General features: G+C 40.2%; 2 protein-coding genes across 8 annotated transcripts; one reads left to right on the forward strand and one right to left on the reverse strand.

The window, feature by feature from the left end:
- Positions 1 to 6,388: 6,388 nt before the first annotated feature.
- Hip1 (Huntingtin interacting protein 1) lies at positions 6,389 to 89,355 on the reverse strand. 7 transcript variants are annotated; one of them, XM_065234027.1, is made up of 13 exons: positions 89,218 to 89,355; positions 39,824 to 40,462; positions 39,273 to 39,694; positions 35,778 to 35,839; positions 34,952 to 35,692; positions 33,939 to 34,048; positions 33,384 to 33,422; positions 21,638 to 22,151; positions 21,083 to 21,453; positions 20,253 to 20,724; positions 19,809 to 20,056; positions 6,856 to 7,109; positions 6,389 to 6,787 (listed from the first exon to the last, which is right to left on the reverse strand). In XM_065234027.1, exons 2-13 carry the CDS (start codon positions 39,854 to 39,856, stop codon positions 6,397 to 6,399), a joined length of 3,657 nt encoding a protein of 1,218 aa, XP_065090099.1. In that variant the 5' UTR covers positions 39,857 to 40,462; positions 89,218 to 89,355; the 3' UTR covers positions 6,389 to 6,396. The 7 variants fall into 7 exon arrangements, with proteins under 7 accessions (XP_065090099.1, XP_065090101.1, XP_065090100.1 ...); XM_065234029.1 differs by lacking the exon at positions 89,218 to 89,355 and adding an exon at positions 87,802 to 87,888; XM_065234028.1 differs by lacking the exon at positions 89,218 to 89,355 and adding an exon at positions 53,119 to 53,316.
- A 35,899-nt stretch (positions 89,356 to 125,254) lies between these two features.
- LOC135711227 (uncharacterized) lies at positions 125,255 to 129,937 on the forward strand. Its single transcript, XM_065234011.1, has 2 exons — positions 125,255 to 128,235; positions 128,308 to 129,937. Exons 1-2 carry the CDS (start codon positions 125,521 to 125,523, stop codon positions 128,596 to 128,598), a joined length of 3,006 nt encoding a protein of 1,001 aa, XP_065090083.1. The 5' UTR covers positions 125,255 to 125,520; the 3' UTR covers positions 128,599 to 129,937.
- The last annotated feature ends 14,242 nt before the right edge of the window (positions 129,938 to 144,179 follow it).

Consider the following 144,179-nt stretch of genomic DNA (forward strand, 5'->3'; position numbering starts at 1 on the left):
GCATCATCCAACGATGCAGAGATGTACGGTTGAATGAAATTTTCGAAGAGTCTTTCGCCGAATAAAATCGCTGCATGGATCGGAAACCATCTAATCTCCGCTAACTAACAGTTTCAGTGGTTTGCTGTCGGTTGTTGTTTCGATTATCATCTATTCGCAAGATCTGGAGAAGTATGGTATGTTTTTAAACTATCGACAATGTTTTATGAATTCCAGGGCCACGCTCACTTTACTCTTCTCCGCCAGATGGTCAGTAGTTGATGGTGTGCTGGCTCTTCTAAACAAGTAAATTTTGCTGAAATCGACTTGAATTTTTCATCCTACTTCGTCTATCCTTCGAGATTTCCTTGTCATAAATTTGGCATTTATTAACTATGAGGGACCATCTTTTAAGCTCAATTTGTAAACAAAGTAAGTGGGAAGCTAATGATGCAAAAGGCTAAAAAGCAACAATAAATGCTTTTTTGTCTAATGCCAAACCTAATTGTTTTATGGTTGCTTTTATATCACGATACTTTTATAACACGTTTATAAAGTATTTTTGTTGCCACTGGACAGTCCCTCGAATCAACATGAGAGTTCTGATCAACCACATAGCTAAACACTAAATGCTCATCGAAAATTAGTGCATGGTGCTTGACGGAGTTGAACAAAGATACAAGGAATGCAGAATGATTCTTCTATTCTAATTTTAATTTTATTCGTAGTTTCTACCGCAGTTTAGCACCTCCTGCATCATTTTTGCTTAACACAATGAAAACAAACATAAACAAACAAGAATATCCATCGCTTAAAGCACGCTGTGGACCCTATTTTCCAACTTTACTTTTGCAAATATAAACAATTAACAACGCCATTGACGTCAACATTAATTCCGGCATCACTGCCAGTCAGATTGATGTAATCCCTCTGTTCTTTTTATTCCACGATTGCTACTGTCAAATCGACCAATCAGAAACTGGCTCGGATTTGACAGCAAATTGGCTCGAAATCGCTATCCGATTGTCAAGTTCCGTCCCAGATACCAACCGGTGGAAACTAACGATTTAAAATTGGCTCACTACTTGGCTAGCCTATTGGTCCCAAGCAAATCGATTAACGTACCCCATTCTAGTCGAAATTCTAGTTCTACAATGTTTGTTTTTTGGTGTAGTGGTAAGCGTGTTTACTCACCTCAGCAGGCGTGGGTTCAATCCCAGTCGGCGCCGCCGGGATGTTCTGGGACATAACATCTCTGATCACGCCTTCCTTCGGAGAGGAAGTAAAGCCGTTGGTCACCGGTTCATGAGTTGATGGGTCGATAGGTAGAGTCCAGGTGTGGGAGCTGCCTCCCTGGCGTCGGTAGCATTGGTGCTCAGCACGGAAAACAAGATCGACGGAAAACAAATCTAGGAAAAAAAAAAGATTGTTTTGATTTGCTATGAAAGTTTGACAGATAAAATGAGAGGCTCGTGGATTTTCCTATGTTTCGAGGGGTGCATCGATTAGCTTGGGACCGAAGATAGTACAAGAGCTTAGCCAAAAAGTTGAGCACGTTTCTTCGGGACCTTCTGGTCTTGGAGTTACCTCTATGCTAAGGGTGTTTGGCTCCGGGTTTTACATATTTTCATGAAACATAGGGTCGGAAATGACTGCTAAGTGAGTTATTCAACATTCTATGTTTTTTTATTGCCAACTTTGGTTAGCTATATATTTTTAATCTTAATGTAGTTTTCTGATTTCAACATACCAAATGAAAGATTAAAGTCTTAACTATCAATGCTCTTTAAAAAGGAACTCGATTCAAGTTAATTATCATACATTAAAATTGAAAAGTATGTTGAAAGTACCAAAAAACTGGTGAAATTTCGTATATTTTAATGTTTTTAGGTTGAAAATTTTCATTACTGTTAACTTAGTTGTGCTACAAAACATTTCCCATGCAGTTTCCTAGATTTGTGCTTTTGGTAGTAACCTTGTAGGTTTTATGGTTTCTTCGTAATTATTGATTTAAAACAGCCATAAAACTTGCGACGTTTTCTTAAAATGTGCTATGGTTCGTACGCTTGGCTGTTGCAGTGGACTACGCACTTGAAAATTTGGTAGAATGTTATTGGCGTTGACAGCGACTCTGTAGCTCTTTACTTCAATGTTAAAATCCATAAGCAAACGTCAGACTGTGTGTGAAACATGGCGGACTTCGTACTATCCTGCCACTCCACGGAAAATTCCCATAAGAAACTGTCAATCTTTGCTAGAAGAGACGATTTTTCGGCGGTGCCGTCAACGCCAATTGTAAATAGAGTTCTCTACCACCGTTAGTATTAGTGAGCAGTTTCACGAACACATGTGTTTTACTGGTTGAAAATAAAAAAAACAAACCGCTGTCAAGTCGAACACTTTGACAGCTGATTTCGTGGTTGAACATAATAAACAAATAGATTTTACACGGCTACACTAGCTAGGTTGTATTAGTGAGATCTTGCGTCGAGAAGTCAATGATGAACGGTAAGAAAAAAGTACCCAAAAGTAAGTTCTTTTCACTCATCTCGGCACTATAGTGCAGGAACCCAAAAGTAGGTAAAGCGGGCCAAAGTAGTTTTCATTTCCTTGTATGCAATGCGAATGGATGACGAGGCTCGGTAGCTCAGTGGTTACCGTTTCTGCTTACTGAGCAGAAGGTCGGGAGTTCAATCCCAGGCCCGTCCCCTTCCTTGCAATTTTTCACTTTGCCTTATTCTATACCCACTAGATTTTAATGAAAACAAATTCTTCTTTAACACCGATCGCATCACTTACCACAGTGTGGGTCCTGATCTAAAAATAGAAATTGGATGAGTGCGCGCGCGTGTGTGTGTGTGTGTGTTTGTGTATTATAATCGCTCTACCAAAAAACGATCCCTGCGTGTGTGTGCAACCTTTCCCCACATCCAACATCCCAGTGATTTCTCGTGGAAGCGCAGAGGATTTCTCGGTTTCCTTCACAGCGAGTACCACGTCAACACATTCCTTCCCATTCCCTAGTTGACCTGCATTCGGACACGGCCGGCGCTGGTATTGCTAAATATTAGATCTCCAGTTCTTACACATTGAGGATGAATGTTAGTCCCAAACATAATCTGTTGGTTCTCTGTGTAATTGCAGCTGATCTGGTAATAACAGAGCAGCAACCGTGGGCGGTCAAGCTGATTTCTGATTTTTTTTTGTATGCAATGCGAATGGAATTTTCCACTAACTTTCTACCCAAAAGTAAGTTAGTTGTACCTAAAAGTAGATAAATATGATTATACTCAACGTTGCGTTCCAACACTTTACTACCGCTGTTGGGTTGTTTTGCTCCTCCGTTTTTAACAACATTAGAAGGAGAAAAGGATACAAACTAGTCAAAAGTAGGTAAAAGTGAACTTGGGTACTTTTTTCTTACCGTGTACGTTTTTAACTTTCGATTACAGCACATCTCCTGCGCCGAAAGAAAACATCACTGTGGAGATGTTGCGCGGTATCGAATATTGCTCAGTCTCAGCAGAGATATGGCAAAATGGCAATTGCAATTTCCATTTAGTTGTAAATGTAATAGGGTAAATTATGGCTTCGGCACCCATTGACTGTTTTCGGCAACCGAAATTGAAACGTTAATTTCGCAGTATTTTCCCATCAAAACTCTTCGCTGAATGTATTAAGCCGATTCCTTAACTTTTCAGCTTCAATCAGATTACATTTTTAAGGACTGTGCAATCCTGTTATGCCATATTTTTCTTCAAATTAAATATACACACTACAAAATACGGCTGATTTCGAGTTGCCGATAATAGAACAGCTGGTTAACACGCAGTTCAAATGGAAAGGGTGCCGAAGAAAAAGAGACTGCCGACAATAGTCACTCTCACCTGAGAAGTTTGGAGCGTTGTAAAAACATGTTCAACCCGTTTTGATCAATTCTGTCGATTGGAATTGGTATAACAGCAAGCAGCAGATAAATGTCAACAAACAAACCTGTCATGTATGTGTGTGACGCTGAGAAATCGCTAATAGAAGTTCGGACGCTGCTTAGACTGACGAGAATACGTAAATTCCCCTATACATAAACAAAACCATGCCAACATGAAGAAATGAATAATTCAACCGTATAAAAGAGAATGATTTACTTAGTTTAACATTTGCACCATAACGAAGTGGCAGCGTATTCGTGATTTGTCCCACGCGCAAATGTCGCAAAAAGACATTTCAATCGCCGTGGGAGTGTCCCGGTGGACCGTCAAAAGAGTTTTAGACCGAGAAAAGAAAGGACAACTATCCGTGAAAATGGCCACAGGTCGTCCGAGGTCAGCTCGGGTTCCGAGGGTTATCGCTGCTATCAAAAGGAAGATTCGGGTGAATCCAGTGCGTTCAATAAGGAAAATGGCAAGGGAACACGGGATCAGTGACTTTACGGCACGGATGATCGTCAAGGAAGATTGCGGGGCGAAGTCGAGGGCATGGAAAAAAAAACTCACATGGTTACCAACCGTATCCAGGAGCTATAAGTCGAACGATGCAAGAAAATCTTGAACTTCCTTAAGCCAAAAATCCGGTAATCCTCTTCACCGAAAAGAGCATGTTTAGCGTCGATCCCGTATCAAATTCCAGAATCGACCGGTGTATTAGTTCTCTTCCGGTAAAAGACGTGGCCGACGAGCACAAGAACGTGTATCTGACCAAGCATCCTGCTAGCATTATGGTGTTTGGATCGGTGGCTTCCGATGGCAAAAAAATGGACCCGGTGTTGATTCCAGAAGGCAACAAGGACCACACGGAGGTCGGGATTTTAAGTAAGTATGTTCTTCCGTGGATCAAAGAACAGTACGGTCCGAAGCCAAATGTTGTATTTCAACAAGATGGGGCTACGGGCCACACCTCGAACCGCACTCAGAAGTGGTTGCAGGAACATCTTCCGTTCTGGGTGAAGGATATGTGGCCGCCATCCAGCCCCGATCTTAATTACTCAATATGGCGCGTCATGAAGGCCAAAGCCTGTTCTAAACGCCACCCGAGTACAGCAAGCCTCAGACAAACATTGACCCGTACCTGGAGAGAAATGGATCCAGACTACATTATTAGAACCTGCCGTGCATTCCGGAAGCGTGTGGAGGCCGTAATTGCAAATTGCAGCAAGTGGAAACTCGATCGATGATTAACATAGTTTAAGACTCTGAGAAACATCCCCCCTTTGAATAAATAAAAAAAAACTCGAAAACGAAATTTTTGAGATTTTTTTAAATTTTGACATTGCACAATGGTGCAAACATTATCACGCATACGGTAGTTGTATGTATGTATGTCCGAAGAATAAGTGAAATGCCATGTTTATCATATCTCAGATATGCTGTAAACATCAATTAGACAAGAAAAATTATTAGACCTCATATAACCTAATCATTTTCCAGGATGCTTTCTCGTACAGGCTGCGTTTGTATTAGATTAGATTAGATTAGAAGAATAAGTGAAATGCCATGCGTCTCCTGGGTTTCACTATTCAATTATGCTAGCCCGTGAGGAGATTTGCGCGCTCTACAAGTGACGAACCTCTCCATCATGGTTGGTTTGTGTCGAAACGATTTCCCATTCCCTTTCATTTTCGGATAAGTAAATACAACAGCAACACTCTGCAATCTAAAATAGAATAACGTTAGCATTTATTTGACCTATAGAAAATTCTTAGACTACACTGTTTCAATATAAAAATATACCAACAATTTGTTCGAATAGTCATCATTCGTGGGGAAAAAGTTAGGCAAAATAATAAATTACACTAACCACTTTTAGTCCCTAATTGTGATCAATCAAGTAGATATAATTTGTTTTTGGTTCACTTAGTATTCCTACGCTCTGATACTAGGGACACAACTTTCATTCGTTCGTTTTGATTATCTTTGTTGTTCGCTTAATCGTTACTCAGTTACGTTATCTTTCGATTTAAAATACTTTAATAAAAATATAACAGTACACAATAGCATTGCGGAGCAAATGGAAATTCGATGATTATGGTAAACAAAAAAGAAATGGTGAAATGATTGCCATGTGAAATGTGAAATGATGTGCTTCAATTGTTTGACAATTATCACACAGATACCTACCAGATAGTTTTGTTTGTCAGGTTCCAACACTGTTTTTATCTATCATATTGATGGCTTTTTTTTTTGTTTGACAACATCAGGACTTTTCGTTACCAGGTTTTTTTTTTCATTCTCGACAGGTGGGTGCGAATACATTCGATTTTAAGGGTGTATGCTTCAGGAATAATCTCCACTACATAACATATGCCATGATATTAATATAGTATTGTCTTGCGATATTTCTACGATTGATAATAATTTACTGATCGCTTTCAATTTTGTATCGTTTAAAGAGAGATGATAAATCAGTTCAGTAATTTGGGATTTAGTCTTCCACTGGCGATTGGTAGTTCTTCTTTCGGAACGCTGCCAGCCGCATCCGTTCCGTTTGCAGGGCCTGTTCCAGCTCGAGGACCCTGACCTGGATTTCCATGTCCTTGGTTTTGGCCTGATGAATGGTCAGCGAACTCAGATCCAGGTCTTGCGAGTCCTCCAACCGTTGGCTGCAATCTTTGGCAGTTGCTACCACGATTCCGGTAGCTTGGGTGACATTCTTCGAGGCAGAGCCCAAGGCCGCTAGGTTCTGACTTCCCCGCGGTGCCTTGACGCGGCTAGCCACTACCAGCTGTGCGGTACAGGCTGCGATTTCCTGCGCCGCCACGATTAGATCCAACTGGTGCCGTGCCCCTCCGGAGACGGTTTTGTTGGCGGCCGTCCTGTAATTCGTGCAAAAATTCTCCACATTTGTCGAACGTTCTGTCTACGATTATTGCGAGTTACTTACACCAAAAAGTTAGCTCCCTGGGCGACACTCTTGGCGGCAGAGATCAATCCCTCGGTCCATTGGTGGTTCCGTTTGTAGAACTCCTTCGCCGAGGCGGAACCCTTTCCGAGGGCAACGATTTCCGACTGCAGAAGGCGCGATTTCTGCACCAGGATCCGGATCGCATGCATCAGAGTGGTACAGGCGTCCAGGATCTTTTCGTTCACCTCGAGCTTGATGCCGGAGTCGGATGCGCGGGATTTCGATAGCATTTCCTAGGTGACGATGAAAGGTGTGGGTGTGGTTATCGAGAAAAACAAAAATTGATATGCATTGTAACTGTTTAAGGGTAGCCCGATCTACAGGGTGATGGATAAATGTATCTCGTTGGTGCTATTTACGTCTGGCAAAACTAGGACGAAATTGGAAAAATGCTTATTTTATATGTCTTTTAAACACAGTTATGTGCTGAAATTTCACACAATATGTTTGTTGATTTCCTATATTACAGGGTTTTTGTTTTGTTGATTTTGGTGAGGTTTGGGAGAGAGATTTTAAAATGCTTCTGCTTCGAGGGAGTTGACTATACGCGCCATCTCCTTTCATATGATTCGATAGTTTACTTTCAATATTCAATTTATATTCATGATGTAAATAAGGCTTGAAACTATCAATTTGGTTAAACATCATTTGAATTTTCCACTGAATTTGGTATCATTCAGTGATGATTTTTCTTAAGGTGGCCAAACGGTCCACTTTTCCCTACTTAAAAAAATCTGATGTTTGCTTTGCGTAACAAATAAACAAATTTTGGATTTTACCACTCAAGGGCAATGAACCAAGTTTTTGGTGAAATTCGGTCATTTTGATTCTCGCCTAATTTTCCAAAATGGCATACAGTCAAAATTCGCTAGTTGGGCCGAGATGGTGGATTCGTTAGTTGGGTCAACTGACAGAAGGCTAAAATATGTTGAGAGGTGTGCGAATCCTTTGTTGTGGTTGAGAGGATTTCACAAAAAGCGGATCCAATCACAGCTTGAAACTGAGTGGAAAAAGCAAATCATATTAAAGGGTGATACGGTCAAAATTTGGTCAATATCAACTTGACGTATTTCTTTCAATTTTGTTTTTAAAAATCTGAACACCCCTCATTTTGAAGGTGTGTGTGTGTAGAATGTTGTTCCTATTTTGATTTTGGAATTCACTCTTCAGTTGTCAAAATGCCGTCCAAGCAAGAAGAGCAGCGTTTCAAAATTTTGCTCGCGCATCGCGAAAATCCAAGCTACTCGCACGCAAAGTTGGCAAAATCGCTAAAAGTTGCCAAATCAACCGTTACAAATGTAATTAAAGTGTTTGGGGAACGTTTGTCAACAGCCAGGAAGTCTGGATCGGGGGGGAATCGAAAACCGGAAGCCGCTGAGACGACAAAGAGAGTTGCCGGTAGTTTCAAGCGAAACCCTAACCTCTGTCTCCGAGATGCCGCAAATAAGCTGGGTGTATCGTCTACAACCGTGCATCGAGCCAAAAAACGAGCCGGACTATCGACTTACAAGAAGGTAGTGACTCCAAATCGCGATGATAAACAAAATACGACGGCCAAAGCGCGATCCCGGAGGCTGTACACGACGATGCTGACGAAGTTTGACTGCGTGGTAATGGACGACGAAACCTACGTCAAAGCCGACTACAAGCAGCTTCCGGGACAGGAGTTTTATACGGCAAAAGGAAGGGGAAAGGTAGCAGATGTTTTCAAGCACATGAAACTGTCAAAGTTCGCAAAGAAATATCTGGTTTGGCAAGCCATCTGTACCTGTGGCTTGAAAAGCAGCATTTTCATAGCTTCCGGGACTGTCAACCAAGAAATTTACGTGAAAGAGTGTTTGAACAAACGTCTGCTGCCTTTCCTGAAGAAACACGGTTGTTCCGTACTGTTTTGGCCGGATTTGGCATCTTGCCATTACGGTAAAAAGGCCATGGAGTGGTACGCCGCCAACAACGTGCAGGTGGTTCCCAAGGACAAGAACCCTCCCAACACGCCAGAGCTCCGCCCAATTGAGAAATACTGGGCTATTGTCAAGCGGAACCTAAAGAAGACCAAAAAACTGCTAATGGCGAGCAGCAGTTCAAGGCAAACTGGCTTTCTGCGGCAAAGAAGGTGGACAAGGTGGCTGTACAAAATCTGATGGCAGGGGTCAAGCGTAAGGCCCGGCAATTCGGATTTGGAAAAGCGGAAGCCTAACTGAATATTTTTCCTGAATTTTATACTAATTGAACTTGAAAAAGAAATTTAATTTGATTTTTTAAATAAACGATTTCACCGATTGAAACGCGTTTTCCCTTGACCAAATTTTGACCGTATCACCCTTTATAGGTACAAATTTTATCAAAAAATTTGTGTAAATTTTCAAACCAAAATACGTTAGAAATTACTTGCTCACTAGCGCCACGTAGGTTACAAATTGCCACAGAAAAATTGACAGACTATCATCTCATGACAAATGGAATGATGGCTGAATGTCAGAGAAAACAGATCCTGCAATGTGAAACTGGCCATCCCTTTCATTATCTCACTTTTCCATGGAACTGCGAATTTGACGACAAACTCGCTGCGCAGCGGAAGAATGAAAGAAATTATAAATCACACTGCCGTACCTGTTCTCCTCGACATGGATGATGGCTCCCGCAGAACTGTCAGAAAAAAAATCAAAACAATCCACTCAGGGTAAACATGCACGGTAAGAAAAAAGTACCCAACGGGAAGTTCACTTTTACCTACTTTTGACTAGTTTGTCTCTTTTTCTCCTTCTAAAACGGAGGAGCAAAACCACCCAACAGGGGTAGTAAAGTGTGGGAACCCAACGTAGAGTATAATCATATTTACCTACTTTTGGGTACAACTAACTTACTTTTGGTAAAAAGCCAGTGGAAAATTCCATACGAATTGTACACAAGTAAACGGAATTTACTTTGACCCACTTTACCCCGGGACGGGACTTGACAATCGAGCTTCTCACTCTTCTTAATGTTTTTGAAGAATACCCTTCGGAAAGTTGTGTGTGGTGTTTGACGGAGTTGACCAATGATGCCAGGAATGTAAAATATTTTTCTATTTTAATTTGGATTTTTTACGGAGTTTCTACCGCAGTTTAGCAGCTTGTATATCATTTTTGCTCAACACAATAAAAACAACCATAAACCAACAACAATATCCATGGCTTAAAACAGGCAGTGCACTCGATTTTTCATCTTTCCTTTCGCAAATATAAACAATTAACAACGCCATTGACGTCAACATTGACTCCGGCATCACTGCCAGCTAGATTGATACGATCCCTGTTTCCTTTTTATTCCACGATTGCTACTGTCAAATCGACCAATCAGAAACTGGCTCGGATTTGACAGCAAATTGGCTCGAAATCGCTACCCGATTGTCAAGTCCCGTCCCAGGCTTTACCTACTTTTGGGTTCCTGCACTATAGTGCCGGGATGAGTGAAAAGAACTTAATTTTGGGTACTTTTTTCTAACCGTGTATCAGAAGGGTACAACTCGAAACGTAAACAATGACGTTGAACGTCGATTTCTTTTGAATGCCCTAATAAACAAATACCATAAACGAACAATAACCCAAACAGTCGAACTTTTTCACAAATGGTTTGGATGATACCCCAAACACGTCGTTAAGCAAAATAACCATAACAAATTTATTAGGGTGGCCACACACCCACGGAATCTGACTACACTAGCTCATAGAACAAACATTGCTCTGTCAGATGATTGAATTAGTTTGAGTGGGTGTGTTGTCATTCGTAAGAAACCGACGATCCAAGTCATTGTTTACATTTCGAGTTAGACCCTTCTGACATGTTTCCCCTGCACTGTGGTTGATTGGAATTCTTGTTGGGAATACAGTTTAATCAAAAATCTCGCGAAAAAATGATCGTTACCGAACTTTTATCCAGTTTTGGCTTCGGAAATTTTTCGGCAACTAATAGCATAATGGCAATTAAGTGAAATTCGTCTGAATATCCCATTACAGATCAAAGTTTTATGCCGTTTTGTGGTTTTGCTTTTCAGATATTGCTTTGCTTTCGATACGGACTAGCCAGCTAGGTGGCAACCCTATCTTGTTTGCCTTGCCTTGCCAAGAGCTTACATCGCTGCGGGTCCGCGAATTGGGGGCCCCACTGACAGCTCATAATTGGTAAACAATAATTATTATTTTTGCTTACATTTTGTAAAAAATAAACATAGAACTCATAAAACATCATTTTCTGATTTTCTACCACGAAGTCAACCATTTATATGGCATAAAATGGAAAATAATTTCATTTGATAAAAATAAAACAATTCAGTCACGCCATTTTTGCAGTTCACACTTGGATGGTAACGTTTCAGATGTTGGTTTCAATAACATGGCGGCATATCACCCAGCTGGGACTAGCTGACGAAAAAAAAATCATCCGGAGCTAACAAATCAAAACAAGAACAAACTTCTGACAGGTCAATGAGTAGCGTCATAAAGGTAACTCTAAGACCACTGGGTTCCGTAGAAAATCATTATTATTTTTGGCTCACTCAGTACCAAAACAACGGTCCCAAGCAGTCCCAAGCTATTTCACTCACCCCTGCATGTTCTGCATGAATCCACACACCCCTGATGTTATCTGTCAAACTTTCATAGCGAATCAAAACAAACATAGTGTAATAATAGAATTTCAACTAGAATAGGGTACGTTAATCGTTTGCTTGGGACCAATAGGCTACTAAAGTGGTGAGCCAATTTAAAATCGTTAATTTCGTATTGATTGTTGGTAGCGTCTAGTGCCATCTGGCTACTTGAATATTTCATTTAAAACGACGGTTATGGAATTTTATACAATCTGAATTTCTAGCTTGAATGACTCTGGCCAAATGCTTACATTCATTACAGTTGCTTTGCATTCCTAAATGCATGTGCTCACCCCTGGCAGAACTTATGTTTGACTGTCAGTAGCTTTTTGATTGGGTCAGTGGGCAAAAACTGACCCCGGGTCGTACTTATTTTGTGCCACTGGTTTCAGGAGGTATGAGATACCTGTTATTATATTAAAAAAAAAACGGGAAATTGAACGCCGCTGGTGCCCTCGTAGAAATAGGTAGAAATTCTCAGACGAAGACATGAGTGGAGATAACTAGTTCTGTTGTTCGAAGTTACACATCTGCAAAACTCTAAAGAGCCACCCACATTAGATTCGTTTGCGTTGCGTTGACGTAAATTTGACAGTTAGACAATAGATTTAGCTGTCACTTTGCCGCAACGCGTCCCATCCGGATCTAATGTGCGTGGGCCTTAAGGATGAAGGGAATCGTGTGTAGAAAGAAAACCAGATCCCCAGAGTACACTGACGAACTAATTCAAACCACGAGATCCCAATGCTGCTAGATGACCCGGAAGTATGACGGAAAGTCTTTCGAAGCTAAAATATACCATATCTCGTGACACACGGCAAAAGGGCCTATCATCGTTGATCGATTCTCTTCATCGATTTTCTCGTTCGCGAATAACCCGACTGCAAATGAATTTCTCATTGAGTGTATTGTTTCAGGCGCAAGCTAACATCAACTTCCATCGAACTGTGCTGCGAGCTTAGTTAAAAATTCGTTTATGCTGCCGTGGTAAACCGAAGAGAAAGTCGATGAAGAGAATCGATCAACGAGGATGGGCCCTTTTCAAATATTACTCGAGATATATGCCAAAAGACGGTCTATTGAGCTCCGTGGTATACAAGGATAATTGGAAGACCAAGAACACCAAGCAACTCACCAACTGGATCAAAAGCTGCATCCAGAAAATCGATGTGGCAGCTGTCCAACGGTCATGTTCCAATATCATGGTTAAGCCATAGAGGTAACTCTAAGACCAGAAGGTCCAGAAGAAACGAGCTCAACTTTTTGACTCAGCTCTGGTACTATCTTCGGTCCCAAGCTAATCGATGCACCCCTCAAAACATAGGAAAATCCACGAACCCCTCATTTTATCTGTCAAACTTTCATAGCGAATCAAAACAAACATGTGTAGTACTAGAATGTCGACTAGAATAGGGTACGTTAATCGATTTGCTTGGGACCAATAGGCTGGTCAAGTAGTGAGTCAATTTAAAATCGTTAGTTTCTTATTGATTGTTGGTTAAGCTGCGCCACCTGGAATGTTCTTTTTTCCAAAAAATCTGATGTTTATTTAATCATTCCTTGGAAGCAGTGTTGGGAAAATATCAAAAAATGAAACCTCACCAATGCCCAAGATCACGCTTGATTTTCGTAGACAAGACAAACATCAACTAGCAAACAACTGCGGTTGATTTTGCAAGCTGTGTTATCGCAGCTCGGACAACCTAACAAAACTCACCAGCTGCAAATCTCAACAAACCTGTGGTGAGATTGAGTTTCATGATTTTTGCTTTACACCCAAACGCAACCGAAACCTCCATAACGGCTAGCAGCACTCGCTTGGTGTCTGCCATAGGTGAAGAGTAAAAAGAGATCTAGCGGCATTGGGATCTCGAGGATCTATGCTTTCTCTCTCTAAGTGTCGAGTCAACTCTCAGCTTGATTTTTGCGCGTTGTGAATAGTCTCGCAATATCAAAGGAGCTTGTACAATCAATATCAAGCATGATATTTTGTTCCAATATCACGCGTGATATTGAGAACGTATGAGAGCGGAAAAATTTCATTTGATTGATGATTTTGCCAACACTGCTTCCTCCAACATTCCCCTGGAATTTTCTTCCACCTTACCCCGTAAGTTAGTTTCTGCTTTCTCCCAGAAAAAAAAAAACTACAAGGGACAGCCCTATGGGGTTGTACACATTGGTGACGTAGGACTACGTGGTCTTATATAATAAATCATACTTGTTATCAGCAGCAGGAGCTTGTGTTTTGTGTAGGAATAGGAATTTGAGCGGGGTTCTCTCTGTGTATACTCTATAGTATGACGCGCTTGACACAGATGGCCCACCGCGACTCACGAAGAGCTACTGATTCCGATCAATAGCGGTGCGGCTTCTTCCTCCTTCTATTGATCTCATGTGGGCTGCAGCACGCTGCTTGCAGGCAACCTTTTGTTGTGTACTGGAGAACACCACCACTCACCACGCGGTGATTGAATAAACACTGGTGAGACCGGATGGAATTCAACCTTGAAATCTGTGTTAGGGAAATCGCTTTTCGCAGGCAATCGGTGATAATTTTAATTATCATAGCAACAGTTGCACATTCGAGCAATTTTCAATAGAGACATTTTGAAAAATGATAAAGTCATAATTTTAACAGATTCGTAGAAAAAATCCTATCGATTGGCGTATTAAGAATTAAAATCCATCATATCTGGATCAAAATCAGACCACTTTCATGCCGCGACCGACTATGGTTTTTGAAATTGCACTCCCAATTTTGCCTTCAAGAGCATTGTATGTTAGATTTAAACATATCTAGATAGAGCTGGAATTAGGCGTAACAGCTTTTGTAAACAATGACTTCTCTTTAAAAATTCAATGCACGCTCACGTAAACCAACATTACCGTCGGGTAGGGGAAGTCTTGCCATACCTGATGGTGATGTTGATTTGCATGGGCGAGCTTGACTTTCAAGACATCATCAAAACAAGTAATTGTTTACAAAACATGTTACGCCCTAATTCTAGCTCTACCTTGATACGGAATTCCGATTGATGAACGTGGCAAATGTCCAAAAATACACTTTTACAAATTTATGGTGGCCCTGAAAAGGACCATTTTGTCGTGATGGTTGAGTAATTCTGAGCTAGTAGGGTGTACATACACATATAAGGCTGGTGAACTGAGTGTTGTTTGAAATGAACAATGTGCAGTCTTCATCAGTGTCATTCCCACTAAAGAACTTATCAAAATCTAACCCCCTTAAGTACTCATCCCCTAGGTAAAAAAGTCAAGATCATAGGTATAAAAATGAAACTACAATGTGTTGAATCGGAACCTACCTAACTAATAAAAACCAAAGATTTAAGTAAGCTAAAGGAGAAAAATCTATACAAATCTCTAATAAGGAAAATCCCCAAAGGCCTGGTAGCCATCATAATGAAGTAATGAAATTGGGTTGTTAGCGGAATGCTAAATAAAACAGCAAAAGGGTTTATCTTCCATTTAATTCCACTTAATTATTTTTGGTATCCATGACAGATACGTATTTCGACTACAATGTGCAGTCTTCATCAGTGTCATTCCCACTAAAGAACTTATCAAAATCTAACCCCCTTAAGTACTCATCCCCTAGGTAAAAAAGTCAAAATCATAGACACTGATGAAGACTGCACATTGTAGTCAAAATACGTATCTGTCATGGATACCAAAAATAATTAAGTGGAATTAAATGGAAGATAAACCCTTTTGCTGTTTTATTTAGCATTCCGCTAACAAACCAATTTCATTACTTCATTATGATGGCTACCAGGCCTTTGGGGATTTTCCTTATTAGAGATTTGTATAGATTTTTCTCCTTTAGCTTACTTAAATCTTTGGTTTTTATTAGTTAGGTAGGTTCCGATTCAACACATTGTAGTTTCATTTTTATACCTATGATCTTGACTTTTTTACCTAGGGGATGAGTACTTAAGGGGGTTAGATTTTGATAAGTTCTTTAGTGGGAATGACACTGATGAAGACTGCACATTGTAGTCGAAATACGTATCTGTCATGGATACCACAAATAATTAAGTGGAATTAAATGGAAGATAAACCCTTTTGCTGTTTTATTTAGCATTCCGCTAACAACCCAATTTCATTACTTCATCATTTCAAATCTGTGTTAGGGAAATCGCTTTTCGCAGGTAATCGGTGATAATTTTAATTATCATAGCAACAGTTGCACATCCGAGTAATTTTCAATAGTGACATTTTGAAAATTGATAAAGTACTAAATTTAGCAAATGCGTAGGAATATTTGTGATCGATTGGTGATAAAATGATTGAAATTGGTCCAGGGAAAGCTGAGTTATTAACGTTCAAAATCTTTCATAATTTTGTTACACGTTCCATTTTCGGTTTTCACAAAGTGTACCCCCATATAGAAATCACAGACGTAGTCCGACGTCAAAATCGACTTGTCTCGGAAGCTTCTTCTGGCGTCAAAATCTCTTTCTTCTGGAATGTTTTCCCAAACTTCTCCTATAAGTATCTTCCGACGGTCCCGAAAACCCTCCGGCTTCCGCTGGAAGAAACTTCTGACTTCAAAAGTTTCTTCAAAATACCTCAGGAAGTTTTTTTCCAGCTACTTCAGGATGTTTCTTTCGTCCTCTCCAGGAAGATCCTTTAAACTTCTCCTAGAAGTTTCTTTCGTCTTCCGCTGGAAGTTTCTCCATGAGCTTCTTCCGGAGGTTTTTCCAAACTTCCGCTGAAAATGGATACTCCTGGATATTTCTTCAGATTTCCGTAATCTTTCGGACTTCCTGGAGGGGAGCGACTCTAATTAAGATGCAGGATTTTTTTTTGCTTTGCTGTTGTAAGATGCACTCACGCTTAATAGATAGAAGCACGATTGGTTATGATTTTTAAGATTTCCTGCAAAAAGGTGGAAAGCGATGCGAGTAGATGGGTTTAGATTCTCAGAGATGAAAAAAGATTGATTTGCTAGTGTGAGATTTTTCGACCATTTAAAATCGAGATTCCTCTAGATGTGCCATAATTTTTTTTTCCGAAAGAACTGCTCAGTGAGACTTTACTGCGCCCTTGGTAGACTGTGGAAAAGACGCCCCTTTCATAATTGAAATAAAAATCCAAGTGCCAGGTCTTGGCGGCGCCGGTGGTTGAGCGGTAAGCGTTTAATCCTATAGCCAACAATCAATACGAAACTAACGATTTTAAATTGGCTCACTACTTGACTAGCCTATTGGTCCCAAGCAAACGATTAACGTAGCCCATTCTAGTCGAAATTCTAGTACTACGCAATGTTTGTTTTGATTCGCTATGAAAGTTTGACAGATAAAATGAGGGGTTATTGGTTTTTCCTATGTTTCGAGGGGTGAATCGATTAGCTTGGGACCGAAGATAGTACCAGAGCTGAGCCAAAAAGTTGAGCACGTTATTTCGGGACCTTCTAGTCTTAGAGTTACCTCTATGCTATAGCTGTGTGGCTTATATTAGCGCTAGTGTAAGCAGGTCTTAACTTGACGCGTAACGAGTCAGCAAGCCATGTGTGCAGCCCCTCGTTTTAAGCGCAACAGTTCAATAAGGTGATCCAAGAGACGTTGCTCAGTGACTGACTGACAGCTAGAAATCTAGAGTGTGTAAGTGCTCTTCTGTTAACTGTGCTGAATGTAAACATAAACCAAGCAGATATTCATATGAAAATAAACTGCCAGTTCTACCAACCGGTGGAAACTAACGATTTCAAATTGACTCACTACTTGACTAGCCTATTGATCCCAAGCAAATCGATTAACGTACCCCATTCTAGTCAAAATTCTAGTACTACACTATGTTTGTTTTGATTCGCTATGAAAGTTTGACAGATAAATCTAGGGCTTCGTGGATTTTCCTATGTTTCGAGGGGTGCATCGATTAGCTTGGGACCGAAGATAGTACCAGAGCTGAGCCAAAAGATAAGCACGTTTCTTCGGGACCTTCTGGTCTTAGAGTTACGTCTATGGTTCTACTGTGATCTGTCAATAGTTCTTGGTAAACAAAAAAGTCAGCTGATCGCAACTGTCTCGTGGACAGCTTTATGCCGGTAAACGGAGGTCTCTATGGCAATGCTTCATAAACACATACGGGTAACTCTCCACTCACTTTCGGACCAGCGCTTCACAAGGTAAATCGCACACTAGCCAAGGTCGTTGGGATTTTTCGAGGCGCAAAATCTCTGGTCACATTTTCCTTCGGAAGGAAAGCAAAACCGTTCGTCCTAGCCCATGTTGCTGGGTTTTCTAATTCTGATTTCTCTGTTTCAGAATGTGGATTGTCTTAGATTGTAAGGATTCTGACCAGTGTTGTAACCAATCCTCTGGTACGCTCGTTGGTTCATGAAGCCACCGTCGGTGATGGCGATGCCGTTGGTGTCCACATTAGTTTAAGCTCCAGCCATACGTTTCCATCATCACGATTTATCAATCCCAAAATTCCAAACATCCGAATATGACGAGTCCTTGCAGCTGCTGTAAAAATGATGCCCTTTCCTTCTAACATTTGCAACGATAAACATAATTCAATCACCATATTTTTTAATAAGCACCACGCACTTGATATATTTCCACCCATGTCCAAGCCGCAACCTTGGTCAACAAACGTCTAAACGAGACTGAAACTCGTATTGTTTACTTCAGCGGTCAATGATTGACCAATAGTCGAACCAAAGATCCAAGAAAATCGGCTTCAAGCAAAGTGTACTTGGATGACGTTTGTGCCACCGGAGGAGTGGTTGTAACCATAGATGACGCATTTTCTGTGATAATCGGCTGCTTTAGCTTCCAACCCTTGCAAAACAAGCTATCGAAGTACAGTACGAACTTAGCAAGCAGTGATGTCCTGGTAATAAAATTTCTAATCAAAAATGGTTTAATTTACCCAAAATTGATGAATTAGAACGAAATAACACATTGTCATATGATAGTGATTTGATATTTTTTTTTGCTAGAATGTTGTTCTATCGTTTGTATTGTGTGACGCCGATTCCATAGTGGGAGCGATGTAAAGCGTTGGAAATAATGTAAGGAATAATATCAATAATCCCCTGTGTAGTTTCAACGCTTTGCACGGCTCTTCGCTTCTCTTCGCTTTCATTATGGCATCGGCCTGAGATAGACGACGGTAGAGCATGAGTGTACGAATATAAACAGACCATCACGCACAAAAACCGCTTCAATCCCTGATTCTGACATTAATGACATTTTAAGGGGCCTCCCTTAGCTCAGCCGCCAAAGGCACAGCTACAAAGCAAGATAATGCTGGAGGTGGCTCGGTTCGATTTCCGGTTCGATCTAAGACTTTTTCGGGTTGAGTTCGGCTTGAACATTCGTTGTTCGTAATAGTTTGTTGTTATATAAGGAGCCCGGTGTCTAAGTGGCAACCGTTTTAGCTGTTTAAGCAGAAGATCGTGGGTTTTATCCTTGGCCCCTATACATTACTGAATTGATAGATTCGCACCAAAAGATCGTAAATATTATTCGCGTTAGTTTAAAAAAAAAAAACTAAATTATATAAAAATCACGATGGCATCACTTTTCAAGGTGAATCCTGATCCAACGGTCCCTACCTACTACACACACTAATCACACTAATATTCCTTCCTCACTCCCACCTGATTGCAAGGAAATGGCCGGAGCCGTTATTGATTTTTGAAATATGGAAACACTGAAACTTTTACATTGAGAATGGATATTTAGTTGATTCATTGTGCAATTTCATTGATTCGGAGTAGCAAATTGATATGTGCAGTCAGTCTAAACTAAGGATACATGTACAGAGAAGAACAACAACTCGATTACATTTTGATATAACAACAATTATTGCATTTGCGTTGTTCGAGCAGCTTTAAATCTACCTGACGACTTTATCCCATTCAGTATTGAATATATTTCTGCTCACAAGCAGTGTTCGAAAGGTATCTTGATACCACTTGAAACTGTAGAAAATGCATATAATCCACCATCCCCTTCAAACATTGTAAACTCAAAAATCAGACAGGATATTGAAAAATATAGAAAGTGTTCAAATTTATACAGAAAAGAAAGAGGACATATCTCTAGTCATACGTCCTTAGAGAAAGAAGACTTCAACCCAACCAAAAAAACTCCCGTTCCGTGTGGGATCAACAAACACGGTTACTACAAAGAGGGCTCACCACTGTAGACCTGGGCAGAACGAGGCAACAACGAAACTGGACGACGCAAGTTTCCACATCGGCGAGCGTACGTCTCATTACACCGACATTGAGAAATGTCGTCGCCGAGGGAGTGTGGTGCTTTACCTCAATTTGCGATGCCGCTTCCTCGATCGCCTTGTCCATGCTGGTCAGTTCGTTTTCCACCAGGTCGCCAAGGTTCTCCGTTCCATCGGTTTGCTTGCTCAGGTCACCGATCATGTTAGTCACGCCTTGAAGTTTTCCCCGCAGATCGGCGATCTTCTCGCTTACGGTGGCCGATTCGGTCGTTTTCTGCAGCGACTGGAAAAGGCCATTAATCGAGGCACCCAGTTCCTTGATCTCCTCGGCTATGCCTGTTTGCGGATTTGCAGATGAAAAAAAAAAACAGTTTAGAACATTTCAACATCAATATGATTTTTTGTTTGTTTTGAGATCAATACTTACACAGTGAAAAATTAACAAAAAATAGTGCATGCATTAAGGATAAAATTCTCAAAATTAAGCTTATTCAGAAACAATATCGATCAACACGACCAAAATCATACTCACGTTCGCCACACTCGATATTGGCCGACCGGTTGCAAATCGACATCCCCTGCACGTGGGCCGATGCCAGCAGGTGCGCTCCGATGATCACCTTCCGGGCCAGCGATTCCACGTTGGTCGAGTTGTCCCTCAGGTAGTTCTCGTGCACTATCGTCAACTTGGACAGAACTTCCTGCAGCTCTTCGGCGATCATCAGGAAATAGGTCGGCGTTCCACTGGCACCGGGCATCTCGCTTTCGCTGATCGCCCTGAGGGTAAGCTTCTCTGACGACTTGATGCAGGCTTCCAGCAGAGTGCGGAGTGCCGTTTCGCCGGAGATCTTCGTATCCACCAGTGAGTTTTCCAGATTCTTGATCGTGCCCAATGCATCCTGATACTTTTGATCCATTTCCTCCTGTTGGTGAAGTAAATCTTGCAGGTCAGACTCGATTGCTCCCTTTTCGGCCAGCAGTCGGTCCATATTTGCATCGAGGGACTTGGGAAGAATTTGGGTGAGAACAAAATAGAACATCAATCGTTTTGGTTAAACCGAAGCGGAACGATTCAACATAGAGATGATCGGGTGATCTCTCACTTTTACCTCTAGCAATACCGGATGGGAAGCCTTACACAGTGATGTTCGGGGGTTATTTACATACAAATAGCGATACATAAACTGCTTTGACGGTGGATTAACAGGAAGCTAGGTTATTTACTCATGAATCCAGGATGCAAATGTGATGAGGGGGGTTAACGACAATGTGCACCCGAGAGAGCAATTCTTGACTTTACAAATTCAAAAATCCCTCTTCTCGGTATCCACAGAAAAAAGTAAACATCCAAAACCACCTTACCTGATACTTCTCCTCCAGCTCCTGATACTTGACCCGCAGTTCCTCAAGCTCGTGATCTTTCTGCTCAATCACATTCTTCAAATCCTTTTCCAGTGACTCGAAGTCCGAACTTCGCTGGCTGGATTCCGTCTGCAGTGTGATCAACTGTACGAATGTGTCCTCCTTGGCGGCAAAAAGATCATCCTTTTCGGCATTCAGTGTCGAAACCTTTTCAGTCATTTCACTCTGCAGCGAGTCGAGCATGAGTAGGTCTTCCTCGTGGATTCGGTTGAACTCCTGTTCCTGGGCGGCCTTGGCTGCTTCGAGATCGGTGTGCCGTTGTTGCAACGATTCGTATTCCCGTTGTAGATGGTCCAATTTGTCCGCCAATTCTGTTGAGGAATTTAAAATTATCATATTAGAACCCCGATTTCATTTACGAACCAAAGTCAAAGAACACCGTCGGGTGCAAAACTCACTCAATTCGATAGTGTAAAAGTGTGCAGACATGCAAACAAGAACGTGAACTTCAAATAAGCACAATCTAGAGAACCACAAAAGAAGCATTAACCCTACCTTGTGCCTGTTGAGCCTTCTGGCTGACGCTCTGCTGCAGTGTTGCCTCCTCCTTCGTGTGCTCTTCCGTTTTGATATGCAACGTCGCCAGCTTTCCCAGCACATCTTCGTACTGCTGATTCAACTGCTCCCGCTCCTGCTGAATCTCTCCCAGGCTGCTCTCCAGAGCGCCTTTCTCCGCCTGGAGCGTTTCCTTTTCGCTGTGGAATGTCTTCAGTTCCTCCTCAACCCGTTCCTTGCTGATGTGGAGTTCGGCAATTTCCGCCTGCCGGTTGGCTTCCATCTCTTCGTACTTACTCTGCAGGGTTTCGTACTTTTCGGATACGGCTTTCAGCTCTTCCACGACCGCTTCCTGTTCCCGTCGGGCTTCCGATGAACTCTGCTGCAGTTGTTCTTCGACGACGGACTGCTTCTGCTGGATTTCGTCCAGTTGGACTCGCAGTTCCTCTCTGCCCTTGGTGGCGTCCGATGCGGCCTTGGAAGAGGCGGCTAGCTGCTTACTCACTTCGCCGTGCTGTTGCCGGAGGGAGAAACGGAAGACTGTGTTAGAGAACTTCAAAGAAATGTTTTTTTTTTGTGTGCTAGCGATACCTCGTCAATGGCTACGTGGACTACTTCTACAGAAATACGACAGAATTTGGAGCATAGGTCGTTTAGACAGCCCAAAAACGTACTTCGGAGGATGGTCAAAATATCTGCCAAACGGAAATTTATTGTGGAAATGCATTCCATGGTGTAGAATTTTAACCGGACTACTGAGTTGAAAGTTGAGCTGATTGATTCAAAAAATGTAGTTTCTATGAGCTGTCATGTCGGTTGGTGCGTTTATTACAATGGAACTGTCGTAGTTTAATACCTCAATTAGACTCGTTCAAGTATTTGATTCACAATTCTGATTGTGATATATTTGCACTCTGTGAAACTTGGCTTTCTTCTGAAGATGAACTAAACTTCCACGGTTTTAACATTATCCGCCTGGACCGAGATGATTCATATGGTGGCGTTCTTTTGAGGATCAAAAAATGCTACTCCTTCTATAAAATCTAAATCCGAATAATTTTAGGCATTGAAATTGTCGCTTGCCACATAAATGTGAAGAACAAAGATCTTTGCATAGCTTCTGTATATTTACCTCCAAGAACTTCCATAAACCACCGTCAGCTTTGGAGCTCAGTTAATACCCTTCCACCTTCAGTTCTAATACTGGGCGATATGAACTCACACGGTACTGGCTGGGGCGAATCATACGATGACAATAGAGCGGGTATTTTCTATGATTTGTGCGACGATTTCAACTTGACTATCTTGAACACTGGTCTTGACATATCTTTGTGCTCTAACTCACTATTATTAGATTGTCAGTGGAAGGTTTTCAATGATCCTCATGATAGTGATCACTTACCAATTATTATTTCAATCAAAAGTGGTCGTCTAAAAACAGATCAGTCAGTTCCTTTTGACCTAGTGGTATTGATTCTACCGATCCTCTACCACCATTGGACGAGTATCGTTTCTTTACCGAACTAATCTTCAAAAGCACATTAGAAGCTCAGAAACGACGTGTTCCAAGTGCATCCTTCAAAAGTAGACACGCCACCCCTGGATGGGATGACGAATGTACAAAGTTGTATCTTGAGAAATCCGATGCCTTTAAAGATTATCGTAGACATGAAAGATCTGAGCTTTTTGAAAAGCATCTAAGGCTTGAAAAAAAGCTTAAAAGCTTACTAAAAGCACAGAAACGAAATTACTGGCATAGTTTTATCCAGCGACTTTCTACACGCAAACCAAAAATCTATTACAATGAATGTTAGTTCCGTTTCCTATCAACCTCTGTTCATGAACATCGCCACGAATGTTTTATTTTGTTTTCTATCTACGCTTTCGACTATACCAGCAAGCTTGTAGAACGACGCACATTGTAGAACATTGTAGAACGACGCACACACTTGCCTCGAATCTCTCCAGCAGAAAAAGCATACGAAGTCGAGTATGCGAGAAAATGAGCGCTTCATGTTTTTTTTTCATGAACCAAAATTTAGGAGCATGGAGAGAGCAGTGGCACAGGTCTTTGATCGCAACGTTCGTGGTTCGAGTCCAGTCGCGGCAATCTGTTTCCTTTTTTTTTTCGACATAACTAATTTCACTCACTAATACACTCTACATTTTTCGGTCTCCAATTTTCTTGCATTGGACCGCAGCTAGGTATAACGCATCCTCGGTTCATGCGGTCTCCACTAACATCCTCTGATGATGAATCCCACATAATTGTAAGAGAATCTTACATCCCCCGGTTGGGTGTAGAGAAACCTCGATGGCAACGCTTTGGATAAAGGCTCATCTTCCAATGCGAGTGAAGAATAGTCCTCCCACTGGATATTCGACTTCGCTAAAAAGGTTTGTCCAGACTCTGTACCAGCACAACCAACTTTACGGGATACAGCCCGAAGTAACGGCTAGCTGAATGAACCATCCACAATGCTGGAATTTCATCAAATAATTCTGCTCCGTGAAGCGATATGATCAAATTCGACCTTCTAAAAACCTCCCCGATATCGCTAAAATACGATTACTCAACCTATATAATTCATTTATGGAATTCAATATGGAGACAGGTTAAAGTAATAGCTATTCAAAAGCCTTGGAAACCAGCGTTTGGTTAGAATTCTTACCGTCCGATCTTTATGTTATCATGCCTGAGAAAATCATTAGTAAAAAATGATCCCATCAAGACTTGACCATTGGGTTGAATCAAAATACCTACGTTCAAATACGCAGTTTGGTTTCCGAAAGAGTAAAGGAACAAACGATTGTCTAGCGATGTTTTCAGCTGATATTCAACTGACCTTTGCGCACAAGGAGCAATTGGCTTCAGTCTTTTTGGATATTAAGGGCGCATTTGATTCTGTTTCCATAGACATACTGTCAGACAATTTGCACAGTGCAACGGCCTATCAGAGGCCGGAAACAGTTGGAGCCTTTGGGGAACATTGTTTGACACCGACTATAGAGGATGATGAATAGACTTCTGTAGTTTGTTTTGTGTGAATTGCAGCATTATTTGAATTAAGGGTATTAATGGGGTCTAATTAACTGCCTCTTTCTCTTGAGCACACTGTAGAACCACAGACAAACAGACCCAACTTTTTAGATAAGTTTTTCTTGAAAACATATACCTCAGAAACGACATCTCTCGGGTTTCTCGTTTAAAAAAAGCATGCTCATTAAGTCACACACAATGTTGCATGCAAGGTAAAAAATATATAGAAACGTCAAAGTGATCCGATGCCAATGCAGCAGTAAGTAGTTCGCGGAAATAATAATTTTCAAATCAATCAATAAATGCGCTAACGATGATCCGGATTTAAGTGTAACGTCTGTTTATCTGTGTTAGAAACTTCTTCTTCTTCTTCCTCGCATTTCAAGCTTATTGCATATCGCATATTAGCTTATTGCGTGTTCTCAACTTAGTGTTCTATAGATGCACTTCCACAGTTATTAATTGAGCGCTTCCGATGCCTGTACCATTTTTGCATTAGTATAATTGTGTGGCAAGCCCAATCATACTCTATATGCCCAGGGAATTCGAGAAATTTTCCAACCCGAAAAATTCCTAAACCGGACCGAGCATCGAACCCAGCCACCTCCAGCATGGTCTTGCTTTGTAGCTGTGCCTTTACCGACTGAGCTAAGGGTGTTAGAAACTACATTTCGTATTTTGATATATAAGTGAACTGCTGGTCTGAGTTCTTACGTCAGTAAAACAGCACGTAATGTTGTGCATAACTTCAATGATAGTTGTCCAGCAGTGCTCCCATTTCATTTACATCAATCGTATGCCGAAAGGGTGCCGATGGATGTGCCCAAACTGTGCCGATTATAATTTCGGCACAATGTGCTGAGTGACTAACCCCTTGATAAAACGACTATTCTTTCAGTTCTTCAGTATGACTCTTTTTGCTTCCTCTCAGCAAGAAGCAGCCACCTAATTAAATTGGAACACAGTCAATATCGTTGTTTACGTATTGTCCTTGGCTGTATGCATTCAACACACAATATGAGTCTAGAGGTTCTAGCGGGAGTAAAACCCCTGCAGAACCGTTTCTGGGAGTTCTCATTAAGAATATTGATTAAATGTAGTGTCAGTAACAACCTTGTGATTGAAAACTTCGAAGAAATGCTCGAATTGAGCATCCAGTCTAGATTCGTGCGAATCTTTCTTAATTATATGTCACCAGATATTAGCCTTCCGTGCTATAACCCCCTTCGTGTATGCTTTACTAACTACATTTCTCCCATTGACTATGATCTCTCCATAAAACAGTCTATTCCAGATCAACTTCGACTTCGACTTCTCAATTCCCCGTATTTTTTGCTGAAAAGTACCAACAAGTCAATTGCAATAGAAGATTTTTCACTGATGGATCACGCATTGATGAATCCACTGGCTTTGATGTGTTCATTGAATACTCAGCCGCCTTGCATAAACTTCAGGAACCTTGTTCCGTTTATGTTGCTGAGCTGGCAGCAATCAACTTCGCATTGGGGATGATTTCCGATATGCCCATAGACCATTACTTCATCTTCTCGGATAGTCTCAGTTCGATTGAGGCTATTCGGTCGATGAAACAAGGTAGGTACTCATCTTATTTCCTTTCAAAGGTAAGGGAACAGATGAGTTTGCTGGTCGAAAGATCATATTTGATTACCTTTGTATGGGTCCTCTCACATTGCTCAATCCCAGGCGATGAGAAGGCAGTTCGCATCGTGCTGTCTTGCCGTGCGGATCTACTTGCTTTTTGCTGAAGGAAGTGTTACCATAGAGGTAACTCTAAGACCAGAAGGTCCCGAAGAAACGAGCTCAACTTTTTGGCTCAGCTCTGGTACTATCTTCGGTCCCAAGCTAATCGATTCACCCCTCGAAACATAGGAAAATCCACTAACCCCTCATTTTATCTGTCAAACTTTCATAGCAAATCAAAACAAACATAGTGTAGTACTGGAATTTATACTATAATGGGGTACGTTAATCGATTTGCTTGGGACCAATAGGCTAGTCAAGTAGTGAGCCAATTTAAAGTCGATAGTTTCGTATTGATTGTTGATGTTACTACTACCTAAAGCTACAACAAATTTAAACAGCACTTTTCAGTGCTCAACCTGTAAAATTTCTACCCTGTTCAACTCTTTTTCCTCTTCGATCCTTGTTTGGACCCTACCCGAGGTAATCTTTCTTGGATATAGATTTGGAAAATTCCTCTTCGATCCTTCAGATTCTTATAGTAATCTGCTTGGAAGTCGATTTGAATAATTTACTGCCACCATGGCGCCTAAGCGTAAAAGAAAAGGGCAAACTCTTGATGAAATAAATTTGAAATAAAACCCTTCTGATGAAATAAATTTGAGCAATCAATTTGATTTGCTCACGGATGATGATTGGGGCCTCCCTTAGCTCAGTCAGTAAAGGCGCAGCTACAAAGCAAGACCATGCTGGAGGTGGCTGGGTTCGATTCCCGGTCCGGTCTAGGAATTTTTCGGGTTGGAAAATTTCTCGACATTCCTGGGCATAGAGTATGATTGTACTTGCCACACAATTATACAAATGCAAAAATGGTACAGGCATCGAAAGCTCTCAATTAATAACTGTGGAAGTGCATCTAGAACACTAAGTTGAGAGCACGCAATAAGCTAAAATGCGATAAGCAATAAGCTTGAAATGCGAAGAAGAAGAAGAAAGAACGGATGATGAGAATGATCCATCATCCAGGAAAAATTCTAGTAAACTTTCCCGGCTTAATGCCAAGAAGGAAAAGATTCCCCTATTGTGATAACCAGTTCCGATTTCCATACTCTTCGCATGGAACTTTTGAACTTCGTGAAAGTTAAGTTTTCACTACAAATTGGACATCGGGGTGAATGCCGTGTATTGGCTGAAACCTTGAACGGATTTAAATGTCTTCTCAAGTATCTTACTGAGAAGCAGCACACATTTTTTACTTACGACACCAAAACTGAACGTGTGTTCAACGTTGTCATGAAAGGACTGCCCAGTGGTGAATCCCTGGATCAGATCAAAGATGAACTGACAAAATTACTTGGAGTTGTGCCACTCCAAGTAATCAAAATGAAAATGAAATCCCGCCTGGCGATTCGCGCAACGGGATTTCTAATGATTTTTATTTAGTTCACTTCAAGTCTAGTGAACTAAACAACCTTAAGGCCTTGGCAAAAGCTAGCCTTATGCTCCATGTCCGAGTGAAGTGGGAACACTTCAGGAAGACTGGAGGATGTTTCCAAAACCTAGATGGGGTCACGGAACTAAAAATTTGCTACATGCCAGCTAAATGCATGAATTGTGGTGATTCCTTTCACGCAAAGGCCGTCTGTCCTGTGAAAGAAGATCCTAAGAAATTTAAATGTTCAAATTGTGGTGAAAACCACAAATCAAATTTTTGGGAATGTAAGACTCGTAAAGTGATCCTACAATGTTGTTCTAAGCGATAGGTAGGAAACGCTCCACGTTTCCGACCAGGTACAAATTCCTCTGCTGTTAACAACGGTCAGCGAGGAACAAATTCTACATTCGTACAAATATCACTCCTGCTTAAAATTCTTCATCTGTACCTACTCCCCTCGCTGCTAACAATGTTCAGCGAGTTAATGGAGCTATCTATACTGCTATTGCAACGGTTAGAAATCAAAATACTAACCAAAGTAATTCTAACGGAAATTTTGACAATTTTGACTTAGGAAGCATTACTGCCCCTAAAATGGAATTTTTACAGAAATCATTAATTGACATGATTTCTGATATGCTTAAATCTAACTCCATGTTTGATGCTATTCAAACTGGAGTAAAATTTGCTAATAATATGACTTTGAAATTCAGAAATGTATTTTAAATCATTAAATATTTTAAATTGGAATGCTCGATCTCTTAAAGATAATGAACACGAGCTATTTAACTTGTTGAGAGTTCATAACGTGCATATTGCCGTTATAACTGAAACGTTCCATAAACCTGACCATAAGGTTAAGAAGGACGTAAACTATTTCATTTATAGAAATGATCGTCTTGATTGACCCTGTGGTGGCGTTGCCATCATTGTTCATAGACGAATCAAACATAGAATTCTTTCTTCATTTGAAACCAAAGTTTTTGAAACTTTGGGAGTTTCTGTTGAAACAAAATTTGGACAACTTACGTTTATGGCTGCCTATTTTCCATTCCAATGCGTAGGCCAACAAAAGAATTTTCTCAAGGGTGACCTTCAGAAACTTACCCGTCATAGGTCTAAATTCTTCATTATTGGTGATTGTAATGCAAAACACTGCTCAATAATGCTCGAAGCAATTCCAATGGTAATATTCTGTTTGATGATTGTTCTGCAGGTTATTACACTATTCAATATCCAAACAGCCCTAAATGCTTTTCTTCAGCAAGAAATCCTTCAACTATTGATTTGGTCTTAACTGATTCATGTCAACTTTTTAGCCCATGCTGACTTCGGTTCTGATCACCTTCCAGTAACTTTTGAAATATTCCAAGAAATAATTTCTAATCCCAACAGCTCTACATTCATTCAGTGTTCACTCGGCTGTCGACAAAAGCAGGCCACTCTCGATGTGTGCTACGCGATCGTCTGTTTTCTCGGCAGCAACCATTGTGTGGTCCTCCTCATTGTTCTTCATCAGCAGTTCTTTCGGTCGATGCGTCGTCGACTTTGGAAAGCAACCGTTTCGTGATGAGTGTGTGAGTGCTGACCACGTTTTGCGTCCATTGCTGCAATGGACGCGCTCTGACCCTCGTTGGCGTACAACAATTTGCCATACAATGAAACTACTGGAAGCGGCTCCAGTTCTGATGGAGGAGGCTTTTTGGATAGCGGAAGATAATGTGTTTATTGTGTTGTACCTTTTGACTATAGTTTTAAGATGTATTGTAAAGTGACCAAGAATCCTCGGCTCTGTAAAGTTAATTCGGTTGAGCCTTATCAAATAAATTAATAAACAAAAAAAAAAAAAAGCTCTACATTCAATTACCATAGAGCTGATCGGGAGTAATATCGAACATTTATGGAATGTAACTTCGATCCAAACATTCCTTTGCAAACCAAAGATGAAATTAATTATGCTCTTGAATCTCTATAGTTGAAGCAAGAGCTGCCTCAGTACCAAAATGCGAGGTTAAATTCGATTCAATTATAATAGACGACGATCTTAAGCTCTTAATCCGTCTTAAAAATGTCCGTAGGAGACAGTATCAAAGAACTCGCAATCCTGCCATGAAAGTTATCTGGCGGGATTTGCAAAAAACAAATTAAAAAGCGACTCTCTGCCCTGAGGAACAAAACTTTTGAAAATAATGTTTCTAAATTACAGGGCTGGTAGCGAGTCACTTTTTAGTGACTTGGTCACTTTTTTCAAGTCAGTCACTAAAAAGTCTCTTTTTTAAGGCCAAGTCACTAAAGTCACTTTTTCTTGTAATAAGTCACTATTTACAACTTTTTTTAGTTGTGAATTTTTCTGGATAAAATTACCTGAGTTTTCCAAGATCTAAAAAATATTCAATGTCTTGAAGTTTCGTATTCCATGTACAAGTTCAAGATATTGAAATTATTCAAAGTGCCAGAATTAAGTAAACAAAATAAATGATTTATTTCAAGCTCGTAATAAACTTTATGAAAGATTAGAGATCTTCAATGCAGTCCCATCAACTTTACAACAATTGTAGGAACTTTGGAGAAGTTCTGAGGAATGAAATGCTGAAAATGCTGATAATTTCAGTGAAGCTCTATAAACAAACTGTAGGAACGTAAGAGAATTTAACACGCTCAAAATATGGGAAACTCCGGGAGAATTTCTGGAAGGTATTTTAAGTATAACACACATGGAGATTTCAAGAACTAAAAAAATCGAAAATTTAGTTAAATTGATAAGAGAACATTAACAAAGTTCCATTAACTTAAGAAAAATGTGTGAACCTTTAGCAAGCAGCGATATCTTCAAGAAATTCCAGAGAACTCCTAATCAATTTAGATATTTTTAGATAGTTTCATGATATTCAGCGAAGTTCCGAGTACTTCGAGGACGATCAGATAGCTTCAGAATACGACTTACAAGGAGTTCCATGGAATTATGGGGTATACCAAAAATTCTATGATTGATCCGAAAACGTCAGAAGCGTCAGGGAATTAAGAATATATATTAGAAAATTTGCCGGATTATTAATCAAATTTAGAGAATTTCAGGTAAGCATAGATAAGTTCAGGGAAAATTAGCGAGTGTTAATAATGGTTATAATACTTAAGGAAAATTGTTGAATTTCAAGGCAAATCTATTAATTTCAGTAAAGTTGTGGGTTTTTAAAAAATACTGACCAGTTCAAGAACCTCAGAGCAGTTCCGTTAACATGAGAGAAGTCACATAAACTTTAAAGAACTTCAGCGAATTGTTAAACCTTTACAGGAGATCCATGATCGTTAGAAAAATTGAGGAAACTTTAGGAAGTCCTATAAAGTTCAGGGAAGTTTGAATTTGATGAGAAGTATTGTGGGCATCAGGCTACAAAAGAACTTTAAGGCAGTTTCATTAAATTCAGGAAAAAATTGAGAACATTCAAGTAGTTCTGAAGCTCTCAGAATAGTCCATTCCATATCCAACGGAGATTTCAATTCCTCAAAATTTCGATGAAGCTATCCTCCGATATTTTTTTTAGTTTTCCTCGGAATTACCTTGAAATTCACCACAATTTGAACCCTTTGGAAAGATTCTCCGAATATTCATTGAATTAATTTCCGATTTCCTTTTGAATCTCACTCCTTTCCTTGGCATTCTACTCACCTCGAAAGTCTCCTAAGAATTCATTGGCATTTCTCCTCACAAATTCCTTCGATTTATTCTCATAATTTGTTTGGCAAACTCACCTGAATTTATTTTCCAAATTCCTTTGAAGATGTCCTGGAGTTATTCTTAGATTTAATTGTAATCTTCCTTTTATTATTTTAATACAAATTCCAAGGACTTATGCTCTGGATTCGTTTTCTACCACAAACTTTATGAAATTATCCTCAGAATACCCTTGGAGTTTTCATAAAAATTTACTTTTAATTCAATTAAGGGTTTCTTGAAATTCTACTCAAAACTATCAGGCTTCACATGAATCCTTAGAATTACCTTGAAAGCAGATAGAATTTGAGCTTTTTTGAAAGATTTTTTTCCAGAACTCCCTTGGAGTGAGGTTGTTAGAAATAATAATAAAATTACACGAGCCTTTAAAACTGTGCATGGAATTTGACTCCAGATTCTTAAAACTTCTTGAGGTATTATGGCTTTTGTGTGCCATGATAACGACTACTTTTCTTCTCTTAGATCACTTTTTAGTCACCATTTTAACAACTATAAGTCACTATTTGGTCACTTATTTCTTTAAAATGGTCACTAAAATCACTATTTTTGACAGCAGTGATCACTACCAGCCCTGAAATTAGACCCGAGTTCCAAACCCTTTTGGAAACTCACAAAAATTTTGAAAACACCTCAAAGCCTATTCCAGCGCTTAAAGAAGGTGGTAAAATTTTGATCACAAATTTGGAAAAAGCTCAGAACCTTGCTAAGCAATTCGAGAGTTCCCATAATTTCAGATTGGGTCTTATTAGTCCTATTGAGAATAAGGTTGCTTGGGATTATCTGAATATTTTCTCTCAGGAAATATTTTTCATGATTCCTGGGGGACTGATTTGGAAAAAGTACTATAACAAAAAAAGTTTCATAAATTGATAGCTTTGAATTGGAATTTTGTCTTTCTTGGTAAAATTATTTAACAGATGTTTCCATTTGGCATACTTTCCTGATAAATGGAAAAATGCAAAAGTTGTTCCAATTTTGAAGCCGGATAAAAATCCAGCTGAAGCTTCTAGCTACCGTCCAATAAGTTTGCTTTCTTCAATAAGTAAACTGTTTGAAAAGATAATTTTGAATAGAATGATGCTTCACATCAATACGAACTCAATTTTTGCAGATGAGCAGCTGGGATTTCGCCATGGGCATTCAACTACTCATCAACTCTTAAGAGTTACCATTTTAATTCGTTAAAACAAATCTGACGGCTGCTCAACTGGAGTTGCTCTTCTAGACATAGAAAAAGCATTCGACAGTGTTTGGCATGAAGATTTGATTGCTAAATTGAAAAAGTTTAATTTTCCACTTTACATTATGAAATTAGTTCAGAATTATTTAACTGACAGAACTCTGCAGGTAAATTATCAAAAAATCCAAATCTGAACGACTACCTGTTAGAGCAGGAGTTCCTCAGGGTAGCATTCTTGGGCCTATATTGTATAATATTTTCACTTCGGACTTCCCTGATTTGCCTCAGGGCTGCCACAAATCTTTGTTCGCTGATGATTCAGTCATTTCCTACCTAGATCCTTCCAATCGAAATTGTTATCCATTAACCTTGAGCCCGCCACGAGTAATTGGTACCCAATACTAACCTAGAACTACTGCTGTTTAAAATGTAAATTCAAACACTACTGATTTTTGGCTCCGTAAAGTGTCAAACACGACTGAGCTTAGTAAATAAATGAACTAGTAAAAAAATGCCGGTTGGTCGGCAGCATTGCGAGGCTTTTTTTTGCGCGTCTACCGAACGAGGAACTACTAAAAAAACATCTGCACCTAAATCTAGCATCATTTAGTTCAACGGCACTTCCACTAGCGATCTACAATTCTCCACCTCCATCACCTGTCTGAAGCAGTTGATCTTGTATTCATAAAACTTGGTCTACGAGCCGTGTTTTCCAGTTGGATGATTTCGAAATCGTTCCATCCACAATCACCATCACGATCACGATCAGCACGTTAGGAACGTAGACGAAGGGTGTCCGGTTACGTCGTTGAACCAAACGGTCCATCATAGATCGTCACGACGGACGTTCAAGGAGATCACCCAACCATAAAAACACAACGAGTCAAAAGCACGCGGGAAAAGTAAAAGTGATTGTTTTTGTTTTCGGTTCAGATCCAGATCGATTTTCCACACGGTGCGTGGAGCCGAAAACATGAGAGGAAAATTTGAAATTAGAAAAAAATAACAGCATTTAATCGTCGGGTTGCATGCAGAAAAAAAATCAGGTAAAAACAAAACACATAAAAAGTGAAATGAGGGTGAGAGGCAATAACCAAAACAGATGATTAAATCAAATGATTCCTCACGCCCATTAGACACTTTCAGTTTCGATCGATATAATTATTTCTGATAAATCCTTTACATCCCCCCGCACCCCACGCTGAGACTAACCTGTCGAAGCAGCTTGACGTGCTCGTCTCGAATCTGGCTGTACATGGTCTTCAGCTTCTGGAACTTTTCTTCACTCGCTTTGGCCCGTTCTTCCTCGGCATGGGCTTTCTCTGTTGGAACAAAGTGGAAAGGAAGATATGGGAGCGATTCCGTGAATATATGAATATGAGTTTGTGAACCGAATTGTAAGTTTATAACCTTGTCTCCATGTATCAACATTGAAATTAAAATTAAACCTCTTCAAAAAATGTTAATGATTTTTATGAAAATGTCATGTCGTAACAGCTCTAAAAAATGCTATGGGGCAAGATGGTCACTCTTATGGGGCGAAAATGCCATATGTCTAAAATGAAATGAAACAGATAAATGTTCATTTATAAACAACAAATTACTATTCTTAGGTATGCCAGCAACCGCTTTTATTGTTTATTCCACTAAAATATTGACTTAACGATATTTTTTTTTACCCAAAACCTTTAAACCATGTGCGTCAAAGAATTCAAATAGAAACTATTTTATACAGTTTGTTTTGAAAAATGCCATAACCATAAATGCCCAATTGTGCTAATTTCTGAACATTTTCGTACAATTGCATAAATGTAGGGGTGGCACTCTTGGCCCGTATAAAGTGTATTTTTAGGAATATAATTTTTGAAGAATTAAAGAAAATATTTATTATTTTTGTGTTATTAATGTTTCAATCAACCACCAATAGTGACGTCCAAATGCAGAAATTGTGAAAAAAATAAATAAATTGGAAATTATGATTCTTATAAAAAAAAACTTGCTTGTCAAAACATCAACACAAAATGATTTGTTGCATTTTTTTCACAACTTCGATTCGGACAGAACTTTTTAGAATGCTTCATAGGAATACCATGCATAGATTCATGGTGCGTGAATGTTTTCATTTTCAAAATATATTGAGGGTGGCACTCTTGCCCCGGGTGACCTTCTTGCCCCTAGTTCCCCTAATAGCCGCAATCAATATGGGCGCCGGATTTGAAACTCACGCTCCAAGGTGGGTGCCGACTGGGCCCGTAGCTCCAGTTCCTCCTTCTGAATTCGCAAATTGGCCACCATGCCGCGGGTTTCCGTCAGGTGCGAGTTCAGCTGAGCGATCTGATCTTCGAGCCGGTGCTGCACGTCCCGCTGTTCGATCGTGAGCGACTTGGCGTAGTTGGTAAGCCGTTCGATCTCCATCTGCAGGTGCCGTATCAGGTCGTCCCGGTCCGTGAGCAGGCGTTCCAGTTCCAGGACCTGGTGGTTCGGTGTGGGTGTCGCCGCCTGATGGACGTTGTTGTGATGGTGGTGGTTCTGGGGCAGTTCCGGTATCGGGGGAGCTGCTTCCGCAGTGTCGATGAGGCTTTCCGAAGCGATGGATTCGGTGTCCTGGTCCATGGGGTCGGAATCCGGCATGACGACGACCGGGGCCTGGTAGTTGCCGAGATCGCTCTGCTGTTCGAAGTTTGGTGGCGCATCGGGGAGTTTCGGTACGGTGATCAAGTTGACAAAGTACTGCAGGTTGCGGGATTGGTTGTAGAAGGATTTGAGCTGATGGAAGAGCGTCCGGAAGCGCTCCCGGTGACCGGTGAGCAAGTCCGAGGGAAGGTTGGCGTGCAGCTTGAACATGATGCGCACGACAAAGTCGTACAGGGGGTTGGAGTCTTGGATGCAGGGGATGAGAGGAGCGAGACGGCACTGGCCGGCGGACGTCATCGAGCTGACGCAGAACGTGGTGATGGAGTTGAAGACTGGAATGGTTAGGTTGGTTGGTTAGAAGGTGTGGAGCTGGACTGCTGACTGCTGCTGCTGCTGCAGTGTGGGGGAGGTACTTACTAGTGGCTTGGAGGGCAATGATGTCGTCAAGGTGGTCGAAGATTTCAACCGCCATTTGGAAGCTTTAGAAAGGTAGAATGAAATAATTTATTATGCCAGAGAAATGTAATAGTTCTTTAGGGTGTCTTGAAGGCCTCTAAAAGTTGCTGACGCACAATTATGTCCTAATTTCGGTACGGTATTAACTTCTTCGAAGCTTGTCAGAAGAGGCTCCTACGGAGAGCTATTTAGCTGAATCGCTTCAGTATTTGTTTAATTCAAAAACTTACTCAAGAAAAGACACATCCCAATGAACAATTCAGTGCCAACATTTCAAAGGGGCGTAATTGCATTTGTAAACAATGGCTTTAGCCGTCAATTTCTCGCGAATAAAAGCTCACTTATGAAAAATAATGACACTACCAGATAGAGGAATGTTTTCTCTACCAGCTAGCATTGTTATTTTGGAGAGGTAAGATTTCATTCGCGAGAAATTGACGGCTAAAGTCATTGATTACAAAAGCAATTTCGCCCCTTTGAAATGTTGGCACTGAATTTTTGGCTTACACAGCTATTTTTTGCCGGTACCTTCGACCCCCGGTAATATGACCGTTTTTAATCTGAACACATTTTAATCTGAACCCTGTTAATCTGCAACCTGGTCTATACAAGGTGTGGAGATCTAGCCTTGACGTATGTGTTGGTAGCGCGGAAAATGTAAATTTTGCGGGAGACGATGGTGACGACGTCATAACACTCGAAAGCAAATTTGCGAAATAAGAAGTAAAACAAATTCTAGCTATTTTTGCATGATGATTGTGCTTGATTGTATTCTTTTGTAAAGTCGCCGGGAAATATCAGCTGGCGACTTGATATTTTATGATAACTCTTCACTTGAAAACAGCAAAAAATCACAAACAGGCTGCTTTTTCATGGTATATACAATGTGATAATTAAATAATCAATAGATTATCTCAAGATTTAGTGGCAGACCATTCATAAATTTTGATAACATACATAAATTTTATAATCCATATTAAATTTCGTTTCATTCAAGTCATGCTTCTTCTTCATCTTTCCTTTATTTATTGCGTTCTCTGTTCCGCAATCTAGTGCCAATCAAGGTGACTACATATAGGTGTTCTAATGTGTCAAATTCATGACTCAGCCATGTTGGATTTTTGTATGGGACAGAGACCTTTTTTGCTTACAATTTGCTCTAAAACCACACTTTTCCCCCCGAGACCTCCTCGCCTATATAGTGGCAAAGCTGTATCACCATTTATACACCCACCATGGTGCCAATCACCGACGGACATCGATTGCCATCCATTGACGGCAATCGAATGTGCAGGAAGGCAGCTTTCACACCTGCGTAGGATATCGCACGTGATCAGAGATTTTTATCCCTCAGAAAAATCCCACCGACCTCGGCTGGGATTGAATCCAGACCCATTGGGATGAGAAATCAGTCACGCTCACCACTACACTACCGGCGCCGGCTTCATTTTGACAAAAAAAAAATGTTTCATGAAATTATGGAATAATAAGATATTATAATAATATTTTGTTTGTGTAAGCAACTTGAAAAGATTGTGGAGTTTGTGCTTCACACATAATACCAGCCAATGTTGCTGCATGAGAGTCGCAATCAGTGATGCAAAATATCATGACACTCACGTGACACTCGTCTACGCATAAACCGACTATCGCTGACAGAACGTTTTGTCACGCATTGAGAGGTAGAGCAATGGCAAACAACAATCACCAGTAAAGGCTCACGCACATTAGATCCGGATCGGACGCGTTGCGGCAAAGTGACAGCTAAATCTATTGTCTAACTGTCAAATTTACGTCAACGCAACGCAAACGGATCTAATGTGCGTGGCCCTTAAGGGTCGCTGCTCATAGGCAAAACATAACACTCGCTGCTGATTATGTAAAGCACAACGAAAACAGTGAAGACTTCTGCAGTACGATGATGAGAAAAAGCGGAACGACAGAAGAAAATGAAAACAATGCCTACGCATTTCAAGTTCGTCTCGGCAGGCGCGACTGTGTGAGTTACAAACAAAGCAGGCAATATTAAACGGAAGCTGTTGGGCTCACTCACCAACACACTCACATAATCAAGCAATGCAGGAACTGCTTCAAAACGAGCACAGATGTTTGTCATGATTGTCGAGAATGACCAGATCGGTGATGGATCACAACCGAAGATGACATTCACCAGTTGCTTTTTACTTTTTTCGTCAACTTGATGGATGGTCATGGAGAGAGCTTCGACGCTAGCTTTGACGAGCATATTGATAGGAATGTACAAAGCGTTACTACCATCATCTGTTTGACGATTGTGATTGTGATAGGTTGCAACTCTGGTCGCAATAAGCGATTTTGTCATTTATCTCACCCACTCTTCGCTCTTCACTCTTCGCGAAGAGGTGATCAGATAATCGCTCATTGTGGATCTGTCAAAGCTAAATGTGCAGGTTTTATGTGTCAAACACAAACTTAAAATCTTTTCTTGTTCCTTACACATACAAAATACCATCATAATATCTTATTATTCCATAATTTCCTAAAACATTTTTTTTGTCAAAATGAATGGTTGGTATGATGGACAGTAGACTGATGCAAATTTTGACATTTTCGCTCCACAGTGCTCATACGGTTCCAAATCGGGTCTTGATTAGTCTCCCAAAAATTGAACTCATTTGCAAAGAAACTGACTTGGCACAAACCATTTGAAGTTTATATGGAAATTACCATGGGAAATCAAAACTTTTTGTTCATTGTCTTTTTATCTTTTTCCATATTGCACTGTTCGAAAATTCAAAAGCTATACTTATGGAAAATTTTCTCAGCTTCAACTTAGCAGAATATAGTTGTTGAGCCAAACGTCAAATAAAATAGTTATTAATTGTTTAAGAGATGGATAATCTTATGGCATGATCGAGCAGCTGTTTTGTGAGCAACACTGTATCTTGCAGTGTGATATAGTAGCCATGATTTTTGTCCTCTATTCCAAGCGCCAGAAACACCAATGTTGCCTGCTGAACAGTTGATTGAGCATAATCGTAAGACATAAGTGGCTTTAATTATTGATAACTTTTGATGCTTACATTATATTGAAAAGTGGTTCAGGACAAAGTTGTAGCTCAGTTATCATTTTTTAAAGCAGAGCGATATGGTAAATTGTTAGATGGATATGAACAAAACATTTGGTTTTCCTATAGTAATTTCCATATAAACTTCAAATGGTTTGTGCCAAGTCAGTTTCTTATCGAATGAGTTCAAATTTTGGGAGACTAATCAGGACCCGATTTGGAACCGTTTGAGCACTGTGGAGCGAAAATGTCAAAATTTGCATCAGTCTAATGGACAGTATGGGGCTATAAAGCTATGAAAATCCGTAAAATCCTTGCAAATATCGAAAAAAATAAACACCAAATGGAATACAGCCTTAGAACCTTCAAAACCCCCATTAAGTCAAGCAATCAACCGTCCTATACTCACTAGAAATTAATATCCCCGGCTCCGATCTGCTCCAGCTCGCCGGGCTTCAGCGCCAAGCTGCCCGGTATCCTCGGGTTCCGATCGTGAAACTCCAGCTTTGTGACCAGCAGCTTGGTGTAGTGTTTGATGCAGACGCCGTAGCCATCGTTCAGGTGTCCCCACAGCTTGCCCGCCTCCGATAGCATTCCCCGGTGTCGCATCGAGTGCTGACAGCACAGTGGGTGCCCTTCGCGGAGAATCTTGTGTAATAGGTGGCAAAACTTCCACGCCACGATCCGATTGTCCTGGATCGGTTGCCGGATGGCGATGGCCCAAAAGGCGTGCCCTCCCTTGCTGTGGAACGTCCCGATAATGGCCGCTCGGACGTGTTTGACCTTGATTGGCATCTCCTGGACGCTCAGCGCCTTGGAGATACTCATGGTCTGCGGAGAAGGATAGCAAAACAAAGGCAGTAGCGTTAGAATTCGATGTTTGTCGATGTTGTTCGCGATGATTTTTAGTGAAATCGCGTTTGTTAGTACCCAAACACCGCTCACACGTGCATTACTCACCAGATTGTAGTACTCTTTATCGGTTAGCGACATCTTGTGTGTGATTTTGTAGTTTTCTTAAATATGTATGTACAATTATCTACAACTTTTCCGAGCCTTAAAGTACGATTCACCTAACGATTAAACATTCAATATGGCCACGATTGTTCATAAAGGAAATGCTTCCTTCCTAGTGCTAGTCGCAGACGCCTCGCGGTTATCACCAATCAATTAGCGAAGTCCGACTTCGAAACGAATCCACAAATTGATGTGATTTTTGTTCGGTAACGGTCTCACACGTATCGAAAGTAAAAGCCGATTATCATCTTATTGTATGACCCCTCGGATTTTCGATGTTTTGTTGTTGTTGTTGTTGTTACCGGCTTCCACAGTGCTTCCTTGTGTTTCTATTATGTTTGCTGTTTGCTAGTGATACCGGGCAGTGCGTAACGTGATTTACGATTGTTTCGGTTTCATCACAACTTTATTCCGTCGATTAAGCTAAATTGTAACGATATTAAAAAACAACAACAAAGAACAGTGCAACAGAAATAGTATAATAACAGGCTGATTGATTGGTCCGTGGCTGCGCGAGGTTTTATAAATTGATTTATGGCGTCTGGTTCCGGCACTTTTTACAATTTTTTGATTTCATGCAATCTGAAATGGAACGTAAGAAAGATGGCAAAGATGGAAATTTTGCGATACATCGTTAGCAGATAAGGAAGACCTAAATGCCCCCCCCCCACTCTAATGTTACAGTGAACTGATTTTACGGTTGGTGTGTGTGCTTTTCAAGGTTATGAGACGAAATAATGGCTGATAAAGAAAACAAATGCACATTTTTGTATGTTCCCAAAACAACAAGAATCTGTTTTAGAAGAAAATGCAGGTAAATCCATCGGTTTTGAACTTTTCCGGAGAGATCGTTCAACGGCGAGGCAGTTTTGAATTAATTAAGAAAGTTTTTTCTCTAACGCTGGTCCATCATTTGGACGCGGCACTCATCGGGCTACAAAATGGTGAGTTGACAACCTGGAAGGAGCGGAATACCAAGCCCTGGTTCCTACTTCACGCCTACCCGAGTCATATGATAACAAAAGACTAGCTGGGTGGCGTAGCCTGAGCAATGTTGCCAGTCCGGCAATATCAAAGTGAAGAGTTGCGACGCGAACACTGGCGCGGTAATCATAGTACCAACAATCAATACGAAACTAACGATTTTAAATTGGTTCACTATTTGACTAGCCTATTGGTCCCAAGCAAATCGATAAACGTACCCTATTCTAGTCAAAATTCTAGTACTACACAATGTTTGTTTTGATTCGCTATGAAAGTTGGTGAATCGATAAGCTTGGGACCGAAGATAGTACCAGAGTTGAGCCAAAAAGTTGAACACGTTTCTTCGGGACCTACTAGTCTTAGAGTTACCTCTATGATAGTACGGTGATAGAGGAAATGCTTCACCAAACCCGAGCGTCTGTTCACCATGGAGGTGCGGCTCAAAACGGCGTCTGTTCTCCATGTTAGGAGCGTGAGACTCTAAACAGAGCTGTGCACGATGGTCCCCCGGCGAGACAGGGGGTTGGGGCAGGCCCAACAAGCCGCCCTGGAAAAAACATAAAGTTGCAAATACTGAAGAAAGAAATACGGATCGGAACAATCGGCACAGACCTACGCGACGAAATAAGGACTATGATTGGAAACTCGGAACATGGACTGCAAATCGCTCGGCTTCCCGGGCTGCGATAGGTTAATCTATGACGAACTTCAACCACGCAACTTCGAAGTCGTAGCACTGCAGGAACTTTGCTGGACGGGACAAAAGGTATGGAAAAGCGGGCATCGAGCGGCAACTTTCTACCAGAGCTGTGGAACCGGCTTTGTAGTGCTGGGTAAGATGCGCCAACGTGTGGTTGGTTGGCATCCGATTAACGCGAGGATGTTCAAATTGAGGATTAAGGGCCGTTCCTTCAACTACAGTATCATCAACGTGCACTGCCCACAGGAAGGGAGACCCGACGACGAGAAAGAAGCGTTCTATGCGCTGCTGGAGCAGGTGTACGACGGCTGTTCGCAACGGGACGTCAAAATAGTCATCGGTGACATGAACGCACAGGTAGGACGGGGGCAATGTATAGACCGGCAATCGGGCCAAACAGCCTGCATGCCGTATCGAACGATAACGGCGAACGATGCGTGAACTTTGCAGCTTCTCGTCAATATTGAGCAATTACGGGACGCCGGAGTTGCCCAGGACTACGCGCAGCAGCTGGAAGTTGCACTACCCACGGAAGAGCAGCTTGGCGCAGCTTCTCTTGAAGATGGCTGGAGGGACATCCGTTCAGCCATAGGTAGTACTGATGCAGCGGCGCTAGGTACTGCAATCCCGGACCGAAGAAATGACTGGTTTGACGGCGAATGCAAACTGTTAGTAGAGGAGAAGAATGCAGCACGGGCGATAAGCTGCAACACCGCACGAGATTGAATGTGGAGCGATACAGACAAGCGCGGAACAGGCAAAAATCGGTTTTCCGAAAAAATAAGCGTCCCGAAAAGGAAGACCGAGATCGCGAAGCGATTGAAAACCTGTAACGCGTAAACGACACACGGAAGTTCTACGAGAAGCTAAATAGTTCGCGCAAAGGCTATGTTCCGCAAGCCGATATGTGCAAGGACTTGGATGGTAACCTTCTCCCGAACGAGTGTGAGGTGATTGAGAAGTGGAAGCAGTACTATGACGAGCACGGTGACGAGCAACGATGAAGCAGCAGAAAACGAAGGTGGCTCGGCAACAGACCTTGGACCACGCGCAGAAGTCGACAGGCTACCGGCCCCTGATCTTCCAGAAGTTGAGGAGGAGATCGGTCGGCTGAAGAACAACAAAGCAACTGGTGTTGATCAACTACCAAGTGAGCTATTAAAATACGGTCGTGCATCGGGTAATTGCCAAGATTTGGGAGGAGGAGATATTACCGGAGGAGTGGATGGAAGGTGTCGTATGGCCAATCTACAAAAAGGGCGACAAGTTGGATTGCTGCAACGACCGCGCGATCACACTGCTGAGTGCCGCCTACAAAGTACTCTCCCAAATTCTATGCCGCCGTCTGTCACCATATGCAAGAGAGTTCGTGGGGCATTACCGGGTGGGATTCGTGGCGCGATTCGGCAGGTTTTTTTCTCAATCAATCGAGATCAGCTATGGCAGATTATGCACGAGTACGGATTTCCGGATAAACTGACGCGATTGGTCAAGGCGACGATGGATCGAGTGATGTGCGTTGTTCGAGTATCGGTGACACTCTCGAGTCCCTTTGAATCTCGAAGGGGGTTACGGCAAGGTGATGGACTTTCGTGTCTGCTATTCAACATCGCATTAGAAGGTGTGATCAGAAGAGCTGGGATAGACACGAGTGGCACGATCTTCAGGAAGTCCATCCAGCTTCTTGGCTTCGCCGATGACATTGACATCATGGAACGGAACTTTGAGACGATGGCGGAAACGTACTTCAGACTAAAGGCTGAAGCTAGCAGGATTGGACTTGCCATCAACGCATCAAAGACAAAATACATGAAAGGAAGAGGTTCTAGGGAAGACAATGTTAGTCTCCCACTCCGAGTTCAGATTGACGGTGACTGTCTACAAGACGCTGATTAGACCGGTGGTCCTCTACGGCCACGAGACCTGGACTATGCTCGTGGGAGGACCAACGCGCCCTTGGTGTTTTCAAACGGAAGGTGTTGCGTACCATCTACAGTGGAGTGCAGATGGATGACGGAACGTGGAGGAGGCGAATGAACCACGAATTGCACCAGCTGCTGGGAGAATCATCCATCGTCCACATTGCAAAAAATGGGCGACTACGGTGGGCTGCGCACGTCGTAAGCATGCCGCACGACGACCCAGTGAAAATGGTTCTAGAAAGCGACCCAATAGGAACAAGAAGAAGAGGCGCGCAGCGGGCAAGGTGGATCGACTAAGTAGAAGGCAACTTGCGGACCCTTCGCAGACTACGAGTAGACCTGTGCGCCGATCAAAATATTTTCGGCGGCGGAGTGATATGTTATTTTCTGCCGGCGGCGGCGGCGTGGCGGCGTGGGTCGGCGTGAGTTTATTTCAACTGATTTAGAAAAAATTTCTTTCCAAACCAATTGCACGTTGACAAAAAATGCTACCCATATTTGATTTCAGATTACTGAAAATCGCTAAAACGTAGGTCACTCATATTTTGAGTAAATTTTCCGACACTTTCCCGGGGAAAACTTCTCGAATACAGGGAAAAATTAAAAAAATTGTACACAGGTTAGAAGTGTACTAGAAGACTGATTAAAACCTCAATCAGTTTTTCTCATATTCGAGAAGTTTTCTTCGGAAAAGCGTCGGATTTCGCGAATTTGAGTAATCTGAACTCTCATGCTTCGTTAGTGTGGTGGCCAAAATCAAAAGAGGCTACTGCACAGAGGAAGCTAGCAAAACTTCAACGTCTAGCATGCATTGCAATAACGGGTGCGGTGCGTAGCACCCCATCAAAAGCATTAGAAGAAATCCAAAATCTGCTGCCCCTGCATGAACATGTGCAACTAGAAGCGGAAATAAGGGCTCTAAGGCTCAAAAGATGTAAAAAAGTAATGCCACGTGATCTTGTTCGTCATCTAAGCATCTTACAATACTTCCAAAGAGGACCATTGATGAGTATGAATGGAGACTGGATGAAACCAGAGGACAACTATGAAATTCCCTTCAACGTTTGTGAAACAGCACGTTTGGATTGGGAAACTGGTGGTCCTAACATTCGTCAAGGCTCAATCATATTTTTCACAGATGGCTCAAAAATTGGAATTCAAACAGATGCAGGAATCTTTGGCCCCGGGACAAATATTTCAGTTGCGGTGGGCCATTTTCCAAAAGTGTTTCAAGCGAACCATACTGTGGAATATCATACTGTACTCAAATGCTGGGAAGAGCAAAGGATGATGGCCAATTAGATGACTGTCACAAACTGCAACCAGTCGAAAAGATTTATAACTCCTAATATAACATACACCAAAAAGCTCTCAGAGCTCAATAAAAGGGCTCTTAGTAGATACACTGGCCTAGTAACTGGGCACTGTCTCATGAAGAACATTGGTAGGGTTCAGAGTAATATCTGTCGTTTCTGTAATTTGGAACGTGAAACCTCGGAACATCTGTTCTGCAGTTGTGGTGCATTACACAAGCGTAGATCCAAATTTCTTGGAAGTATTAGTTTACAACCTAGTGATATTTAGTCTGCAAATCCTGGAATGGTAGTTGGTTTTATAAACCATATTATACCGGACTGGGAAAAGATGTGTCCAGGCAATTAGCTGTCTAAAGGGCGAACACGAAATTATTGCGACACATTCAACAGGGCATAACTTTTTTACCATTGGGTAAAAATCAACCAAATTTTGCACACTTTCTCATTGATGTGTATTGTGTACATGCTGTCAAACTCGAAGTCGTGTTTTTCGATTCAACGAAAATGGAGGTGAACCAACGCGAGTTGAGAGAACAAATTCTATCCAAACACCTGGAATTTCCTGACCTGTCGCACCGGCAGTTGGGAAAAATGTTGAACATTCACCATTCAACCGTCTCCAGAGTGTTGAAGCGGTTCCAGGAGCGGTTGACGTTGGACCACGGCAAGGAGCTGGAAGAAAACTGGGACCGGAGAACAAAAAGACGGAGGGAAAGGTGAAGCGGATGATTAAAGCAAATCCCAACGTCTCAAGCCGTGATTTGGCTAAAAAGATCGGCATGTCGCAGAGCTACGTCCAGAATGCAAAGAAGAGAGCTGGACTACATACATACAAGGTACAGAACTTCCCAAACCGCGATGAGCGGCAACAATCGACGGCTAAAACTCGGGCACGGAAGCTCTACGAGAAGATGCTGACAAAATATGGCTGCTGTGTGATGGACGACGAAACGTATATAAAAGCTGATTTTAAGCAAATTCCGGGGTTGGAGTTTTTCACCGGCAAGAGCAAGTTCGATGTGGACGACAAATTTAAGAAGAAGAAAATGTCGAAGTTCGCCTCCAAATATCTCATTTGGCAGGCCCTCTGCTCTTGCGGACTGAGGAGTGAGCCTTTCGTGACAAAGGGCACAGTAAATGGCGAGATCTACAAACCTGAGTGCCTCGAGAAGCGCCTTTTGCCGTTCTTGCAGCAGCACGACGAAGCTCCGCTATTTTGGCCAGATTTGGCATCATGCCACTTTTCTAAAAGTGTCCTGGAGTGGTATGAGGCCAATTCTGTCCATTTTGTTCCAAAGGACATGAATCCGCCAAACTGTCCGGAGCTGCGCTCGGTGGAGCAGTACTGGGCAATAATGAAGCGGGAACTTCGGAAGAGCAAGAAAACAGTCAAAGACGAGAAGGTCATGTTAAGAAAATGGAAAAAAAACTGAGAAACTGGTACCGGAGACACTGTAAAGACTTTGATGGAGGGCAACAAGCGAAAATGCGTTCAATTTTACACTCAAGGCTCCATCGATTAACTTTTATTTTGATTTTTGAAGTAAATATATGTATAAAACTACCCTAAAATTTTGGTTTGATTCTAAACATTATAAGAAAATTGGTATGACATTTTCAGTGTCGCAATAATTTCGTGTTCGCCCTTTACTCATTAAATAATGGTCGGTTGGATACTTTTTCCCAGTCTTTCACAAACTTTGTAACGGAATCCGCTACTTTTACATGTGTCCGCAAGTATGCTTTGGTCAGGGTCCAAAAAGTTTCGATTGGCCTGGCCTGGGGACAGTTTGACGGATTCATATCCGTCCTTGGACCTTGTTGGCTTTATACCAGGCTATCGTGCCCTTGGAGTAATGAACCGACGCCAAATCCGGTCAAAACAGTATTGAGACCTCGTGTTTGCGGATCATGGGTAACAGACGCTTGTTTAAACACTCACGCACGTAAACATCGGTTGTCATTATCTCCGTTGTCAAAAACGGTTTGGAAAGCATACCTCACTCACAAATGGCTTGCCCATAGCATTTTTACCGATTTTTTCGAAAAAAAAAAACAACTTATCCGCGTCGTCAACACTTCGGCCATCACGAACGGTGTAGTACCAACAATCAATACGAAACTTATGATTTTAAATTGGCTCACCACTTTAGTAGCCTATTGGTCCCAAGCAAACGATTAACGTGCCCTATTCTAGTCGAAATTCTAGTACTACGCAATGTTTGTTTTGATTCGCTATGAAAGTTTGACAGATAAAATGAGGGGTTATTGGTTTTTCCTATGTTTCGAGGGGTGAATCGATTAGCTTGGGACCGAATAGAGTACCAGAGCTGAGCCAAAAAGTTGAGCACGTTATTTCGGGACCTTCTAGTCTTAGAGTTACCTCTATGGTAGTACTGCCCTAATAAATAAATAAATACCATAAACGAACTGTATCCCGGATGGGTAAACTATCCAACAAATGGTTTGGATGATACCCCGAACACGTCATTAAGCTCTCTTGTATGGTTATTTTTATAAGGGTGATCACTAGGAAGAGTTTTGTAATCAAATTTAACGTATGATTCAACGTCCATAATCTCGAACACCGATTTTCCGCACAGCAACTGGTCGTATAAACCTTTTTGACGTTTAACAGTCTTTTTCTATCTAGCATACATGGATGAATTAACGGTTTGTTTTCCCACTAATCTGTTTCCCTCTTGCTCGTACTCGTTCGATTTAAATGGTGTAGTAGTGTGCGCCAATTAAACGTCAAAACTCTCTATAACTTCCGAGCCCTCGGTTTGACGGATGCGGCTTGTTTTTCACTTCGCTTTGGCTTCTTCTGCTTCTTAAACGTCTTTAGATCCATTCTTGCCTTGGCCCGCTGGACGTTACTTTTCGAGGATCCCACTTTTCTAGCAGCGTCTTGAACTGAAGCCCTTTTCTTGCGAGTGAAAGCTTGCACGATTTTCCGGTTCAGATTTTGGTCAAAATGGTTCGGTTTACCTCCAGACTTTTGCTTGTCCTGGAAAGTTGCTTCATCACCATACTTCCGAATCGCGTTTCGAACGGCTCCGATGCTTACACCTTCCAATTTCGCTAATTTACTCAGAGAAATGTTGGGGATTTGGCTGAAAGTTTCCTTAATAATGATATTTAAAAGAAAATGGGTATAGTACACCATTTGTGCACGATCTGTTTGCGCTTTTCCGGAGAAATGCTTCGCATTGTCACGGAAATGTAAAGAACCGCAACTTGCGACACACGAAACTGTTGGTCGAAATGTAAACAATAATCCAGCGTGATAATCAGCTGTTCAAACGGCATCTGAAACAAGCAGGGGTGTTCGAAAGTCGTGCTTAGACATTCTGGGACACCCTATATTCACATATTCACCTTAATGTAAATCCGACTTGAATGATTCATTCCTGTGTGCTACACGGAGATGAAAAACTACCCAAAATTAAGTACATTTCCCTCAATTCCGGGGTTCAGCCCAATAACCCAAATTTGAGTAAATCGCATATAGTAGTTTCCATTTAACACCAGCAAAAAAACTACCTACTCTTAAGTATATTCTACCCAAAATTAAGTTTAATTCACCTAAATTTGAGAATATGCAATTTACTCAAAAGTAACTTATTGGGCCGAACTATATCGTTGGGTCGAATCTCTCGTTCCTTTTTTGACAACAATAATGAGTGCAAGTGAGAGGCTGAAGTCAATATTAAGTAAAAAGAACTCAAATTTTGGGTAGTATTTTTTCTCCGTGTAGATCGAGAAAGTGCGAACAAACGTCAAAAGAGTAAATCAAGAACAACATGTGAAAAGGGCATACAAGCTTTTTGTAAACAAACCTTCTTATCCCCTTTTCTCGTGACACATATGACACCAACGCAAACCATTAACATTAGCGGGTAGGGGAAGCTTTTCCTTCCCGATGATGTTGTTGGTTTGCGTGGGCGACCCTCGGTTTGCGAGAAAAGGGCCTACAAAGGTTTGTTTACAAAAAGCTTGTATGCCCTTTTCACATGTGGCTCTTGAAATGACAATCGCTGCACCACACGCTAATTTCAACGCGTTCAAGATACATTTAACGTAAAAGGTTCTACGGATTTTTCATCGGCGTGACATAAATTTATTCGGTGGCGTGGAAGATTTTACTTTGGCGGCGCGCCGGCTAAATTTCATCGGCGACGGTGGCGCATGAAAATCGTCGGTGGCGGCGGCGTGGCGCACAGGTCTAACTACGAGGCTGGCGAAGTGTGGCCATGGATCGAGTAGAGTGGAGACGACTTCTTCGGACAGCAGAGGACAACAAGGCCTTAGCCTGATTGGTAAGGTAAGTACTTATCGGGAGTATCTCGTTTTTTTGGTACTGGTCATTATAGTCTGGTACGCAGCTGAAAAGTAATGACGTTTTTATGTGCTACGAGATAGGACTCGGAATGCTAAAGAAATTACTTCTCTTTAGCATTTCTCGACCCAGTACGCAGTTCAAAAGAAATCGTTAGAGGAAAGATTGATTACATTAGTATCGTGATCGACATGAAGGTGACGCATTCTGAAAGAAATTTCACTTTCCTTGTGGAATAATGGTCTGATCAATTCAGGCGTAACATTTGATAACGGCACAAAAGCTTTTGTAAACAAACTTTTTGAGGCCCTTTACACGCGAACCGAAGTACGCTCACGCAAACCAACAACATCATCGGATTGGCAAATCAAAGTTGGCACCAGGGTTGCTTCCACTCACTTGCTATAAAAAAATATTTTTCGGAATTATGCAATCATTAGATGTTATAATGATATGTTGTATTTGTAAGTAACAAGAAGATGGTGTAAAGTATGTGTTTGACTGATAAAACCTGTCAATTCCGCTTTCAGAGCGTCACAATCAGCGATTTTATGATTCGTGAGGGTTCACTCAGAGTGAGCGCTCACGAGTCGTAAAATCGCTGATTGTGACGCACTGAAAGCCATATTGACAGATTTTATGTGTCAAACGTTTACTTCATGAACTCTTCCTGTAACTTACAAGCACTAATTAGTATTATACTATTTCATGATTTCATAATTTCGAAAAACATTTTTTTATAGCAAGTGAGTGGAAGTAACCCTGGTTGGCACTCGTGGAGAATAGAAAAACTATGAAAGTGATGATGGTTTCAAAATATTCCACGGGGAAGTACCGTGCCGATTCAAATTTCGGACACTTAAACTCGAATTTCGGACACTTTTAAAAGTTGATTATCTCGGTCGAATATGATCCACATGTCTTGTAAATTTAAAATTTTTTTGACTAGTGCCCTCCACGATCATCTAACATTATTACTTTGTTTCTAACTGGATGTAATATTTAATTAAAAATGAAAGTGTCCGAAATTTGAATCGTCCGAAATTTGAATCGGAACGGTATACGAGTGCAATCTTAAAATGCTTTTATTTTGTGAATAGAGCATTTTATTTAAATCTGGTTAGTGCTACGTTAGTAGAAAATTTAAGGTCTACTCAATAGACATATAATACAGAAAACATAATTTCTTTTCAGATTTTCAGGTGTAAACATAGACTTCAGCTTTTCTACCACTGTAGCAGCAACCAGATTTAAATAAAATGCTCCATTTTCAAAAAAAAAAAGCATTTTAAGATTGCACTCGTATACTTTCCCGTGGGAAATTTTGAAACTATCATCACTTTTATAGTTCTTCTATTCTCCACGAGTGCCAACTTTGATTTGCCAATAGGGGCAACTCTCATCTTTCCGAAAGTGGTATTGGTTTGCATGGGCGTACTTTGGTTCGCGTATAAACCCAAGTAACCAAAAGTTCTGATAAAAGGCTATTTATGGCTTAAGCACCTTGGTTGAAGGTGGTCTATAGAATTCTAAGCAGCCTCATTTTTAAGTCGTTATAAGAACTTGAAAGTTCCGGTACCATAATTGAAGAGCATTCTAAGCAGCCTCTGGCGGAACTTGAACGGAACTTTTAGAAAATAAATTAAAAAAGGTTTTTATCCTCTACACCAATTCTATATTTAGTTCGCACTTTTATGAAAGTTATTTCTAAAGGCAGGTATTAATGTGTATTGATTTATCAGCATTAGTATTAGTAATGGAGCTGTTGAAGAATTAAACCCAGTCCTTCTGCGTGAGAGTCTCAGCACGAACCACTACGTCATCTGAAATATATTAAAGTGAGCTGTTATTCCGCCAATTGTTGGAGTTTTCTGAGCCTGCTGACTGACTTGAGTACGAAACACAACACCTTGAATTGGTATTTGCCCACATGGTATTCCATCACACTTGTGGCGTGGTTAGCAATCGTAGATCACATGCCGAATACACGTGTTCGAATCCAGGAAGTTACTTTATAATTTATTTTTTATTTTTGGATAGAATGTTGCATAAATATAAGAATTATGATTTATTCGAGCCACTGATTATTTCATATTTACGTACATTAAATTTTGTTACAAAAAAGATTTGTGCGGATTGCTTCATGTGGCTTGAAAGTTCTGTCGGAACTTTATTTGAACTTTATGGAACTTGAAAGTTCTGTCAGAGCTTTATTTAAACTTTATGGAACTTGAAATTTCTGTCGGAACTTTATTTGAACTTTATGGAACTTGAAAGTTCTCTCGGAACTTTATTTGAACTCTATGGAACTTGAAATTTCTGTCGGAACTTTATTTGAACTTTATGGAACTTGAAAGTTCTCTCGGAACTTTATTTGAACTTTATGGAACTTGAAAGTTCTGTCGGAACTTTATTTGAACTTTATGGAACTTGAAAGTTCTGTCGGAACTTTATTTGAACTTTATGGAACTTGAAAGTTCTGTCGGAACTTTATTTGAACTTTATGGAACTTGGAAGTGTTGAATGCGGAACTTTTGGTTACTTGGGAAGGGTCTTAGAAAGTTTGTTTACAAATGCTTTTGTGCCGTTATCAAATGTTAGGCCTTTTCCGTTAGGTAATTTTAACGTTTATTGTAAAAATGATGTTTTCGATGCATTTTGACAACATATAAACTGATAATTCTTGATTTTAAAATTTGGCGACACTTCGCTATGATCTCAAAATCTAACAAACGACACCTCCCTATAGTTGTAAAATTTTGGGAATAATCCTCAAAAATTACTTTTCCGTATTCTTTTCACTGAACTTTCTCTGTAATCTCTATTATTAGCAAATGTTGAAATCAAATCCATGTTCTCTATATATTTTTGTACCAACTTAATACATATATTCATCCACACACATTTTGTGAACTCAATAGCATTAAATTACGCACAATGCATGCAATTCTAGATAGCGCTGGAATTAGGGCGTAACAGCTTTTGTAAACAATGACTTCTCTCGAGGATTTCTCGAAAATCATGGCTCTTCCTGGCAAATCGATATCACCATCGAGTAGGGGAAGTTGGTTTGTGTAGGCGTGTCTTGAATTCCTAGAAATCATTGAGAGAAGTCATTGTTTACAAAGGCTGTTACGGCCTAATTCCAGCTCTATCTAGAATTTTAGTTCACCGAGAAATGCCTTCAAACATTCGCTGCACTGTTGTTGTTTGAGACGTTGAAAACACAATGTTCAAACATCATGTACAAACATTGGACGCGCCCACATGTGTGATATAAATATGTTTGAACACAAGGGTAAAAAGTTTATGTGTATGTGCAAACTTGAAAGGCAGCAACACAGCGAAAACACGTTCATCTTGAACGCAACGATGTATGTTCAATACCGAAGACTGCCGTAGCCCGTGTAAAGTTTCGTAGTCCGTGTAAATTTTGTTACCAATCGTGTTAAGGAAATAAAAGGTACAACTGACTTAAAAAAATCAAGATGGTAGGATTTCAAGATTTTTAAAATAGATGAATTCTTTGGAAAGCAAACTGAATACGCATTGATACCATAATAATGAAATTGTACTGATTTTTTTGTCAGCCAGATACAGATTAAAAAGATTTTTTTGCGATGAAAATACAGATTGAAATTCGTAAAAATGTGGCATCACTGAACAGCACTGGTCCTTGAACGTCATTTCAGAATTTTCTTAAAATCGTAAATAATCTGTGATTCAGGACATGTCGAAATTGATGAAGGATTTATGATCACCAGATTGTTGTTTACTTTCATGGCACAGTCTTAATCTTAAGCCCCGTTATCTATGCGAGGTGAATCATTTTGATCTTATCAGGGCAATGCTATCATGGCAAATGCAACGGTGATTTTTTTTAACGGTCATGAACGTCTTTTGTGACAAGCAATTTGATATTTTTTTGTAGAGTTCAGACACTTTTCTCACTCCAAGATCATCCTCAAACTCACTTCCAGGCTTCACTCAATTGCCTGTAGGCGCTTAAATCACTTGTAAATTTTCCTAAACTTCTTTTGCTCCGACAGACGGTCGCGTGTTAGTTCCGGTATTCAGTTTTTCTTCCTCAAACGACCACGGTAAACTGACCACCGTTCGTCTCTGAATGCTTCGAGGTGACTTTGACAAGGAAACGTTGTCCACACACTACTGCACAAATAGGATTAGGAATCATCGAGCAGCACCGGACCGATCGATAACATGACACCACTGGCAGCTGCGACTGTAATACAGGTCAACGTTGGTTGGTTGGTTGAGTCGGGCTTAAGGTTCTACAAAGGGTCATTATTTTGTTTACTTCTTCTTTTTGAAATATTCTTCGACCATCATTTTCTAAATGTATTGGTAAAATTCATTGGAAGTGCATGTCCCCACGCCAAAACTGCCCATTTTTCATAAATATCAACTGGTATGGTGAGGAAAACTTAACCATCTCTTTTCTTCCTTCATTTCAATACAACAGCAAATGTGATGTCACACTATCTAGTGGATAAGAATGTAGCAGACAAAACATAAGCACTGCCAGACTGCGCTGTATGCAAGTTTGTTTACACCCCTGAGCGGGAAAGTGTATAACAGGCTACGTGCACTGCTGCCATCAACCCTGTTAGTGTTGAATTCAATCTTCTGTGACTTTTTTAATTGGACCGGTAAAATGTTTAAAATGGTCATTTATGTTTTATTTAATCAGTTTTTGATATTTATCCACCATTAAATACATCCACTCATCTATGTTAATAAGGCAGACTTCGTAATTAATTGTTTCAATAAACTTAAATTCATTGCTAGAGGCAATACATCTGGCACCGCTGTTTCAATGATACTTTCACGATTGCTAGCAAAGCAGTAAAGTAGAAATGGTTTTCTTTGTGATGAATTTTGTACACCAAGAGTTTTGTGAAGCAGTTGTTTTGAGTTTCGTGTATTCGATTGCGTTTAATTGTGCTATACTTCGAAGAACACAAGTAAGTAAATACAGTGAATGTGTTTTACCCAGGAAATTTTCGTGTTTTACCCACGAAATACATGTTTTAAATTTTCGTATTCATAATATATGAATGTATGTGTAAACTAATGATGATGATTTTATGATATTTAAAAAAGAAGAAGAACACAAAATTACTTACCCTTTGTAGAACCTTAATAGGGTACGGTGGCCGGGTGTAGGTTGACTCGTGCCCGCAGATTAGCTGCATATCGGCTTGCGTGTACTGAGTCATCCATTTGGCACTTATTATTTGGTTAAGGCAGACGACAGCGCGTTAGTGAGTTTGGAATACAAATCAACGCGAAACTTTGCAAGTGAAGGGCAACATTTCATGTTAAAATCATTCTTTCGAATTTGAACATTTACCCTACGCCTGGAATCTTGGTCGTTATCAATGATTGACGATATTGATACGTGGCTATGTGCCGATATTTTCTTCTTGATACTATCTTCATGTGCTGCTTTCGGAACTTATAACTACTCCCAACTTTGCCTACTTAGTATTGCATGGGTTTGAATTTTGTGTGAAGTGAACCCGCTTCTCGCGAGGGTGATGTGCTTCCGGTTAGCTGGCGGTCCCGCTCGATGTCGTTATCAGCCACTATGATACAAATGAAGCTATGGGTAGCACCTTGTAGCAAGCACTGGCCCGAACTGATACAATTTTCAAAGTCGCGATTAGATAATGGTTCGGGCAGGAGCAGGTGAGCGATATGCGTTCATGGGATTCCTACGCCTACGAGTGGAGTTCCCAGCTGGAAAAAAATATCCCAATTCCGATGCCAGCATTGTAGGTACCTATGTGAATAATAATATTTACAATTTTCAATGCTTCTTGTGAGGTGCGTCACTGCCTTGAGAGCTCTCAGCCAACAGTTAGCCAATAAGCCGCGCTCGCCGGCGCCGCATGTTTGCGGCTCCAATCAAACATCAATCATTTACGCCACATATTTTGAGGTGATTCATTTCTTCCCGGCCTCTTGATTGCACTTGAAGCGCTGTGTTTGCGACTGAGAGGGTGTTGTATACTAGAGATGGCCAAATTACAATGGTTGATCCATTCTTCGGCAAAAAATATACAGATAGAGTGTGTGTTGGTTGATGTCAGTGTAGCTTGTTTAACCCGGTGCATCGGTGGAGATTCTTAAGACCTCAATTTTTCCTTGTAGAGTGGGTGTACCAGTTATGGCTGGTATTAGGGTCACTTTTTTCAAGCCAGACTATTTTCAACTTTTTTTACGTGATCTTATTATTTGAAGATAGATTATTCTTATTGGATCTGATTGTCCAATCGATGCCCACATGTTGTTCTAATTTTCGAACAATTCGAAGATGTTGTGCTTCTATAGAACTTTTTGACATTTGATTGTCTTTCTATATCTACTCATTTGGCTAAATAAAATTCCCTGAATTTTCCAGGTTTTCCAGAATTTTAAATTATAATAAGAAAGCTACTTTTTATATATGACAATCAGTTTTAAAGAAACAGCTTTACATCTTCTTCTTCTTCTTTTTCTTCTTCGCATTTCAAGCTTATTGCATTTCCCTTATTAGCTTATTGCGTGCTCTCAACTTAGTGTTCTATAGATGCACTTCCACAATTATTAATTGAGAGCTTTCGATGCCTGTACCATTTTTGCATTGATATAATTGTGTGGCAAGTCCAATTATACTTCTATGCCCAGGGAAGTCGAGAAATTTTCCAACCCGAAAAATTCCTAGACCGGACCGGGAATTGAACCCAGCCGCTTTGTAGCTGCGCCTTTACCGACTGAGCTAAGGGAGACCCCAACAGCTTTACAATAAACTTCATTAAATGTTGAAGTTTAACACTTACTTAATTTTAGTAAGTTTAAGATCATATTCCATGTACAAGTTCAAGATATTGAAACGGTAACATAAGGGAAGTTTACATTTTGAAAATATGGGCAATTTTCTGGGAGAACTTCAAAGCGGTTCTATTAGCGTCTGGAAATTGCAGGAACTTTAAAGAAGTTCCTAGAATTTTAGAGAACTTCACCGGTAAGAGAACTACAGATATATACAGAATTTGAGAAAAAGTGTGGAAACTTTAAAGAACTTCTAAAGGCTGACTAAAAGTAAATTGTGTTGGGAATCGAAAATCTTTGACAGTGGTTTGTTTACACTTCTATAGAGAACAACTGGTGCAAGTTTGATCAAAGTAGTTGATCGCGTTGAGAAATAACGTCAAATGGAACTCGAAACAAGAAAACATATTGTGCACGAACACCTGGAAAATCCGGAGTGGTCCGATTCCAGGCTGGCTAAAGTGCTGAAGATGCCGAAAACAACAGTTTGTCGAGTGCTCAAAACCTACAAGGAAACCCTGAGTGTGGAAAGGAATCAGCGGAAGGTGTTGAGATGCGTTAAAGCCAACCCCGGTCTTTCGATCCGAGATGTGGCCAGAAGGTACAAAACCAAATTTCAAACGGTGCAGAACATCCTTGCCAGGGAAGGATGCAAGTCGTATATGGTCAGTAAATATCCGAACCGGCACATGAAGTTGAATTCCGTGGCCAAAACGCGTGCAAGGCGCTTGAACGACCGTGTTTTGACGAAACACAAGGGCTGCACTTTGATCAATGACGAAACATACGTCAAACTCGACTTTAAGCAGCTTCCCGGTCAAAAGTTTTACATCGCGACTGGACGTGGGGATGTGCCGGGAAGATTGAAGTTCGTGTTTGCCGACAAGTTCGCGAAGATGATTTGGCAAGCGATTTGCAGTTGTGGCCTGAATACGGAACCATTCGTCACATCCTCGACGATGACATCCCAAGTTTACATCGAACAATGCCAGAAAAAGCGTGTATTGCCGTTCATCCGCTAGCATAAGGCCAAATTTATCTTCTGGCCCGATTTGGCCAGCTGCCAAATTTTGACCAATCGAAATATACTGGGCGATTTCAAAGCAGCGACTTCGAAGAAGCGGCGGGGCAGTCAAGGACATCCAGCAAATGTGGGCAAAATGGAAGAAATGCGCTGATTCCGCGGCCGTTTCCACTGTGCGGGCACTGATGGGCTCCATCAAGAGGAAGGTTCGAGATTTCGTTCAAACTGGAGAAATGTAACCACCTAATGCTGTTACTTTGAAGTTGTAATGAAAGTACTGTAAAGCAACCATTGATTTTTAAACTTATTGAATCACGAATTACAGGTCTGTTAGGTAGTTAGGTACCTCAGAAAATCTAAAACTAGAGATCTTTGGGGAAATTCAGAGATCCTAAGGGCAGTTCCAGTTACTTTAGTGCAGACTTATGGAGGTCTATTAGCGTGAGTTAAGAAAAATTCTGTAAGTTCCATGATATACTGAAGAAAAACAAATCGAGACCCCTTAAGATGTTCCTAGTATTTCAGGGAAGTACAGAGACCTTCAGATAATTTATGGAAACTTCCAAAATATGTCACGAACTTCCTAGAAGTCCAGAGAAATTTAGGGAAGTTTAAAGGAGTTGCATTTATTTCAGAGTAGAACCGAGGCCTTCAATATAATTGAGAGCTTCAGGGAAACTCCGAGAACAGTCAGATCAGAAAATCAACGGACAGTTCAAGTAATTTCAAAAAAAATTCGGAAACTTCAGAAAAGCTCCGAGAGAATTTCTGGAACTCAGTAAAAATTATTTGAACATCTTGAAAATGTGAAAGTATTTTAAGAGTGATAGGATCCTATACATGGACATTTGAAGAGCTTCAATTAACTTTCAAAATTTAGCTAAGTTTTTTTTTTTATTTATTTGATCGAATTCACTTTAAAGAGCAAAGAATTCTTGTTCATTATACAAAACATCGTAAAGCTATATTCAAAAGGTACAACACAACAAACGCTTTATCTTCCGCAATCCTATAAGCCTCCTTCATCAGAACGGGATCCGCTTCTAGTGGTTTTATTGTATGACAGTATCGGGGGCAGAGAGCTTCCATTGCAGAAATGGACGTAAAACCGTGGTAATCACTCACACACTCATCACGAAAGGGTTGCTTTCTAAAGTCGACGACGCATCGAACTGCTGATGAAGAACAATGAGGAAGACCAACGCAATGGTTGCTGCCGAGTGAACAGATGATCGCGTGACACACATCACATGTGCACACATCTAGAGTGGCCTGCTTCTGTTGAAAGCTAAGTTGATTAGAGAACATCAACGAAGCTACAATAAATTTAGATATTTTTAGATAGTTTCATGATATTCAGCGAAGTTCCGAGTACTTTCTGGGCGATCAGATAAGTACATTAGTATGGCGTACAAAGTAGTGTTTTTGTTGAGTTGCGCTGTGAAAATAAATTCATAATTTCGTGTGAAATAGTGCCGTGTGCCGCGAAAGGACTATTCCAACGCGTGCCCGTTGTGTTTTTTTTAAACAGGATAAGTAGAGGAAAGTTTGCCTAGCAACTCGTTTTTGTTTAATTTTGTATTTTTCCCCCGGCGCGCTATTGCTTCTGTATAGTGAGCTGTGGCGGTAAAATTTTATTTTGTTTTCTCCTCCCCTGTATATGTCTGCTGCTAACAGTGTTAGCGTTTAATTTGGTAAAATGGATGTGTGTAATGTATGCGAGCAGTCTATTGCTATGAGTGGGCTCCCAGTTACATGTGTAGGTCCGTGCAAAGGAACGTTCCATTTCGCTTGTGCGACACTCACTAAGCCTGCGGCGAGGCTTATAGCTGATAATGCAAATGTTCTGTTCAAGTGTGATAGTTGTCTATCAGATCAGAGTTGTGACGAGCAGAATGATCTGATCTCGCGCGTCAAAAGGATAGAGGAAGAGATGAAGAAGGTTTTTCAACTCTCGGACTCGATCACTGGCATGCGAGATCACATTGCTGCTCAGGTGGACGTCGCGGTTAAAAGCTGGATGGCAGACATTAGAATAAATGTAAAGCGTTCTTGAAAATTTAATTTGTGAGAAATTGGATAATATGAAAAGTTCATTTTTTAAAATTGATGCGGAAAACCAATTAGCTGTAAAGAATGATCAGCGCAGTTCATCTAGGACGATTCGGTCCAGACGCAAAAAAAAAACGTAAATTAGTAATTAGTAATAGTGATCATGATGATGATGTTGTTTTTCAAGAAAATGCGAGTTTTGCGGATGTTGTAAAAAGACATAGTCGTGCTAGTCAAAGTAAAACTAATAGTAACAGTAACAGTAAAAGTAATAAACCAGATAATCGTAAGACTCGTCCGGTCATTGTGATTAAACCGAAAGAGTCCAAACAACCTTGCGAAGATACTCGTAAGTTTTTGAAAACTCAGTTGGATCCAAAAGCACACAGAATCAGTAATTTTAGGAATGGTAAAGATGGATCCATTATTGTTGAGTCTGGGTGAAAAATATAGTGCTGTTGTTCCCACTTCGGTGCCAAGATTGAAAATAGTGGGCATGAGTGATCAGTTTTCCTCCGATGTCTTCATTGACTACTTAAAAAGTCAAAATGAAGACAGCGCTATAAATTATGTAAAAGTAGTGAACACGCTTCACTTATAACAAATTTAGTGTTGTAATTGAAGTCGAGGTCGATACTTATAAATGTTTGTTATGTGCGAAAAAAGTAAATGTAGGGTATGATCGGTGCTCGATAGTTCCCGCGATTAATGTGTTCAGATGTTTCAAATGTGGATAATTCGGGCTCAAGAGCATGGATTGCAAAAATTGTGATAGATGCTCTAGGTGCAGCCAACAACACAAAACGTCGGAGTGTACGTCAACTGTATTGAAATGTATTAATTGTTTGAAAATAAATAAAGAACGTAAATTGAACTTGGACGTCAACCATGCCGCATTTAGCTCGGAATGTTTGCTCTATAAAAGACTTTTTGATCAGAAGAAAAGCAGCTTGCGTTTCAATAAATAGCAGCCAAGTTCCAGGAATGTGAATCAATTCGATTTTTTATACTTGAATATTGCGGGGTTGTCAACAAACTACGTAGCATTACGTCAGATTGTTGAGGAAAAACGTCCTCTTTTAGTTTTATTATCTGAAACTCATATTGTAGAAATTGAAGCTTTTGATCAGTATAGTATTCCGGGATATATTGTTGCTGCTTGTTTATCACATTCTAGACACACTGGCGGTGTTGCTATTTATGTCAAAGAATCAGTTCAATTCAACCTTCGTACCAACGAAGTTATTGATGGCAACTGGTTCTTGGGCATTACAGTTGTACGTGACATGAAGATGGGTAATTATGGTGTTTTGTATCATTCTCCCAGTTCTAGTGACCAGCGTTTTGTTGAAGTTTTAGAGAATTGGCTCGAGAAATTCCTTGATTCTAGTACATTAAATATATTGGCTGGTGATTTTAATATTAATTGGCGTGATAACTATAATTCGAATCATTTGAAGCGTTTAGCTGAGTTTTTTAATTTAAAGCAAACGGTAAATGAATATACACGTATTTCCAGGCACAGTAGAACTTTAATTGACCACGTTGATTCCATTTGTTCAGTTACGGATACTGATTTGAAAATAACCGATCATGAGACTTTAGTGATTAATGTCTTAGACCATGTTAACGATAACGATAATTTTGTAAAATTGAAGTGCTGGAGGAAATATTCGAAGCAAACTGTTTCGAATCTTGTTGAGAGAAGCCTGGATTTTTCATTCGCGGCCGGTAACTTAGATGAATCTACAGCTGTTCTTAATAACGCTTTGAAAACGTGTACCAATCAACTAGTTGAGCAAAAGTTTGTTTCTTTGAAAAACTCGAACAGCTGGTACCATTTGGATCTTTTGCGTCTTAAACGGAAAAAAGGACAAAAAGTTTCGTAGATCTAATAATGACAATCATTGGAATAGGTACACAATCGCGTGTAATAAGTATTCACAATCGATAAAGAAAACTCGTTGTGAATATGATCAAAGGAAGATTGATCAGCATCAAAACAACAGCAAAGAGTTATGGAACATTTTGAAATCTTTATTAAAACCTAGTAATTGCAAACCGCTGTCCATAACTTTTAATGGCACATTAGAACAGTCAGAACAAGTAATTGCAGCTAAGTTTAATGATTATTTCGTAGACAGTGTTTCATTGATTAATCAATCTATTGAATTGGTCGATGAACCTGACGAAATAAAACAGTCAGTTAATAGTAGTTGTAGATTTGAAGTTTTTCACCCAATTACATTAGATAAACTTAGAGTTATTTGTTTTTCATTAGGAAAATCGGCTGGAGTAGATAATGTTAATGCTAGAGTTATTCAAGATTGCTTTCATGTCATTGGCCACATCTTTCTGGACCTTATTAATAAATCATTGCAGAATGGACACGTGCCACAAATTTGGAAGGAATCCTTAGTGGTTCCTATTCAAAAAGTTGCTGGAACGATTAAAGCCGAAGAGTTTCGTCCCATCAACATGTCAACGTGCACATTAGAGAAAATCTTAGAACTTTTTATTAAGGGCCAGCTGTTGGAGTATTTGAATAGCAACTCTTTGTTGATACCAGAACAATCGGGATATCAGGAAGGTCATTCTTGTGAAACTGCGTTGAATTTGGTGTTAGCAAAGTGGAAAGACAACTTGGAGCGTAAAGATACGATTGTTGCTGTTTTTTTGGATCTGAAACGCGCTTTTGAAACAATTTCTAGGCCCTTACTGTTAAGTACAATCAAGCGCTTTGGAACTACGAGCAACCGGTGAACACTCATGTTTATTTCAGTTACCGTGGGGACGTAATTTGTGCTTAGCCCCGGTCCCTTTCAAATTGTATCATTATTTATGTACAGTCCTTATATTTGAAATGACGTTTCACATTCATCTAGTGATGGCCGATTTTCATTAGAATAATCGATTAATCGATCAACGAACCGAAAAGTAAAATATTTGTAATCGGTTATATCATGCCGATATAAGCATTAACATCTCCAGAGGATCATCACCGATCGTTTCAAACATGTGCTTCACTCTCATTGGTGGAAAAATGGCAGCACAGCGAACAAAAAAAATAATCGATTAGTTGTTAATCGAGTAATTAAAAAATGGGAGATCTCTGATTTTGGTGTGATTGTTTTGATAAAAATTAGCGCAAAATTCCATCTCTACCGAGGGGGCAGCAAAACCACAACATTACCTTGCATACGGGGGGTTTTCATTGGATGAAAGGAACCGTGAAAGAGGACACTAAAATTGAAAGTTTTTCTTCCGACAGTTTCATCTTAGTATTCATCTTTGCTACGAGTACTGGTTTGAAAGTTATTTGTCTGACAGAACTCAACAGACTGTTTTTAATTATTCTGTTTCCAGTCCCGCGGGGAAAAACCTTGGAGTGCCCCAGGGAAGTGTATTGGGGCCCCTTTTATTTATTATGTATATTAATGACTCGCGACGTGTTTTACGGTTTTGCGACATTAATCTTTTTTCAGATGATACTGTGTTATTCATTGCAGCTAAGGATTTAGAAGTTGCTGTCTCACACTTGAATGAAGATTTGCAGTATCTAAGTAGATGGTTGAAGTGTAAGCAGTTAAAAATGAATACAAGTAAAACTAAATTTATGGTAATTTCGTGGAATCGATTAAATGAGAACGTCTCTGTTGTAATTGATGATGAGACTATTGATCACGTTCAGGAGATTATATATCTTGGCGTGATTATTGATGACAAACTTAAGTTCAACTCTCACATTGACAATGTCATCAAGAAAATTGCCAAGAAGTATGGAATGCTATGTCGACTGAAAAACGATTTAACTATTGCCAGTAAAATACAGCTATACAAATCAATCATCTCTCCTCATCTTGATTTTTGTCCTTCCATTTTATTTCTGGCCAATGCAACACGAATATCGAGATTACAGCGCTTGCAGAGTAAAATAATGCGTTTGATTTTGAGATGATTTTGATTCACTTCCTCAAATTTGATGTTAGACGCCTTACAATGGTTGTCGGTGAAGCAAAGAATTGTATATTTGACTATGGTGTTCATTTTTAAAGTAGTTAACGGTTTGCTGCCTCGATATTTGTGTGATCGAATTGAAAGAGGAAGTGACTATCATAGATATAATACTAGAAACGCGGATGAAATAAGAACACCACATTTCACATCGATTAGCTTGGGATCGAAGATAGTACCGGTCATCTTCAAAGCTTGGTAGAAACCCCTCGGCAAGTACTAGCAAGCACCTAGGATAAGGCAGGACAGCTGTCTTATTTGTATTCTTCTTCGAAGGGTCTTCATTTCCAGCTGTCTCCCCCTAGGCATGCACAAAATCAGCAAAGCACTCTTGATTCAATGAGGTACAGACAGAGGTGAAGCAGATCGTGAAATATGGTTGTATTAGTAATCCAAAAAATCAACGTAAACGCAAGTAGTGACGTCACTAATTGCTTTTATCATACAGGGGTTTTACTCAAACAACTTAACCGATTGCTTCACCTCGGTAATCCAGCTCATTGCTCTTGATTGGCATGGTTCCGAGCTTATTAGCTAGTAGGAGGCCAAGAATGATTCAATTTCTAGAGTGTGTATGTGTGTGTCCGCCTTTTCCCTAGGGGACTAGCGATGGCGAACGGAGTCATGATTCGCAATTTCACCGTTTTTCTCCTTCACATTGTTCCGCGTTGTGGTTTGTTTTTTGTCCGGTGCCAAAGTGGGTACTTCACCAAGAATTCTCGCTCAAAACTTAATTCAAATCCTAGCATGCTATGATGCTATGCTAGGGTAGGGTGAATCACCCTATATTGGTGCTATTTGAATTGATTTGATACAAGCACAAAATTTTACGTTAAATTCTTTTGTATCTCATCAACATTTATTGATTGAGTAAAGGAAGCAAACTCCCCAAGCTGGGCCAAAATGGGGCAGCTCACTCTATATCGGTACCTACTAAACCAGGTTATTGTGCTTCAGGCTGTTGGTTGTCGTTGGCATTAGCATTAAATGCTTTATTTTCATTTCAGTTGTTTATTGCTTCTCTTCCCGAGGTTTAGACACCGAACGAGAGGCTAGAAGAAGCGTTACGTAAACGTTAGTAAGAGTCTCTTCCCCCAAAATGGGAACGGTTGCGGTTGGTTGCTGCTAACAGGCAAAAGCACCGCTAAGTCACATGGATTGAGACGTGCGGTTAAAGGGTCGGAAAAAAGGCGGATTGGATTCTCTCTTTTTCTCTTTCGGGTACAAACGAATTCACGACAACTGAACCCGATTTTATGTTGAATGAAATTTGTAGGGTAAAAGGGGTAATACGCCACTTTTAAGTAAATAGGGCTATATTTAAACCGTTTTCTTTTAATTAATGGAACAATCGCATACATCCGTTATGTTGGGAGGTAGAAACAGGTTGTAATATTATTTTTGACGTAGGATTACGTCTTTCGGCAACATATTGGGGGTACAATTAAAAAAAAATATATACCGCGTTACAAAAAGTTGTCAGGTTCTGACTACATATAACTCTGTCAATAGCGGATGGATTTTAATTCTAAACAAGCCAATTTATTGGAAATTTTTCTACAAATCTGCTAAATGAACACTTTATCAATTTTCAAAAGGTCACTATTGAAAATTACACAAATGTCCAACTGCTGCAATGGTGATCAAAATTATCACCGATTGCCTGCAAAAAGCGCTTTCCCTAACACAGATTTTAAAATCGAATTCCATTCGGTCTGGCCGAATGGTGCTTATTCATGTGTGTGGTGGTGTCCGGTCGTCATCAGCAGCAACAGCAGTGCTTTCGGCACGTGCCGTTATACATTGATCTCCAGTACAAAACGAAAGGCTTCCCGCAAGCAGCTAGCTATCAAGGCTACCCTCAAGAGCCCTCGATTCACCGAAGAAGGAGGAAGAAGCCGCACAGCTACTGATCGGGTTCAGTAGCTCTTTGTGAGTCGCTGTGGGTCATCTATGCCAAGCGCGTCACGCTCGGTCCAAACAACACACAGTTCGCCAGCCTCATCTGTGTTGAACACCCTCAGAATTACTGAACCATGACCAGAAAACGGTTCTTTTCAGGACCACCATAAATTATTGTTGTTTAAGAGTTAATTTCCATTGCACGTTCGCTCGCCTTGCTGCCAGCCACATCACTCTCCAAGCTCTTTGATAAAGTGCTTTTGTGCACGAAAATGCGTATTTTTGTCATCAGAAACTTGGCGTTTTCATGATAAGAAAAAGCGGTTTCCCTAACACAGTCGCCAAATATTGATACCAAGCACGTAATCCTACGTCAAATCTACGGTCGTATCATGGATACAACCTCGTACTTTTATCTTCAGAGGCAGTTAAAAAAGTATGGAAACATTTTTCGATAACGCCTCAATCCTAGGTTCATCAACTACGCGGGGGAAAATGCCCCAGCTGTCATATAATATGCCCTCACAACTAAGAAACAGTATGGTCTATTGACCTTTTTGACGTTTATAACACGCACATCTGTGTAATCTGTTTTTCAAGTGCGAATTTTGATATCCTTCTCTCCTCACAGCTAAAAATGTTGGTTTGTTGTTGTTATCCTCAATTTCGACCCATCAATACAGGGAAACAAATCCGGTTCCATTTTCATGGATAAAAAATTATGAAATGAAAAAAACTTGCCATCCCATGAAATTGTAATAATGATTCATGATTTCGGGATGGAAATTCATGATTTCATAATGCAGAGGAATCAAGACCGCTAAAAGCGTTACACGTACTTGGCTAACCGTGTTCATAAACCGCACTACATAGGTATCTCTTATACGCCTTTTGCCTTCCATCTTATACAAGTACTGATAGTCTAGTGGTCAAAGTAAGGGTTTAGTGACCTCAAGGTTCTTGGTTCGAATCCAGTCTGATACTTTATTTTATTCTTTTTACATTTTTTGGTTAAAAGTTAAAGCCAACTCGGATGATTCATGATTTTGGAAATGTTTGCTGCGTTACGCAAAAGTTGCTCATGATATCATGAATATTATTCATGGTGTATTTTCATAACAGGAAAATACGCTGTGTTCATAAAATCATGAGTCATTTTTCTCATTTTGGAGATCGGATTTTTTCCCGTGTACTCGTGCATATAGAATGGACTATACTAAAAGGATAGTATGCCCCACAACAAAGGTGTGACTTGCCCCAGAGTGACATTATTAGATGTCTCATGCAGTACGAAGACAGAATAAATATCGATTAAAGGGTGATACGGTCAAAATTTGGTCAATATCAACTTGACGTATTTCTTTCAATTTTGCATTTAAAAAACCTGAACACCCCTCATTTTGAAGGTGTGTGTGTGTAGAATGTTGCTCCTATTTTGATTTTGGAATTCACTCTTCAGTTGTCAAAATGCCGTCCAAGCAAGAAGAGCAGCGTTTAAAAATTTTGCTCGCGCATCGCGAAAATCCGAGCTACTCGCACGCAAAGTTGGCAAAATCGCTAAAAGTTGCCAAATCAACCGTTACAAATGTAATTAAAGTGTTTGGGGAACGTTTGTCGACAGCCAGGAAGTCTGGATCGGGGGGAAATCGAAAACCGGAAGCCGCTGAGACGACAAAGAAGGCGGTGAAGAAGGTGGACAACGTGGCTGTACAAAATCTGATGGCAGGGGTCAAGCGTAAGGCCCGGCAATTCGGATTTGGAAAAGCGGAAGCCTAACTGAATATTTTTCCTGAATTTTATACTAATTGAACTTGAAAAAGAAATTTAATTTGATTTTTTAAATAAACGATTTCACCGATTTACACGCGTTTTCCCTTGACCAAATTTTGACCGTATCACCCTTTATTTGTTCTAAGGGACGTATCTGCATTTGATCGTCGATTTGGTGTTACTGATAGCTCGCCCACGCATACTAAAAAATCCCATATCTGATGGTAGTATTAGCATGCGTGGACGACCTATCAGTTACGCCACTCGACGATCAAATGCATTGTTTACAAAAGCAGATACATCCCTTCGAAAAAGTAATCGAAAAATATCGTTTTAAATATGCTTACCAAAACGTCGGTAAAAATGACATCGGATGGATACTTTTCAGCATTTTGCTTTTATTATTGATTTACAGCAACTGACAGCTGTCAACATTCCATAGCAGAGTGGTCCCATTAAATATTTAGCTTGCCCATCAGTTCTGAATTTATATGAATGCTTGATTCGTAGAAATGCAAAGAGGGTGTTTTGCCCCGGTGGAGCGTTTTATACATTCCTATCCTAAATGATGAATAAGTCATAAGGTGGGGGCGTTAGGTCACTTGAGTTTCGAGTTGATTGATGATTAAACGGGAGGTATTTGCAAACAATGAGAACTTCGCATAAACTCGATTGTTTACGTTTACGATTGTAGCAAGTTTTCACTTTTTGTAAGGAAAGCTTCAAGTCATACTTTTTCCACTTGGAGTCGCTAGTGACTATCACATCAATGTTAGTATAAAAGTGAAGCTTTCGTAGAAAATCGCTTGATCATAACAATCTGATCGTCACGAAACTGCATAATCCATGGCAATGATCGCAGCGACGCCTACTGATCAGTATATATCAACACGGAGAAACCGATCCGTCAATTAGCAGAGGGAAGAGCAGCAGGCAACGGGATGTAGCTATGTAAACAATCAACAAGCGCAACGGATTCGCTTACCGCCGCTAAATCAAGAGCGATTGGAAAGAGTGTAACAGCAATATAATAAGCAAATTTCTCGCCTCCGCGCTTCGAATGTGCAGTGTGTGGAACAGTTTTCAAATGCCTATAGAAGAAGAGCTATCTCTCTGTTACACACTAACTTGAAAGTAACAATTAATGAGTAAAATTTGACCCATGATGTATAATGGAAAACTCATTAATGAGTAAAATGTTTAGCAATTTGATGAGTAGCTGGTACCCATTATTGGAATTTAATCGGTAACAGTTATTCATTAACAGGTAACAGATACTCATTAAATGGGTAAATGTTTTACCCGTTAATGAGATAATCCCTCGGTCAAGACACTTTCATTCAAAACGGGTTCAAATTTTACTCATTAATGGGTATTTTCAAGTTAGCGTGATAAGGGAATGCCCGAAGAAGATCTCTGTCTAGATTATTGCATGCAGCAAAGCGTCGTTCCCCGGTTGCTGCGATGCAAAGCGAAGAGGTTGGCGTGAATTCATCATCATCATCAGCAGCACCACGCTTACTGCGGTATGATGGGCAGGGCACGCTACGCAAAATTATCTCGACTGATGGATGACGTCTCAGCGATTATGCCACTAAGTCAGTGTGGCGAAAGCTGAAAGCTGTAGATTAATAATGTTATTTAGATTGAATTAGTGCAACCAAGCATCGGTGGGATTGATTCAATTATAAGCGATTCAGGGAAGTTTCTTAGCTTTACTTTGAAATGTAAAATATATGACTAGCAGCGTTGCGCAATTACTCCGGTGGTAGATTCGCATGGGCATAGTTTTCCCATTTCGGTTCCTCTTCGGCAGCAAACCAACGCAGTCTGAAGAACGCCCACAGCTGTTGTATAACAGTTCCATAGCGAGTGCTAACCAACGTGACATTTACCTATGCGTACCTGTTTTGACTGATGCAACCAACCGAATTCAACTCAAGTTAGCTCGTATAATCAAAGCGACCCGAATACTGTACTGAATTGGGTTATTTAATTTCAAAAAACACACCGGTTTTTATACATCATCTGAAAGAGCTTCGTTTTCTGAACACGATGATATTTTTATCGATCCCATTTGAATTTGAAGAACAATAGATTGGTTGACAACTCGCTCCCATACAAATTCGCGCCGAGGGCGCTAAGATAGAGATTTTTGCTAATGTAATCGCACTTATTAAAAATAGTTCTAGTGCACCAAAATTGATGAAATTTTGGATTTCAGTTCCAGCAATTTTGGTGCACTAAAACTATTTTAAATAAGTGTGATTACATTAGCAAAAATCACCATCTTAGCGCCCCTCGGTGGGAACTTGCATGGGAGCGAGCTGTCGATTTGTTAGTTTAGCGTCAAACAGTGAAGTTAATATTTTGCATTAAATCTTGATTTTAAAAATGAAGTCGTTTCAGATGATGTATACTAACCGATATATTTTATAAAATCAAAGAACCCAATTGTAAAATTTAACTTCTTAGGAATCGGAATACAATGTCCAATACATGTATGTGTATGTAATGTACATTTAACTCGGGGACCTCGTTCAGGTCATTAACGTACAACAAGCAAACGAGCTTCAAATTCTACCCACACCTGGCCTCGGTAAATGGGTTCTGCAAAGCTGCTCTCGCCACAATACAACCTCTAGCAAAAAAAAATTGTAGGTATTGAGATTCTGGCAAAAAATATCCACCTTTCTCTTCAGTTCACGCAATGTGTGCTTTCCCATTTCAAAACTGATGCAAAATTTTTCAAGCGATAGTCAGTTTGTGCGTGCTAATCCGATCGAAAACCGAAAGCATGCTGGAAATTGAATCAAAACATCTTCGTTGCAAATTAAAATTCATTTTCTGAAATCGCGTTCATTTGTTGAAAGAATGTTTGGTCATATTTGATCAATTTTATAGCATGCGCCTACTGACTGACGAACTGTTGTCTGGCCCTAGTTGAGGACGAGCTGGTATTGGAAATCGATGTGTAAGTTATTGATGGCAAGCATGCCATGGATAATACAGTTTTCGCATGCTAGAGTAACTTTTCTTTTATTATTCATCGTTTATGCACGCAGTAGGCTTCTCGCTGGGTGGAAAATGCACTCGTGGCTGGATGATGGGCCATTAAGCAAAGCATACATACGAAAGAGAAACATAAAAGGTGGATAAAACTGCTGTTTTTAAATCTGCCAAGGTCGGGGAGAAATGATGGACTTGTGATGAATGCATCTGGTAAAACATTTGAAATTGAAATAGTTTAGTTAGAATTACTTTAAAGCACACAGTCCATAAACTTACAGAGCAGAAGGAGGGCTTTGGCAATTCGAATTGAAGCAGAATTTTGTTTTGGCAACTACTTTCCAACTCCTATGGGAACAAGTGAATTTTTACACTACAAGAATAATTCCAAGAAATATTTTTAGATAATTCTGAAGAGAATTCCTAGTGATTTTTAAAATAATTCGTAGCAGAGCTTCTAGATAATTTTGATCTAATTTTCAACAATTTTCTGCAGTAGAATTATGGAAGAAAACTTTTGATAATTCTTGGGACAATCTTACAAAATCGAAAAGATTCTGAGATTATAAAAGCAGTGCTGCGTGTTCATGGATTAGTTCATTTACGATGCCTACACACAAAATTAATCGCTAATAAAATTAACCCGTAAAGTACCAGGACGAACGTTTTTTTTGTTCAACAAACTCGTTCTCAGCAATGCCTCATCCGATTTTCATAAACTTGGATTTTTATTCAAGAATGAACTAACTTTTGCCGTAGGTACCACCCCCTTAGAGCGTTCTTCGTTCTTGGGAGATGTAGATAGGGTTTTTGATCTAATTTCCGTCCTACTAAGCACAACCCGCACTTTACCTCTGTTTTCTGAACGGGTTTGAACAAAAAATGGAATAATTCTATCAAAGATGACTTCTAAATTTATTCACCTTTCCATACGTACCGTTGGATTTGATAAAGAGTCACAAATTGTTGAGATATTGTTTAAAATCTAACACTGCTTCTTGATTCTAAATTCGTCTTACAAGTTTCAATTCCGTCCTAACGCATTGAAACGCCATTAGATTTTCTTCGTCCTACGGATAAACGTAGAAAAAGGAGATTCGCTAGGAGCGCTTCTTTTGTTTTGAGAACAATGAGCGTAAATATTCATACAATGCGCTCTAATAGGATTTATGTTGTAGCTAATGAACTAACGCATCGGAACAAACCTATAATTGATTTGTGCACGGTGAAATCATTGATTTTTTTTTTGTTTATTAATTTATTTGATTATAAGGCTCAACCGAATTAACTTTACAGAGCCGAGGATTCTTGGTCACTTACATCTTAAAACTATAGTCAAAAGGTACAACACAATAAACACTTTATCTTCCGCTATCCAAAAAGCCTCCTCCATCAGAACTGGAGCCGCTTCCAGTGGTTTCATTGTATGGCAAATTGTTGTACGCCAACGAGGGTCAGAGCGCGTCCATTGCAGCAATGGACGCAAAACGTGGTCAGCACTCACACACTCATCACGAAACGGTTGCTTTCCAAAGTCGACGACGCATCGACCGAAAGAACTGCTGATGAAGAACAATGAGGAGGACCACACAATGGTTGCTGCCGAGAAAACAGACGATCGCGTAGCACACATCGAGAGTGGCCTGCTTTTGTCGACAGCCGAGTGAACACTGAAAATCATTGATATTATTGATGTTTTCTGATTGATAGAACGGAAATGGGCGATTACGACGCAGTAGTGCCATAGAGGTAACTCTAAGACCACTGGGTCCCGAAGAAAATCATTATTATTTTTGGCTCACTCAGTACCAGAACAACGGTCCCAAGCAGTCCCAAGCTATTTCACTCACCCCTGCATGTTCTGCATGAATCCACACACCCCTCATGTTATCTGTCAAACTTTCATAGCGAATCAAAACAAACATAGTGTAGTAATAGAATTTCAACTAGAATAGGGTACGTTAATCGTTTGCTTGGGACCAATAGGCTACTAAAGTGGTGAGCCAATTTAAAATCGTTAGTTTCGTATTGATTGTTGGTAGTGCTCTACCCTATGTCTGTGTTTTTTGTACTTTTTTTAACCAGTTTGACCAATGGTTTTAAATTTTCACGCGAATCGGTTGTCTTGTACGGCAAATGATATCAAATAGATGAGATATGATTAGTAGCCATAACGTATGGCTACGATATTATCGGTTCCGGGAGTCCCGGAAATCGGTTCTTTAGGACATAGTAATATCTCAGGCAAAAGTATCTCGTGGCATGTCAAATCATGTCAAATAGCTAGAATCAAGTGAATGAAGATGATTTGAGATGATTTTGGCCAGTTTGGCATCGGTTCCCGAACGCGGATCTGTGAATTCCGGCGAATGGTTTGTTGGAATATAATTACATTGAGGTTATGATATCATATTATGCCAAAATGACAAGCTATCATCAATGAAATCAGGTAGTGTATCTGATGACATAAGGGCACATTGGTATCGGTTCCGGGAAATCCTTGGAATCCGGTTTTATACCCCACAGTAACATTCGTGGTATAATAATCATGTTGAATATCAAATCATGTTAGCATGATAAGATAAGGTCAATAAAGATTATTTGTAGTGATTCCTTTGGCATATTGTCACATAAGCATCGGTTTCGGGATTCCGGAATTCCATTTCATAGGTTCCGCAATACGATACGGTAAGGTATAATCATATCCATGAAAACCATTTATTGTCATATTGACATATTGGTATCTGTTACAATGCCTCCAGTATCTGGCTCCGTAAATTCTGGATTATTACTAAGAATGATATATTCGGAGCTACTTTATCGCGTGGTACGTAAAATCATGCATGTTCAACCGAGGTGAATATTATAATGCAAACAAAACATAAGGATGAGGACAGAATCTGACCCTGGTGCTCCAGAAGTAATTATAAACTAACGGTCCTAGCTGCCCCGTAACGTGGGTAGATCACCTTTTCGTGGTACGTTACGAGATCTAAGATCTACCATCCTAGTCTTGACTACTTAAAATTAGGGGAACATTATTTTTCAGTTATCAAAGGAACACATCTTAGTCCCTGTTACTTTTTACGCCTTGTTGATAGTGACAAGACCCGGCTTTGTCTACCGAGGATGATCTTGAAACAAGCAAAAAAAATGAGTTAGTTAGTCTTCATCTATGTGATTCCTAATCTTCTATTCGTTGTTCTCTAGTTTGAAGTGGTTAAGACTAGGATTTTGATGCATGGTCATTATCGGTGTCATTGTTTAATTTTGTTGCTAAGAAATCCAATTTTGACTGACAAAGGGGCGCTTTGGAGGGTTGATTGATTGATTTATCTTTATTAAGGAGGCTTTCAGCATGAGGCAGGTTGTTTCAACATGTAATTGGATGTAATATTAAAATTTTTGTTTTGCTGTGTATAAATAGTGAGACCTTTCAATTATAGTCGGATCCTTGCGATAATTGGAAGAATTACAACTGTAAAAAAAATCGAATTCTTAATCATCTCTCAATAGTAATGGAGTAATAGGACATTCACTAAACTAGGGACACGGGATATACTACAATAGATCAAATTACTGGTCGCAGTGGTGTTAGGTCCCGAAAAAACGGTCCTAGCTAAAATATTCCGGAAATCTGGATCTGATACAGGTTCTCATGAAGTCATTCTGGAGTTATGATGCTGGCTAAAATATTCCATAGAGTGCGGCACTCCAACCCACTACAGCAAAGTCAAGTAAATATTACAATTCCAATCAAACATGATGCTGAGGTCACATGCATCTTCCGGGATCTGTTCCAGAGTTTTCCAGAAGTCATTTTGAACTTATGGTCATGACTAAAATACTCCATACCCTAGTACAAATCGTTCGTGGCATCTTCTATACGACTTGTTTCAGTCATAAACAGGCTGCTTCAACTTTTCGAGATGGAATTGAGCTACTTGGGTTGCGTGTGACACTTTAAATTACCACAGCAAATCGAATTGAATATTATAACGATGCCAATATAATATGACCCTGATGATTACTGTCACCTTCCGCGATCTGATTCCTATTATTGCCTATTGTGAATATTACATTAGATGAGCGGAAAGAGTGGATCATGGATTAAACCTGGCAGAATATTGTGGAGCGTAGAGAAGCAAAAACCGCGATAGAGCGGGTGAGAACCAGAGGAGCCAACAGCGAAGCTTGTCAACGGTAGTCGGCTCTAGAGAAGGAAGTAAACCGCAATTGCAGATGGGAAAATGCGAGTGTGGGTGGACTCCCTGACCGACGAAGGAGAGAATGCCACAACAACCGGCAATATCCACCTCCTCTGCGATATATCACGACGTCTGATTGGATCTAGGATGAATCCAAAGATGCCTATGAAAGACGTGACTGGACAGTTGATTACTGACCTCAGTAACCATGAAATATTTCAGCCAGGACCTTTAGTTCAAAATTACTTCTGGTGAACCTGGATCAGATCCCGCATGAAAGAATGTGTTCACAATTTCCTGAATGATTGGCATTGTAATATTCACATGGGTTTGCTATGGTAATTTGATTTTTTGCGCCCTATGAAATATTTTAGCCCCGTTTATTGGGCTGGAATGATTTTCGGAGAACCTGGACTAGATCGCGGATGGTCATACTCTTTGGAATATTTTAGCTAGGACCGTTAGTTCATAATGACTTCCGGAGCACTAGGATCAGATCCTGCACAGTTTGAAAAAGTAGTGTAAATTTCTGTTCAATATGATGCACATAAATGGAGCGTCACATATCATATAAGTTTACATTATATATCATGTAAAGTTCTGCGACATTTCATGCAATGTTGCAAATATTGTATACAAAAGCCCATCTTTGTAAACAATATTGTTTGCAAGTTGCTCGAATGCGTGAAATGAAATACAAGTTTACGTGAATGAATGTTTACATCACTATTAAAATTCAGAATTTTTATCTGTGTTGATGGTGGCTACTGTCCTCAGATTGAGAAAAAACTAACCTCCTCCCCCTTTCGTCACGTTTTTGCTATACCTAATGTATTGCTTGTCACAAAATCATAACCCCCTCCCCCTTAGAGTGTAACATAATATATGCATCACCCCTTTCAATATTCACCTCGGTTGAATAGTATAGTAGTTTCAAATATATCATTTCTAGTAATAACCCAGAATTTACGGAACCAGATACTGTAAGCCTTGAAACAGATGTCAATGTGTCTATATGACAATGAAATTATTTGAAATAATCGTTCATGGCCATATCCAATGATTTGATATGCACTATGATTCATTTGCCTAAAATATTACTATGGCCTAAATAACCGGTTTACAAGATCCCCTTACCGTATCGTATTGCGGAATCTATGAAATAGAATTCCGGAATCCCGGAACCGATGCCAATGCCCTTATGTCATCAGATACACTACAGCCTGATTTCATTGATCATAGCTTGTCATTTTGGCATAATGTGATATCATAACCTCAATGTAATTATATTCCAACAAACCATTCGCCAGAATTCACAGATCCGTGTTCGGGAACCGATGCCAAACTGGCCAAAATCATCTCAAATCATCTTCATTCACTTGATTCTAGCTATTTGACATGATTTGACATGCCACAAGATACTTTTGCCTGAGATATTACTATGTCCTACAGAACCGATTTCCGGGACTCCCGGAACCGATAATATCGTAGCCATACGTTATGGAAATATCTAAATACAGTCTTACTTATCATATCTCATCTATCTGATATCATTTGCTGCACCAGACAACCGATTCGCGTGAAAATTTAAAACAATTGGTCAAACTGGTTAAAAAAGTACAAAAAAAAAACACAGACATATTTACATCTCCCAAAAACGAGGAGGGTTCTATGGGCGTGGTACCAATGGCAAAAGTTAGTTCAACTATTCCCCTTAAATAAAAATCCAAGTTTATGAAAATCGGATGAGACATTGCTGAGAGAATTTGTTGAAAAAAAAACGTTCGTCCTGGTACTTTACGGGTTAAAAAACCATTTGTCGAATTGTTTGCATTGTTCTTTTTGGTAGAAAGCGCTTGGCTTTCAAAAAGAATCGCAGACAACTGTCAATTCAAAAGTAGCCTGCTACGTTCTTTTAAAAGTTTAAGCTTTTAAAAAGAATTGTAGTACTGTCAAATAAAAAGTTTGGTAGAGCGGAAATTAAAAGTGGATTATGTTTAATTCAAAACATAGGTTTTACGAGAAAATTCCGCATAGTTAAAATAACATGTGTTATTTTAAGCTGAAAAAAAATATTTTTAATTTAAAACCAAGCATTTTCAACATAATAATTAATTTTTTTATTTTAAATTAAAATAAATATTACATTTAAAGTTTTTATAATTAGTTTCCAAAATATATAATAAATTATAATTATTAGTCATTTTCGAGGCTTATAGCGATCATGTTGACATCGTGGCTGCCTTCCTTCTCGATCTCTACCTTGGGGATCGAATGATCAATTTTGGACGGGGGTCCATCGGTTCGAACGTGGACCCGGTACTGGCAGCCGGGTGGATTCCAACGGCAATGCACGTTGTATTCGCTGGTACTTCCAGTTGAGTCTCAGAAATCGTTCATACCAGCTTTGATGACCTCGTTTGGCAAGGGTTCACCATTCAGTTTCTCGTTCACCGTTGCTCCCCTGAATTGGGGTCTTGCATCAATGTCTGGAGGTAGTATTTTATGGTCAAAAGCGATTGCAACATGATGGTTCCGTGTTCTGATGCGAACAGATTATTCGGTAGCTCTCCTCTCCGAACAGGGAAAGCAACATCCTAGGCAATCGATTTACGGCGCGAATCAGTCATTATCTTCAATCTCCGCTGTGGATTTTGCCTACATAAAACCGAAAACGAAAAGGTTACAAGCCACCTAATTTTCATTAATTAAATTAACAATAACTTACAGTCCCACTTCCATCTTGCTTAAATCCAGGTCGGGGTTTGCCTTTTTGTCGTAGCCGACAACTTCATTGGACTGTCTTTGCCCCGGATTGAATCCACTAAACTTTTCCGGCGGAATTCAACAAACGGATCTCTCATCCCGAAACACTATTAAAAATGTAAAAAATCAAAAACATAACTTTCGATTTACATATTTTCATAGTTGAAACTGCGAGTTTTGAGAAACTTTCAATTTAAAAAAAACAATATTTTTATTTGAACGATTTTTGTTCTTTTTGTGTATGAGTTATTAATAACGATTAAACAATGTGAAGCTTGTGATTAAGAAAAACTATTAATGATAAATCTTTAAAAAATCATGATAAGCGATTATGATTAATCATCGATCTAATTAATTTATCACAAGGGGTCTCTCAGCACGCTGTGCCAAAAACACAGTAGGGTACACCATGGCTCACTTATTGACACTGTTTGGCACTCATGGTACATAATTTTTATGATCTCTAAAGTAACTGGCAGCACTGCACTATTTCCAACCGGTTGAAACTAACGATTTAAAATTGGCTCACTACTTGACTAGCCTATTGGTCCCAAGCAAATCGATTAACGTACCCCAGTTCCAGTCGAAATTCTAGTACTTCACCATGTTTGTTTTGATTCGCTATGAAAGTTTGAAAGATAAAACGAGGGGTTCGTGGATTTTCCTATGCTTCGAGGGGTGCGTCGATTAGCTTGGGACCGAAGAGAGTGCCAGAGTTGAGCCAAAAAGTTGAGCATGTTTCTTCGGGACCTTCTGATCTTAGAGTTACCTCTATGGTATAATACTTTTAGCATAGAGGTAACTCTAAGACTAGAATGTTTAATAGAATGGGGTACGTTAATCGATTTGCTTGGGACCAAGTGAGCCAATTTAAAATCGTTAGTTTCGTATTGATTGTTGGTAAAAGGGCCGACATTGACTTGGAACTAAAAGAGCAAGAAGTGGACATCTGCGGAGTTCAGGAATCGCGAGTAGCATGGGAAACGATCGAGTCACAAAGCTACCATTGGTTTTATAGCCCCTGTGAAAACAGATCAAGCCACCACGGAGTAGGGATACTCATAAGAAAGAGTACCGATGTGCATTTGAAGAACTTCTGGGGTGTTTCTGAAAACATCTGCACGGCTTGGGTGGAAAAGAACACAGAACAGCAGAATGCCAGGAACCTTCGCAACACTCTCAAATATTTTGAGAATAGGACCGGAGGACAATTTTATGGTGCTTGGTGATTTTAACGGCCATATTGGATATGAGGATATAACGGATGACTTGCGTCATCTTGTTGGCAACCAGTTGCTACACAAAGAAAGCAACGAGAATGGTTTATTCGTACAACAACGCGCTCTACAATTCAATCTTGTAGTATCGAATAATCTTGCTAGATCGAGATTCGTATTGGAGACATGGTCAAACAAAACAACGACATCACAAATAGACCGCATTCTACTCCCATACGAATCTCAAATACGAATCAAAGAGAAAAGTATCAGAGCATTCTGGACAAAGAGGTTTCAGTCGAACCACAAGATCGTTTTGGCAACCATCAGAAATACATCGTACCAGTAGAAACCCCGTGCAGAGAAGAAAACAATGCAATTTAAACATCAATGGAACGTGAAACGTCGAGCAAAAAATCCAAAACGCAAATTCTGTGAGAGAAGAAAATCAATCTGCAACAACTCGTCGGACATGGAATCGAACTGGAACGAAATGAAAAACGTCATTACAGAAGCTGTAATTTAAACCATCCCTACACGGCGACTGAGAACGACCCAAATTTGAGTTTAGTTCACTCATAATCGCCAAAAGTGCAGGAACTCAGCGATGAGTAAATTTGCCTCATGTTTTGCCAGGTTTTTCCAGGATTTTCCAGGGAAAAATTCCTGAATTGGAGAAAAATAAAGATTCGATTCACTCAGTCTATTGGTACTACTCCGAGACTGAATAAAATTTTCGTCAATTTCCTCATTTTCCGGCAGATTTTTTAGGTTTTCCACAGGAAACCATGAGGCAAATTTTACTCATCGCTGAGTTCCTGCACTTTTGGCGATTATGAGTGAACTAAACTCAAATTTGGGTCGTTCTCATTCGCCGTGTAGAGAAAAAAAACCCACCAATGTCCCCAAAAACGCGCAAGGCATACTTCGAACTTGCAGAGAAAACTCAATCGCCAAAAACGATTTTCAGACGTCGAACAATGTCGTGTTGAAGTAGCAAGGGCAAGAAGTGAGTTTGAGCAAGCCAAACGGGGGCATATCTGGAAAACCTGGAGGGAGTTCTTCAAAAACATAGATAGCACTGAGCCGTACCAAAGGCTGAGGAAAACTTTTGACTTCCTGAAACAGAACCAGAAACAAAAGGGTCGAAAATCGGGTCGGAACACTGTAACATAATTTATATGGCTTGAGTCGTTATACGAATCTGTTGTGGAGGGTCAACATATTCCATTGCTGCCTGAAACTGGTTGTGATGTACCCGCACCATCCAGAGGAGAAGAGATTCAGAAATGGAACGTTTCCAGGCTCGGATGGAATCAACGTAGAACTTCTGAAAAACTCACCGAAGGAGTTTATCGATGAATTGCAAAAGCTGGTCGAAGTGGTCTGGAAAACTAATACTGCACCACCGGAGTTCTCCAACACTATACAAATGCCGATCCCGAAAAAGCCTTCACCAAAAGAAACTACTGATTTTCGTAAGATTACCCTCTGTAATGTAATATATAAAGTCATTGCACCGTATATATTAAATAAACTGGATTAAACCATGGATGAGCTGCCGTCCTACCAAGCAGCGTTTCTGGCAAACAGGTCAGTGGAGGATCACATTTTTACGTCAAAACGGATTACGGAGGAGTATTGGAACCACGGTATAACCATAGAGGTAGCTCTAAGACTAGAAGGTCCCGAAATAACGTGTTCAACTTTTTGGCTCAGCTCTGGTACTCTCTTCGGTCCCAAGCTAATCGATTCACCCCTCGAAACATTGGAAAAACCAATAACCCCTCATTTTATCGGTCAAACTTTCATTGCGAATCAAAACAAACATTGCGTAGTACTAGAATTTCGACTAGAATGGGGTACGTTAATCGTTTGCTTGGGACCGATAGGCTAGTCAAGTAGTGAGCTAATTTAAAATCGTTAGTTTCGTATTGATTGTTGGTATAACTGTTTATGCTCTTGCACTTGACATAAGACAAGCATTCGACTCAGTTAGCCCCACCTCAGTAATCGAGGCTCTTGAATCCCTGCAAGTGCCCAATTTTCTGATTAACAGAATAATAAATTTGGTGGCAGCCAGCGGCAGAACCAAAGGACCCCTAAAGTAAACAAAGGTAAGAGATAAGAAGTCTGCACATTATAGGCGAAATACGTGTATCTGCCAAGGATACAACACTTGGAGTGGAATTAGATGGAAGATACTAATCCTTTTCTCTCTCTCCATTTAAAGGAAAGGGTGTTAAACAAGGCTGCCCTCTGTCGCCAAGACTATTTACAATTGTACTGCACTGGGTATTATGTAAACTAACGGTCATTCATCCAGAAGTCCAACTCGTGCAAGGGCGGCAGCTGAGAACGTATTTAGCTGACATTTTTGCGTATGCAGATGATTTCATGATCATTTGCAGAAACATCAACGAGTTAGACAAGATCGTAGGTACTTTAAAGGGACTGCTGATTGATCCGGTCAAATCTGAACAGCTGGTACGAGACCCGCTTTCCACCAAAGTAGCTGTGGAAGCAGGTTTCAGCATCGGCGGAATTCAACTAAAGTCTAAAACTTCCTTCAAATACTTGGGAGTGTATCTAACAGCTACAGTAAACCACCCCGTGTCAGTTAAACAAAGATGCCGACAGGGTGTTAAAGTTAGCAAAGCAGTTCTTCCTTTTTTGCTGAAGAACAAAGTTCCTTGGGAGTATATAATTATAGAGGTAACTCTAAGACCAGGAGGTCCCAAAGAAACGAGCTCAACTTTTTGGCTCAGCTCTGGTACTATCTTCGGTCCCAAGCTAATCGATTCACTCCTCGAAGCATAGGAAAATCCACTAACCCCTCATTTTATCTGTCAAACTTTCATAGCGAATCAAAACAAACATAGTGTAGTACTGGAATTTATACTAGAATGGGGTACGTTAGTCGATTTGCTTGGGGCCAATAGGCTAGTCAAGTAGTGTGTCAATTTAAAATCGTTAGTTTCGTATTGATTGTTGATATAAATCTGTTGTGGTACCCACGGTAACATTTGGTCTCAACGCAATGTCGTTGACGGCCCGAAACAGAAGATCATTGCGTCGCTTCGAAAGGAAGACTGTTCAATTATGGTACAAAGTGAGTGGGGGTGCAACACAGGTCTCTACACGGAAGCTACTGCAGAACCGTACTATAGGGAAAAAAATAAAGCTAAGTAGAATTACCTATTGGGGGCATATTGTCAGGAGACAACAGAATCATTTGCTACAAGCTGCATACAATTTCAACCTAGAAGGCCCGAAAAGGAAATGCCGCCCATGTGACACATGGATTCAAACCCTTGATAAAGATCTAGCCTCGTTGGGAAAGGAAAGAACAGACTTTGAAGGACTACTTTGTAACAAAATTGAGCTAAGGAAGGATGTACATAAACTCTACGCAGTTGAAGATGTATTAGATAGCGAAGAGTCTGTCAACTCAGCATAAAATTAATTCTCACATAAATATTTATATGGAAGTTGAAATTAAAAACCATGTTTGCCTCTAAATGCTCTTTCATTGGTTTTCTTGCTCTGAAGATTTTTTTTCTGTATTTATTGTTGAGATTGTTGTTTTTGTTTTGTTTTGTTTCTGTTTCTCTTTGTTTTCGCAGTAGTAGTTTCTAGTGAAAGAAATGATCTCCATCACATCACTAAACATAACCACAAGCAATGACGAGGAACTGCATCCCAAACCCCATGATAAACAAGTAGCGGATGCATCCAACGAAACTTTTAAGCGCAAAAGAATCATTACCAACATAGGAGAAAATTCGGTAAGATCCTTTAAATTGCCTTATTTTATGATTCTTCAATATTGTACAAATATTTACACATTACACACAACTACACATAGTAACTCGGAGCGTTTGGTACGGTATGTTCACGCATCCTTCCGCCGATGTAGATTCAAGAAATGTTCCCATTCATTTCCAAGAATCACAGGGCTGTTACAAGATTTTCTGAATTTGATCCGCGAAATCCGCGATTTCTCAAAAGAACTTCAAATACTAATTCGCGACAAAAAAAAAAAAAAAAAAAACGGTTTTCATTGCCTAAAAATAGCATTTGTATACTACTACATGGCATTTCAAGCTTATTGCTTGTAGCATATTAGACTTTTGCCTGCTCTCAACTTAGTGTTCTTTGAAGTACTATCACATTTTAAATGAGAGCTTTCTATGCCTGTACCATCGTATGCCCAAGAAAAAAGAGAAATTTACCAACCCGAAAAATTAATACACCGGACGGGAATCGAACTCAGTCGCCTCCAGCATGGACTTGCTTTGTAGTTGCACCTTTACCGACTGAGCTAAAGGACTATCGTTTGTAAGCTTTGATTTTTTTTTAAATAACATTGTATCATCTTCGGTTATTTATGTATAGCATAAATTCTGAGTAATAAGTGAATATAATAAAACACTTACATTATGAGATTCTATTGAATAATACCGGCCTAGATTTCATGAAATATTATTTAAAATAATTAATGCATTTTCATTCGAAATGCATTTTTTTTTTTGAAAATTAACGTTTGCGTCTCTGACGTATTTTGCTGTCCTAAATGTTGTAGTTAATTTGGCTCTAGTTTTCTTAATTTTTTACCGATTCAAACCAAACACCCTGCACATCACATAATCGACAAATTACCAGAGTTTCATAAGCCACACTTGTTGGTCACGTCGTGTATTTACACGGATATTCCTTGAGTTCTGTCCAATGGTGAGACATTTTAATTTTTTTTTCAATATGAACCTATCACTTTTTGTTATCAAATCATAACCGAATCGTATTTATCCGGAGTGATTTGAGATTTGGGCGTAATTGCTTTTGTAAACAAAAACGTGTGTTTACCTTATCACCATAGTAATGTACTCGTGCAATTTTTGTGCATCTAAAACTACTCATAAAGACGATAATGAATAAAAACTGAATTTTTTTTATGCATTTCCAAATGGTTTCCTACCATTCCCATACATTCGAAGTGACTGGCCCTCTGAATGTGGATAATGTCAAAAACAACAAAACATGATTAATTCATTCACCTCATAGTGTTATTAGTTTTCGAAATTGAGCTTCCATTCGCAAGAAATTGGTGATTGACGTTGATTTGTTCTACTAGATCAACCAAGACTGAAATAATTTCTGTAGTATCGGAAAATGTCCAATCAGATTCAAAGTGGATCATGCATGATCTAGTTCCGAGTATGTAATCCATATGTTCAAGGTTCTTCAAATCGTCCTGGAGTTCAGATAATTTGATCTACTATATCAACCGAGACTGGGACAATGTCTTTAGTATCAACATATTTCCAGACAGATGCACAGTGTCTATGTGGATCATGCATGAACTATTGTCATGTATACCAAATGTTTAAAGTTCTCCAAATCGTGCTGGAGTTCAGATGATTTATTCTACTAGATCAACCATGACTGGGATAAAGTCTGTAGTATCGAAAAATGTCCAAACAGATTCATAGTGTCTATATAGATAATGTTTAATTATTTCCACGTATACCAGATGATCTAGGTTCTCCAAATCGTCCTACAGTTCAGATGATTTATTTTACTAGATCAACAAAGACTAGATCTCCAAAATCTCATGGAAGCATGAATTCGTATAAAATCAAAGGGTCTCATGCAAAAATTCAGCCTAAATGTTGTTTTGGTATGTTGAAAAAAAGCATAAATCAATGCGCAGTATTAAAAATTCTTAAAATCTTCCAGGAGTTGAAGTTCTATATGCCTAAAAACATTTGGTGAAATACAAAGATGTGTTACAAAAATATTTAAATTGTATTGGAGGTATTTTACAGGTTGATACATATCTTGTTCGATTTCTACTTTTGAGCATTTTGAGTCTCCGTTCGAATTATAATTTAAGATTATTTTTTTTTCCTTTGGTTTGTTTTTTTCCGTCGATCTTGTTTTCCGTGCTGAGCACCAATGCTACCGACGTGCCAGGAAGGCAGCTCCCACACCTGAACTCTACCTATCGATCCATCAACTCATGAACCGGTGACCAACGGCTTTACTTCCTTTCCGAAGGAAGGCGTAATCAGAGATGTTATACCTCAGAATATCCCGGCGGCGCCGACTGGGATTGAACCCAGGCCTGCTGGGGTGAGAGGTAATCACGCTTACCACTACACCACCGGCGCCGTAATTTAAGATTATCAATACGATGATTCGACTTAATGATAGAATGGGTAAACCTTCGGGAAGCCCCATAATATAATTGCCCAAGTAACAATTTTGATTTTATCATGGTTTGGAAGAGGCCTTATAGGCTTAGAATGGACTTAAAGACCACATTGAAATCGAAAATGTTGCTTGTGTGGTTTGGAATATTAGGTTTTCCAAAATTCCTGGAGTTCAGGTCTTTATTATTTTTTTTTAAATTTATCTATTATATTAATATATATTATACTATATATAATAGTAACTTTAACACTCATGGATCATTCGTGACTTATCCCGGTTCGATTTAGGTTCATGATAATGATGATTACCCCTAGGTTTGAGCTAGATGATTTATGTCTAAGATAATCGAGTACATTGACTTCAGCGTGAGAGGTATGGATTCAGATCTTTATATTTTACAGGCTAACCAAGGTATTCTACGATATCCTGACTAATCTTGTGTACCTGATTAGCACAAAGTGCAGAAATTATTTTTAATTTATCTCTGGACCAGTCATCTCATGATTTTTTTAAGTTCGTTGATTGTGTACGGTGTCGAACATTTGCAGGCCAAGCATGATCGGGTATGGAAGGAGTTTGAGACCGGACTTTTTTTTTTAATTGGCATGAATTTGCTTCTCTATCTTAAAGTAGCTTCGTGACAAGATATGTCTCGGTTGGGCTATATATTAACACTACTTTACTCGGAGAACTGTACCAAAATAATTAAAAAAATGTTCATCTAATGACAACCAAAAGAAAAAAATACCCTGTAAGCTACCTTAATAGCTCCACAGTCCACATGCTCCAACAAATAAAAGAAAAGAATAGGTTTGTTTTGTTATTTTCAGGAATTTTGATACTTTACCACAGTGAAAGTATAATATGAAAATTGTAAACAGATGTGTAACAAATTAATATAATTATGCATATTAAAAAAAATATTGATTCTATGTAAAAATGCAAGTTTTATAAGCGTTTAAATGATTCTTGAAGACCAAATTATGGCCTACAAGACTATGATAAAACCAAAATTGTTACTTAGGATGAGTATACATTATCATTCCCGGTGCGATTTGGGTTTTCCCGCATTTTTCCCGGTTTTTTTCCCGGCAAATCCGAATTCCAGGTTTTTTCCCGGATTTCCCGGTTTTCCCGGTTGGATAAACATCCCGATTCGTTTATGATTTGACAACGAAACATTCTATGTTCCCATTGGAAAAAAAGGAAAATGTCTCACATTGGACAGACCTCAGGGAATTTCCGTGTAAATCCAGTGTGACTTATGGAATTGAGATCATTTCTCGATTATTTGCAGGATGTTTGGTTTGAACCGGTAAAGATTGAGAGCCAAATGAACAACAAAATTGATTACAGCAAAATAGTCCGGGACGGAAAGGTTACAATGGTTACAATTCCACAATTTTTATGACAGCACATCAGTCCCTTCGTGATTTAATGTTTCCGCGATTTTCGCGACTGAAAGTTCAAATCCGCGACAAATCCGCGAAATCCACGCCTGTTGTAACAGCCCTGGAATCATCTTTGCGGCAAATACAACGCAGTAGGCCTGGCCGTATAGATGTTTATATCATATCTCAGATATGCTGTAAACATCAATTAGACAAGAAAAATGATTCGACCAAATCTAACCTAATCATTTTCCAGGATGCTTTCTCATACTGGCTGCGTTTGTATTAGATTAGATTAGAGGTAACTCTAAGACCAGAAGGTCCCGAAGAACCGTGCTCAACTTTTTGGATCAGCTCTGGTACTATCTCAGGTCCCAAGCTAATCGATGCACCCCTCGAAACATAAGAAAATCCACTAACCCCTCATTTTATCTGTCAAACTTTCATAGCGAATCAAAACAAACATTGTGTAGAACTAGAATTTTTTCTGGAATGGGGTACGCAAAATTTTGCTGATTTAAGACTTGATGAAACATCAGCAAACGTTCCAGCAAAATATTGCAGCTGAACTATTAAATTCAGTAAATCGAATTTGTTTTCACTATATGAGCTTCCAGCTTAAATAAAAAAGATAAAATCGCCAGACGCTTTTCTAAGTATCATTCAATAAATATAACCAGTGTTCGAGCCAGTGTCCTTACAAAATACTTGCGACTGTGATGCTAGCAGTTTGACAGCTCTTTGACTGGGTAATAGTTTATTTTAGCTGAATTTTCCGGTAAAAATATCGTTTGCTGTTTTTCAGTAAAGCTTTGGATTGCTGATCATGATTCGCATAGGCAACATGGTATACCGTGACAGCGGGCTCAGCACAGCAAAATATATGATTTGAGCCCGGGACATGCTGCCTACTGTCAAACGCTGCTGTTGGTATAGGCCTTGTCACTTGCCAGGCAACACTAGATTGATCTAAACAAAAACAGAGAAAATGGCAGCAGGGCACGTAACCTGTTATTCGCTGTCCCGCTCAGGGATGCAGAGAAAATTTCATACAGCGTGGTCTGGCAATGTGAATTTGTTGTCTATGATATTCTTATGCACTAGATGTGACGTCACTTTTGCTGTTGTATTCATGATATTGACGATTTGATATTTCTGAAACATCGACGATTTAGGCACGGTAACGCATGCTACCAATGAATTTTACTAAGAAAGTGATGATTTAGGAATTCAAGAAGAAGAAGAAGCAGAAGCAAATCGAATGATTGTTTAGTTGCCTCTTAGCACAACTGATTCCGTTCGAATATAAATTTCCTTTCCCTTCCACAAGCTTCACCCGCCATCGCCGTTTATTGCAAAAATTTGACCTTAACCAATCGACAGAACGGTATTATATATTTAAAAAAAAAGAAACAAACACAATGACCCCGTAAAAAAGACCATATCTCACAGCACTCTCTTGCCTTTATGTATTAACTTTTTGATATTCATCAAACGTGGAAAAACTCATTGATGCGTGAACCCCGACGAGAAGCTCTTCCGCTCATAAACAACAGCTAGCTAATAGGGCGCTAACCGAAGAGAACCATGCGTCGTCCATGTGCGCTGTTTCATGTTTTCATTTTTTATACACTTGGAGTCAACCAATCAAAACATTCCAACTTGTTTTTTCCCCCAACAATACACCTTTGTTGTTATTATTCCTTCTACTGTTCAGCTTAGTGTCAAGCATCAGGCACTCTGCTAAACGCCCCGGTCGGTGTTGGCATGAATGGATTTATTTTTTTTTCTAGCTTCACTCCAAACGTCATCACCGGAATCACTCTTTTGGAATGGAAACTGTAATGTGTATATGAATGGATGTGGATTTAATGTATATATGGCGCAAAGTGTCAAGAGAATGTCCCATCATCATCATCATCGCAGCAGGCGAAGCGTTCGTTCGGTGCTTCCCTGGACGACGATCGCGAGAGCTGATATGGATACAGAACGAACGGCACGAATATGCGTGTGAAGCGGAATTGGTGAAATGTAAATCTTTGCTCGAGTGCCTGAATAGAATGATTTAAGCAAACCGGAAGCCGCTTCGGGATGAGACATTCTCCGGCTTTTGCTGTTCTAATGGAATTAGAAATTAGAATGTGTTTCATGCCCCCTTTTGATGCGGGGTTAGGAGGGTAAGAGTGCTCAATCCAAAAGTGCAGTGCAAACTCCCGCCCGTCTCCATGGCGATGTTAAAATCTATGCCTACCATGTTCTTGATCAGATTCTCCTGTTCGATATCCAAATTGTTCTTTTTGCTCTGCAGCACTCGTGGCAGTGAAATCGAAGCCATGGCGGTATGACCTCCTTCGGAGCACTTTTTCCTCGTACGAAAAACTGACCGATTCACCACTCACTACTGGCTGCAGGAAAATTCCATCAAAAAAAATCAGAGGGAACACCCTTAATTTAGGGTCCCCGAGATTGTGTTTACTTCGTTGAACACTTCGCTCTAGCACGGTCAATCTTCACGGCTCGATGACCTACTCTCCGCTCACTTTACAATCTTGACTTCGGAGTCACACCTAAGACCTCACACGAAAACACTAGAGGCGTACACCGCCCCCAAAAGATCAACGATAAATCTAGCACAAAACCTACGACTCTATTTTCACTCTGTTCACAGAGTACACAGAGAGAGCGAGTGAGGGCAGCAATTTTCGTATTAATCACCCGCACACAAACACTTCTGGGATCGCACTACAATTCATCCAGGTTTCCCGGCTATAGGTCATACGACGTCGTTCTCACTGTATTCTCGCCGACTCACATCTGTCGCAAATTTGACGCTGGCCACGAACGACATGTGCTTAGTGCACTATGCAACGAGCACGTTTTGCTTCTTGTGATGGGGAGTTGGACCGAACGTCCAGCGCAACCGTACGGCTCGAGTAGACTGTCGTCGCCGTCGGAGCAGTGGTTGTAGAGTGTCGAAATGTTGAATGAATTTCCACAACAGCGTAAAATGCGTAGCCACGGGATATAGTACGGGGTTGTTCATAAACCACGTACACTATAAGAGGGTGGGGGTAGTTTGACGATGGTATACGGTCCATATAAAGTTCCAAAATTTTGTTTGGACGATTGTCTACGCGGGAGAGAGTAATTGATGATCTAAAACATCCCAAAAACTGTCTACGTAGTTTATGATCTGCCCCCGAGTGGCTACTGAAGTGCAGCTTACATCTCCGAGAGCGCGAGAGCAAGAGAGAAGCAAAACATTGAGAGATAATGCAATTTTCTCTCTCTCTCTCTCTCTTGCAGCCCTACTTGCACAACTACCATGCAAAAACTGTAAGGGAACCGTGCATGGAGCGCTGATTGAGGATGAATCATAAAAGTTGAAGCATTCAATTTGTAAACAAGCTAATACTCCGTCATTGACGGTGATGACATTTGATGTACGTCATATAAATTTATCACAACTATTAAAATTTAATCGAAAGTTCTGTAACATTCGCAACACACCAGTTGGCAATGACCGATTCGAAAAACATGCCCCCATTAATTGGTATTTGTAAACATCGGAAATGTCATTGGAACAACAAGGGAGTCACACCAGTCTCAGTTCACTGTACCTACAACAAAAGGGCGATCGTTTCCTGTGCGGTTATGGATTACTTACGGTTTAGTCACACTTTCTTTCGTATTTTCACCAACATGTTAAAACTGCACTAAAACAACACGAAACGATTCACTTTTACGACCACTATTTTTCGAATACAAAGCTAAAAATGGATAAATTATTGGTCGGATCAGAAAGTTCTCCAAAAATCTCTTCTGGCGAATGTCACTCTAAGATATGTGTAGAGAGGCTGCTTACCAATACCTACGTACTATAACTGCTGGCATAATGGCTGGAAGTATGTTTTGTTCGAAGAGAATGGAACCGCTGCTCCATCTTTGGGATAATACGAAAAGCTCTGGTCAAAACATGCTCGGTTACCCTCTCTTTATGTGATGTTCTCTTTTGGACAGTGCATACGCATGAAAAAGTCATGGAATTGTTCGCTCAGATACCAGAATCTATTTAATTATTTTTTTCAAGTATATTAAGTATAAGTTATCATTGCATAATTATTAATTTAAATAATATCATGATACCAGGGGGTTAGTCGCTATGCCACCTTGTGCCTGTGCTAATTTTGTTTCACGTGTGTTTCTGGGTGTTTCTTCGTCAATGTCATTTATATAAGGTCCGGGCCAACAGGCTTATTGGTGTTAGTGAAGTGTGCAAATGTCTATTGGCGTTCGTATGCCATTGCAATGTTTATCTTTTTACACGAACCAGCTGTTGGCAGTGATGTAAATCTCACTGTTCGCAGTATGGAGTGTTATAGAGATTGCTAAAATGTGAATGTAGGGTTAACTACCCCATTTCCGACCTATTAAGCACAACTCGCACTTAGTCTTTCTTAATCTAGCACAGTTTAGCACCAAACAGAATGTTATTATTACAGATGGCTTCCAAATTTATTTACCTTTCCATGCGTGTACCGTAAGATTTGATAAAGAGAAAACAATCGTTGGGATATTGTCAAAAGTCTAGCACTGCTTCTTGACGCCAAACTCGGCCTACGGATTCTAAACTCGGCCTAACGCATTGAAATGTCATTAAAAGGCCAATGAATTCACTTCGGTCTATAGCAAACCCCACACGCATCAATATATTGACGCGAAGGGGAATTATTGACAATAATATTGATGATGTGAATTCAGAAATATTGTCAATCTCGATATATTGACGTCAATATAGAATGTATTGACAATACGATTATTGTCAATAAAAGTAATCGTGTAGGGTCCACTTATCGGATGAAGATAAAACATGATTCGGTCGGAGCGCCTCTTTTGTTTTTGGGAATAACTAAGAGGAAGAGGTGACAATTGGCTTCTTCCTCTTTTATTTCTATCTCTATCTCTATCTCTATCTTTATCTATCTCTATCTCTATCTTACGCACATGAAATCGGCCAATCAGGAGCTGGTTCACGTTTGACAGAAAAGTGGTTCATTTTCGCCCCCGTATTGTCACCTCTTCTCTTAGGGGAATAATGGGTGCAAACTTTCATATCACGCGTTCTCATTGACTTCGTTCCGTAGCTTATTAACTAAAGTATCGTACCAAACGCACAAATTGACTTGTTTACTCTGAAATCATGGATTTATTTGAAGATTTCTGCTCGATGTATGTATGTATGTAAGGTAGCCACCATCCCTTCGAAGATCTTGTCTTGTATGCAGCTCCACTTAATAGCAAGATCAATTTGAGCTACCGATCTGAATTCACAATATCGCTGTATGAAGGGCCAAAAACGGTGGGGTGGACCCGTAAGCAGAGACACTTACGCGAAATCCACGGGAATTTAGGAATCTTCTTCCAACAATACCATCCAACAAATCGAATAACGCAATTCGCAATACTTATTAAGCTTCCTACCGGATGGTTTGTTAAGAAGGGCGCGTCAATCTCCATGAAACTGTTGGAGTAGAATTCACACCATCACATTCGAATCGGTAGGATAAAGAAAATGATAGAGTTTATTCCCTCCTAGACTCCGGTTGTCATACCACTCCAATCGTCCAGTTCCAGGTCAAATGATACCCTGATGCTCCCTCCCAACCCAGTATTTATTTATATAATGAAAATACAAGTAATAGAGAAATGAAATATATCAGAACATTAAATATGAAATAATGTATATAAATTAATATAGATACAGAAGTTAATATTCTACAATGAAAATAATAACTATTTTACATATAACAAGAAGCAGCTCTATGTTTCCTCAGCCCACAATATCAAGTGGATGTAACACTGAAATTTCAAGGTTGTATTAAGCAAATATATATTTTTATCTCTAATTACTAATAATGTAAGGATGTAAATGTAAAGTATAAAGTGTGATGTATAACTAACAGGACTAACAATAAAATGGGAATCTCATCTAAATGATGCCATGCACAACGAGACATAACCTGTATAAAAATATATGCATATAATGTTATGTATTGTTGTAGCTTCCACTACTTCATCCGCTTAATTTTAATTTCGATGAATAATGCAATACAATATAAATATATAATTGTTCTAGCTAATATTGGTCATTAGATAGATCTTGTAAACATATGTAATGAAGAAATGAAATATATCAGAACATTAAAATACGTAATAATGAAAATACATTTATATGGATAAAAAAAACTGGTATTCCGCAATGAAAATAATAATTATTTTACATACAATATGATGCAGCTCTATGTCTCCTCAGCTCCCAATAAGGAAGAGGTAACCCTGAAATTTCCAGGTTATATTATGCAAATAAATATTTTTAGCTAGAATGATACTTGATATGTTTGTGTTGTTTTATGTTGTAGGAGAGCTTGGGATTAAACCCATGATGTTCTGCTCATTAAGCAAAACCGATCCCTCTAAGGTTATCGAGCATCTCAAAACCAAAACACTAGATGGCAAAACATGATTAAGCCCTCACCTGGTATGTAATGAACAACAGAAATACGCGATAATTCATATATTTTCAGCATATGGTCCAATATCACAACTGTTGATAAAAGGAACGGATCCCATCTTATTTAAGACCTGGATGACCTGAAATGTGTGTAATCGGGTTAATACCCAACAAACAATTGAGAGCTCTTATAAAACACCTGAGTTGATCAAACGTTGAATAATAGCTTCCAGAGTTGAACAAGAATGTAATTGTATTGCCATTTGATTAAAAGTTTTAAAAGCTGTTGGAGCACTCTTAAATGATTGTTTACGTTCGGTTTAACTATATGCTTTATAAGACCTACGATAACTTTTATAGCACCTTAGTTAAACTGATTCACAAGAGCTATACAGAACGTGGAATAAACGCATCAAAACAAACCATTGGGAGCTCTTATATAACACCTGAGTTGATCAAACGTTGAATAATAGCTTCCAGAGTTGTACAAGAATGTAGTTGTATTGCCATTTGGTTAAAAGCTTCAAAAACTGCTTGGAGCACTCTTAAATGATTGTTTACGTTCGGTTTAACTATATGCTTTATAAGACCTACGATAACTTTTATAGCACCTTAGTTAAACTGATTGACAAGAGCTATATAGAACGTGAAATAAACGCATCAAAACAAACCATTGGGAGCTCTTATACATCACCTGAGTTGATCAAACGTTGAATAATAGCTTCCAGAGTTGTACAAGAATATAGTTGTATTACCATTTGGTTAAAAGCTTCAAAAACTGCTTGGAGCACTCTAAAATGATTGTTTACGTTCGGTTAAACTGTTTGACAGGAGCCATATAGGATGTGGAATAAACGCATCAAAACAAACCATTGGGAGCTCTTATATAACACCTGAGTTGATCAAACGTTGAATAATAGCTTCCAGAGTTGTACAAGAATGTAGTTGTATTGCCATTTGGTTAAAAGCTTCAAAAACTGCTTGGAGCACTCTTAAATGATTGTTTACGTTCGACCAACCACAATTTTGTTGCTAAAAATAGCACAAGTGACAGGCATGTTTATATAATCATAAGGCAAAGATTATTCGACTGCAAGAGAAGTTACTCAAGATGAGCTTGATATACTTCTCTCATATGATCAAAATATGTATTCAAGAATAGAGCAGATGGAAACAGAAGCGGCTGGCAATCCGGGATCATGAGTTCGAATCTTGCTTCGAGAAACCTTTGGTGGAGTAGAGGTAAATTATATATAGGTGTTATTAATAAATGCAAACATTAATTTAAGACATATATCATATAATCAACGATAACATTTCTAGATAAATTCTCTCAATTAATGATTAGAGAGATTAATTGAAAGAATATCAATCAAAGATTAAACAGATGCTTGTTACTACTTCCTCCATGATCACAGAATGTGAATTATGGCATAATTACATATTTTTTCAATGTGCACAAATAAATTAAATTGATAAAAACTGTACAAGCAATTATTTTGGCGTACCACGACAATTGTTAAACTAATTTTAATCTGTGAATATTGTGAGTACTTACACAACGGTTATTAAGGAGTCATTAAAAAGTGCTATAAACGCTTTTCACCGCTTGCTGTTCAATTAATATTTAGGAGTCATAAAAGAGTGTAACAAACGCCTCTCAGGTTTCCTCTCTACTAAATTTCAAAGCAGCTGTCAGGAAGTGTCTACAAACGTTGTATAAGAGCTTTCACCAAAACAATAAAGCTTGACTTTAAATATGTATCTATAAACGTTGTATAAAAGTTGCTTCTATCCGGTTGTTAAGGAGTCATTGAAAAGTGCTATAAACGCTTTTCACCGCTTGCTGTACAATGATTATTTAGGAGTCATAAAAGAGTGCAACAAACGCCTCTCAGGTTTACTCTCTACTAAATTTCAAAGCAGCTGTCAAGAAGTGTCTACAAACGTTGTATACGAGCTTTCACCAAAATAATAAAGCTTGAGTTTAAATATGTATCTATAAACGTTGTATAAAAGTTGCTTCTACTCCTATACCGCGTATACATATAATGCTGTAGTTGAACAGGTTCTCCAAACCAGTGTAAACAAGAGTTTTACAGAAGTTGTAATAAACAAATTGTACAGTTATTATTCAGCATGCAGTTGAATAAAATCACAATGGAAGCGTTTCTTCAACAAGAAATTGATTTTGGATAAACGTTTTACTGAATACGTTAGACAACACCTTTGTGTTGCAGTTGTATAGGTTCTCCAAACCAGTGTAAACAAGGGTTTTATAAAAGTTGTGGTTAACACATTGTGCAATTATTATTCAACATGCAGCTGAACAAAATCAAAACGAAAGCGTTTCTTCAACTGGAAATTGTTACTTGGGTACTTATTTAAATGTAATAGAATATTGAAAATGCGTTATAATGCCATGTAACAAGATACAATAAACACAAGATTTTTACAAAACAGATAATGAACGATTCAGATTTCTTTTCAAGCTGACACTATGCTTCCCTGGAGCCGCTCATAATATTTAGCTAACATTAAGAATTAAGTATAATAAAATGTAATTTACAATAATATTAAATGATGTTAAGTCAATAATGAAAGATATGTAGTACTATAAACACTATACAAATAGGATAACCAATAGCTAGCTTAGCTTAGATTGACTGCACTCCGTGATTGATCAGAATCAGTGAAATTGTACAATGAATCAACTGAATGGGGCTGGGAGTGACCGTCCATTCTCATTGTACAAGTTTCAGTGACTCTATATGTTGTAGATCAATAACGGCGCCGGCCACGTCCTTGCAATCAGGTGGGAGTAGGGAAGGAATATTAGAGTGACCTTTGTTGTTTGTGGGCCGTGTTTAGCTCTGCATCCCAACAAAAGACACAGAAAAGGAGATTTTGTTAGTAAGTTGGGTTCGTTGGATCAGGATTCACCTTGATAAGTGATGCGACCATGGTTTTAAATGAATCAGTGTTATCATGCATTATACTTGGATTTGCCCGAAGCCAAAACCAAATGGTGTATCATTGGGCCTTATTACGGGTGTCACTACACGGTAATAAGAAAGTGATACTCAGAATAAGAGCCGTGATTACCGTACAAATCAAATGGGAATCACTTCACCGTGACGACAAGTGACAACTTTTCACCGTGATGTGACATCCGTAATAAGCCCCATTATAATATAAATCTGAAGACGTTCCATCATCGAAATGCTGAAAATGAACTTAGAGCATGAGCATGAGCAAAATTGATCGCCCGCGACTGCCAACACCAAAGAGCTGAAAACCAATTCAAACAAATCAAATCAACAGACAAAACCAGGGTGAAAGCCGTAAGAGTGAATCATTACAGTATAAATCTAGTGATGTTCCGTCATCAAAGAGCTGGAAGAAAACTCAAATAATTTAAATCAATAGATCCAGTCTGAATGAAGGCTGCAAAAAGAGAATAATTAAACAGCAATGACCCCATTTTGTCAGCTAGCAAAGTATGTGTATCTTAAACATTCATCTTGAAGGAGGAAGGTATGAAATTACAATTATGTGGAATTATTGAAAAATAACAGTCTGATGCGCGGAGAGATTGACAGGATCGGGTCATAACTGTAATGTGAATATTAGGAAGATTTATCATCATCAAACTATTCTTGAATTGACCTGGAAGAATGCTTGTGAATAATTGTTATACAGATAAATTAAATTGATAAACTAAATGGTTCAAACAACAACTCCAGCCTGTAAAAAAGCTGAAAATAGGGAATCTTTACAATGTGGATCCCCGACGGTCTTCTACTCAGTAAGCAAAAGCGGCAGCCACCAGGCTAGTCGAGCTGCTCAATTTAAATATTGAAACCTTATTTTGTGAAGTTCTTAAGAATACCAATTGAAACACAATGTAAACAAATAACAGTTAAGAGTCTCATCCGAATCAAATGATTCCAAACGATACGCATTCATAGAAATTAAGTTTAAATAGACAAAAGTAGAAAAATGGAACAATCTCACCAAATCAGTCCAACTGAATCCCTTGCAAGCAGCTATGTCACGCTTGGTGTAGTAGCTCCGATCATAGACCCGCCCTACGGGGATCAATCCTCTGGTCGAATGTAGTCGATTGCTCCATGACGCGAACACGAAGCGACCGCTCACAAAATCATACAACGCGTAAACAAACTGAAATCAAAAACTATCACACGCGACGCCACAAATTTCTGTACCGGGAGCACAAGCGAAGAAAAAAACAAACAACGCAGATAGCGACATCTCTTCTGCTGCCTGCAAACATGATGCATCACGTTTTCTTTTTCGATTCCAAAACTTCTCGGAAAGCGAGAAAACCACCCATCACACACGTATAACCGTCCGGGAGGCAGAGTGCCAGCGCTAATCTGGCAAAATCAGCGAACGCACGCACAAAACAGATACAAACTTATACACAACCGTCTCCGAACAGGTTCGAAGCTGAACTGTGAAGATTTCTGCTCGATAGGCCCAAAATGGGCGGTTAGGCCGAAGTAGTTCTCTACCCTATCAGTGATTTGTTTTCATCAGGAAAATTTTCCTCTACACTCATAAAAAATAACACGTCACTCACATGTGTTTCACATCTAAATTTGCGCAATTTGGCAAACACATCCATTTCAAGTGTGAATGTTTTGAATAAAACTATTTCTTATCACTATAAAAACGCTTGTGACACACGCGGATTCCATATGTCCCGGTTGTTGACTTAAAAAATCTGACACATAATTATCAATCGCTCTACACTTGTAAGTGTGATGTCAATCATATCGGATTAGTATGTCATGTTTATTGGGTTTTAACTATTTATCACACAAATTTGTTAGACAAATTTCAATTTTATTTAAAAAAATTACATTTTAATATTGTATTGCTGCTGGGGAACCAGCTCGACCTCGATGCCAGTCATCATGTACAGGAGCCATTCGTGACCCAATTAAAGTAAAGAGGTTTACTGTAAGGATAGTTCTGAAAAGAGAATGCTGATAAGATTTTAATGCTATTGGCAGTACAGAGTTACTCACCTTTTCAATTAAGTTTCTAGTTCGATAGACATGGCTCCCAGAATATCCTCCAGAATCAATTCCTCAGAAGAGAATCCACGTACTACTCCATCACTGCAAACAATCCGAAAATAAATCAGATAAAATAATTTCATGCATATCATATGATTACCTCTCCTTGTCAATCAACACTTCACTGAACCTATCAACTCGAAACACCGGGCCACGGGTGCATAATCATCTTCCTTTACCACTGGTTTTTTCGGTTTGTAATGATCTCCTTCGGAAATTTTATCTAGCATGAAAATCACTCTTGGCCCTGCTATCCACGAAAAAGGTTCTTCGAGCACAATCTTCGGGAATTGTATAATTTGCATACCGTGCAGCTGTTTCTCATGGCAACGCCATTTTTACTTGATTTAGGATGAAGTTGACAGGTGGAAAAAAATATATTCTTGTTTACCTTTGAGAAACAAGTAATTCGCATCATATTGAAATGCTAATCACTTGAAAGCGATTTGTTTTGAACAGTGGTGTGGTTTCATAAGTTATTCAATTGGATTCAACGTGAAATACACTTGAATTGATGGAGTAGGATTTTTCATCAATCCAAAGTGTAAAGCACTAGAACAACACTTTGATCCAATGTGGAAATCCTTGAAAATCAATGTGGATGTGCATTTGAAAAATCAAGAGTTCAAACATTTGAATCAGACGTGTACATTTTTTTGAGTGTATGATTTTTTTTTTCCTGATGAAAACATTTTGCGTATACGTATAGGCTTCTCTGACGTTTGTGAAATGCATAAGTATTAGTGCAAAACTTGGGGTAAATTATAACTATTAGTGGAAGAAAACCTTTGAATTCACCCAAAGTTCTTCACTAATACTTGTGCAATTCAAAAACGTCAGAGAAGTCTAAGGCCTGTACTCAAAAAAAAAAAAAAATGCACCAGACAAAAGTGTTTGCCAAAAATTTATTTATAGCCGGATTTTCTTGAAACTTTCAGGGAATGAACAAATACATATGGATTATGTTTCGGCATAATTACTTTATTCAATTTCCTTTCCATCGCTGAAAGCCCGCGCCTTTCCCTTAAGACCCCGCATTACATTTTGTGCAATGGTTGAGCCGACCTTTTTGGCCACTTTCATCCATTCTTTCTTCAACTCCAGCTCGTTCTTAAACACCTTGGACGATTTTCGAACTTTGGCCTTCATTATGGACCAAAATCTTTCCACCGGACGAATCTCTGGTGAATTTGGGGGGTTGGCGGTTTTTGGTACAAAAACAACGTTATTGTCTCTGTACCAATCCAACGTCGATCGCGCGTAATGGCATGATGCCAGGTCCGGCCAAAATAATGTCTCGCCTCCGTGGGACCGCAGGAAGGGCAACAGACGCTTCTGGAGGCACTCGGTGCGGTAAATTTCGCTGTTGATGGTACCCATTGTGATGTACGGTTTACTCAGTTTACCGCATTGGCATATAGCCTGCCAGAGCAAGTATTTTTTGGCGAATTTGTCCACTTTCTTCTTCCTTATGTCTTCCGGAACATCAAACCGTGATTTGGCAACGTAGAACTCCAGCCCCGGTATCTGCTTTGCGTCTGCCTTGATGTAGGTTTCGTCATCCATAACCACACACATCGGTTTCGTTAACCGCTCTCGATACAGCTTCCTTGCGCGGGATTTGGCCGCCGTGTTTTGTTGATCACGCCGGTTCAGTGCCTTCCGGACCTTGAATACACGAAACCCAGCTCGTTTCATGGTTTGCTGAACGAACCAGGCGGAACACTTTGCCTTCAGAGCCGCGTCGCGAATCGAAAGGTTCGGATTACGTTTGAAATAATCCAACACCTTCCGGGCCTTCACAGGGTCAGCTGTCTTCGATTTTCTTCCACTTCCAGCCCGCCTCTCGGTCGTTTGGGACTCCTTAAACGAATTTACCACCCGAGACACAGTTGTATGGGTGATTCCCAGTTGTCTTCCGATCCATCTCATGGTCGCAGTCGGATTTTCCATGACGGCGCGCAAAATTCTGCGGCGATTTTCTTCTTGTTTCGATTACATCTCAATAACCATTGAACCGATTGTTATGAAATTTTGCACATGTAAACAATTCACTCCAAACTAGTTATAACCAGATTTTCATCAATTTTTACCCACGGATAAAAAAGTTACACACGGATAAAAATGGTGCATTTTTTTCGAGTGCAAGCCTTATATTGTAGAACTACATGGAAATGCATTTATCTGTCACAGAATTTCATGAGAGCAGAAATTATTTGTAACTAGTGTAACTCTACTGTCTGTTCCCGGTAAGTTCTCAATAGCAAGAGACCTCTCGAGCTGGGTCTCAAGGTCGGCTTACTACCAACAATCAATACGAAACTAACGATTTTAAATTGGCTCACTACTTGACTAGCCTATTGGTCCCAAGCAAACGATTAACGTATCCCATTCTAGTCAAAATTCTAGTACTACACAATGTTTGTTTTGATTCGCTATGAAAGTTTGACAAATAAAATGAGGGGTTAGTGGATTTTCCTATGTTTCGAGGGGTGAATCGATTAGCTTGGGACCGAAGAGAGTACCAGAGCTGAGCCAAAAAGTTGAGCACGTTTCTTCGGGACCTTCTTGTCTTAGAGTTACCTCTATGTTACTAGTGGGCAATCTGAGGGGCTACGCGACCAAAAGTGCAGAATACTGTCACCTGATTAACGTTATGGAAAAAATGCAACTGTGGTTCAAGATGGAAACTATTTATTGAGGACAACTATTGTTTGAGAGGGTTGCACAGTGGTGCAGGAGGGTGTTTTCAGGTGAAAACTAAATAAGTGCATAAAGATGCAGCTTAATCAAGTTGGTGTCTTCAGGAAAATTTAGATTTGAAAAAAGGCGCATCTGATGAAGGGGTCGTCCAAAATTTAAATCCTTTAGTACAAAAAATAATGGTTTAAATCATCGTTTTCATTGATATATGAAGTATTTTTTAAGGAAGGTCCCTTCAAATCGTTTTTTCAACCATAACTTTTTTATTTGATTTTGAGTTGATTTTGATTTGAGAAAGAGTTTTTTCTTCATGTACCAAAACAAGCAAATTTCTAGAATACTCACAAATACAATTTTTTTTTCCTTTGGTTTGTTTTCCGTCGATCTTGTTTTCCGTGCTGAGCACCAATGCTACCGACGTGCCAGGAAGGCAGCTCCCACACCTGGACCCTACCTATCGACCCATCAACTCATGAACCGAGGACCAACGGCTTTACTTCCCATCCGAAGGAAGGCATGATCAGAGATGTTATGCCTCAGAACATCCCGGCGGCGCCGACTGGGATTGAACCCAGGCCTGCTGGGGGGAGAGGTAATCACGCTTACCACTACACCACCGACGCCGTTACAAATGCAATATGTTAAGAGCGTTATGTGTTCAAAACATACGATATTCTGGTGGATAATTTGCAAATTGGGGCAGCCAGTTTTATAAACTAATGACGTTTTCATTCCAGGACAGCTAATTTGAAATCATGGTTTTAGCTCAACTTTACTTAAAATTGGCTCTTTTCTGACCTAACTTTTTTATTTAAAAGTTTAATCATCTAGTTAAATTTTTTTTTTAGAATTCCACACAGCTTGACAGATAAATATCACACTACAACATTATGATTCTGCTAATTTTAATAGATGTTATTGACCTGCAGTCGTCCCGGTCCTGTGTTTGAGTCCGGAAACGGGGTCTTCCAAAATCCAACCGCAGGCAAGTATGATCGCTTTCTGAACAATTCCGTCCCTGAAACGATTATCACTTCTAGTCGAACTTCAAAAATGAACTCCTTCGTGATTGACCCATGTTGGACACCGGGACGCACGCCTGCCATATGTGTTATGGAAGCCCCTAATTCATCCATCACAATCGAGTTATTCCTGCCAGCGACCTCCAGCCGTCCCTGTCCTGTGTTTGGATTTGATGTAGGGGTCTTCCAAAACCCTATCTCAGGCAAGTACGACATTATTTCTAAAAATCAACTTCCTGAAATGTATTATGCCTTCGCCGATCAAGAGTTATTGACGTTTTTCTACTAAAAATATGCACTTTTCAAATGTTAATATCTCTGGTTGAGGCAAACAAAAAATAGTTTTTTTCCGGCATTTGAAAGGGCGTATGTTATTCTCAATAATATGAAAAAATTGGAGGTATGTTATTTTTTTAACTCGCATAAAATCAATTTGAATTTATTCATATTTTTTACTTTATTTGGGTATATCTTTTTTTTTTATTAAAAGAGACACAGAAAACAAATTAAGCTTAAAGCATTTGTCTTAAAAAGTTTTAAAAGTCTTTAGAGGATGACTTTCATGAGAAATTTGAAATAAAAAAGTTATTGGCAAAAGATGGATTTCATAGGACCACTCTAATGAAAAATTTAAATAAAACGTGATAGTACATTTCAATATTTGGACATTTAGTGTCTTCGAAAAAGTTTTTGTGCTTAAAAACTCCCTTCTTTTGGAGTTGGCAAACGTCAGGGTGGTCCTCAAATTAGGGGATTTTAAAAACTAACTTTTTTGTTTTACAAAATAGAAACATGTATTGTTTAAAAAAGTTGTAGCTAAGCAACTTTGTCGAAGATATTTTTTTCTAACTCTTAACGTTCTCATTTTAGAGTAACTTTTCGGAGTTGACTTAGGGTGTTCCCGGAAAAAATAGTTTTTTAGCATTTACTTTTTTATTTCAAATTTCTCATGAAAGTCATCCTGTAGAGACTTTTAAAACTCTTTAAGACGAATGCTTTAAGTGAAATTTGTTGTCTGTATCTTTTCTGTTTAAAAGATATACCCAAATATAGTAAAAAATATGACTAAATTTTAAATTGATTTTATACGAGTTAAAAAATATTGTACCTCCAAATTTTCCAAATTATTGAGAATAACATACGTCCTTTCAAATGCCGTAAAAAAAACTTTTTTTTGTTTTTCCCAACCAGAGATATTAAAATTTGAAACGTGCATATTTTTAGTATAAAAACATCAATAACTCTTGATTGACGAAAGATATTGACAAGCTCTGTGCAGCAAAAATTTGCGACTTTTTAAGATCTAAAAGTTATTTGAAGACACCTTTGCTGAGAAATCCGAAATAAGAAAACTAGAGCAAAACAACTGTTTTTTTAGAGCCATTCTGGGCCAGTAGAATTTTTCCTGAATTTTTTTCAGTGTCTTTTGAGCCCCTAAATGTGCTAGATTATGTTCTACTTCAATAATCGTAGTTCTTTCTGCCCGAGCTGAAAGGTATTTCCACTTGAATCGTGGATCTGCCTGATCCATCTCCGAGACGTATTTGTAAACTTTTTCTCTGACAACTCGGAAGTCCTTGAATTTCTGCGGTTCGTTTTCAACATCCTTTTTCAGCTTTTCATACTCCATGTCTATAGACAGTACATCCACTGTATTGATTCTTGAAAGTGCATCAGCAAGCATATTCAAACTTCCTTTTCTATATTCTAGCTTGAAATCATATTGCTGCAGTTTTAGCGCCCAGCGGACTAACCGGGCTGAATTTCCTTCCACGCTCACCTGATTTAACTATCTCAGCGATTGTGCGTCAGTGATGACCTTGAACATAGATCCTTCTATGTAATGTCGGAAGCGTTCGATTGCTAAAATTACGCCTAGGCATTCACGCTCTGTTGCAGAATACTTTTGTTGTGTTGCTGACAACTTCTTCGAGTAAAATGCGATTGGTCTCTTCCGTCCGTCTTGCACTTGGATGAGTACCGCTCCTACTGCATGAGCTGAGGCATCCGATTCGATGATGAACTGCGTCCCGAAGTCTGGATTTGCTAGGATAGGTGGGGAGGTGAGTAAACTTTTCAGTTTGCATAATGCTGAATCTGCTTCCTTAGTCCATACTAATTTGTTGCTATTCTTTTTCAGGAGGTCTGTAATCGGCGACAAGATTTCGCTGTAGTTGGGAATAAACTGTTTAAAGAAGCCGATCATTCCAATTAAGCTACGGATCTCCCTTACAGTTTTTGGAACTGGATAGCTGAGGATTGGTTCCAGCTTTTCGCTGTCTATGGAGACAGTCCCTCCTCCGACAAGATGTATCCAAGGTAATGAACCTGTTTTTGACATATTTTCGATTTTTCTAAGCTTATAGTAAGGCCTGCTTTCCTGATTCGTTGTGCGACAATTTCGAGTAATCTAAAGTGTTCCTCTAAAGATTTTGTGAGAATGATTATATCATCCATATATACAAAAACTGCTGGTTCTAAATCAAACCCTATCACTTTATGCATTAGTTTTGTTTGCGTTGTAGGTGCTCCTTTTAAGCCAAAGGGCATTACTTTAAACCTGTACAGTTTCCTACCTGATCTAAATGATGTAAAATCTCTGCTATTTTCTTCTAACGGTATTTGCCAATAGGCTTTAGCTAAATCTATTGCTGAAAAGTACGTGGCTTTTTCTATTTTGGACAAAATATCCTGCATATCTGGTAAAGGGTAGGCCTCGTTTTTTGTTATTTTATTAACGTTTCGGCAATCTAAACATACTCTCCATTCTCCTGAAGGCTTGCGAACTGGCAAAAGCGGATTGCACCAGTCAGAGGATGATTCTTCAATGACATCTAACTCAATCATTCGATCTATTTCTTTTTGGATTTCTCTTTGCATTGCTGGTGATCGTCCGTACTTAGGCGGTCTCTTCGCAACCGCTCCCTCTATGATCTCAATTCTATGCTGCAGTATATTCGTTCGTCCTAGCTTACCATTTGATTTGAATATCTCTAGTATTTTGCCTAATTCGATTTTCTGAGGATCCGTCAATTTATGTTCTGTATTCAGTTTTCCAATATTTACATCAACCGGAGGTTCTACTGACGGTATTTCAAGTGACTAATCTTCATTATTGTCTTTTTCCATTAATGTTTCACCCGTAGGTTCTAGAATCAAATTTATGTCTTCGTAGGTTACTGCAAAATAATTGGTAGCTGTATTTAGAGAAATTAGATCTACTTCTGTGGAATTAATGGTCAATGGTTTCCATTCTGCATTATTTGACATCGCAGGTTTGATGCCAAACTGATTCCAGAAATCAATCCCTAAAATTAGCTGTTTTGCTATTTGCGGTACGTATAATGTTGGAATTACTTTTGTAGTTCCTTGAAAAGTATATGGAATGTGAAGCATTCCTATTCCCGGATGTTCTGTTTCGTCAGCTGTTCTAATTTTCAATGCTGTTGGCCGTATTTTGAAGTTATGTCTAGCTATTAATTTTGGATCGCTAATTATGCTAATTGCCGCACCTGAGTCAAGTAACGCATCTAACTCTTTCCCTAGCACTCTAACCGTCACATGAGGACACTTATTTGTTTTAATGTTAATGTGAACTAATTCCTTGTGATCTAGATATTCTGGGTTTACTGTTTTGGGAGATTTTGTTTCTGAATTAGATTGATCGCTCCCTACGACCTCTCCACTTGATCGTTTTTTGGCTCCGATGCGAATCGGTGATTGTTTCCCTGCGATTCGGAATATTCTCATTTACAGGAATCTCATTTCCAGTTCTCTGTTGAGGAATTTCAGGAGCTCTCCTCAATCCCGACATCTGATGTAATTCTCGTCTACGACTATTGTCATACGAGGGATGTGATGCGATTGAATTTCGATCTCTGTTGTCAACTCGGTCATCGGCATCCAGATTTCCAATCTGATTCTCCTGAAATCTGTTGAAGAACTGATCCATCATGGAGCCCATTTTTTTTTTTAATTCTTTATTTAAGAGATTTTTAGCCTTAGGCTAGTTCATCTCTAGTCAGTTGTTGAGGTCTCAGAAGGAGAACCTCCTACGGAGCTGTTGGACATAGTAGGCTTAAAATGAGTTTCTCCTGACAATGCCTGGGGGGAACACCTTCATGAGGGCCAGAAGACTCATCCCATGTGATGCCCCTCCGGCTGCTGAGGCTGTAAGGTGACAGCTCTCCTGGCTCTTCACGAAGACGACAACAAGTTCAAAAAGAATAACACAAAACTGAACGAGACGACACCGTGACGAGGTCCAAAGGCTCATCCCGTGCGGTGCCGTCCCGACAGTCAGAAGAAATTAAACATATAAACAAATGAACGAGTATACAAACGAATATAACAGCTATGGCTTTCCTAGATCTCATGGTATAGGTTAGCTTCCCTGAGGAAAACTAGCAGGGCGTCTGCAGCGGCTGAATCCTCTCCGTGTAGGTTCCGGATGCTGGAGGTGATCCCATAGGATTCCCTGAGGTCCTGGAATTCAGGACAGATGCAGAGGACGTGTTCAACGGTGGCCGGGAGATGGCAGATGGCACAGCTTTTGCGGAAGGGACCTCCGCCGCCGAAGTTATAGTAAAACCGACAGTGGCCAGTCCTCAGCCTTGAGAGCACTCTCTGATCCCGGAGGTTTGGGAGGTCCGTCCATGCCTCCGTGGTTCCTTTGATCTTCCGGATGAAAGGCTCTCGAGTGCTGAACCACTGGTCGGCCCAGGCTTTCTGTACGGTTGTTTTGATCCATCGCCGGAGATCTGGAAGGGGGACTTTGTCCGTGAATCTCGGACCCGCCGGTCCAGTTCCAGCGAGTTGGTCTGCTGCTTCATTACCAGGTATTCCGCAATGACTGGGGATCCATGTAAAAATGGTGCTGCTCGGGGCGTATTCGATGGTAGCTTGAATCCACGGGTGGGTGGGAACTGCTGAAGCTAGCTCTTGGATAGCACTGAAGGAATCAGTTAGTATTACGATTGGCTGGTTTGCTGGTGACGTGGCCGCATGGAAGATTGCGGCCGCTTCGGCCGAGTAAACGGAGCATTGTTGTGGTAAGCTGCTGCTAGCGAGTATGCCACTTCCGGATACTCCGATGCCAACGCCCGTGTTGGATCGGGAACCATCGGTGTACCGGTGAGTGTGTTCGGCGTAATGGGTTCGGAGGCGTTCGATTACTGTGCGACGGAGGGCCGCGGAGTTGTCTCCTGCTTTAAATCGATTTTTTATGTGATAGTCAATATGAATGCTGGAAGAGAGCCAGTTCTTCTCTCCGTTCCAGTGGGTCCTAGCCACTGGGGGGAGGTCAATGCTGGCGATCGTCTGCAGGATTCTGTCCCCCTCGTCGAGGAGGAAGATTCTGCCGTTTCCTGCTGTCTTGGCGGCGAAGGATGCAGCTTTGAAGATGGTAGCGTTAATGATGCGGTACCGAAAGGGTAGAACCCCTGCTTCAACACAAGCGGAATCAGCGGGGGTGGAAGGTAGAAGGCCAGAGATTATCCTGATGCTGCTGTTGAAGGTTGGACCGAGGATCTCAACCTGCTTCTCAGAGTTGATACACGTGAGCTCTGTTCCATACAGCAGCCTGCTATCGATGATAGCTTGCGCTACCCGGAAGCGAACTGCCCGATTATTAGTGCGATGGGGCCTGGAGATGGTCCGGATCAGGTTAACTCTGCTTCGGCAGTCTTTTTTGACCTGGTTGAAGTGCGGCACGAAGGAGAGGGTGCGGTCCACAAGTACCCCCAGGATACGAATGGATTTCTTGATGGGGATAGCCTGGTCGCCAATCTTCATGGCGGTCCCGTTGACCCGGTGTCTTGAAGGGCAGACGTGGCATCTGATGCTTTTTTTGGCAGAGAGCTGATAACCGGCAGTTTGGGCCCATTTTACTACGGCTGAGACCGCGGCTTGCGTGAGGTTCCGGGTGCGTGTTGTGGTGGGCCCCGTTACCACGATGAGGACATCGTCGGCGTACACAAAGATGCGGACGTTCTTTGGTAACTGGCGGAAGATTCCGTTCATCGCGATAAGGAAGAGTGTGACGGAGATCACTGATCCCTGGGGGATCCCCGTTTCATCCTGAAAGCTCCTGGATTTGGCATTTCCGATAGCAACATGGAAAATACGGTCAGTGAGGAAGTTCCGAACGAAGTGGACCATGTGTCCGTTAAGTCCCCAGCTGACGAGTTTGGCAAGTACAGCCGGAGTCCAGGTCCTGTTAAAAGCCTTAGAGATGTCTAGTGAGACCATTTCAGTGTGGTGTCCCTGGTCGAAGGCGGCTTTCAGCACGTCTCCCAGTGTGGCGAAATAGGTAGAGGTGCCGAATCCTGACCTAAAGACGTGTTGTCGATGGTCGAGAAGATTGTTGGTCTCCAGGAATGTCCTGAGTCTGCGATTAACCATCCGCTCGAAGACCTTGCTCATGCAGGAAGTGAGTGCGATGGGCTGGAACTTCGTCGTGTCCTTCGTGTTTTCACTCGTCTTCGGCATTGGAATAACCAGGCTCTCCCTCCAGGATGCTGGATAGGAGTCGGTGGTCCAGAGCTTGTTGAACAGGTCGAGCATCAGGACTTGCCCTTCGATCGGTAGGTGTGATAGTAGGGGGTACCCGAGTTCGTCGGGACCCGCCGATTTCCCCTTGCACTTGCTGAGTGCAAATTTCAGCTCCTCCCATGAGAAAACCCCATTTATCCTGGTGTTATTGTTATCATTCGGAACGTTGAAGTTACCTATGGAGGTCGGTGTGGCGTTGTTGCGACGACGGAAGTTCTCCCTGTATTCGGGAATAGCCGAAAGCTCCGCGAAGTATTTGCCTAACTCATCGGCTACGGCTGTTGGCTCTGATACGGTGATGCCACCGGACTGCACTTGCAGTGGGGCTGAACGTCTCTTTCCGCTTAGCGCATTTACCCGGTTCCAAATGTCTGCCGAGGGCTGGGAAGCGTTGATGCTGTCGAGAAAGTTCGTCCAGCTCTCTTGCTTGGCACTTCGAATCGTTTTCCGGCATTGGATGTGAAGTTCACGGTAACGTTCGAGGATGCCGTCTCTGTCAGGGTCGTCTGGTCTAGTCTTTCTCAACTTACGGAGGGCCTTTCGTCGGGCCTTCACCGCTGCCTTGGTTTCGTCGGACCACCATCTGAGAGCCTTCCGTCCGGGGATGCTGCTGGTTTTGGGTATTGAGGCGACAGCTGCTTCGAGGATTAGTTTCGTAAGGTCGGGGATATTGCCTGGATTCTGCTCCTGGATACCGGGGAGAATGGCGTTCCTGTACACCTCCCATTCGGCTTTGTCATACATCCAGCGTGGTCTACGGGTGGTTTCTGGGGCTGTGGCAGATGAGAGTTGGATCTGGATCGGGTAGTGATCGCTGCCGTACAGGTCAGCGTTGGTACACCACGTAACCTTTCCAGCCATGGAACGGCTGACCGTAGAAACATCGATAGCGGTGGCGTGTCTCCCATTAAAGAACGTCGGGTTTCCATGGTTAAGGACCGTCATGTCCTCCTGCTCGAAAGTATCCATAAGGAGGCTTCCTCTGGGATCCGAGCGAGGGCAGCCCCAGGACGGGTGGTGCCCATTGAGGTCACCAACGAACATCCTCGGTTCGGGCAACTTCCTGAAAACATCCGTCATTTTTGTCATCATGGAGCCCAGCTTGTCAGTTAGGACATCTACGATTCGTTTGATGTCATCTGATGTTGAGCCTTGGACAGGTTGAAATCATTACATTAATTTGCCCACAAATGTGGCAGAACATGCGCTTTTGTTTGGTGCAGTCTCGCCAAAAATGGCCGAACTGACGACAATTCCAGCATAACACATTATTTTGTTGGCCAGGTTCTTCTTGTTCCTCTGTTCGCCGACTTGTTTTCGGTTCCTGTCGTTGCTTTGTCTTCATTTTATGCGACGAAATCGCATTAATTTCCTCTTCGGATTCTTCTGTGTCTACCTGAGGTTCTGCTACGTCATTAAGGTTATGAACATTGTAAGTCCTTGATTTTGTGGTGTATGTTTGGTACAATGCTTTATCGAGGTCAAAGCACAGACTGGTCAACGCGTCCAAATTAATGTGATCCAAATCAATGAATGCTAGATGAGCACGATAACAGTCCTTCATGTTATCTAGAATAATGTTCAATTTTTGCTTTTCGCCTAGTGGCTTTGACAGTTTTTGTGCCAAACGCTCCATATCTGCTACATATGCGATAAATGTTTCCTGTGGTAATTGTCTTCTATCCCTGATTTGTTTTTCCGTTACTCTATCTGTGTTTGGCATTCCAAATCTGAGTTTCAGCATGTATTTGAAAATTTTCCATGAAGCGAATCTAGAACTGTACGTATAGTACCATTCCTCTACCGCCGAATCAAGTCTAAATAAGAAATTAACTTGCCCTAACAATTCTGCTTCTGTCGTCCTATTATTATTTGCTAATGTCTCTACTCTTTTTAGGAATTCCTCAACCGATGGTCCTCTTGGGTCTCCACTATATTTGACTGGCCATTTGTCGATTGGAACCCTCGATTGCCTTTCAAAAAATCTTGGAGCTTGATTAGGATTCCTTCCATCTACGTTTTCCCTGCGATTCGGAATATTCTCATTTACAGGAATCTCATTTCCAGTTCTCTGTTGAGGAATTTCAGGAGCTCTCCTCAATCCCGACATCTGATGTAATTCTCGTCTACGACTATTGTCATACGAGGGATGTGATGCGATTGAATTTCGATCTCTGTTGTCAACTCGGTCATCGGCATCCAGATTTCCAATCTGATTCTCCTGAAATCTGTTGAAGAACTGATCCATCATGGAGCCCAGCTTGTCAGTTAGGACATCTACGATTCGTTTGATGTCATCTGATGTTGAGCCTTGATTCGATTGCCTTCGTCTAGTAGATGAGTGGTCCTCTTCTACCTCGTTGTCAAAATCAATCAACAATGATTCTGGAGAGTCTGATACTGAAACTTCCTCTCTGCGAAGTGATTCTCGGTGATCTTGTTGCCTTTCCGTTTCTGCAACACTAGGTCGTAGCGGGATCCATAATCGCCCCCTTGAGTTTCCTGCTAGCTCTGGGTTGAATACTCTGGCATCTGGATTCAATGAGTGTCTCGAACTTTGATTGTAAACTTCTGTGGACCTCGGAACTCTTTTGTCCGGGGGAAATTCATACTGCGTTATTCTGTGTACCAAGCTTTTCTTTCTTCCTGCTACATTTTCAAATCTACTTTGACCCGCGCTATTCCTACTTTCTCTTCTAGATACTTCTCGTGGAATTTGGTCCCGTTCTGACCCGAATACCTCAACTAATGTTTCGATTTCATCTAATAGTTCCTTTTTCATTTGAATTTGATATGCATCTAGCGCTGCTATCCTCTTCAGACGCAAATACAAATGTTTCAGTCTTGTGGTCAGCTGTTTTTCGACTTTTACTTCCAATTCATGTCTTATCATTATCAGTTTAATTTCAATCATTCCTACTTCTTCTAACAAAGTTTTTCTTGGTGTTAAAATTTTCGGAACCTGAGCTTCTCTACACTGTTCAGTGAACAGAGATTGTTGCTGTTCTTCTATTGGCATTCCTGGGAAATCCAGGCAGCGAAGTTTTAGTTCGTATTCCAATTCATCTGGGGTTAAATGCTTAGGCTCTATCCAAATAAAACTAGAATTTCCTGAAGTCGCCATAATTCTAAATTCAATTATCTAATTCGAGATTATGTGTAAACAAAATACTAATTTATATGTACAATTATTTAATTTCAGGTGTCGATTATTTCACTTCCCATCAATCACCATAAAAAAGGATAATCAGAAGAGAAAAAAAAAACCGACGAATTCAACCCAAATTTTATTTATTATTTTATTGAAGAGGTTTTAAATTTTAACAAATTCATTCGCCTCTAATGAATAGGAAATATAAAAGGTACTACGTTCAGTTCGAGGTCGAATATTATAAATCACAAAGTGGTTATATTTTATCAACTAGTTGACTTTCTCTCAGGAATAACAACAATTTTTCTTCAGCGTTGGGATCATTGCCTAGGATTTCTCGTATGGATCCAGGTAAGTCGACGGTTTTCCGACAGTTTTCGTAGACTGGGCAGAAAACGAGCAGATGTTCCACAGTTAGGCGACACTGACATACTTCGCATTGGGGGGGGGGGGGGGGGGTTGCGGGTACTTCCTATGTAATGAGTGTGCGTGAGTTTGGTATGTCCGACTCTCAATTGGGATAAGATCCTTTGATCTTTCCGCTTTTCCCTGTCGTTCCATTTCTCTATGTTTCCTTTCACTTTTCTCAAAAATAGTTCGGTTTCGTTTGACCACGTAATGTTCCAGGCATATTTTATAGATGACACTATGTGTTTTCGAATATCGCCGCCGGGAACTTTAGTCCTTTGTCGCTGACTGGTTCTACCGTAAGCTGCAAGTCTATCGGCTTCTTCGTTGCCGGTGATTCCCTTGTGTCCAGGAATCCAGCAGAATGTTACGTTGGGGTTGTTATGCATATCTATAGACTGTATCCAAGGGTGCCGCGATTTTCCACTTTCAATAGATTTCAGAGCACTAGCGGAATCGGTGAAAATCACTGCGGCGGTATTCAACGGGGATATTGATTCTAGGGCTATCTTCAATGCGGCTGTTTCTGCAGAGAAAACAGAACATCGGTTGGGTAGTCGGAGTGATATACTTATATCTGGACCATGTAGGCCAAAACGGCAAACATACTTTTGAACATAAAACCCAATAAATGATCTATAAAATATTGGAAAACGTTCCGTAAAAAACATTCAAATGATCCATAACACTTCGGAGAAAATCCTTAAAAAAGTGTGAATGAACCATAAAAAATATAAATATGATCCATATTTAATGTAAAATTTAGCAACACAATTGTAAAAATGTACCGCTAAATTTCTAAAGAATGAGCATTGAAATTCTACGAATAACCAATAAACATAAACAATTGATCCATAATACATTCAGCAGTGAACCTTAAACTAAAGAAAGTGATCCATAGAAAATCATGTTTGCGCACTTAAAAATATAGCCATGTTCGTATTAATGAAAGCAACTTCCTCAGAGCAGTCTCGTTTTGGACAGCTTGAAGCTGAAATTGGTTTTATTGAACTAATATAAAATCAAAACCAATCTTAATGCTTATAATAAAACCTATTTCAGCTTCAAGCTGTCCAAAACGAGACTGCTCTGAGGAAGTTGCTTTCATTAATCCGAACATTCTTGAAGAACAACATCGGATATAACCTCAAATTGTCAGAGGGATCAACACCACCGTTGAATGAAGAACAGAACAGCGATAGAAGTAGATGATATGGTCCAGTGTGATGTCTGCGATTTCTGGACCCATTATAGTTGTGCTGGTAAGACAACAGCTGTAAAGGAGGTTCCGTAGACGTGCTCTAAGTGCACAAATATGCTGAAGGTGGCAAAAGGAACCAAGAAGTCTGTCCAAAAGAAACCACCTAGCAGAAATAATAGAGCGAGGAGTGATGCCGCAACCGAATCTGGAAAAGGAAGTACAAATGAGGTCAACCTGGAAGAATCCCTAGACCAGTTGCTGCAGGAGAAAAGCGCAAATAAGAAAACGCTGGAGGAAGATAAATTCCTCCATGAAAAGCGATAGGAGGCTGAGCGGGAGATTTTCAAACCGAGAGTTATCTTCCGTCACTCTTTCAACAAAGATTTGGCTAGATTTTTTTTTTCCTTTATTAAAGAGATTTTTAGCCATAGGCTAGTTCATCTCTTAGTTGGCTAGATTTAGCATTTAGGGATTCAATTATTATTTTAGTTAAGCACGCAATGCACGAATGAGCTACTTACTAGTTACTTAGGGTAAATCATGTATATAGCGTTTAGGAACAAATTGTAGGTTACCAGATTTTAGGATCAAATTGTAGTATCTAGATTAAGCAAATATAGGGTTATTAAATTCAATATTTGCACGAATTCCACCCTCAACTAACCTACTTCAGTAGCTACATAGAGGTAACTTTAAGACCAGAACGTCCCGAAGAAATGTGCTCAACTTTTTGGATAAGCTCTGGTACTATCTTCGGTCCCAAGCTTATCGATGCACCCCTATAAAACACGAGAAAATCCACGAACCCCTCATTTTACCTGTCAAACTTTCATAGCGTATCAAAACAAACATAGTGTAGTACTAGAATTTTGACTAGAATGGGGTACGTTAATCGATTTGCTTGGGACCAATAGGCAAGTCAAGTAGTGAGCCAATTTAAAATCGTTAGTTTCATATTGATTGCTGGTAGCTAGTTCACTACAAATAACTACAATTTAATTAAACGATAGGTATATTAACAAATTTAGGCAATTAAAATAATTTAGCTGTAAAACGTTTTTTAGATGGTTTGGAATTGTATCTTCTTTTCGTCTTTTTTTTTCTCGTTCATACTCCGACCTATCTAAGGTTTGGTTCAATGGAACTGTGAGTTCACAGTTCCGTTGAACCAAACCTGACGTCTGTCATTTCTGACAGCGACCGTTACCGTAGCTCTCTGAATCTCCCACAGTCACTGGGTTTGGCGGTACAGGGATATCCCGATATTCCGAACAGCCATGATCCATAAATTAGACGTATATAATTCACGTTTTGGACACTGTATTATTAATTTTGATCCATAAACCATGAAAAATTGCTCCATTAATGCTGAACTACTTAGATTTACTGTCCTGCCGTGTTTTTAGGTAGATGTGCGGAGCGATGGTCAAGCGTCTAGAATTAGCTTCCAAAAAAAGCTTCTATAATAATCTTCTTAAGAAAAAATGAAAAATAAATGGTTATTTTATGGATCATACCTAGGGTAGGTGTTCCAGTTGTTGTAAGACGTGCTTATTATGGTGTGTTCCAATTATAGTCTATATCGAGAAGGGCGACACATCCAAATCTCAATTCTAGATGCTCAACAGATCTACCACTAGCGAATCAATCTTCGAAAAATATTCTTTCATTTCTCGCATCTACTTGAATCGCGCCTCATCTTTTCGCAGGAAATCTTCAGAATCGTCATCAATCTTCTTTCGATCTACTCAGCGTGCGCGCAGCTAGCCGAAACAAAACACAATTTTTCCTGCATCGTAGCTAGAGTCGCTCCCCTCGGTCTATATACATATGTTTTTTTAATTTGATCAATACACCTTGGAAAATTGCTACATTACTGCGTAGCTACTCAGGTTTACTGTTCTGCCCGTGTTTTTTTTTGTCAGGAGAGCAGAACGAATAAGCTTCTTAAAAAGTTTCTAAATGAAGCTTCCATAAGAAGCTTCTTAAGAATATTATTATAGAATCTTCTTTTGGAAGCTAATTCTAGACGCTTGCCCATCGCTTCGCACATCTACCTAAAAACACCGGCAGGACAGTAAATCTAAGTAGATAAGCAGTGGAGCAATTTTTCAAGGTTTATGGATCAAAAATTAAAAAAATAGTGTCCTTAACATGAATAATATACGTCTAATTTATGGATCATGCCTATATTTTTAAGTGTGCAAACTTGAAATGTTATGGATCACTTTCTTTAGTTTAAGGTTCATTGCTGAATGTTTTATGGATCAATTGCAATATGTTTATGGGTAATTCGTACAATTCCAATGCTCATTATTTAGAAATTTAGTGGTACATTTTTACAATTGTGTTGCTAAATTTCACATAAAATATTGATAATATTGATATTTTTTATGGATCATCCACACTTTTTAAGGGATTTTCTCCGATGTTTTATGGATCATTTGGATGTTTTTAATGGAACGGTTTTCAATATTTTATGGATCGTTTTATCAATTCTTAAGGTGCAAACTTAGGGCTGCCGGCCAAAACCCACTCTGTTTCCGGCTTTTGAGCCATCTGTATATATTTTAATGTGGGATCCATAGTTTCTCGCAACAAGTGAATTAAATTCTGCTTGTATTTTCGATGGGGGATCAGCCGTTGAAAGTATGTGCTTAAGTCGCCAATCAATTCGGGGGATGGGGTCATTCCATCTACGATCACTTACTCGCATCAATGGTAAGGCTGTTGCGAGTTGATTTCCAGTAAGAGTGTGGTACAGATTTTTAGCTACCGTAATTAAGAGGTTTTTAGAAGGTTTGGAATTTCGCTCATTGTAGAATATTGAGCGTTTACTAATAACGAGTGCAACCAGATAATCGAAAGGCAGGACTCCTGCCTCAGCGCACGCTGATTTTGATGGTGATGATGGAAGAATACCAGAGGCTTCACGAACCATTTTGTTGTAAAATGGTGCAAGCGACTTAATCAATTGGGTGGAATTTCGGCATGTGATTTCTACACCATAGAAGATTTTTGCCAAAATTAAGCTGCTTCCCACGTTCATGATTGTGTTTCGATTACTGGTGGACTGGCATCTACCAATAGTTTGCAGTAAGCAAATTCTCTTTTTTAAATCAGCTCTTAGCTGTTCAAAGTGGTGATTAAGCGAAAGATGTCGATCGAGATACACGCCAAGTATTTTAACGAATTTTCGGTACGGGATGCGCACGTTGTTCACCGTGACTTCACGTGAGCAAGGGATATGTCTATGGTTACATATATGGGAGATTGAGCATTTCTCTGCTGCCATTTCGAATCCGCTAGAGTTAGCCCATCTAGCAACTGCTCTAATAGCTGCTTGCAGTTTAATACGGACTCCGGTAGCATTTGTCCCTACAACGACTAAGACAATATCGTCTGCATACACGAATATCTGAACATCTTTGGGAAGACATTTGAAGAGGGGCTCCATGGCGATCAAGCACAGTGATACGGCCAAAACCGATCCTTGAGGGACTCCATTTTCCTCTATATGAGAGCACGACGACTGATTTCCGACAGCAACTTGGAAAGTACGATCGGACAAAAAGGATTGGATGAACTTTGGTAAGCTACCATTCAATCCCCATTCCTTAAGCTGGCGGAGAACGCCTTCACGCCACACCTGATTGTAAGCTTTTGAAAGATCGAGAGTCGCTATGTCGATGTGCATGTTTTCACTCATAGCTTGGTCGAGTGCACTTCCTAGGTCCGCCAAGTATGTTGATGGTCCACGACCGCGGCGAAAAGCATGTTGACCGGGATTCAGGAGGTTTTTTTTTTTCAAGGTATGTTATCAAACGACGATTCACCATTCGTTCCATAATTTTTCCGTTGCAGCTAGTTAAGCTGATTGGTCGAAAATCACGTGATTCTTTGCATCTTGCTCCGGCTTTTGGAATTGGGATAACGGTACTATGTTTCCATTCTTCCGGGAAGAGTCCGGTGATCCAGAGCTGATTATAGCTGTTAAGAAGTTTTCGTTTCACATGAACAGGAAGTCTCTTTAGCATTGGGTATGCAACCAGGTCTGGGCCACAGGATTTTCCGTTGGCGTGGTCTAGAGCCCACAGTAGTTCTGACATAGAGAAAGTCGTGTTGTATGGTTCATTAGTGGTCGGTGAGGTGAGCGAAAAGTTTGTTGGATGTTGTTCTACTTTTGCTTTTTTGGCCAAGAAGGATTCTGAATACAAGACTGACGACGAAATAGAGCTGAAATATTTTCCAAGTTCATTGGCAATAAGCTCAGGGTCATCAGTTTGATTTGATCCAATAGTAAGTTGAAAACCGGAGAGGCGTCTTTTTCTTCTTAGTGCATTCAATCGCTGCCAGACTTCTTGAGTGGTTGACTGTGGGCTAATGCCATCGACGAATTGTTGCCACGAGGTCTGCTTAACGTTTCGTATTGTTGATCTACATTCTCTTCTTGCTGCTCGCCATTGTTCCATTTTTGATTTGCGGTTCGGGTCATCTGGTGTTGTACGCTTCCACGCTCGTAAAGCCTTCCGCCGTGATTTTATTGCTTTTTTAACCTCATCGTTCCACCACGAGACAGCAAGCTGCCCTGGTGTGCTTGAGGTTCTTGGTATGTGTTCCTTGGCCGTTGCGGTAATGATCTTTCCCAACTCCACGGCTGTGTATTCACGATCGATAAATATGCGGCTGTCGATATCTGCCTCGAAAGCTGACCAATTTGCACGATCGAATAACCAACGTCGCCTTCGTCCTGTCCTTGGAGGGCTGTCATTTTCGAGAATATCGATAGGGTAATGATCGCTACCAGCTGGGTCGCGATGAACATGCCAACGGAGTTGACCGATAATACTACTCGAACATAGTGACAAATCTATAGCTGTGTTCCTCTGTCCACTGGTGTAGGTGTCGCTCCCATCGTTCAGAACTATGAGATCGTATTTTGCGCAGATACGAATGATAGCCGTACCTCTCGGGTCATCACGGGGTGATCTCCAAGCTACATGATGTGCATTGAAGTCGCCAAGAATCAGGAAAGGTGGTTCTAACTGGGATATTAAATGATCGAAGTCATGTTCCAGATTTGGGTAGGGTTGTACTGACGACTGTGCAGCGAATTCGTTGCTCAAGTCTAGTTGCCAGTGCAAGCATAGGTGTGTTTAGCGGTACGTCAACATGCTGTGCATCTACTTGTACAGCGAGGGCCGTTCCTTGGTATATGTTGCTACCGGTCAGCGTACGCCACGTATATCGGCCCCGGAGCAAAGAATCCAGATTACGTGTAGCGTGCGGTCGAAGGTGGTGTTCTTGTATGGCCAAGACTGTTGGTGCATTATCGCCGTTGATCATGATGTCCAAGTCACTCAGGTTTCGGTATAAGCCATTGATATTCCACTGAAAAGCAATTCGGCGGCGATTTTCTGGTATTCCATCGGAAGTATTGTGCGCATATACTGGAGATAATGGTAAAGGAGGTCTTCTATCTTGTGAAGAGATGTCAGATGTCCGGGACGCGTTCTTGTGAGGACTTGCTATGTCGGAGTTTCGGCAAGTTTGGATTTCTTCCGGGGTGGAGTTGTCGTGGTAAGATAGATTTAGATTGGTTTCTAAAAGGTGGCATTTTCGAGTAGGTTGCAATGGATAACAGCTTATTAGATGTTGAGAAATACTTGCCCTTGGAAAGGGGTGATCCACGTCGACTGCCGCCAGAGGCTCGTCAAGCAGACTCGGAACATCCCTGGTCAGGGTCGTCGTGGAAGGCCTCGTGCTTGGCGAATCAGATGTTTCGGCAACAGTTCTGTTTGATAACGTGCAAAGTCGAGCTCTGTGGTGGTATTGTTGATCGTGGGTGGTTGAATAAGGTACAACTGCTATCAGCGGCACAGTTTCTGAAACGTAACATTTAGAAGTAGTTTGCGATGGATAACAGCTTATTACTGGTTGAGAAATACTTGCCCTTGATGAGGGGCTGTCCACGTCGACTGCCGCCAGAGGCTCATCGAGCGGGCTCGGTACATCTCTGGTCAGGGTCGACGTAGAGAGCCTCGCGGTTGGCGAATTCGGTGTTTCTGCGACTGTTCCTTTTGACGACGTATCAGGTTCCACTTGCTGATTAGTCAGTTGATCATAGAAGGTAGAATTAGTCAATGCTGCGATTGGTAAAGATTTCCTTGAGAAAAAAGTCGGAAGAATTTTTCCATCCAGTCCTGCTTCCTTTTCTGAGTGTTGACATCGATGATCGATACTCCGAGGATGAGTAATTGCTGCTGCTGAGATGCTTTGATGGGGTTCCAAATCATTTTGCACTTCTTGGTTCATTGTAGAGCGAGCTCTGTTTAGCCTGGCGTAGCTATGGTTTCATTGGGTGTCCATTGTCTTGTCCGTGTGCATTGCAGGGTCTGTCATGTTGAAATACATTTTGATACAATTGGTCAAAGGTTGGGTCGGTAAATTGGTCACTCGTCCCAATCAATCGTATGTGTTTCAGCATCGGGTGGCAAAGAAGGACGCTTGACATGACTATGACTGGAATCTGTTAAAGCTATTTCCATCGCGTGTTTCCTGTTTTTGCTGCGCGTTCGCATATCGTACTCGTTGAATGAATTGTTCACATTTTTCATCATGGTGCTACGTGTTGCTGGTGGGACATTGTTGGTTCGGTCTTTCCGCGACAGTCGTTGTGAATTCTGGCATGATCCTGACGAGTTTTCTGTTGAAGTCACTGGTTTCGATGGTGTTTCCTGCTGAGCTTTCCTTTGCGAATCGCTACGAGTCTGATTTCTGTCATTCAAGATAGTGTTGAGTTTAGATTTCAATGATTCCACTTCAGCACGCAATTCTGCGATAATTTATTCTTTTGTAGATTCAGCCTGATCTAGCCTTTTTTGTAGTTTACTGGCCATGGTGCTTTTCGTAGTCTCCTCAAAATAAATTTTACGAGCTTCGGCGGTTGAAATTTTGCAGTCAACTTGCATACGGATAATGTTCTCTTCGTCCTTGTACTTCTGGCATGTACGTGAGGTGCACGAATGAGAGCCCTTACAATGTTTGCAGTAAGGTGCGTTCTTGCATTGTTCTCCATCTGCTAGGTCGTGTGTCTCAGAGCATTGCAGACAAATACTCGTTTGATCGCAAAATTTGCGGGGATGACCGTAAGAGCCACACTTAAAACAAATCATCGGTGCAGGGTAATAAGCACGCACAGGGACACGAAGCCTACCAAATAGTACAAATTTTGGAAGGATAGTTCCAGTAAATGTTAACACTATAAGTGGAGTGTTTCTTACAGCATTATTAATCCGCTTAAAGGGTGTCCACGATGAAATTGCCACACACAAAATTGATTCGCAAAATTCGAGTTTTCATCCGATTGCCATCAAATTTTCAGGGATTGAGAAATAACTATTAAACTTCATTTTACCATTTTACTCGTATTTTATTTACAGTCCATACGCAAATGCCCATACCTTGGCCTTAACCCCGGCCATAAGATTCTGCACAACCTGTGAATCAACCGTTTTTTGCATGTAAACCCATACTTTCTTCAGTTCCTCGACTGTCTTCACTACCTTAGGTCGTTTAAGAAGGTGCTGCTTCATAATCGCCCAGTACTTCTCGATGGGGCGGAGCTCCAGAGTTTTGGGAGGGTTGAACATTTTCGGCACGAAATTGACCTTATTGTCCGCATACCACTTCAGCACGTCCTTGGAGTAGTGGCATGAGGCCAAATCCGGCCAGAAGATTGTTGGGACGTTGTGGGCCTTCAGGAGAGGAAGCAGCCGCTTCTGGAGGCACTCTTTTATGTACACCTGTCCGTTCATCGTGTCCTGGGTCACGAAAGGTGCACTCCGCTTCCCGCACGTGCAGATGGCTTGCCAAACCAGGAATTTCTTCGCAAATTTGGACATCTTCTGAGTGCGGACATGCTCCGGAACGCTGAACTTATCCTTGGCCGTGAAAAACAGGTTGCCGGGGATCTGTTTGAAGTCGGCCTTCACATATGTTTCGTCGTCCATGATGCAGCATTCAACTTTCGTCAGCATGTTGAGGTACAACGTCCTGGCACGGGTTTTAGCGGACTTGTTCTGCTTCTCGTCGCGATTAGGGGCCTTTTGTACCTTGAACGTTCGAAGCCCAGCCTTAGTTTTGGCCTTCTGGACAAAACTTCGGCTTAGGTGCAGCTTCTTAGCCACATCCCTAACGGAGGCGTTCGGATTTCGGTTGAAGGCCCCAACTACGCGGTTGTGATTTTTGGTGTTGTACGGAATACTTTTTCCTTCACTTCTGGGCTTCCGATCGGTGGTCAACCGTTCCTCGAACCGCTTAATCACTCGCGACACCGTGGAATTCGCGATTCCCAACGTTTTAGCGATGGAACGATGCGAGAGATCCTTGTTCTCGTGATGAATGCGCAAGATTTTATCACGCACCAGCTGTTCTTTCGACTCCATTTCCGCGAGTTTTGATCACAGGACTTTAAAACTTGCAGGATGTAAATAATGCACTATGAACTAAATCCACCCAAATTTTTATTAAATTCTACCCAACGCTTAAAAAGTTAGAGCAATTTCATAGTGTGGCAATTTCATCGTGGACACCCTTTAGTAATACGCCGGACAGATTTTATACCTTGGGGCATAAGGTACTTTCGAAGCGAGTCATCATCAACGTCTGTAGAATCTGGTTCGTAGACCACTCCTTGCACGACGTTCAGCGTAGGGTGGGGGATTACTTCGACCATGGTGCCATCGGTGAGTTGGGTGATCTGGCACAATTTGTTGAACGCTGCCTTTGAGCTAGTGCGGAGTAAATAACGAGTTCCACGACCTTCCTTACTCATCGTTACTTTCGTTGCCTCATTCAAGCCTACCGCTAAATCTGTCGATGCACTGATGATGAAAGGATTGGGCAGCGGTATCTGCTTTTTGTTTATGCCGCTTGCGGTATCCGAAGCAGTATCATCCAATTTGCGACGCATCAGTAGCACCATTGTTTGGCCTATCTCATCTGCACTTAGCATCCAGTCTGGTAGTCTTGTTGCTCCTACTGTCCCCCCGGGGTCACCTGGTTGACCCCCTGAGGAGCCAGATTGATTCCCGGCCATCAGGCCAGGATGCTAAGATAACCTAGCACACAGTTGATTTTTCTTCTCCGACACTTCACTATTCCGATAGGTACCGTTTTCGGTATTGACTTCGACTAGGGCTATCAACAGTATACGATATGCACTATTCACAGAACAATGGTAGGCAAACTAATCAAACGAAGCCACGCTTGTTTGTGGTTCACACTCTCAGCAATAATGTTTTTGGGGTTTTTAAGTATTATTTTGCACTAATAGTCACATATATTTGGCAGTAATCGTTCGGCGATCCGTATATCACTACTTGGTCCAACTTTTAGATATATATTCGAAGAGTTAGTCAGAAAAAATAGTGAAAAAAGACTAAGCACCACAGAGACGCGTATTGACGATTATAGCATAGAGGTAACTCTAAGACCACTGGGTCCCGAAGAAAATCATTATTATTTTTGGCTCACTCAGTACCAGAACAACGGTCCCAAGCAGTCCCAAGCTATTTCACTCACCCCTGCATGTTCTGCATGAATCCACACACCCCTGATGTTATCTGTCAAACTTTCATAGCGAATCAAAACAAACATAGTGTAGTAATAGAATTTCAACTAGAATAGGGTACGTTAATCGTTTGCTTGGGACCAATAGGCTACTAAAGTGGTGAGCCAATTTAAAATCGTTAGTTTCGTATTGATTGTTGATTATAGTGTCCCGAACTCGATTGAACCCAAATTTTGTTAAACCTAAGAATCTACGTAACTATGTAAAACTAGAAATCAACCAAAACTCACTTCTTCAATTCATTCACCTATACGCAAAATTTCAATAAAAAAAACAAACTTATCTAAAATCTTAAATCCGAACTAGAGTCTGAGCATAAAGCTGCAAACAAAATTTTTCCAAAAATATATACAACTTCTGGCCAAAACCCGTTGGTTGGGCGCCAATGTGACAAGCGTGGAAGCTCAACAAAAACGAACCTTGCTTCCGCGCCAGACAGCAAAGCTGTCGCAAAGCCGCGATGTGACGAATGCCCGATGAGACTGCTGGTAGGATCACTTCCGAACACCTAGAACACGTGCAACCAAATATCCAACAAACTAGTCCAGAATTCTAACTGAAATCATTAAGGTTCAATTTACTTTGATGCATTTTCAAAAAATTCAAAAGCAGTTTTTTTCGACGCATTATTTCAGATTGCTAAAAGCTCGCGTCATTTTGTGTAGAATAGCAAAAGGAATCGAATAGTGCGAGCATTTTGCAATCTGAACTAATGCGTCGAAAAAAACTGCTCTTGAATTTTTCGAAAAAGAATCAAAGTAAATTGAACCTTAAATACGAGTAATACGACAGCCCCATAAAGTTTAAAATTTTATAGCATATATTCTCGATCAGTCTAGTCAAGACGCATAATACGTTCGCCTGCGTTTATACTTCTCTGCCTAACACGTCTAGTCCAATTGGATTAATTTCCTCTTCGTTTATTGTCTTATAATCTAGTACATCACCTGAATGAACGGGGTTTTCCGGCGGCTGATGAACCGTAGGTGGCTGGTGACACTCGATGACTCCGGAGCTGTAGCGTTGCGTACCGGTACGATGCGACGAGACGATGAACACTATGTTGAGAAGTATCGATGCGATAGATGCGATGAACTCGCCTCCCCGTGTGCTTTATGCTGGCAGCGGGCGGTGCTTGACGGTCGAAGTACAGCAGGTGACCGTTTTCTCGACCGCTAATATTCTCGGCAGTGTATAAGGACGTTTACTAGGTCCTCGTATGCCGTTTTCGAGAAGGGAAGCACGGATTGAAAGCGTGACGTCACTGGATACCTACAGTATCGTACGGTAGTATGACGGACCGAATGGTGGAGTACAGGGGAACCGCAATTTTCCGTACCGATGGCGTGCTTCCGGGGATGTAACGATCTTCTCTCACGGCGGTCGTATGGAAATGACGGGTATACGACGTGACCGTTCCCTGACGGTACTCTCCGGCTTTCTAGGGTGGGATCTCGCACGTGGTGACTTCCGGGGGCAAACCAGGTTATGCCCTAACCGGCGACCTTCGTTTGAAGGAAATCTTCAAACGACGAATGTACTTTAAAATCTAACACTTGGTGGAAATTGTATCAAAAGAATTACCTGATAAACGTTTTGCACTACTCGCAGAGGTATCTTTGGCATTTAATTGTTCACAATAATTTCTTGCCTTTAATTTCTGACTAGAAAAATTATTACAATTTTTAGGTTTTGTAGTTTTTTTCCTAAACCCCTTTTGGGTTCTATTGTACATTCTACCGCGAGGACGGGTTCGTTTTTTATTGGTTGAATGTAACCCCATATGAACGTCATGAATTTTTTTAGCTTGTCGCTACTCGCTACCAACGTGTTCGAGGGGACTTGTCCCATTGTAATTCTGTACATTTAAATTTAAATTTAAATTATATTTATATCATTGTAAATACATTTTTTTTAACCCCGTTACATCTTTTATAACCTCACTATCGGTTATCTGCTTGATAGTCATAGCAAGTGCGAGAGCAAGCGAGCACTGAATGGTTGATTATGGTAAAAAAAAATTGATCAATTTTCAATAGTTTACTATTGATAAACAACTATAATATTTGCACCAAACAAATCTTACCTCAAATTTTAATCAAGTGGTGTAATAAGATTCGAAATCCATTCATAATTTGACAGTTTTTTTTAATTTAAAATAGCAGCGAGCGTGACGTGATTTACGAAAAGATTAATGATTGAATTTTAACTCAAATTTCAATACTGCTCGGCCGCTTGCATCAATGGAAAACTGGGATCGTCCCATTTTACAACGGTATGACTGTTTATGCTCTGAAAGTGATCAGGATTGAGGTGCTACAGTCTGAGGATAACCAATAGTGCATATTTTACGAGTTTAAAAATCGCTTCGGTAAAATCTTAAAAAACCGACAACGCTATTTTCGTTCTTACGTTTCACTCTGTAGCATCTTGCAAACAAGCTGTCTGAACTGCCAAAAATAGTGACGTTTAATCTTTACATGCAATGATCTAATCAAAGTAAAAGGTAGTTAGGCCAAGGGGGCGACACATCTAAATCTCAATTCTAGATGCTCAACAAATCTCACACTAGCAAATCAATCTCCGACAAATCTTCTTTCATTTCTCGCATCTACTTGCATCGCGCATAATATTTTTGCAGGAAATCTTCAGAATCGTCATCAATCTTCTTTCTATCTACTAAGCGTGTGCGCAGCAAAGCACAGCAAAACACAATTAGATAGAGTCGCTCCCCTCGAGTTAGGCTGTGTTTCATTTGGTGAATTTTCACTTAAATTTGACAGATGTAAAATTTTCAAATAACCTGCTATTGTACCAGACTATTTTCTGACCGACCAGGAATCAATTTTGACAAACATCTCGAAAATCGGACGATCAACAAATCAACATTTTCTAGCATTTTAATTTATTTCGAAGCGTAAAATTTAAGTGAAAAATTACCAAATGCAGCACAGCCTTATTTATTTTTTAATCATTGAATTTCGATTAATTTGAATGACAAAACAGAGTGACAGTAATCTATACCTAGATCGGATGTTTTTTTTTCGTATCGGTACCTCGAACCAGGGTTGCCAATATAATCTGGATTTAACCCAGAAGAAAAATCATATTGGCATATTGATTCGTCGGTGCTTAAAATTGAACATATGAGATTAGAGATAAAGCTTGCTGTACGTTCCATAAGAGCAACTAGATTAAAACTCTGCATCTATAAATATATCTCAAATATTTCCTCTTTGAAAACAGAAAATAAAACTGAAACAGTGGCAACCCTGGCTCTGCATGGCTGATGCAGCTGGGTACAAATGTAGTTTGTTCTACCTACACCTTATTCCTTATAATATGGTATACCTTGCTCCTCTGACAGTTGCTTTACAGTTCGGGTATTCCGTATCGCGACGTCATTACCTTAAATGTGCTGACTGTGATCGCAAGTGGACTGAAAATGTAGCTTCTCGTTGAATAATCAAGCAGGAAAAAGCAACCGAAAAGTGACGCTGCCATTTTGTGCCATTTAAATTCGCGCAGTGAGTGCTAGGATCCGGCCGTAATTGAAACCATTTAAGCAGTAATTGCATTAAAAGCTTTCCGAGAGTGCCATCATGGCAGGAGCTGAAAAGTGAAGCGAATCGAGGACAAACTACTAGTCGTGGCTGTGTGCACGTGAAAGGTGTCGGATTATGTCAGAGTCGGATCAGCAGCTGGACGACGATGCCTCCGGACTGGATGCTGCGAATCCCAGCTGGCATCGATTGCTTTTGGTGGGAAAATGCAGCAGCAGCAGCTTCCTTTCCGATGCGACGACAGTGGCACAGGAGGAAACGGAAGAAGAGGACGAAATTTTGAGTGTGCTGCGGAATGAGAGCAGTGGGAATTATGATTCGGGGAACTTTTCATTTTCGGAAAGCTCCAACAAAGGAAAGACCGTGGCAAGTCCCGCAGGGTGTGGACAGGACCTTCATCAGAGATTCGTACAGTTGAATACAGAGCTTTACCAAGCAAAGACGGAGCTGCTGACGTACAAGTACAAATGGAATGAAATTCGAAACGAGGTAGAGTTACAATGGAACAAGAAATACCACCAGGTAGTCGATGAGAAGGTAGCATTGCAGCAGGAGGTAGACGACTTGAAGCAGCAGCTGCAAACAGTGGTGGATTCCGTTGGCTTTAGTGAGCAACGTTTGGAAATTTTTAAATTGCGTTCCGATTTGGACCAGGTTAGAATCCAATTGGAATGCAAGGATCGTGCCAATGGGATCCTGAAAGAGAAGATTACCGAACAGTACTGTGATAAGGAGAACCTTTCGTTGGAGGTTAGGAAGCTGGAGAAAATGCTGCTGGAGGTCCGGAGTGAACTGAGCTCAACGAGGACCTCCGAAGTGTGGTTCCGGAATGAGTTACATGTGTGCCAAAATGTGATTGCCAATCTGAGGGAAAGTAATCAGTTGTTTGACAAACGACTGAGTCAGGAAAAAGTGCATAGTGATCGGATGAAGGTAGAACTGCAGCAGGTAATACGTAGTGCAGAGCAAGTCGAACGGAAAGCGATAGCCGAGAAGTCCGGTCTTCTCGCGAGGCTCGAAACCATTGAGGCGTCCAGTCGATTAGAGAAATTATCTGATTTGATAGAGCAAGAGCATGTATGCAAACATAATGATGCTTTGGAAAAAAATGATTCGCTTCTCGAATCAAACAAGAATCATGAGCGTGAAAACGATCAGCTTCGATCGAACATCCAGCTGCTCGAAAGCACTCTCTCCAATCAGGAGGCCATCATTCAATCGTACAAAGGCAAAGAAGCGGAAACCACGTCCAGACTATCTTCGATGGAACAGGAAATATCAAGGCTGAAAAATGCCAACGCAAGAACGGTGGAGCAAAACATTGAACTGCAAGCATCCATCGCACGGCAGAGCTTTGCCAAGCGAGAGCTAGGTGTCAGCATTGGACATCTGGGGGCGCAGCTGAAAGTTTTATCGATAAACTTTGAAAACACGCGACGGGCGCTCAGTGTGAAGGAATTTGAACTTGGGAATCTGCGAAAGGAATTCCTTCAGTTAACCGAGCGCTGCAGGAAACTGGAGGGATGCCGGATGGAGCTGGAGAACACATTGAAGGCAAGTGAGCTGCAAGCAGCAGCGATGTACGGTCAGTTGCTGGAGAACTTCCAAAAGATTCAGTCGAGGAACTTGGACCTGGAACTGAAACTGGGTCAGTACGCTGAGTATGATGAAAAGTTCCGGAAAAGTGAGGAACTGGTCCAAAAACTACGACGGGAGATTTCCGAGCTGCAGGAAAAGATTGTACAGGAAGAAGAGGTTGGTATGAGTCCCACTAGCAGCAGTAGCAGTGCCGCGGAGGGTAGTACTTGCGGTAGTAGTAGCAGCAGCAACAGCCGTTCGGAGGAAAAGCTTACGAAAAGTGGCAGTGTATGTCCGAAGCACGGGAATCCAATACCGGAAGACGATACTAAGGAGTTGAAAATTCTGCTGAAGGTGATTGAGAGTGAACATCGGCAGAAACTGAAGCGATACGAGTTGAATAATCGTACGCTGTTCAAGAAGGTCAAGGAGCACAGTCAAGCTAGAAAGGTGGCAGAGCAGCATGTAGAGGCGTTGGAAAAGGACGTCAGTAAAATGTCATCGCTTCAGTGTGAAATGGCTGGAATTCGTGAGAAGAACCTTCTGCTAGAAGCAGATCTGGAAGCGTTGCTCAAAGAATGCCACCAGCTGAAGAGTGAAAAGGCTCGATTGGTATCGTCGATGGAGAACAACTGCCTGCTGAAGATCGACGAAGATATCTGGAGCTCGTTTCAGCGGATTTTCTCCGATCTCCGCGACAAGCAGGTGACGGACAAGGAGAACAAGCGACTGAAGGAGCTGCTCCAGATCAGTGGAAGAAAAATTACTCAAATGGAGGAGGAACTGAAATATTCCCTGTCAACTTCGGAGGAGAAGAGCACGGTGATTGAGAATCTAAAGCTGACCAACGAACTGCAGCGAGTGGAGTCGGACGATATCCGGTCGGAGTTAACGGTGAAAAGTATCCAGCTGGAGGATTCGCACCGCATGATTTCGGATATGAGTACCAAGCGTAGCTCGCTACAGGACTCCATCAACGGGCAGCAGATGAATGAAGCGAAGCTTCGGACGGAGATTGACTTTCTTCTGCAGCAGTTGCAGGTGCGGGATGTTCAGCTGGAGACGGCCCACGAGCGGCTGAGGCTGTACGAAGAGTCCGAACGGATACTGGCTGAATCGAGGCAACGATTCTTCGACGATCTGCAGGCGTTGAGGGATGAGATAATAGCCGAGAAGCAGGAGAAGCAGCAGCTGCAAGATGAGGTGAAGACACTGCGGGACAATATGGCACAACTGGTGGATGGTGACGATAAGGTAAGGGTGTTAGCTGAAATCCAATTTTTCCTAGGGGGTGATTTTAATGTATTTGTATTTGTGTATTTTCAGAACTTCCACTCGGTCAGCCAACCGGACAGTGTCAACGTTTCTTCCGGTGCCAGTTCGGTTCCAACTGGGGCAGTACCCAGCTATGACGAACAGGCACTTAAGGCGCTGCTGGAGGACTGCTCTCGGCGGAATAGTTCCATTCGGCCACTGCAGGAGTGCGTGGCTTCGCTGCGGGCGGAGATGAACAACCTGAATGCGGTGGTACGGCAAAACGGGGCCCAGCGGTACCATGTGGCGTCGTTGATGGAGGAGCTGCAGGATGCGACCAACGGTACGTACAATGCTAGATGAGCTTAGGTTTCGACTTCAGGAAGTTGGAGCAGTTATCTGCGCACTTTCAACTGGTGTGAAAGTGATGCTCAGATGGTTGCAGAAGAGGTTAGGTTTGAAGGTTAGCGAAGAGCTTAGGTTATTTATGCAGCAGGATGATCTTTTCACGGCAAACTTCATTTGGATTTGGAACTTAAAAGGGTTTAAATTGTTTACAGAATACTCACGTTTGCTTTCGCGGTCGAATATTTATTGGTTTTTGCTTAAAAACTTAATTTTTTTCTGTCGGATCTTTGGCTTGATGATTTCTTCGGTAGCGGATGATCCCCAATGTCGCTGTCAAAAGTTACTTTCTTCTCTAGTTTAGAGAGTGTTTCGCTTTCTGAGATACTTTTCCAAAAACACGTGTATGAGCCGCTTTTTTCTCCGGTCAAGGAGAGAAGTTTTCACTCGAGAGTCTTTTCGGATTCAATGAAGAATCTGGAGTGAGCTTTGAACTTTTAGTGGAACTACTTGGGTTTTTTTCTCGGGTTTTCTCCTGCGATATTTTCCACATTTTTACGACTCTTATTCAGGTAAAAAACGGCGAAAATGGCTGCTTAGTTCAGCACTAAAACTGCATCGAAAGAGAGGACTAATTTATATTCATGAATTAAATCGTTAAGGGTTTCACTTTTTTCAACTATTCCTTCTAGTGAACGTGCACGTTTTACACTCTTTAGTAAATTAGTATGTTCTCTCTTTATATATATTCATCAATTGCTCTTAGTCTATTCATCAGTTTCAATAAGAAAATTTATGTTTGTATTTTCAATAAATTTTTATGTTCTGGAATTATTCTCTATTCATATAAGTTCATATTGATCACTAGCTTACACATAAAGTATTTCGTTGTTCCGCTCTCTGAGTCATACCTGTTTATTTTCGTCTCATCGGTGCTGCGGTCTTCAGGGTGATCAGGTTTGATCGTTCGCCCCTGGAATAATATGCTCCCAATTGTCGCTGCGCTCGTTGTTGCGTCCCACAGGGTGGTCTGGCTTTGACACTTGAATCAATTTCTTCTTCTGTTGCTTGTATCCGTACAAAACAGTGATGACAATGTAAATTTTCAAGGTCCGAAAAATTTCCCCGCTGTGTGGTTTCGAGGTATGTTTTTTTTTTAAATCTTGGCCAAGCTTTGAAGTTTCCATCAAAATATGGCAACACCAGTAATGACTGTCTTAAAATGTATTTTTCCGTTGTGTTTTGTCCGTTAACATTGATACCATTAATTTTTTTAATGATCGCTTCGAAAGCTTCTACTTGGCTATCTGCATTAGTCTTGTATTCTTTCCTGTTTTGAAGAGTTTGTATTTGCTCTTCCTGTGTAGCAAATTTTTCACTCATCTTGTTTTTTTTTAATTAATAAATTTCTACCTGATAATATACTAGCGTCAACTCTGATTTTACTCACACTTTAATCTGAACTTTGTTGATATTAATGGCCTAGCAGCTCGCCATTGGTCTGCTCCTTGCCACTGGACGTCCTTCTAGGATTTCGGTTGGCCTATAGCTTTTGTGATATTTTCGGCCTTCAGCCGTGGGAGTCTGGATTTGATGAACTGGTAGCCTGGTTGCTTGTGGTCTGCTTCTGGCCTTCAGCCGTGGGAAAGTGCGGCGTTTTGTTACTCGTTCATGTTCACTTCAACCAATGTCCGGATTTTTCTGAAACTTTTCAGATCACTTGGCTATTAGCCTACTTGGCTTCACGAGCCCAAATGTTCGAACTATCTGACCTTTGTCAGATTGACACTTTGGCTCAACGGCCCACTTGGCTTTGAGAAGCCCAAATTTTAGAAATGTTTTTCGGTCGAAACCTACTTACAATTCCAAACAGTCAGATTTATCCTGACTGGAAATTCGAAGATTCTAAACGCGCAGCCGTCCTCCAATGGTTCCTCTCTGGAGCCACCATGTAATGTCACTGCCAAAAGCTACTTTCTTCTCTGATTAGAGAGTCTTTCGCTTTTGTGACACCTATGCCAAAAAACAGCTTCTTGAAGTTACTTTTTTCTCCGTTAGGAGAGAAGTTTTCACTTCTAAGGATCGAGAGTTTTTCGGATTCAATGAAGAACCTGGAGTAAGCTTCAAACTTAACTTTATTTTCAATTTCTGTACAAAATGATCTTAGGTCTACGTGTTGCATAAGTGATTTATAATTATGTAAAAATCTTTCCTGTTCTTACGGAATTTTCCATGTCCCTTTTAATACAGGGCCTTTCACTAGTTTCCTAACTTTAAGCTGAAAAAATGCCACTTGTCCTTCAAAGGGCTAACTTATATATTGAGTCCTTATGTACTATGTCCTTTTCAGAACCGGGATTTGGTCATCATTTTTCTAAGTTTATTGGTTTATTTTACTCAGGTCTGAAAAGGTTAACAAATAAGAATTTGAAACATTTGTAGCGCTTAAACAGTAAATCATATCCTTCCTTAAGGATAAACCGAGAGGGAAGATTATGCCTTATGGTATACGCACGTGGGCGTGTTATTCTTCACTCGAAAGCATGAGCGTTCCTAGATAAATAGTGCAGGCATATTATGTAAACGAGCGATCGTTTTTGTTTTACCCTACTTTTCATTTCATTTTCTTGAAACTGGTATCGACATCAACGGACCTTGTGCAACTATGTGGATTTGCTTATGGCTTTGATCTGTAGATTACTTGTCTCGCGGTAACAAAAACTTATTCCCTGAGAAGTTGGCACATTAAACATCTTAGGTAGTAAAAATTATCCTCCTAACTTATGACGATCTGGTCTAATGATATTGTGCATCCTAATAACTGCATTTAGCACCTCACATCCAAACTTGCTATATAACATTATCCTAACTGTTGATGGGAGGCTACCAGTAGCTAACTTAACTAAACATGCTACTTCCTCATTAGTACCTCCTGCATCTTTAATCACCTTAACATTACCTTCCTTGGCTCGTTCTGTCCTGGCCTGATCTCTGGACTTGGTCAGTTTAGGTAGTGTTTTCGAGTAACTAACAATCCATCCGGGAATTTGGCAGGTGTTGACCACCTGATTGCGCAGAGGAGTTGATGGCAACAATTAAGTCAGCTTTCCTCTCATAGACAGCTTTGATAACAGCATCATCATGCATGTCATCAATTGACTTTCTAGAGAAAATTGCTCCAGCCAAAGGCGTCAAAACAATAAAGCCAGACTCCACTGCAATTGGCGTATACATGTTAAGTATATGAATTGAAACTAATGACACCTGTTTCATGGTTAAGGTGATGCCTCTGTTACCAGAAACCTTAGGGGCATCCAATGGGGCAATGGACCATGAGGTGTTCAAATTCCTGAAGTCAACGACTAACCTCCATTTTTTTGAAGCGTCGTCTGACTTTTTAACTTAACTTTTACCTTTTTGAATTTAACCTAAACATGCAGGATCCGTATTCGGTTTCCTCATCAGGATCCGTCATCAGGATCCGTATTTGGATTTCCCATCAGGATCCACGTTCTTATGCTCTATCGGGATACATATTTGGATTCCTCATCGGGATCTTTATTCGGATTCCCTATCGGGATTCGTTTTCGGATTCCCTATAAAGAGCTTTCTTCAGATTCTCAATCGGGATTCATTATCGGACTTAACTTTAACTTAACTTTTACCTTTTTGAATTTAACCTAAACATTCAGGATCCGTATTCGGTTTCCTCATCAGGATCCGTATTCGGCTTTCCCATCGGGATCCACGTTCTTATGCTCCATCGGGATACATATTTGGATTCCTCATCGGGATCTTTATTCGGATTCCCTATCGGGATTCGTCTTCGGATTCCCTATAAAGAGCCGTCTTCAGATTATCCATCGGGATTCGTTATCGGATTCCCCATCGGGATCCGTCTTCTGATTCTTGATCAAGATCCGTCTTCATATTACCCAACGGAAGTCGTCTTCGGATTCCCCATCGGGATCCATCATCGGATCCGTCATTGTTGAATAATACGTCGTCTGTTTATCTTGCTACCTATTCAAAAAGAATTCATTTGTCCACCGTCTTGCGGCGTGCATTTGACATTTTTACGTTGAGTTTCTTCGATACCCAGAAGGGGACCTTTCTATATCATAACTTTTAGAAAGCTTGAACTTAACATTAACTTAACTTTAACTTAACTTTTACCTTTTTGAATTTAACCTAAACATGCAGGATCCGTATTCGGTTTCCTCATCAGGATCCGTCATCAGGATCCGTATTCGGATTTCCCATCAGGATCCACGTTCTTATGCTCTATCGGGATACATATTTGGATTCCTCATCGGGATCTTTATTCGGATTCCCTATCGGGATTCGTCTTCGGATTCCCTATAAAGAGCCTTCTTCAGATTCTCAATCGGGATTCATTATCAGACTTAACTTTAACTTAACTTTTACCTTTTTGAATTTAACCTAAACATTCAGGATCCGTATTCGGTTTCCTCATCAGGATCCGTATTCCACATCCAAACTTGCTATATAACAGTATCCTAACTGTTGATGGGAGGCTACCAGTAGCTAACTTAACTAAACATGCTACTTCCTCATTAGTACCTCCTGCATCTTTAATCACCTTAACATTACCTTCCTTGTAAACTACGCTTCGTTGTAGTTTCAAAAGAATCGTGTAGACTTCATGCCTGGGCTTTCTTTGCCAACCTACAGGTCTTAACCCGTAGGAGTAAGAAATACTTATTACTTTGTTCAGAGTAGTCGATTGGCCAAGATCGGAGAACCTCCGGTTGGGTCGAGCTCAGAACGAATAATCCTCCTCGTATATTTCAGCGTTTCTTATTTATAGGGGTTATCGAATACAGTTTTCCTATGAGACAGCTGGGGCGACATCAATAAATGCATCCTTTGCAGTTTTACAAAATTGGGTTTTTTCGCCTAATAAACATAAAGCACTGCGGCCGGTACGGGTTTCGCTGTGCGAGGTAAAAAGTGGTAACGAGTAGAGAGACTGAAGTAGAGACACAGAAGGTGTGCTTCTTTAAGCGTAATTATAATTTGCTGCCTGTGGGATATGTATGTAAATTAGCTATGGGTTTGTTCTCATGCTACACCATCCCCCTTAGAGAGAATAATGTAACAGGGTGGAATTATTCAAACATAAATGGTCTTTCCCCAATTGTCTCGAACATTTTTATTGCTTGTTGATTTTGTTCTTTTTTCTTCTTTTTTTTTGTTTTTTTTTTTTTTTACTTTTTTATTTTGCCTAACCGAATTTCGCACTCTCAGTGACATTGAGAACTTTCACCCATTCCATTTTTTTACTATTATTTTTTTTTACTTTCTTATGAAATTGGGCTCGGTAAATGGCTTATTTTTTACACTTTTTGAAGGAAAAAAAAAAATTTTGCTTAGTTTTTGATCAATCTGTTTTTATGAACTAAAATTGTTTTTCCTGTAGTTGTATTTTTAATCTCGCAATTTGGTTCACATATTGATATAACTTCGTATGGTCCAAGATAAAATGGATCTAATTTCCTCCTATTTTCATTTTTCAAAAAAACTAAGTCTTGTAGTTTGATATAAATTGGGTTTAGAGTTTGTTCATGTTCCTTTTGTCTCTTCATTTTTTGCTCTATTAATTTTGCTTTTGTTATTTCGTGAGCTATTTTTAATTTGTACTGTAGTTCATTCTTAAACATATCAAAATTATAAATTGGTTCATTAACACTGTCGAAATTGTCTTGTGGAAGGTTTGCTTTTTTACCGAATACTAACTCAAATGGAGTGAAGTTATGATCTGTGTGGGGTGTAGTGTTGTATGAAAATTCGTAATATTTGACCCAGTCATCCCAGTCTGATTGGTGTTCATTGGTGAATGACCGCAGATATTCGTTAAGACATCTGTGGTTTCTCTCCAATGATCCAACTGATTCTGGATGATAAGGTGTTGAAAATGTTTGCTTTATCTGTAGGAGTTTGCATACCTGCTCAAGGATCTCATTTTTATATTCTGTTCCTTGATCAGATCGCAATTCCATAAAATGTCCATATATTAGAATAAAGTTTTCCACTAGGGCTTTCGCTATAGTGTTGGCTTCTTTATTTTGAATCGGAATTACTACAATATATTTGGTTAAATCGCACTGGATTGTCACACAGTAGCGATTGTTATTAATGGTTCTCGGTAGAGGTCCTACCGTATCTATTGATATGATCTCAAATGCTCTCGATGGTGTTGTGGTGATAACCATCGGTTGTTTTGTATGCTTGATAATTTTGTTTCTTTTGCACAATTCGCAGCGCTTTACGAATTGAGCAATAGACCCTTTCATATCACGCCATTTATAATATTGACGAACACGTTGGTACAATCGGTGTTGTCCTACATGTCCTCCTGTGGGTGTGTTGTGGTGATTATGTAAAATTGTTTGAATTTCGTTAACATCAGTAATGAATTTTGGTTCCTTAAAGATAATTATTTGCAAATCTTTCAAAATGTTATTTGCCATTAATTTAAAGTAATTTAAAGGTACTATTTGAAAAATTATATCCTCTGCAGAGAGCGCTATTTTATGCGTACGTCTTGATTTCGTGATTTTCCCAATTTCTGGAAAAGCAAATTCTAGCATCTGACTTCCATTTCTTACATCTTGATGCACTTCTGATCCTGTTATCAAATACAATTGGGCACGCGTTGCAATTAATCAATCGCGGCACACAACACAATTTCACACGTAATTAAAAATAATTTTTTCACTGCACAACAAATTGAACTACACTGTTTGCCATCACACAGAGCAATGCCCATCGCTACTCCCGAATCTCCCGAAGTGTTTTTCCCAGCATTTGGATTGCTAACGACAACAAATCCGGGGGCCTGGGACACCCCACTAGGGTTGTTCATGTGTGATTCTTCCATTGTACATGAACTCATATTTGTCAGATTAAGGGATCTGACCACCCCGGTTTTATGCCTACCCGCAGGCCCCTAGATGGAGTGCAATGAGAAGCTACTAGGATCACTTCTCTCGGTGTTAACGTTCGAATTTTGTTGGATTTATCAACAGTTTGTTTAACATGTAATTCCGTCAATTCATCTGGAAAAGCATCCCATTGAGTTTTTTTTTTATCAGCAGTATTTCTGCTCTTTCCATACTAGCAGCAGTTATCGCCTTTTCGAATATGAATGCTCTGTTTGTTTTAGACCTAAGTCACTCCAAATATTTTATTGTTATGCATACAGACCTTTTTAGACGATTCCAATCTGAGCACCATTTTACGCTCAACCAATCTAAATTTGGTTTGCATATGTTTATCATTGAGTGTACTGGGCGTAGTTCCTCATGACTTAAATCTGAGTTTTGTTTGTTCTCAGTTACGCCACGAACGGCCAGTATTCTTCTTCTAATTTTAAGAATGAAGGTCCTTCAATCCATATGGATTTAGATAGAACGACTTTTGTTCCTTCATCGGCCGGATTTGATGCTGAGCTAATATATTTCCACTGTGATTCTACCGTGTTCTCCAGAATTTCGCTAACACGGTATTGTACGAATTGTTTGAATTGTCTTAATTCCGACTTGATCCAGCTTATTTTTTTTTTGTTATTTTATTTATTTACATCAACAGGCTGGATGAAGCCCCAATGATTTAATCCTTATCAACTATGGTAAAAAAAAATACATTCAAGCATGGTCATAACATAAAAAAAAAACATTAAAAAACGTATATCTTATAGTCAATATCTTAACTCCTGCCGGCGAAAAACAGAAGAAAACTTTCGACAAAGCGCATCACGGGAGAGATGAAAGTCGAAAACAGATGCAACTCTGTTGAATGTTCTCTGCAGTCCGCTAATCGCACAACAGTCTTTGAATCTGACCAATTATATTACTTGATCTATTTGTAATCTTAATGCTTTTTGTACTGTATTGCATAATCTTGTTCCTAATACAGCCGCTTGCAGTTCTAGGCGAGGTACTGACATTATTTTTGTGGGGGCTACCTTTGATTTGGCAGCAACAATTGTAACATCAATTCGTTCTTCGCATATAGTTCTCATGTATATGACTGCTGCAAATGCGTTCAATGAAGCGTCACAGAACACATGAAGTTCTCTCTTTATTATGCTTTTGGAGTAGGAATAAAATCTAGAAATTTTTAGATTTTCTAAGGAGGGTAATCTACCTATCCATCTTTGCCAACTCTTATTTATATCTTCCGGAATTTTATCATCCCAATCTATTTCGCGTCGCCAAAGGTCTTGCATCGATATTTTCGATTCAATTGTTATATGTGGGTTCCAACATGACTACATTTGGAATGTTTATTTTAAATGTAATCTTATCATTCTTTGTGTCCCAATACATACCCAAAACCTTTTCGTATGTATTTTCGTCATCATCACTTCCTTTTTGGGTGATATTCTATCTTTTGGCAATTGCTTCAATAGGGACTGTGAATTTGAGATAAAGTTCCTGATTCTGAAGTTAGCATTATCGTGTATCTGTATAATATCCAATACAATCTTTGCAGCTTCTTTAACATCATTGAAGCTATCTAAATAGTCATCTACGTAATGATTTTTAATTATAGCTTCTACTGCTTTGGGGGATTCATTTATAAACTGTTTTGCATTTTCATTCTTGACGAATTGCATGGAAGCTGGTGAGCATGTAGCTGCAAAAGTCATGGCTTGCATTTCATAGACATTCAACCTAGTGTTAGGTTGCTTCCGAGATAACATTCGTTGTGATTCACGATCTTCTTTTCTGATCCTGAATATCCCCAGTTACTGCTATTTGACCTTCTCGGAATCTCATCTTTATATCAATAGATGATTCTGTCATGTCCGGTCCTGACAGTAATTGTGAGTTTAAAGAAACTCCGTCGATCTTAGTTGCCGCATCGAATACCATTCTTGGTTTCGGCGGTTGTGAGGTGTTCGGACTTCTCTGAAGAGAACATACCACTGAAGTACGTACTGTACTAATCATGTTATCTTTATTTTCCTGTCTCTTAAATACTATGTTACATTGTTGTTCTACCTTGAGTGATGTTTTGTCGGTTGGCGATGTTTTGTTTACCTGTGTTGCAAGTTCTCATTTACTTTTTTTTTGCAATTTGAAAGGCGCACTCCTCAACACCATTCAGCGTTACTGCATAAGTTCAGCTACTGTTGTACGTCAAGCTGCTGATGATGATCGACAAACTCGCGCATCGATCACTAATCACTGTTTTCTCCAGATATATGCTATAATTTGTCCACCAATTTTCTTCTTCATTGCTTTTTCATGCGACATAAAGCCTTGGCTAGTTGAAACTATTAATTGTCCATTTTTACCGTTCAGGAATTCTTTAGCGTATTTGTTTAACTTGTGTGCTTTTGAGTGGATAAACTGTGGGAATACTTCTATTTTTGTTACTTCGTTCGTCACTTCCACTAGGCGGTATGTTTTATGTTTCTTTGTTATCGTCGCACACTTTTCAGTTTCTAGCATATTCAATAAATTAAGAATGCTTTTTATTGTAGTGTCCACATACACTGGTACGTTCACTGCGTGGGCTACTTGTAGTCTTTTCAAAGTATCCACTAATTGTTTTGCTCCCATGGCCGCACGTAAACGCGAAGGTCAATGACAATGAGATAGTCGCACTGTAACATGTTATGTTTTTCTTCACTAAACTGTGTCTATGTGAGCTACTGATTTGGCTGTTTTCAGCGCTTGGACCTTCGTGTGGTCTTTGTACAGTCTGAAAATTGTGATGCACAACTGTCACTCGAAAGCATGATCGTTCCTAGATAAATAGTGCAGGCATATTATGTAAACGAGCGATCGTTTTTGTTTTACCCTACTTTTCATTTCATTTTCTTGAAACTGGTATCGACATCAACGGACCTTGTGCAACTATGTGGATTTGCTTATGGCTTTGATCTGTAGATTACTTGTCTCGCGGTAACAAAAACTTATTCCCTGAGAAGTTGGCACATTAAACATCTTAGGTAGTAAAAATTATCCTCCTAACTTATGACGATCTGGTCTAATGATATTGTGCATCCTAATAACTGCATTTAGCACCTCACATCCAAACTTGCTATATAACATTATCCTAACTGTTGATGGGAGGCTACCAGTAGCTAACTTAACTAAACATGCTACTTCCTCATTAGTACCTCCTGCATCTTTAATCACCTTAACATTACCTTCCTTGGCTCGTTCTGTCCTGGCCTGATCTCTGGACTTGGTCAGTTTAGGTAGTGTTTTCGAGTAACTAACAATCCATCCGGGAATTTGGCAGGTGTTGACCACCTGATTGCGCAGAGGAGTTGATGGCAACAATTAAGTCAGTTTTCCTCTCATAGACAGCTTTGATAACAGCATCATCATGCATGTCATCAATTGACTTTCTAGAGAAAATTGCTCCAGCCAAAGGCGTCAAAACAATAAAGCCAGACTCCACTGCAATTGGCGTATACAAATTCAATATATGAATTGAAACTAATGACACCTGTTTCATGGTTAAGGTGATGCCTCTGTTACCAGAAACCTTAGGGGCATCCAATGGGGCAATGGGCCATGAGGTGTTCAAATTCCTGAAGTCAACGACTAACCTCCATTTTTTTGAAGCGTCGTCTGACTTTTTAACTTAACTTTTACCTTTTTGAATTTAACCTAAACATGCAGGATCCGTATTCGGTTTCCTCATCAGGATCCGTATTCGGATTTCCCATCAGGATCCACGTTCTTATGCTCTATCGGGATACATATTTGGATTCCTCATCGGGATCTTTATTCGGATTACCTATCGGGATTCGTCTTCGGATTCCCTATAAAGAGCCTTCTTCAGATTATCCATCGGGATTCGTTATCGGATTCCCCATCGGGATCCGTCTTCTGATTCTTGATCAAGATCCGTCTTCATATTACCCAACGGAAGTCGTCTTCGGATTCCCCATCGGGATCCATCATCGGATCCGTCATTGTTGAATAATACGTCGTCTGTTTGTCTTGCTACCGATTCAAAAAGAATTCATTTGTCCACCGTCTTGCGGCGTGCATTTGACATTTTTACGTTGAGTTTCTTCGATACCCAGAAGGGGACCTTTCTATATCATAACTTTTAGAAAGCTTGAACTTAACATTAACTTAACTTTAACTTAACTTTTACCTTTTTGAATTTAACCTAAACATGCAGGATCCGTATTCGGTTTCCTCATCAGGATCCGTATTCCACATCCAAACTTGCTATATAACATTATCCTAACTGTTGATGGGAGGCTACCAGTAGCTAACTTAACTAAACATGCTACTTCCTCATTAGTACCTCCTGCATCTTTAATCACCTTAACATTACCTTCCTTGGCTCGTTCTGTCCTGGCCTGATCTCTGGACTTGGTCAGTTTAGGTAGTGTTTTCGAGTAACTAACAATCCATCCGGGAATTTGGCAGGTGTTGACCACCTGATTGCGCAGAGGAGTTGATGGCAACAATTAAGTCAGCTTTCCTCTCATAGACAGCTTTGATAACAGCATCATCATGCATGTCATCAATTGACTTTCTAGAGAAAATTGCTCCAGCCAAAGGCGTCAAAACAATAAAGCCAGACTCCACTGCAATTGGCGTATACATGTTCAATATATGAATTGAAACTAATGACACAATGGTACCCTATCTTTTAATTCAATGTTTTGGCTGTAAAAATTGTTGGTTGATAGCCTATCATTTGGTAAGCTAAAAATGTCTTGATATTTTAAAATAATATTTCTCAGTTCGTTTTTTGCAAAATGTGGAACATTGTCAAATTTAATCTGAGATATTATTTCTTTGATTCTCTCATCGTTTATTCTATTATCCTTCACACTATCTACTATTGTAAAATTGTTGAGTGGTTCTACCTTTGGGGTAAAATTTTGTACAAGTACTTGCTTTTCGGTAGTATTAATGAATTTTACGTATGGTGAATCCTTAGAAACAATAGTGTTTCCACAAAAAATTCCGGGTTGAATTTCTTGAGAATGTACTAGAGTATCCTCGGTATATCTTAAATATGGTACTTTTCTAATAACTTCACATCTTGGAGGTATTAGGATACCGCCATCATAATTATCTTCGATTGGTGCTGATATCTCGTGATTTTGGAATCTGAAATTTAGTAGCCAGTGCTCATAATCAATGGTGCACTTAAACTTGGTTAAGAAATCTCGTCCGAGTATACCGTCTGTAGGAACTGGAAAATCTACGTCAACTAATTGAAAATTATGATGGATTACTAATCCATTACTGAAATGTAGAGAAGTTGTTGTCTCTGCCAAAGTTTTTCGAATACCGTCTGTGACGCCAGTTATATTAAATTGTTTTGTTTTATTAATTAATTGATTTGGCAAAATATTTTTAACTTTCATTATTGAGATATCCGCTCCACTGTCCACTATGAATGAATTTATGGAGTTGGTCATCCCAACGTGTACTCTAATAAAATTAACTGCATTCAGGTTTATTGCGAAAATTGTCCCTGAATTGGCTCCATTGGACCGTACGGGTTCCCTAAAAAAATATTTGGGTTTACGGCCGCTGGCACTTGTGCTGGAGCCGCGTTCATTTGAACGCTTGGCCCTTGCGGGGCGTACGTATGATACACTGGTGCTTGGTTTGCTTCTTGTGTGTTTGTTGCATACACTCGGCGGGTGTTATTTTGTCCCCCTCTACCTCGAGTGTTGTTGTTGTTGTTGTAGTGACCTTGATTTCTGTTTTGTTGGTAATTGTTGTTGTAGTGACCTTGATTTCTGTTTTGGTAGAAATTGTCGTTCTGCCTATTGTTTCGTTGATGATTGCTCTGATAATTGTTCCGGTTGTTTTGATATCGATTGTTTTTATAGTTTTGGTGATATCCACCTCGACTTGAGTAATTATTTCTATTGCCCTTATCCGATTGTCTCGGATTATTATGGTACATAAGCACCTGAGCACTGCTGCTCGACGATGATGTGTTTTCGATCACTTTTTGGATAGCGCTTTCCATATTGTCAAAATTTCCGGCCTTCAATATTATTTTTGTTTCATTGTTGGCTACTCCCTCTGTGAGTGCTTCAACGCCTGACTTGGTGGCCATTTTCAAAGCTACTTCGTCGGGTACTCCGCTTTCCAAGTAAGAAACGCGTAACTGTTGACAAAGCGTGTCAACTTCGGTACAGAAGCGATCCACTTCCCCTTTTTGCTTGGTAGCTTTTAATTTTGCGACCAAATTTTCTGGCGTTGTTTTGCTGGCACATCTTTGTTTAACATTCTGCGCGATTTGAGTTATTGTTAATGCCGTATCAGGTAGCCCTAATCTGGCTTTTCCCGTGAGGCGTGATTTTAAGAATTTTACTGCGATACTCTGGTGAGTAGCTGTAGTGAGCTCATTTAACAGACTTGTTGCATCTAAAAATGCAGCAAGCCCTTCAGGCGAACCGTTATATGGTTGCACTATGGCTGTTGCCGTTTTTATGTCGAATGTGTCGTTAGTCATTTTTGGTTTTGGTAATGGTCTTGGTGGTAATGGTCTTGGTTGATTTAACAATTTTAAACTTTGTAATAACTCTTCGTCAATAGCGTTTTTCGCTAATGACTCTAAAGTTGGGACTTCGCCCGATTTGACTTGAGAGTTAATATTCACTCCTCCAACGGGAGTTTCGTCTAGAATTTTTAAACTAATTTTAACTTGACCTTTTATTTTTTCGTAGTTATTTAATAGTGCCTGTGCTATGTCCGGCTCTATTCTACTATATTTTTTTTGTTAAAACTGATTTATATTCCTTTTCTAATTCTGTCAAACTTTGGGTTTTTTTCCAAAATACCCTGTAAGCTTCTTGGGCGTCCTTTACTTTTAGTTATGTTTAGATATTCTTTATTTACACATGATTCTATCTCATGTAATCTATTCATTTACGCTTACAAGATTTAACCATTGTTGCAAAGAGAAAAAAAAAAATTTTTTTTTTGAATAATTATTTATACAAATAACACTTTACTCATCTGCCCGCATCCTATGTGTGGTGCTTCTGCATCCGCTCTGGAATTAATAAGTTATTCTTGATGATCACTTCTGGTGCGTTCTCTGTGGTGGCTTCCGATGTTTTGCTGTACTTCCACAGCTTGCGGCTCAGCATGACTGCGACGATAAATAACACGATCAGCACAACGATTATAATGTTTCTTAGATCGACTTCTAATAGAAGCTCAGTAACTTTTTCCGTGGTTTCCATTTTTGGTTTTTCTGTTGTGGTAATTAAGATTGGCCAACAACCGCGTGTGCCGCACGCTAATTTTTCCATTGCACACTGTTTAATTGTTCAGTACATTTTTGTTATTAACTTCTTAGCACTGTTCCCTACAACACTTTCGGTACTTTTTAATTTCTGTAGGCTTTTCTCTTAACAGCCTTTTCACTTTGACTCGGTCCATAGTGTTTATTGCTTGTTTATGTGATACTGGTTTTTCACTTCTTTCACTCTTCAAAGTTTATGCAAGGCTTACTTGCCTAATCACTGCCTTGTTTGTTTCATTTTTCACCACGGTTCTCATGTGGTTATGATATGCACGAAACATTAGTTGAGCAATCACTAGTACTACGAGTACTACCAAAATTATTGCGATAATCTTTATTTCCTCCGAGGCGAAGTTGTTTGAAACGTACGTGTCATTAAACCATCCCATTTTGGTGAAACTTTTCTTCTTTTCCACTTTGGTACTTTTTACGAAACTACACTTTTATACTTTTGAAACTTGTCCGAAAATTGCAGCGTCCTGTCACGGTCGCCATCAAATATGTTCCGTTGAGATTTCGGCGTTGGAAAGAAAAACTAGCAGCGCATACGCGTGCCTTCAGTGTCTACAGTGTTAATGCCTGTGATTTATTGTATTCCTCTTACTTAAATACTACGTTTACATTTTACCTACTGACCCGAGTGGAGAAGGCGTAGAGAAGAAAGTCCAAACATAAACATGGGCGTGCGCTAAGGTGAATCATTGCGCCGCATTCTAACGAAGGACAGGGGTTGTTTACCTGACAATGCTAAATGCATTGTCAGGGTGATAATGGCCAATGATTGTTTACGGCTGGGCTTTCCAGATGTTTTGGAAAGTCTGCAAAACCCAACGGTTACAGTTTATGGCTTAACTGCTGATTGTAAAGGACAGCGTAAGACCTTCTAAAATATAGAGAGTAGCTCGGATGCTACAGTATCTGTTTATTACTTCAAATTTCGAATCATCTGGTAGAATTCCTCTATCAGTGATTTTGTGATCCAGGTAAGTAACCTCGGTACGAAAAAAATTACATTTGCTAGCATTCAATTTTAGGTTATAATGCCTTAGTCGCTCAAAAATTTTACACAGATTACTAAGGTGGTGGTTAACCGAGCATCCGATAACCACTATATCATCTATGTAAATAAAAGCACATTCCGGGGTTAGTCCAGCCATAGCGATATTCATCATACGCTGAAAGCTATTGGGACTAATGTTTAACCCGAAGGGCAATCTCTTGAAGTTAAAATGACCTAAGGGGGATGAAAAAGCAGTGTATTTCTTGGATTCTTGGTCTAATGGGATTTGATTAAAACCTGCCATTAG

The sequence above is a fragment of the Ochlerotatus camptorhynchus genome, unplaced genomic scaffold (assembly GCF_037179485.1).
Source record: "Ochlerotatus camptorhynchus isolate MF236.1 unplaced genomic scaffold, CSIRO-AGI_Acam_v1.1 ptg000428l, whole genome shotgun sequence".
In the NCBI taxonomy this organism is placed as follows: Eukaryota; Metazoa; Arthropoda; class Insecta; order Diptera; family Culicidae; genus Ochlerotatus; species Ochlerotatus camptorhynchus.

What these genes read in the sequence shown, in the direction of transcription:
- Hip1 (XM_065234024.1), bottom strand. Translation starts at nt 87,885, where the DNA reads ATGGCTTCGATTTCACTGCCACGAGTGCTGCAGAGCAAAAAGAACAAT. An exon ending in AGATCAACTGCTTCAGACAG is followed by an intron (nt 22,152 to 33,383) that starts GTGATGGAGGTG and finishes CTCCGGCAACAG; the next exon opens with CACGGCGAAGTGAGTAAGCA. An exon ending in GAAGGCTCAACAGGCACAAG is followed by an intron (nt 21,454 to 21,637) that starts GTAGGGTTAATG and finishes ATTCCTCAACAG; the next exon opens with AATTGGCGGACAAATTGGAC.
- LOC135711227 (XM_065234011.1), top strand. Translation starts at nt 125,521, where the DNA reads ATGTCAGAGTCGGATCAGCAGCTGGACGACGATGCCTCCGGACTGGAT. An exon ending in TGGTGGATGGTGACGATAAG is followed by an intron (nt 128,236 to 128,307) that starts GTAAGGGTGTTA and finishes GTGTATTTTCAG; the next exon opens with AACTTCCACTCGGTCAGCCA.